The 128,130-nt window shown below is 50.7% G+C and overlaps 39 protein-coding genes across 39 annotated transcripts; 19 read left to right on the forward strand and 20 right to left on the reverse strand.

Annotated features, from left to right (window-relative positions):
- The first annotated feature begins 28 nt into the window (after positions 1 to 28).
- On the forward strand, positions 29 to 1,493 carry BO97DRAFT_390307 (agmatinase). Its single transcript, XM_025693760.1, has 3 exons — positions 29 to 224; positions 280 to 406; positions 477 to 1,493. Exons 1-3 carry the CDS (start codon positions 96 to 98, stop codon positions 1,487 to 1,489), a joined length of 1,269 nt encoding a protein of 422 aa, XP_025551287.1. The 5' UTR covers positions 29 to 95; the 3' UTR covers positions 1,490 to 1,493.
- A 586-nt stretch (positions 1,494 to 2,079) lies between these two features.
- cdc42 (Rho family GTPase CDC42) lies at positions 2,080 to 3,470 on the reverse strand. The gene is made up of 4 exons (XM_025700933.1): positions 3,368 to 3,470; positions 3,056 to 3,175; positions 2,493 to 2,871; positions 2,080 to 2,434 (listed from the first exon to the last, which is right to left on the reverse strand). The coding sequence occupies exons 1-4, from the start codon at positions 3,385 to 3,387 to the stop codon at positions 2,375 to 2,377; spliced, it is 579 nt and encodes a 192-aa protein (XP_025551288.1). The 5' UTR covers positions 3,388 to 3,470; the 3' UTR covers positions 2,080 to 2,374.
- A 2,340-nt stretch (positions 3,471 to 5,810) lies between these two features.
- Positions 5,811 to 7,879, reverse strand: mirC (siderochrome-iron transporter MirC; the record flags this gene model as incomplete). Its single annotated transcript, XM_025697683.1, has 5 exons — positions 5,811 to 5,897; positions 5,946 to 6,607; positions 6,667 to 7,401; positions 7,456 to 7,586; positions 7,656 to 7,879. 5 exons carry the CDS (start codon positions 7,877 to 7,879, stop codon positions 5,811 to 5,813), a joined length of 1,839 nt encoding a protein of 612 aa, XP_025551289.1.
- Positions 7,880 to 10,603: 2,724 nt separating this feature from the next.
- BO97DRAFT_477911 (uncharacterized protein) lies at positions 10,604 to 11,813 on the reverse strand. The gene has a single exon (XM_025700589.1). It carries the CDS (start codon positions 11,322 to 11,324, stop codon positions 10,734 to 10,736), a length of 591 nt encoding a protein of 196 aa, XP_025551290.1. The 5' UTR covers positions 11,325 to 11,813; the 3' UTR covers positions 10,604 to 10,733.
- Positions 11,814 to 11,931: 118 nt separating this feature from the next.
- BO97DRAFT_405499 (glycosyltransferase family 69 protein) lies at positions 11,932 to 13,736 on the forward strand. Its single transcript, XM_025695204.1, has one exon. It carries the CDS (start codon positions 12,059 to 12,061, stop codon positions 13,625 to 13,627), a length of 1,569 nt encoding a protein of 522 aa, XP_025551291.1. The 5' UTR covers positions 11,932 to 12,058; the 3' UTR covers positions 13,628 to 13,736.
- A 295-nt stretch (positions 13,737 to 14,031) lies between these two features.
- BO97DRAFT_443170 (uncharacterized protein) lies at positions 14,032 to 16,003 on the forward strand. The gene is made up of 6 exons (XM_025698343.1): positions 14,032 to 14,268; positions 14,440 to 14,833; positions 14,895 to 15,140; positions 15,198 to 15,604; positions 15,655 to 15,767; positions 15,820 to 16,003. Exons 1-6 carry the CDS (start codon positions 14,065 to 14,067, stop codon positions 15,851 to 15,853), a joined length of 1,398 nt encoding a protein of 465 aa, XP_025551292.1. The 5' UTR covers positions 14,032 to 14,064; the 3' UTR covers positions 15,854 to 16,003.
- Positions 16,004 to 16,066: 63 nt separating this feature from the next.
- Positions 16,067 to 16,775, reverse strand: BO97DRAFT_60096 (uncharacterized protein). Its single transcript, XM_025700934.1, has one exon. It carries the CDS (start codon positions 16,672 to 16,674, stop codon positions 16,279 to 16,281), a length of 396 nt encoding a protein of 131 aa, XP_025551293.1. The 5' UTR covers positions 16,675 to 16,775; the 3' UTR covers positions 16,067 to 16,278.
- A 13,047-nt stretch (positions 16,776 to 29,822) lies between these two features.
- BO97DRAFT_60440 (uncharacterized protein) lies at positions 29,823 to 30,255 on the forward strand. Its single transcript, XM_025700937.1, has one exon. It carries the CDS (start codon positions 29,923 to 29,925, stop codon positions 30,196 to 30,198), a length of 276 nt encoding a protein of 91 aa, XP_025551294.1. The 5' UTR covers positions 29,823 to 29,922; the 3' UTR covers positions 30,199 to 30,255.
- A 421-nt stretch (positions 30,256 to 30,676) lies between these two features.
- BO97DRAFT_60424 (uncharacterized protein) lies at positions 30,677 to 31,869 on the forward strand. The gene has a single exon (XM_025700936.1). It carries the CDS (start codon positions 30,884 to 30,886, stop codon positions 31,574 to 31,576), a length of 693 nt encoding a protein of 230 aa, XP_025551295.1. The 5' UTR covers positions 30,677 to 30,883; the 3' UTR covers positions 31,577 to 31,869.
- A 2,564-nt stretch (positions 31,870 to 34,433) lies between these two features.
- Positions 34,434 to 36,760, reverse strand: BO97DRAFT_405506 (Iwr1 domain-containing protein). Its single transcript, XM_025695206.1, has 3 exons — positions 36,650 to 36,760; positions 35,059 to 36,492; positions 34,434 to 34,970 (listed from the first exon to the last, which is right to left on the reverse strand). The coding sequence occupies exons 1-3, from the start codon at positions 36,714 to 36,716 to the stop codon at positions 34,762 to 34,764; spliced, it is 1,710 nt and encodes a 569-aa protein (XP_025551296.1). The 5' UTR covers positions 36,717 to 36,760; the 3' UTR covers positions 34,434 to 34,761.
- Positions 36,761 to 37,570: 810 nt separating this feature from the next.
- Positions 37,571 to 40,069, reverse strand: BO97DRAFT_414356 (putative differentiation regulator (Nrd1); the record flags this gene model as incomplete). The annotated part of the gene is made up of 1 exon (XM_025696347.1): positions 37,571 to 40,069. The coding sequence occupies one exon, from the start codon at positions 40,067 to 40,069 to the stop codon at positions 37,571 to 37,573; it is 2,499 nt and encodes an 832-aa protein (XP_025551297.1).
- Positions 40,070 to 42,416: 2,347 nt separating this feature from the next.
- Positions 42,417 to 44,682, forward strand: BO97DRAFT_390331 (asparagine--tRNA ligase DED81). Its single transcript, XM_025693761.1, has 3 exons — positions 42,417 to 42,658; positions 42,795 to 44,427; positions 44,498 to 44,682. The coding sequence occupies exons 2-3, from the start codon at positions 42,839 to 42,841 to the stop codon at positions 44,622 to 44,624; spliced, it is 1,716 nt and encodes a 571-aa protein (XP_025551298.1). The 5' UTR covers positions 42,417 to 42,658; positions 42,795 to 42,838; the 3' UTR covers positions 44,625 to 44,682.
- Positions 44,683 to 45,922: 1,240 nt separating this feature from the next.
- On the reverse strand, positions 45,923 to 46,628 carry BO97DRAFT_60566 (uncharacterized protein). The gene is made up of 2 exons (XM_025700939.1): positions 46,383 to 46,628; positions 45,923 to 46,306 (listed from the first exon to the last, which is right to left on the reverse strand). The coding sequence occupies exons 1-2, from the start codon at positions 46,424 to 46,426 to the stop codon at positions 46,015 to 46,017; spliced, it is 336 nt and encodes a 111-aa protein (XP_025551299.1). The 5' UTR covers positions 46,427 to 46,628; the 3' UTR covers positions 45,923 to 46,014.
- A 540-nt stretch (positions 46,629 to 47,168) lies between these two features.
- On the reverse strand, positions 47,169 to 48,406 carry BO97DRAFT_60564 (uncharacterized protein). Its single transcript, XM_025700938.1, has 2 exons — positions 47,751 to 48,406; positions 47,169 to 47,698 (listed from the first exon to the last, which is right to left on the reverse strand). The coding sequence occupies exons 1-2, from the start codon at positions 47,982 to 47,984 to the stop codon at positions 47,300 to 47,302; spliced, it is 633 nt and encodes a 210-aa protein (XP_025551300.1). The 5' UTR covers positions 47,985 to 48,406; the 3' UTR covers positions 47,169 to 47,299.
- A 3,764-nt stretch (positions 48,407 to 52,170) lies between these two features.
- On the forward strand, positions 52,171 to 52,596 carry BO97DRAFT_424672 (uncharacterized protein; the record flags this gene model as incomplete). Its single annotated transcript, XM_025696997.1, has 2 exons — positions 52,171 to 52,323; positions 52,492 to 52,596. The coding sequence occupies 2 exons, from the start codon at positions 52,171 to 52,173 to the stop codon at positions 52,594 to 52,596; spliced, it is 258 nt and encodes an 85-aa protein (XP_025551301.1).
- A 1,124-nt stretch (positions 52,597 to 53,720) lies between these two features.
- BO97DRAFT_434529 (uncharacterized protein) lies at positions 53,721 to 54,963 on the reverse strand (the record flags this gene model as incomplete). Its single annotated transcript, XM_025697684.1, has 3 exons — positions 53,721 to 54,441; positions 54,578 to 54,637; positions 54,758 to 54,963. 3 exons carry the CDS (start codon positions 54,961 to 54,963, stop codon positions 53,721 to 53,723), a joined length of 987 nt encoding a protein of 328 aa, XP_025551302.1.
- Positions 54,964 to 59,820: 4,857 nt separating this feature from the next.
- BO97DRAFT_390338 (putative signal transducer) lies at positions 59,821 to 62,521 on the reverse strand. The gene is made up of 2 exons (XM_025693762.1): positions 60,365 to 62,521; positions 59,821 to 60,297 (listed from the first exon to the last, which is right to left on the reverse strand). Exons 1-2 carry the CDS (start codon positions 62,289 to 62,291, stop codon positions 59,885 to 59,887), a joined length of 2,340 nt encoding a protein of 779 aa, XP_025551303.1. The 5' UTR covers positions 62,292 to 62,521; the 3' UTR covers positions 59,821 to 59,884.
- A 2,434-nt stretch (positions 62,522 to 64,955) lies between these two features.
- Positions 64,956 to 69,135, forward strand: BO97DRAFT_60872 (putative RNA binding protein Jsn1). Its single transcript, XM_025700940.1, has 2 exons — positions 64,956 to 65,517; positions 65,595 to 69,135. Exons 1-2 carry the CDS (start codon positions 65,279 to 65,281, stop codon positions 68,950 to 68,952), a joined length of 3,597 nt encoding a protein of 1,198 aa, XP_025551304.1. The 5' UTR covers positions 64,956 to 65,278; the 3' UTR covers positions 68,953 to 69,135.
- A 331-nt stretch (positions 69,136 to 69,466) lies between these two features.
- BO97DRAFT_60875 (MT-A70 family) lies at positions 69,467 to 71,440 on the forward strand. Its single transcript, XM_025700941.1, has one exon. It carries the CDS (start codon positions 69,743 to 69,745, stop codon positions 71,255 to 71,257), a length of 1,515 nt encoding a protein of 504 aa, XP_025551305.1. The 5' UTR covers positions 69,467 to 69,742; the 3' UTR covers positions 71,258 to 71,440.
- On the reverse strand, positions 71,307 to 72,417 carry BO97DRAFT_477922 (ubiquitin carboxyl-terminal hydrolase). Its single transcript, XM_025700590.1, has 2 exons — positions 72,265 to 72,417; positions 71,307 to 72,193 (listed from the first exon to the last, which is right to left on the reverse strand). The coding sequence occupies exons 1-2, from the start codon at positions 72,317 to 72,319 to the stop codon at positions 71,493 to 71,495; spliced, it is 756 nt and encodes a 251-aa protein (XP_025551306.1). The 5' UTR covers positions 72,320 to 72,417; the 3' UTR covers positions 71,307 to 71,492.
- A 177-nt stretch (positions 72,418 to 72,594) lies between these two features.
- Positions 72,595 to 73,773, reverse strand: BO97DRAFT_390349 (putative mRNA decapping hydrolase; the record flags this gene model as incomplete). The annotated part of the gene is made up of 3 exons (XM_025693763.1): positions 73,656 to 73,773; positions 72,914 to 73,570; positions 72,595 to 72,848 (listed from the first exon to the last, which is right to left on the reverse strand). Exons 1-3 carry the CDS (start codon positions 73,729 to 73,731, stop codon positions 72,595 to 72,597), a joined length of 987 nt encoding a protein of 328 aa, XP_025551307.1. The 5' UTR covers positions 73,732 to 73,773.
- A 367-nt stretch (positions 73,774 to 74,140) lies between these two features.
- BO97DRAFT_368760 (ribonuclease H2 subunit C) lies at positions 74,141 to 75,221 on the reverse strand. Its single transcript, XM_025692711.1, has 4 exons — positions 74,898 to 75,221; positions 74,763 to 74,840; positions 74,495 to 74,706; positions 74,141 to 74,443 (listed from the first exon to the last, which is right to left on the reverse strand). Exons 1-4 carry the CDS (start codon positions 75,049 to 75,051, stop codon positions 74,402 to 74,404), a joined length of 486 nt encoding a protein of 161 aa, XP_025551308.1. The 5' UTR covers positions 75,052 to 75,221; the 3' UTR covers positions 74,141 to 74,401.
- A 204-nt stretch (positions 75,222 to 75,425) lies between these two features.
- BO97DRAFT_477924 (Nop53-domain-containing protein) lies at positions 75,426 to 78,285 on the reverse strand. Its single transcript, XM_025700591.1, has 6 exons — positions 78,119 to 78,285; positions 77,118 to 78,050; positions 76,853 to 77,065; positions 76,747 to 76,752; positions 76,171 to 76,527; positions 75,426 to 76,104 (listed from the first exon to the last, which is right to left on the reverse strand). Exons 1-6 carry the CDS (start codon positions 78,250 to 78,252, stop codon positions 75,501 to 75,503), a joined length of 2,247 nt encoding a protein of 748 aa, XP_025551309.1. The 5' UTR covers positions 78,253 to 78,285; the 3' UTR covers positions 75,426 to 75,500.
- Positions 78,286 to 78,497: 212 nt separating this feature from the next.
- cef1 (putative cell division control protein (Cdc5)) lies at positions 78,498 to 84,111 on the forward strand. The gene is made up of 9 exons (XM_025699938.1): positions 78,498 to 78,642; positions 78,700 to 78,733; positions 78,808 to 79,151; positions 79,204 to 81,164; positions 81,416 to 81,477; positions 81,973 to 82,037; positions 82,101 to 82,135; positions 82,187 to 83,349; positions 83,482 to 84,111. The coding sequence occupies exons 1-9, from the start codon at positions 78,617 to 78,619 to the stop codon at positions 83,638 to 83,640; spliced, it is 3,849 nt and encodes a 1,282-aa protein (XP_025551310.1). The 5' UTR covers positions 78,498 to 78,616; the 3' UTR covers positions 83,641 to 84,111.
- Positions 84,112 to 84,366: 255 nt separating this feature from the next.
- BO97DRAFT_60979 (uncharacterized protein) lies at positions 84,367 to 84,828 on the reverse strand. The gene is made up of 2 exons (XM_025700942.1): positions 84,763 to 84,828; positions 84,367 to 84,687 (listed from the first exon to the last, which is right to left on the reverse strand). Exon 2 carries the CDS (start codon positions 84,661 to 84,663, stop codon positions 84,403 to 84,405), a length of 261 nt encoding a protein of 86 aa, XP_025551311.1. The 5' UTR covers positions 84,664 to 84,687; positions 84,763 to 84,828; the 3' UTR covers positions 84,367 to 84,402.
- A 91-nt stretch (positions 84,829 to 84,919) lies between these two features.
- On the reverse strand, positions 84,920 to 89,122 carry BO97DRAFT_424683 (uncharacterized protein; the record flags this gene model as incomplete). The annotated part of the gene is made up of 4 exons (XM_025696998.1): positions 84,920 to 88,239; positions 88,302 to 88,475; positions 88,526 to 88,778; positions 88,835 to 89,122. The coding sequence occupies 4 exons, from the start codon at positions 89,120 to 89,122 to the stop codon at positions 84,920 to 84,922; spliced, it is 4,035 nt and encodes a 1,344-aa protein (XP_025551312.1).
- A 1,946-nt stretch (positions 89,123 to 91,068) lies between these two features.
- Positions 91,069 to 92,056, reverse strand: BO97DRAFT_405522 (60S ribosomal protein eL21). Its single transcript, XM_025695207.1, has 4 exons — positions 91,948 to 92,056; positions 91,805 to 91,872; positions 91,682 to 91,729; positions 91,069 to 91,568 (listed from the first exon to the last, which is right to left on the reverse strand). Exons 1-4 carry the CDS (start codon positions 91,981 to 91,983, stop codon positions 91,244 to 91,246), a joined length of 477 nt encoding a protein of 158 aa, XP_025551313.1. The 5' UTR covers positions 91,984 to 92,056; the 3' UTR covers positions 91,069 to 91,243.
- Positions 92,057 to 92,238: 182 nt separating this feature from the next.
- On the forward strand, positions 92,239 to 93,336 carry BO97DRAFT_368775 (40S ribosomal protein uS4). The gene is made up of 6 exons (XM_025692712.1): positions 92,239 to 92,268; positions 92,336 to 92,373; positions 92,450 to 92,468; positions 92,545 to 92,643; positions 92,727 to 92,960; positions 93,016 to 93,336. Exons 1-6 carry the CDS (start codon positions 92,255 to 92,257, stop codon positions 93,188 to 93,190), a joined length of 579 nt encoding a protein of 192 aa, XP_025551314.1. The 5' UTR covers positions 92,239 to 92,254; the 3' UTR covers positions 93,191 to 93,336.
- BO97DRAFT_390374 (uncharacterized protein) lies at positions 93,333 to 94,625 on the reverse strand. The gene is made up of 3 exons (XM_025693764.1): positions 94,257 to 94,625; positions 93,959 to 94,178; positions 93,333 to 93,877 (listed from the first exon to the last, which is right to left on the reverse strand). The coding sequence occupies exons 1-3, from the start codon at positions 94,476 to 94,478 to the stop codon at positions 93,456 to 93,458; spliced, it is 864 nt and encodes a 287-aa protein (XP_025551315.1). The 5' UTR covers positions 94,479 to 94,625; the 3' UTR covers positions 93,333 to 93,455.
- A 147-nt stretch (positions 94,626 to 94,772) lies between these two features.
- On the forward strand, positions 94,773 to 96,418 carry BO97DRAFT_368783 (uncharacterized protein). The gene is made up of 2 exons (XM_025692713.1): positions 94,773 to 95,078; positions 95,150 to 96,418. Exons 1-2 carry the CDS (start codon positions 94,945 to 94,947, stop codon positions 96,294 to 96,296), a joined length of 1,281 nt encoding a protein of 426 aa, XP_025551316.1. The 5' UTR covers positions 94,773 to 94,944; the 3' UTR covers positions 96,297 to 96,418.
- Positions 96,419 to 96,994: 576 nt separating this feature from the next.
- BO97DRAFT_390380 (uncharacterized protein) lies at positions 96,995 to 98,064 on the forward strand. Its single transcript, XM_025693765.1, has 4 exons — positions 96,995 to 97,233; positions 97,312 to 97,444; positions 97,515 to 97,572; positions 97,690 to 98,064. Exons 1-4 carry the CDS (start codon positions 97,163 to 97,165, stop codon positions 97,977 to 97,979), a joined length of 552 nt encoding a protein of 183 aa, XP_025551317.1. The 5' UTR covers positions 96,995 to 97,162; the 3' UTR covers positions 97,980 to 98,064.
- An 837-nt stretch (positions 98,065 to 98,901) lies between these two features.
- Positions 98,902 to 100,539, forward strand: BO97DRAFT_470394 (uncharacterized protein; the record flags this gene model as incomplete). The annotated part of the gene is made up of 9 exons (XM_025699939.1): positions 98,902 to 99,013; positions 99,060 to 99,088; positions 99,119 to 99,314; positions 99,350 to 99,389; positions 99,450 to 99,506; positions 99,553 to 99,583; positions 99,626 to 99,714; positions 99,766 to 100,083; positions 100,521 to 100,539. The coding sequence occupies 9 exons, from the start codon at positions 98,902 to 98,904 to the stop codon at positions 100,537 to 100,539; spliced, it is 891 nt and encodes a 296-aa protein (XP_025551318.1).
- A 2,255-nt stretch (positions 100,540 to 102,794) lies between these two features.
- anxc4 (annexin ANXC4) lies at positions 102,795 to 108,994 on the forward strand (the record flags this gene model as incomplete). Its single annotated transcript, XM_025697685.1, has 6 exons — positions 102,795 to 103,303; positions 103,356 to 104,459; positions 104,667 to 104,673; positions 106,313 to 106,873; positions 106,952 to 108,628; positions 108,683 to 108,994. 6 exons carry the CDS (start codon positions 102,795 to 102,797, stop codon positions 108,992 to 108,994), a joined length of 4,170 nt encoding a protein of 1,389 aa, XP_025551319.1.
- Positions 108,995 to 111,873: 2,879 nt separating this feature from the next.
- On the forward strand, positions 111,874 to 114,378 carry gta1 (glutaminase GtaA; the record flags this gene model as incomplete). Its single annotated transcript, XM_025697686.1, has 8 exons — positions 111,874 to 112,067; positions 112,146 to 112,438; positions 112,515 to 112,957; positions 113,016 to 113,599; positions 113,658 to 113,860; positions 113,914 to 114,057; positions 114,109 to 114,244; positions 114,300 to 114,378. 8 exons carry the CDS (start codon positions 111,874 to 111,876, stop codon positions 114,376 to 114,378), a joined length of 2,076 nt encoding a protein of 691 aa, XP_025551320.1.
- A 536-nt stretch (positions 114,379 to 114,914) lies between these two features.
- Positions 114,915 to 117,033, reverse strand: cps1 (Gly-Xaa carboxypeptidase). Its single transcript, XM_025692714.1, has 3 exons — positions 116,613 to 117,033; positions 115,231 to 116,558; positions 114,915 to 115,129 (listed from the first exon to the last, which is right to left on the reverse strand). Exons 1-3 carry the CDS (start codon positions 116,945 to 116,947, stop codon positions 115,059 to 115,061), a joined length of 1,734 nt encoding a protein of 577 aa, XP_025551321.1. The 5' UTR covers positions 116,948 to 117,033; the 3' UTR covers positions 114,915 to 115,058.
- Positions 117,034 to 118,708: 1,675 nt separating this feature from the next.
- BO97DRAFT_434548 (WSC domain-containing protein) lies at positions 118,709 to 119,508 on the forward strand (the record flags this gene model as incomplete). Its single annotated transcript, XM_025697687.1, has 2 exons — positions 118,709 to 118,997; positions 119,051 to 119,508. The coding sequence occupies 2 exons, from the start codon at positions 118,709 to 118,711 to the stop codon at positions 119,506 to 119,508; spliced, it is 747 nt and encodes a 248-aa protein (XP_025551322.1).
- A 935-nt stretch (positions 119,509 to 120,443) lies between these two features.
- BO97DRAFT_405532 (carbohydrate binding domain protein) lies at positions 120,444 to 121,423 on the forward strand. Its single transcript, XM_025695208.1, has 2 exons — positions 120,444 to 120,655; positions 120,768 to 121,423. The coding sequence occupies exons 1-2, from the start codon at positions 120,516 to 120,518 to the stop codon at positions 121,126 to 121,128; spliced, it is 501 nt and encodes a 166-aa protein (XP_025551323.1). The 5' UTR covers positions 120,444 to 120,515; the 3' UTR covers positions 121,129 to 121,423.
- Positions 121,424 to 122,355: 932 nt separating this feature from the next.
- Positions 122,356 to 123,217, forward strand: BO97DRAFT_314863 (uncharacterized protein; the record flags this gene model as incomplete). Its single annotated transcript, XM_025691257.1, has 3 exons — positions 122,356 to 122,614; positions 122,805 to 123,035; positions 123,132 to 123,217. Coding segments are annotated over 3 exons (576 nt in total), but the record flags the coding sequence as incomplete, so codon positions are not given.
- Positions 123,218 to 123,938: 721 nt separating this feature from the next.
- BO97DRAFT_424697 (uncharacterized protein) lies at positions 123,939 to 127,162 on the reverse strand (the record flags this gene model as incomplete). Its single annotated transcript, XM_025696999.1, has 3 exons — positions 123,939 to 124,035; positions 124,089 to 125,351; positions 125,400 to 127,162. 3 exons carry the CDS (start codon positions 127,160 to 127,162, stop codon positions 123,939 to 123,941), a joined length of 3,123 nt encoding a protein of 1,040 aa, XP_025551325.1.
- Positions 127,163 to 128,130: the final 968 nt, after the last annotated feature.

The following is a 128,130-nucleotide window of genomic DNA, read 5'->3' on the forward strand; positions in this document are numbered from 1 at the left end:
CCCCCGGCCCCAACTGTTCCTCGGTCCTCTTTTTCTGATCTGTTCCTCCGTGCCGCCCTACAATTCTCAAGACAGAGTGAATTACCAATCGCACAATGAGATCCCTTACCTGGTCTACCTGTCTGGCTTTGGCCGGCACCGTCCTCTCTCACGCTCATCACAACCATGACGAAGTCATCCCCGAGCAATTGCGCGAGGAGTTGCTGAAGAAATGGGACCAAGAGGTGTGAACCTGTCACCACTGGCTTTATTCTCTTAACCCAACTGATCCCAGTATAGTTCACCTTCTCTGGCATTGCCAGTTTCGCCCACATGAAGCCTGTCAAGTGTCTCGTCGAACCTGACGAGCGGTATGACATCGCCGTTATCGGTGCTCCATTCGACACGGCAGTCAGCTACAGACCAGGTACTCCTGACAGTTTCCTACACCACTCTACCCTCATAACGCCCACTTTCTAAACATTCCCAAACAACAGGCGCCCGTTTCGGTCCGCGCTCCATCCGCGCGGCCAGTGCCCGCCAAATGGCCGGAACCAGCTACAATACCCGCGCGGGAATTAACCCGTATCAATCGTGGGCAACTGTCAAAGACTGTGGCGACATCCCAATCACCCCGTTCGACAACGGCCTGGCTGAACGGCAGATGTATGAAGCCTTCCTGGAGCTGGGCTCTCGACCGGCCGTGACCCGCGCCTCCTCCACGCACGGCACGAAGGGCATCTCAGCCGGAAAGCCCAAGCTCGTCACGCTGGGAGGCGATCACAGCGTCGCCCTGCCTGCCCTGCGCGCCTTGTACCATATCTACCAGAAACCAATCACTGTGCTCCACTTCGACGCGCATCTCGATACTTGGAATCCTGTGCGGTACTCGGCCTACTGGCTTTCAGAGCAGTCGCACTTCAATCACGGCAGCTTCTTCCACAAGGCCAGCCGTGAGGGGTTGATTTGCAATGCAACCTCGGCACACGCGGGACTGCGCACACGGCTGACGGGCGTGGACGATAGTGATTACACCAACCCTGGTCCTGAGCAGGGCTTCATGCGCATCCATGCAGATGATATCGACGAGTTGGGCCCCATGGGCATCGTGGATCGGATCATCGAGCGCATTGGTCTTGACCCGGAACAACCGGTTTACCTGTCGGTTGACATTGATGTTCTAGATCCGGCGACTGCCCCAGGTACTGGTACACCCGAACCTGGTGGCTGGACGACCCGAGAGTTCATCCGGATCCTGCGCGGTATTGAGAAATTGAACATCGTTGGTGCAGACATTGTCGAGGTATCGCCTAGTTATGACAACAAGGGTGAGACCACGGCTCTGGCAGCGGCTCAGGTTGCTTTTGAAATCATCACCAGCATGGTCAAGGCTGGGGCAGGCGAGGATCTGGGCGGCTGGTACGGGCGCAAGAAACCCGAGGCCGTGATTGAGGTTGAGGTCGAGGTCGAGGACGTCGCAGTCGAGAAGGAGGTCAAAGACGAATTGTAAGATGCGATGCATGCGATGATGCTATATAATGAGTTAGTGAAGATGTTAGCAATATTATGCAGGTACATCCCAGCAATAACATGCCCCTCGGTCAATGGCTGAGCATCATATCCAACCAATCCTCTACATGTAACGCTATCTCGAATGATAGGGTGTGGGATATAACTTCGGTCATCACTATTGTATCTGTGTTATCTAGTCCAGGCCTCGTGAGAACTGTTGGTGTGAAAAATCGCACAGCAAATTGTGATATGCATGGTAACAGATTGAAGAATATGAAGGGGGAAAAGCACATTTCGAACCATCAGCCAGCCAAAAGACGCCTCGACTTCCAACGCCAGTAAGGACGATGAGAGTTTAGAAAAGAAGTGAAAGCGGGGGTGTAGAAGGAAGAGCTCTGAGAAGGCGGGAGGGAGATAAGATAGACAGTGGAAGGGAAATCGAATAAGCACGGAGAGATGGGTAAGGATAGTGGGAAGAGATCGGAGGGGTACGATTCGGGGCCAGTTGTACACGGCATCAATCGGGAGACGAGCTGATGGGCGATAGTGTAGTATATGTTGGTGACCCTGTTCTTGCTTGGGGAAGCCCTCAGCAGTTCCCCGGGTGCAACCGAGTCACGGCGGGTCTTGCACTCGGGTGTCATGGGCTGCGGGCTGCATGATGATATTCACTCAATGATCGGAGACAAAAACACACAAAAGTCTCAGGTCAGACGGTGGTCGAGTAAGCCAGCCCCTCCTCCGGATGAAAGTCCCAAAACTCCGTATTGTGAAATAAAGCAATCCGTTCCTCCAAAATCATACGACATGTCTGAGATGTCTTGACGACAGGTCTGCGATCTTCTGGCGCGTACCAGCCTGCGGTGTAGGAGACGTGATTGGTTTACAACACCACACATTTCTTAGACTTCTTTGGGGCCGGCTCAAGCGCGGCAACAATAGCCTTCAAGCGATCTGTCAGTATCGTCCAAGAACGTATCACAGGCGCCGGCAAGACAAACCTCATCAAAGACATCCTTGAGCTTGTATTGCGTCAAAGCAGAGCACTCCACATATTTCACAGCGCCCAACTCTTTTGCCATCCGGTCTCCGTCTTCCTTGCGAATGGGCTGCATCTTTTGGCGAGAAAGCTTTTCCCGAACAGCGGGATCATCGCGCAGATCGGTTTGAGTACCGACAATTAGGCAAGGCACACCGGGGCAGTGATGGTGGACCTCAGGAAACCATTTTTCGCGGACGTTCTCGAAGGAGGCGGGGGAAGTGACGGAGAAGCAGACCAGAAAGACATCGGTCTGGGGATAAGAAAGAGGACGGAGACGGTCGTAATCCTCCTGTCCAGCGGTATCAAAAAGGCCCAAGGTGTACGGTTCGTCGCCAATCCTAATGCGCAACCGAAGTCGCCTAGTCAGTTACCTGTTGCGAAAGAATTGTCGAGTTCATCGTTCTTGGAATCGGCCAAGGAAGGCAAGGAAAGGCGACGCGATCGAGGCCAAGATAGAGCGCAATTCGCAGGAAGCGTCTTGCGATGTCCGTCTCGCATAGGGAAAAAAAGGAGCCGACTTACATGACCGTGACAGCATAGTTATCGAAGACGGTAGGGACATATTCCGAGGGGAACTTGTTCGTTGTGTACGAAATTAACAAGCAGGTCTTGCCAACCGCACCGTCACCGACAACAACACACCTGCGAGTTGAGACAAAGGCGAGTAAGCAATTTGTTACGAAAAGAGCTTCGGATTCCAGTGCGCTTGAGAAAGGGGGCAAAAGTCGCAAGAGGGGGAAGCAACAGGGTAGATGGGGGGGGGTGGAGGGGAAGGACAGGGCGGGAGGAGAATCGTGGCGGGCAGAAAGGGATGGAGATGATAGCAGAACATACTTGATTGTGGCCACAACCATATTGTAAACCTAGGAATACCCAAGAAATTCACCAGAGAGACTGTGTTGACGCTCAGTTGAAGATTGTCGGAACCCGAGGGGAGGTGAACAGGAGAAAAGGTCGATGCGGTGAACAAGGGGGGGAGGACCGTGAGGGGGGGTGGAGGAAATTAGAATGAGAGAGTGATTAAAAGGGAGGGAGAAAGTTGAAATGGGGGGGAGAGGAGGAGGTCGTCGGGGACAAGGTGAGGCGGCTAAGATAGGACCGAGTAAGAGAACGCAGGAGGAGAGGGAAGGGGACAAGCCTAGGCAGAGAGATAGAGGTAGGAAGTTCACAAATGGAATGGATAGATGTGCTGAGTGTGGTGACGGCTTGACGGTGAAAGGATAGGAAGGGAGGGAGAACGGGGGGAGGGTGGAGGGAGGAGGGAGGGAGATGTGGATGGATTGGATGAGATGGGCTGGAGTTGGAGGGAGCCTGAGCCAGCCAATGTGGGAGACGGACGAGGGAAAGGAAAGCTGCAATGGGGCAACCCGCACCGTTAGTACTTTGTAGGTAAGGTAGGTTAGTTATCATGGATAGGTTTAGCTCCTGCTTTACCTAAAGTAGCTCAGTCAGTCAGTTTGAAGTAAACCTAGAGGAAAGCCGTCCATTACTACTAATTTCCAGCACTTAACTATCTACTCTTGTTTTTGTTCTACCCAACTTGCTCATCCCCTTTCTCTTTCCTTGACTCCCGAGTCCTGTTCTCTTCTTTCCTTAAGGTAATCTGGAACCCCCAGAATGATGAAACATAAGATTTGTCGGGGTCGGCGATCAAACCATCACATCAAAGACAGGGTCCAAAGTTAAAAGAATATGGCTGTACCAATATCTACAGACCTACAACAAAACATAGGAAATGAACAAGATCTTTGCAGTTGACGCACTGGTGATCAACGAGTCCAACCTCAAACCAAGACTCCTCAGTTTCGTGCTTAAGTTCACTTGTAGATGGTGCCGTCAAGGTTGGTGCCCTACAGACTAGTTCAGAGAGCTGTCGATCTGCGACATCAACACCCATGAGCTCATGTGTCAGATGATAATCAGTAATGCACGGGCGTTTGCGACGATGCTGGCAGTTAAAATGATAGGCTACAATCGATAATGCACAGATAGAGAAGCGAGAGGGATCACAGATTGAAGATCTATCTGACGGGCACCAAGGCGACCGGAGCCTTGAAACTTTGTCCGACGATGTAGGCAACAAGATGAAGCGGACAAAGAGTTGCTCCTCAAAAGAATCAAAGCATCTATATAGAGACTGATGGCTGTCTGCTGTAATCACACCAAGCAGCATCCATCAACCGAGGCGATCGATACGTGTAGACCTAAACCTAAAGTCAGGATCCTGTGCAATATGCTAATCTAACTCCTACCGAGGATTACCGTCACCCTGAACCAAACAGGCGAGACTGACAAGAAAAAATGGTCATGTCTGGTATGATATGGCAATCTGCCTGTAACACCAACCCTGACTGGACCAACCAAGCTCACCGCTCAGGCGGTTACACCTTTGGCTAGACCAGTCTTAGACAGATTTGTTATGCGCCGACGGAGAACAAATTATTGTGATTAACTGTAAGTAAAAAAAAAAAGGGCTCAGAGACACTGCTAGACACCACCTAGTAACAACGCTTACTCACAAATAAATAATTATATCAATATACTGTAACAGACGGCTATCTCTGGGCTTGATAAAGGGTACCACCCCAAATAAATCAATAATCCTTCCCTTCCTCCAGCATGTCTTCTGACAGTCTAAGTGAATCAGCAAATGCTAAGTTTCATGACTTCTCGCAATCCACCCCGGGATACTGACTGCTAACTCACTAGTGAACCAAGTATCTAATCAGCCTATCTATCGACATCACCCGTCGTGGCTTGACCCTCCCCGAGTCGCCGACGCTGCCATTGTTCTGACCCACTATGTTGAAATTTCTTTATTGAATTTTGAATATCACGCATATTTGTTGGCTCAGTGCTAAGTACAAGTATTCACATAGGTCGTCTAATCTAGTCATATCATCTATCTGAATCTCTCAAAAGAGAGAGGGAAAAAAAAAAGGCATATTCGTTCTGCTGGTGACCATTCATTTCTCACCTGTGCAGCTCAGGTTTCATAAATTCATGTACAATTGATGGCTGTGGACCAATCAAGGCTAGGGCAACAGCCTTGTCGGCCCCATCCACGGTACTGTGGTCAATCGATCGGTCAGGGCTGTCCAATGTGATGGCCGGGGGTCGGCTGCCTTTGGGGCCCCTAGTATGGTTGCCTCGCAGTGGCGCGCGGATCGACGGGAAAATGCTAAACGATGAGCATATTTTGCTGCTTCCCGTAGAGCGGTTTCGTAAACGTGTGTCTATATATACACAACAGTCAAGATGAAACATCTACGAGCACTCAGGTTTGTTTCGAGTGTGCCTCGCATTCAGGTTCATCCGCATCAGCTTCAGTGGCAACCGACTCGTGGTGCGGGGGTTCGCTCATCTGCACCCATTAGTCACATGGGCGCCAATGGTTTCATGGTGTTCATACCTTATCGAGCCGGTAGTTCGACATAAGAAGGCTCAGAGGGATTAATGGAATTGTTGCAATCAGCGCTAGGACCAGAAGCTTGTTCATCGTCTCCTGATAGGCTCGATTGATCGCCACTCGCGCGGGCGACCCCATAGGATAGGACAGTGCCTTGGTCAACTTTCCGAATATTTCACCCACGTCCGCCTTGGACTCATCGGGAAGGTACTGTTGCAGCTTGCGAGGAATGTGATGTGTCCAAATGGCGCCCGAGATGGCAGCTCCCACGGCACCACCCATTTCCATGGATGTGAGAAACATTGCCGTGGCGGCTGCAACATCTTGATGGCTGGCAGAGGCCTGAACACCCAGTTGGACAGGTACATTGAGAAGCCCACCGCCCGCACCAACTATCACCTGGGTCGCCAAAATCAAAGCGGGTGAGCTTCCCTCCCTGCGGTAGGTCAACATCAAAAAAATTCCAGAGATGTATATCAAGCAGCCGATAGTGACGTAGATGCGGTATCGTCGAGTATACTTGATCAATACTGACACTCCGAAGGCAGCAATAGTAGACGTGAAGGCAAATGTTTGAGTCACACGGCCCGCCGTGGCTACATCATAGTCCTGGACGACCTGGAGATAGGAATAAAGGTACGGCTGAACGGAGAAGTAAAATGCCACTTGAAGGTGTCAGTTGCGCCGGACATGAGCCCCGAACACCTTGCGGGAATCAACATACTGAAGTAGAAGAAAGCCAGGGTACACCCTGCAAGCGCAGTGCGCTGTTTGAGAAGATGTAGGGAAAGCAAGGGCTTGGGGGCCAAATTCTTCGAGCTTTCCCAGGCGGGCAGAGCGCAGAGACAGACTATTCCGACCACAATCATGGCGATAATGCTGTTGTTCTTCCACCCATTCCTGGAATTGGCGGCAAGCGTTAAGGGAACCAGAATCAATGTCACCGCCGCCGATAGCAAGATCAGGCCAAACATGTCAAGATCATACCAAGTGTGGCGAACGGCGGCAAAGAACCCACGTCGGTGAGTGCTCCTGGGCTTTATGAGGTTCAATCTCTTAGCCTTACGCTGATTCAACAAAAGTGAAAGCGCGAGAGGGAGAAACGAGGCCGGCAAAATAATCGACCACATGCCGTAACCCCAACGCCATGAAGTATGCTCAAGGACTGCATTTGCAATCGTTGGCCCGATCCAGACCGTCACCAAAAAGGGGAGCTCTGGCAAGAGTGCGAGCAGTGCACGGTTGAGTAAGCTACTGCTGTCGGCGATGAAAACTTGTTGCAATATCTGCAAGCCAGTCGAACCCGCAGAGTAAAATATTTGTGCGGACGCATAAGTCTGAACATTCGTTGATGCAGCCATTTGGATGTAACCTAGAACGTAGATCAAGATACTGACGCAGAAGGCCTCGAAGCGGCCAAACACATCAGCGACTTTGGCCATGGGTGGCTTGATGACAGCTGCAATAAAGGGTCAGTACTGGATGTACCTAACTCCAGAGAAGTTGTACCGACCATTGACCACATTCTGGACTACCAGAACGGTGGAGATCAGCGAATGCTTGCTGAAAGCGCTGGTGGCATATGCCGAGAGGGACATGACGGTTTGGCCCTCAAGTGAGGTACAGAATGCCATGAGGAATATACTTCAGCATGGTCAGTACAGTGCGCGCGGGAAGAACCTCAAAGTTTTCCCAATCGCCGGGGACACAAACCTGATATACGCTATGATCAAAGATCGCGTAGTCCATGTCAGATTGATTGCCTCGATCTTCCTAACACCTTCCTGTATAGACTCCCCCGAGGACTCTACATCGCTGTCATGTCCTCCTGCCTCATATCCTGCCTGGAGAAGATGTTCTCCTTCCTCATCGTTGTATTGTTCCATTTGGTCGATTGTGCCATATGAAACTTTCGAGCGGTAATCGAGTAAGGGCATCGCGGCTTTGCCGAGCGAAACGATGTATAGTCGAGTGGCGTGGTCAAACTATGGGCAAGGTCCATTTATTGCGACCGGTCGGTAAGGTCCTCGTTGATAGCTGTGAAGGCGAAGAGGAAACGTGAACAGCAGGCCAGGGTAGTATCAATGTTGAAGCACTGGACATCGAAGAGGAAACGTGGTTGACGACTCCCGGGAGGCTGCGTGGACGGGGAAGAGTATCTGCGACCTGAACCAGCCAGATCCCCCGACGAGAAAAAGCAATCAACTGGCGCCCAACGGAAAAGGGGTATTCCAACTAGAGCAGAGGCTAGGAACAAACACCGAGGAGGGGTATAGGTCGGAACGACAAAGCCAGCAAAATGGCGGACACTGTATCAAGATCAGACGGGTTTGGGTACCAGTCCTTCGTTAGGTGACCGGATGCCGAAAGTCAAAGTCAATACGCAGCGAAACGCGTGGATCGCCAGATCTGTGGTACTAGAGGAAGCACAAGGGGCTGAGCTCCAAGGCTGCCAGTCACAAGTGAGACGCTCACGATGATTCACACCACTGACCACGATCGACAGGCCGCACTTATGCAAATCGGTGTGGGAAGCCAGGAATTAGCCTATGGGCTGAACGCCCGTGGCCCAGAAGGGAAGTGTGGCACCAGTCGAGTTACTGCAGCAAATAGATACTTGGATGAGAAAATTCGATTCTTGCTTCTGTCCAGCACCAATCGCTGGGCTGGATACCGCCTGAGGTTGCCTGTCGGGCAAGTTGAGTGGTGACAAAAGCTTGTGCCTTGCGCCCCAGGCAGTCATTGACAGATACGGGGTTACACGGGAGGTCAACCAGAGGAGGAAGGGGTTAATGAAATATCGTCAAGACTCGGTAGGTACCCCTGGCCTTACTGCAGAGAAGGCTTCGACCGCAGGAGTTCACCCCAAAGAGGCGTGGTTTTGCGGAAGGTGAGTGGAATGAGAAGGAAGATAGTGTGGCAAGTGACCGGGATGTCGAATATTACGCAGTGTAAGAGAACATCAGATATGATAAGATCACCTGGTCCGGCGGTCGGACCGAACGGCAGGGTGAGGGGAAAAGCCGGGATCAGATGATGGTAGTCAGGATAATCGGTGGCCCGTCCTCATCCTGGGCTTGAGGATCTCAGGGAAAAGTTGGGCCCTAGTCACTTAATCTCCTTTTCACATTCCTATCCGACTCTCATGGTAAGAACCGCAATTTATACTACGCTGCAACGGGGATGGTGGTGCATGAATGTTTAGGCGGGCGAAGTCAACCTCTTTCTTCCCTGTCTGACCGCCTGGCTGGCTGACATTCTGCTTGGGCAAGCAAGAATGAAGGTGCACATCGCCGCTCCATCCGCTTCCGCCCCCTTGCAGGCGTGCAGACACAATAAACCTGTTTAGAATTGGTCTTATCGACCCCAAATCCTCTCTCAAGCAATGATGACTGGAATGCCGCGATACTCTCTGCATGACTCGCCCGCGTTGCCCAATCCCAGAAGATGTTATTGTCATTTCACCTCATGCGGCTTCGAGCCCTGATAAAGTGCTTAGCATAAATTTCCCCTCTTCCTCAGACCCATTCGAATCAAAGACTGAAGCCCGGACCCATTTCCTGATTGGGCTGAAGCAACACAAACCCGCCTGGGGAATAATGAATGACTCGGGAACAACCGCTCCGTCCATCCCAACCTGTCACAGGAGGCTGACCGTCTACCGCATCACCAACAGACCTAGCAGGACGAGTACGAGGGTCAGGAGTCGACATGCTCACGGATCATTTGCCAGCCATTGTAATATTTTATAAGTTCCGCTGAAGCCGCTGCGGTTGTAAGGAGATCTCCATGGTTCTCATTTGCTGTGGCGGTGGATGCAATTGTTCGAGCTACGCCGAACCTTAAAACAATCCACGCTTACATTAATGGCTACACAGATGGGGCCTCCGAGTCCGAATTTGCAAGACCCAATGTCGGGGGATATGGCTTGTGTCTGTACAACTTAAGTGTGGCATTTTATAGCGTGGCTCTAAAGGCGGCTCGGCGATTTTGGAATAACATTGATTTGGTAGATCTCGGCTCTTAATTCACGAATAGGGAGGATAGGAATAAATAGGGTTACAACTTGGAAAGCTCACCTTTACTCCACGATCCGCATGTGCCAAAACGCGCGTCTTCGGTTGGCGCAACAGCATCGTCCTCGTTTCCTCTGCTTGATTACTCATTCTACCCTGCCCAGTACAAACGCCCTCCGTACTCGTACACACAATTTTAAAGACATAAGAGCGCTTCTTGCTCATCCTCTTCGGTCATGTGACTTGGCTTTTCTGTCGAGCCAGCAGTCTCACATTGAGTTAGTGGCTTCACAACAAGACATATATTGTTAAATTGAGGTCGCTTTGCCTCCAGCATGTCCTCTAATGGCCCTCAACGATCGATTGGGATATCTCCCAACAGATGAATATTGAAGAGCGCCTTGGTAAGTGAGTCGCATATCTCACAAATTACTAGTAGCAAAAGAGCAACCAGCTTGGCGTCACGAACTCAAGCACGCAGACAGTGAGAGACTCATTTTACCTAGTGCCTATCACAGCGCATGCCGCAATGTGTCAGCACTGATTGCGACCAGTCGGACATATTCTCATCACACAGGCTCATCCAGCTACGAAAGTGGTATCTATTCGCTTGAGACAAACAACTATGGAAATCTGACCACGATGATTCGAGCAGGTATCACTAATTTTGTTGCATGCCTGGCAGCAATATTTGTGCCACCAAAAAGAAAAAAATTCAATCGGGTGTCTATAGACAAAATCAGGTTACATTAAATGAGAGGCCATAGCATGTCTATCACTCATTCAAGTCGATTATCAGATGACCGAAGTTGACGATCAACTCCTCTCCTTCGTTCGATGGTTTCGCAGCATAAAGTCCAAACCAGAAGTCCTGAACGTTTGTGTCTTCGAATACCCAGGTGACCTCTCGAAGGGGAGATTTTTGAACACCCTCGACTAAATAGATCCACAAGCTGTTATCCGACTCTCGGACAATCTCCAAGGTAGCTGCTCCGCCACCTGACGGTACGGGTTGCAGACTCCAGTCCGCCCAACGATCCTTGGCGACGATGCTCAGGTGCGGCCTGCCGTTGGCAAGCTCAATACCGGACTTGACCCATTTCCGGGTTCCGTCAACGCCATTGAGAACCAGGATCACGCCTCCCTGGTCGTACTTGTCTTTCCAGAGAGCATTGAAAGCAACCCTAGCCCGTTTGAATGACTTCACTGGGACACTCCGGTATAGGATGGGTGCGTTGAACGATTCTGTGGAAGGAGGCTTCGCCCAGATATCGGTTGAGGGGCTCGCTTTGATGGAGAATTCGGAGGGCAGGTTCCCGTCACCAGGGACCTTCTCGGAAGAGTTTGCAAATTTGAAATCGGTCATGATCGCCTGCGAGGTCGTATTCGTAACGCGCAGCGCTGAGTGAGGAGTGGTATGGTTGGGAAGTGTGAGATACGGGGGCAGTAGAAGAAGATAAGGTGTCTAGTACAGAGAGAGGTATTATGAGGAAACATGAATGAAGATAGCACAGTTGAAGTGAGATTTGGGAACCGCAATATGAATGAGGGACCGGAGAGCCATGGCCCAGGCCCTACGTCACTGGGGGATGAGCAGCTCCACCGTCCAGAAGACGCTGGGTCAAAGCTGGAGAAGCATCCCAAGGAATCATTACCCTCTGCGGTAACCTATGACAGCTATGACTCCATCTCCGGTGGGGTTATCGGAGCTGTCGGCGAAGATAGGAAGCATGGCAAACAACTTGCTGCATCAGCCAGAGTGGAAGACCCTGTAGGGCCATATGTGAACAGCCCAAGGCGGCAAGCATGCAATCGGCTCAACTCTTCGACCATTTGTATGGCTTGCAGAAGTCCGTAAACTTACTCAACATTGCAATCGAGCTGTAACTGTTGGATCGATGTTCCAACTCTTGGCGCAGAGGTTGGAGGTAATTACATAAGCGAAATCCGATAACTAACTCGAGGCTTTGCGTTGTCGATCGGTTAAGCACCTCGAAAATGGCAACCAGCGTCAACTCGATTGACGCTGATTAGGCACGACGTGTCCCGAAATGGGCTGATCGATGTTTCTCGCCTATCTGTGATGATTCTGTCTTCGTCATGTCTGCTCGTCTCCTTCATCCCGACGAGTATGAGCTAGAGACTCGCTCATCGGCGGATTCTCAGGAGAGCTTCAATCTCGATGAGGCCGACTTCGAATCGCAAGTGCCTCCGCGACCCAGACGGATCTTGCGAAGGATTCCCTTTTTCTCGAAACTCTTTTCGTCGACCTATTCTGGCTATCGTCGCCTGAAACCCTCGAGACCGCTCCTCTCGGTTTCAAGACGCCCTGGTTGCTACCGCCGCTTGCTTTTCCGCCGCTGGTGCTTTTACCTCCATGCAGTCGCAGGCATCATTCTTGCCCTAATCGTCCTAACGTCGATTTTCCGGCCCTCGTATACCCGGTTGCCGCCGCATTATTTGTCACTCCGGGACGCAGTGTCGCAATCGACCCAACCCGGCCGTGGAAATCCCCGCAATGAGAAAGTCTTCATTGCTGCGAGCTTGTACGACCGCGACGGAGGCTTGGCACAAGGGCATTGGGGAAATAGCGTGCTACGACTGATTGATCTGCTTGGACAAGACAATGTCTTCTTGAGCATCTATGAGAATGACAGCGGACCGGAGGGCGAGCGTGCGCTCCGTGGCCTGGAGGAACAGATCACGTGTAGGAAATCCATTGTATTCGAAGAACATCTGGATCTGGAATCTCTTCCAAAAGTCGTCGTTCCCGGTGGGTCAAAGAGAACGAAGCGCATAGAATACTTGGCTGAAGTCCGGAATCGAGCATTATGGCCTCTGAACGATGAGCATGAGGTGCAATACGACAGGCTTCTCTATCTGAATGATATCGCTTTTGACCCGGTCGACGCACTCCAGCTCTTGTTCTCCACCAATGTAGCCGACGATGGCATTTCTCACTATCGAGCCGCTTGTGCTATTGACTTCATCAACCCTTTCAAGTTTTATGACACTTACGCGACCCGGGATCTGCAAGGTTACAGCATGGGGCTTCCTTTCTACCCTTGGTTCTCGACCGCAGGCGAAGGCCAAAGCCGACAAGATGTTCTATCCGGAACAGATGCTGTGCGGGTCCGCAGTTGCTGGTCGGGCATGGTGGCTTTCGACGCCCGATTCTTCCAGGATTCTCAGGAAAATCGAGGCTACAAAGGAGTTCAGACTCCCGCTCGATTCCGTGCTTCACACGAAATGTTCTGGGAAGCATCTGAATGCTGCCTTATTCACGCCGACATCCAAGACCCTCAAACAAATGAAGATGATAGCGGCATATATCTCAACCCATATGTCCGTGTCGCCTACGATCACAGCACTCTGTCCTGGCTCGGTACGACGCGACGATTCGAGAGACTGTATTCTTTCATTCAGAATCTGGGTAATCACCTCGTTGGACTGCCGTGGTACAATTCTCGTCGAAATGAGGTTTCTGGACAGGCTGTACAGCAGAAGGTCTGGGTTCCAGACGGGAAGGAGAACGGGGGTGGCTCGTTTCAGACTCTCGACAGGGTCGCAGGTAACGACGGCTTCTGTGGACGCCCAGGACTCCAGGTTATTGTTGAGCATCGTAAGGAGGGACAAAAAGGGTGGGAAACCATCCCAATGCCATCCTGAAATTGTTCTCTTTCTTTAAGACGTCTGATTCTTCAGGGTAGCTAGATCGATCGATTAGCATTATTGGTATATGAGATACATAACTCTAATCGCAACATGTACTATTCCTGCCTTAGCTTGACTAGAGTAATCATTCACGGCACTCGATTTCGTGTTACTTGATATGCTATCATAAACCACCACCGCATGACTCCGCGTTTGCTCACATGTGGGTTCCCGTGCGAAAGCCTCGTCTTCCCCTTTGCAGCAGTCAAGAGAACATTCACACAGGTCACTAGGCTCCTTCTGAAAACACTATCAGGAGCTTTCGGGGAACCTGTCGTAGTTTGTATACCAATCACATGGCCTTCCGGTGGAAACACTACTGACTTCAGTCTCACTCTTTCGTCCACCAACCGCGTAACATTTTGGTGATCATAGCTTCTTCTCTTGTGAAGATGCCCCCAAAATCCTCCTCCCTCTTGCCTTCAGTGAATCGCTACTCCCCTGGAGACATGCAGTTCGCCAACCGTGTCACAGGTGTTATCTACGGGGTGATAGACTCTCTTATGGACCGGGTGGCCATAGCCAGTCTGGAGGACAGCCGCCATGCCCCTAAGGCTGCAAACTGGAAGGCAGTGAAGACTTCTCGTCCCCGTCCGGTCTGGCCAACTTCCTGTCCTCTTCTATCTCCTTCTCCTCCTCTTCCTTCTTGTTCGTCGTCTCCTTTCCAACCTTCCAAAATTCCCAGTATTCGGGCTTCCAAAGCCAGTTCCCGTTTGTTCCCTCAATCGGGGCGTGTTTCTGTAAACTGACAGTCGTACTGTCAACAGCAGGCTTCTCCACTCTCACCTGGCAACCAGGAAGCTCAACTCGTCGCTTCTGTCAACACTCTCAACACGTCTCCTGTTGCTTCGGCCTCATCCTTAACACCGCCCACGTCGCGTTCCCATTCGACCAAACCCCTGAACACGTCCTCGAGCTTGTTTACCCAGCATAATCCTCATATCAGGACAGACAACACAACTGCTGAAATGTATTCCGTCGCCGACGTGGACGATACCGCCGGCTTCATGGCTGCTGCGCGCGCCTGGAAGCCGGAGAGAGAATACTTCACAACATCCTCTCAGGCTGAAGAAGCATCTGGCGATAAGGATGGCCTTGAAGATAACTCTGGTGATGCTTTTGCCCAGGACTACAACGCGAGTGCTGGCACTGACGACTTTGGTAAGTCACTCTCAACCTCAGTATGAGAGCCATATATGCTGAAATCTCTTTCTATGTTTAGCTGGCACCCCAGGTGACGATGCTTTCGATGGATTCGCTCCCCCCAAGTCCGATGCTGGTGATCTTGAAGCAGGATCCGAGATCCCGGAGGCAGCCACAGGTTGGGGCGGGGCTAGTGACACCGTGAAGCAGCGTGTTACTGTTGCCACTGTCAGCTGGCCCGTTACTCAGTCTCCCACGGAGGAAGATCGCGAGAATCTTACTACCTTTAATTCTTGGGGTACTCCGGCTGCTCGGGACAAGCCCGGTACTACCTGCCCCCCACTACTTATGACTGACATGCAGACTAATACATCACGCTCAGCTGCTCGCACTCGTCGTATCATCATCAAGGGTCTTCCCGCTGCCTGGTGTAGCCCTGCTAAGGTTCTGTCACTTATGCACGGTGGAGTTATCGACAGCATTAATATCACTCCCACTGGCACCGCCCACATCTTGTTCTGTGAAGCCGACGCGTGCAAGGCGTTCTATGACAAGTATCCCAACGGCATCGGCCTGAATCGGGACAGAAAGATCACTGTGTTCGTTGAGTTGGGACAGGAGGTCGATGTCATCAGCTCCAGCCTTGAATTCAATCTCTCCGTTGGGGCTACTCGTGCCGTCCGGGTTGTTGGTGCTCACATGAACGTCAGTATGCAGCAGCTGGTCAAGTTGGCTACTTCCAAGAACGGAAAGCTGGAGAAGATCATTGACACCTACGTGCCTGGCGAAGTACGTTGTTTTACTTCAACATGTAATACGTCGACTAACTGTCAACTCAGGCTCGTAGCATCGTGTTTCGTTTCTGCAGTATCGACGACGCTGTCCGCTTCCGTGCCGCATTCGTTCGCGAGACTGAGTATGAGCAGTGCAATATTCAGTATGCGACTGACCCGTAAGTCATTCTACCCGTGATACTATGCCTGTGCTGAACTGATGATCTATAGCTGCGAGGTCGCGACGGGCTACCATGCGGACTAGGTGTCTGGGTGTTGTGTGCTTATGGGTCCAGAAAATCATGATCGTGAATCTACTTTGATACACGCGTCATCTCAAAACCTCACCATGTGTCCCAGGAAATTTTTATTTTGTCATGTTGTAAATCAGGATGTTTTCATCCGCTAATCGCCCAATTCATTAATGCAAGCGCCATCTGTGCACCTATCTTGTATGTCGCATCGAGAAGTAAGCCTTAACCTAATTCGAGCAGAGGAGGTATCGAAGTCGTCTTGTAGCAACTTGTTCAATCTAACCCGCTCTTCCAAGGCTCCTATTCATTGATCCTAGAGAGGTACCTCCATCCCGCAAGTCATGTAGAACTTCTGAAAGTATATATCGGGCACCACCTCCTCCAATCCTCATCAAATTTCTATCACAACCGAACCAAGGCAACACCCACGAATTCCCTACATGCGTCTCCTGATTATTCCCTGAGTCCCCCCTTGAAAACACCTCGACCATACTGAATGCCAGACGCAAACTCCATCCCGAAACCCAACGTCTCGCCATGACGAGGTCCAGACGCTTACAATACGATATACGATACCGGAGCTGACAATACCACCCGAGACCTTACCAAGCCATACATACATACATACATACATACATACATACATACGCCGCAGTTTACCGGGATGGAGACGCTCCTCAAAGTCCAAGTCCGAGACCTCCACCCCGGGCAGTTCGGAGTTGACAGACACACTCCACCCACATAATCCAGCACAGGGCCAAATAAGCAAAGCAAAGCTGGCAGGCAGTCCTTCCAGAGGCCCTACCGATTCGTTCAAATTACTCGTACACATCTATATACGGTCCCATCATACGCGTATCGCTGACTTTCCTTCCTTCAAAAACCACCTGGAAGAGGAGGTACGGTAAGTATTACATACGTAGTGATTGCTATGGCTAATCTACACCTACAGAGAGTGCAAGGTTCGGCGTTTGTGGTAGTTAAGGTGGATACTGGTCAGTCAGTGAGAAGTGTGGTTTCACCGACGGGCGGAGTTAACGACCGTAAAAAAAAAACAAAAAAGCTCGGACAGTCCGCCTTTTTCGCACGCACGAGATGTGAAAAAGGAACTCAGTAGGCCGGGGAGGGGGGGGGGGGGGGGGGGGGGGGGGCCTGAGTGGGCTCTTATCCATCATCCATGGTCCCATCTGACGGACGGGAATTCTAACACCCGAACAGCCTTGAAAAGTGGTTTCCACGGTTCAATCAGAAAGCTTCCTTTCCTTCCTACTATGGGATTTTGTTTTTTTGGGGAGAGGTCCGAGATCCGACCGGCGGCGATGGCGGCGACGGGTGGGCGGGCGGAGGAGATGGAACAGTTTTGGGGGTTAGAAGGGAAAGGGAAGGAAGAAAGAAAAACAGAAAAAGAAAAAACAAGGAGGAATCAATGAATGAAATGGCATCGACTAGAAGCTAAGATTATTTTTCCTTTTCTCTTTTCGCTGATTGGATTCGCTATGGTGCTTACACATGCTTGACTCATTCACAAGGGGGAAATTCTTATTTCGATATTTCTTCTTGATAAGGACGGGGTTTATATCAAATCAAACCTTCTATCCCAAGCCTCTCGGAAGCACACAATAAGGAAACGCGTCAAGAACCGGCAAAGGCAAGAAGACCGAAAGAGTAGAATGGAGAACAATCCGAAAATGTAGTTATCTTGCGGTTCTCTGGTGAAGGTGGTGGTGGCTCAACAGCGTCGCGTCCCAAGGAGGTTAATCTAGTCCGATCCCCGGTCAACCCCCGGTAAAGTGGCTACCTGGCACAGTGGCACCTATTGTACAAGTTAAGCAGAGCACCACTTACTCCCTACGGGGTACTACTGGACTTATCTGGAAGTACCGATGGTTGTCGTCCTCGGTTAGGTCTACCTTACTTGGCCATGGTGAGTCGGTGACCGACCGAAAAGAACCTTTTTGCCTGCCTCGCTAGAATGGAGAAATCAGGCATGGATTCTCCGGCACTCACTAACAGGCAGACAGAGTTTTGAGCGATGCCAAGCGTATCTTTCTCTCTCAGTTTTTCCCTCTTCTCTTTCCTTTTTTTTTTTTTTTTTTTTTTTTTTTTTTTCCCTTTTTTTTTTTTTTTTTTTTTTTTTTTTTTTTTTTTTTTTCCCGGCATGCTTCTATTTCTTTTTGTCATTTCTCCGGAAACTGGTAGTAGCCGAAGATTAATTCAAGGTTAGCACGTTAGTGGTCGTAGTCGGAGGGAAGGGTACTCTAATCTCGGGGCCATTTCACATCTGACGGGCGCTTGCTTGATCTGCTGCTAACAACCTTACCAAATCTGTGTAGGGTCGCAGCTTCGTTTGCGTTGCACTCATGCATCGGTGAATACTAGACAGTCCTGTCAGCCTAGGCACTTGCGGAGGCTAGTCGGCTCCATCGACGGAGATCATTATGGTGACTGGCCTGCCCGTCTGGCGCCAGATCTCTCTGAGTAAGGGCTAATGTAGTCACCAACGTAATCTACCCAGTCCTACCAGATGAGGTAAATGCATGCTATCACGACGCATGTCTACCGACTTTAGTCAGTGCGGGTTTGAAGGGGCTCCACCAGAGTGGCAGTGATGGAAAATGACAGACGAAGTACGGCAGCCTGGTGGTCGTAGTGATGAATTCAATCGAGGTGGTAATGGCTCATAAGAAACTTTAGTAGTACTGAAATCGACTCTGATTCGAAAGAGACTGGAACCACATAGGGTCAGAGACCGAGTGACCGACCATACACTTCAACCACACTTAAACTGCAACAAGGCGCGGATAAGGCAGGCCGAGATCCGGTCGAGGGACGGCTCCAACACTAAGCTATCATTGGAGTGGATACTGTGCGGAGATCGCCGACGATGAGGAACAAAGATAGTTTCCTTGTCCCTCTCTGCCAGTGGGGTCGGTTCTGAAAGCCTGACGATCGCGACCGGAGTAGTAACGGACTCAGGAAGAGCGTTGCTAATAATCCTTGATCTATTAATCTACTGTACCAAGATGACCGGCTTCGTCGACCGTCCATGGTTGTGTAGTGAACCGCTGGCGGTTACTTGAATGGGAATTCAGCGGACAATGTTGCTTGTCATGGCGTTTGCGACAAGGTGGGAAGGCAACGTGAGCAAACTAGTCGGTAGGCTAAGTTAGACAAGCAAGTTTAAGAGGTGGCATCTGCACGACTGACTCTCAGCCCCATCTAGTCCACTGAACTTGGTTAGAAGGACGGAGTAAGCCTCTGTGAGCGTGCCGTATACCCCGTTCAACGATCACCGTGATGGGAATCGCTATGAGGTCCGTCTGCTTTTGTGGCCCAGGAGGGTTTCGTATGGATTCAAGGGAGGAAAAGGAAGTAGGATAGCAGAATTATCCCGGGGATGAGGGAATTTCAGCTGCCTCCGCTTGTGTGCGGCCCAAGAATTGGATCCGGCGAGGAGGCAGGTCACCGGTTGAGACTAGCAGCGAGGAGAATGCACCAACGGACCCGACAGTTTGGTTGAGGGTGTGATAGTTGGGCATTAGTAGGCAGCCATGAGCGTTTTCCGTCTAGCTGAGGGGTTTCTGTTTTCTGGGTAGAGTGGATAGTCAAGAATCCTTGCAAGTGAGGCAATTGGCTTCTTAGCGAGCGCGGAAATCTCGCGAGGTTGGATGTCTGTCACTCCTTGAGGCACGGTAGGGAGGGAAGTACCACGAATGTACGATGAAGCCTCGAGTTGTGAGCAAAAAGCACTGACTCAGCCGGATCAAGATGGTTAGGCAAATCTTCAGTCTGTTTTAAGGTACAGAAGTAAGCTTACCTCTGGGTGCGTGCCTTCCCGTAGCCTCCTCCCATGAAGGGTTGTGCGATGGGGGGAGGAGAGAGGGGAAAAGGGGGGGGGAGGAGAAATGAAGGGTTGTGGCCCATATGGGAGGGGGGAAAGTGGAAGGTGGGTGTTGTGGAGGCACTCGAAGGGGCGGGCTACTTCCAAAGGTGTACTAGTCTAAAGGGGGGCCGCGCCTCTACTTCTCCCTAGTCCACAGTGACTCTGCGCCAGCTCTCTCATCAGTTAGTGCTACTCAAGTACCTAGGGACTAGGGATACTGATCGATCTCACTTGCCGGTGTCGATCGAACGGCCGTCAGTCTCAGAATGATGATACAATATCCATGATGTAGATTACAGAATCATACAGTACAGTACAATGCGATGGTGTGGTACGGTTTGCAAATAGATGACATGACAAGTATTGCTGTTTTTCTGGATGGCATGGCGTGCATTGGCGGCGGGGCCACCGCCATTTTTCTGTCACTGTGTCATCTCGCTCTCTCGCTCGCTTGCGCTTCAACTCTGATTGAGCGAGGCTGTTGTTGTCGACGTAAGGTCGCCATTCCTTCCTTGAGGCACAAGCACTTCATTGGCCTGTTACTGGTGTCATCTGAGGTTAAATTGGTGGCCAACTCGGCATGACTCGAGGGTGGCACGGCCATGTCGAACCAGACAACCTCAATAATAAACTCGCTAGGTTTGCGACGTTGGCTTACGTATCACACTACCTTTCGATTGGCAGCATGGTCTCGAACCAAGGTAGCTGAGCTACTTGCTAAGCGCCGGACTTTGTGGAGGTTAGTATGGTGTTTTCTTTTTTCCCACAGGTTAGAGCACCTGATGGGGGACCGGGACTCATGCACAGCGACTGTGCCGCATGTCATATCGGGAGAGGAGGCGGACACGCAGGCGGAACGTTAATCTATTGGTTATGTTGTGGAGTCTATGTGATGCACGATAGACTGACTCCCCCGGCCACTCATTTCGCAATGATATTGGTCTCTACCAGTGTCTGTTCTTGCTTAAAAATCAAGCACATCGCTGCTAGCCTTTCATCATGATTAGGGCGGTTGAGATGGGGATCCGAAAACAAAGTAAAATCTAGTTAGTTGCCTTGCGGCAAGGCTTGAAATAGAATCTTCTCCTTGTCGCTCAGTAGGGAAGAAAGCACAAGGCTAACGGATATAATTCCATCAGCCGTGCTATGTAGCCACGGTCAGGGGTCCGGACCGTCACTAACTGCAGCGGCGGAGAAAAGACTCCGTTTGAGGCGATTCGCCCCACGTGCACCGCAGCGGCAATGGAAGCCGATCCCGAGAGCGATACGACCTCAACTCAGGACTATTCCTGTAGACAGATCGAAGAAATGTTAGTAGAGAGCAGTATTGACGTCGTTGTTGTCGTTGTAGTCCTCGTTCTTCCCGCAGCTGACATTATTCTGCCCCAAATGAGGACGATTAGTGTGGGCTCAGGGACTTGAAGTTGACGACCAGACCAACGAAAGGTGATCTTGTCCTCTGACTCAGTGACTCCTGGGCGAACTATCCAATTGATAGCTTGACCTTTTCATAGTTCCTCGATCCTTCAAGAATCCACCACTGAGCCATGTTAGCTGGCTGTAACAGATGGGAATGAAGAACAAAGAAGAAAATCATTCGTCCGTGATCGATCATCCATCGATGATTGGTAAGACAGCCAACCAGTATCCTGATTGTGTCAGGCTCTGGCGTTCTTTTGGGAAAACCTCTCTTCCAAGAACTCTATATCTGATGATATAATCTGGGCCGGGTAATTATTGAAGAAGATTCCAGTCACGTCACCGAAAACTGCAGTTCTTTGTTCCCCTGTGCGGCGCATGATTCCACCGGAACCAAATAACAAGGGACAAGGCCCTGGCCATGGTCCCATGGCTCAGGCCCGCTCCATACCCACATTGGTAAAGCTAAAGTGGCGTTACCTGACTAGAACTGTGTGCCACGGATCCTGAAGATCAAACGTGGTGAACGTGGTCGGAGAAGAAATGAAAGGTCATGCCGTGGAAATCGACCTGGGGCTTGCCGCAGCGCAGAACCAACGAAGGATTCATCGCCCGGTTCGCTGCCGTGGGTATGAGGAGCATGAAGGATTCCGTAAATTTCAAGGGAAATAGTGTGATGACGCCAAGAGCTTCTAGCGTCACTGCTCCTCGATGAACTAGAAACTCATTTGTGGCGTGCCAGGATCCCATCTAAAAACGAACCGACAACAAGCGCATGGAAGAAAAGGAGGGGAGGAGGGAGGTAGAAAGCTGATGTTGATAGTAGGATGTATGATGAAAGGATCGGCATGCAGTAAATGAAAGTGCCCTGCGAGCATACTGTTCGCAGCTCAAGTGACCTACCGGTACACATGCGACCAGGTGGGATCGGATCGTAGCATGTCCCCCGATGATGCGACCGATTCATCGGCCGGTTTAAAACTGTGAGCTCTGGCCACATGACCGCAGTATTAATATGTTTATTATGGTTAGTGTTCTCGATAATATTCTTATCATCTTCTCAATTTGGGTAGGGGCAGAAGGACGGAGGAGAATCCTGCAGCATCTTAGACCCGGGCTTACCGGTATACAGGGCATAGGGACTCAGAGATTTCTCAAAGATGAGTTCTAGCAGACATCCTATTGGTGCGACGAAGGAGGATTCAGCCCCGTTGCGATAGGCCTCTCAATTTGACGGCTGAAGTAGACTGAGATCTCTGCAATGCCGGACTTGAGTCAAGTCAACATCTTCCTCTAGACAGTATCAGTCACTCCCTATGCTCTACATTAAGTCGCTAGAGAAGTTAAACCATGCAGTATGCAGTCCTCAGCATCACTATTGACTGAGAACTGACACATCCAACGCCTTTGTGCAGAGATGAGGCATCATGATCGTAAAGGAACGATGGCAAAGCCGATTATTCAACACTAAGATTGGGACCTTGGCGCGCATTCTTTGCATTTCCAGCTCGAGGGGCTCTGATGGATCAAATTCATTGCCGTCTCTTGAAGTCTCACCCTTACCGAAAGGAACGTGTTGCCTTACTTTGCTGTAGGCCGACCGAGCCCACTGGCCAACTATTATAAAGGCCCTGCTACGGAGACAGAAAATTCCTGCTGAGTATCCAATGAAGCCATCTACCTGGCTTTTCATCTGGCTTGGAGGATGTGCAACAGAAGAGGTGGAATCGTACTTGCAGATGCAGAACGATGTGGGCTCATCGATCGTTGCATTGCTCTCAGATCCTGTCATTAGAAGTGAAGAAGGTGCCCTGAATTAAGGGGAATGAGGGGCCAACTAATGGAACAGAAATCAAGGCCCTCGAGGCTCATGCTGCTGAAGCAGAAGCTGATCTTCTCGAGTACGTGTCACCGAGTACTGGCCGTTCCTGGTCAATGGTGATGATAAGACGAGTCCACAATAACTGGTTTATGAGTGTCTTCTACGCCAGCATGCGGTTTCCAAGGGTTGACGATTCCTGACGGATCGCTCCTGCTGCGGCTCCGTCGGCATTCGATGAGTGGTAATGGTGGCTGAAGCCATCCCGGACAGGGTCAAAACCGATTTTCTGGAAGGAAGAAGGAGAAAAAGCTTGGGGAAGAAGACTTTCGGGGTCTACGAGGCATACCTACCACGATAGATCTGCTTATGATTCATGCCTTCGGAGGTAGGCAAAACTCGATTTCGACTCCCAGATGTCGCACCACCATGATCTAATGATATCACGGTAATTTGTTTCTTAGAATTGTTCCGTCCAGTCGAGGCCATGAGCGTGACAGGATCGACAGCTGGGTCTTCCAAGAACGCCCGGCACCAAATTTCAACGCTACCACTCAGGTAAGGATGAACCTAAACGGTCCTTGAGGGTCGCCGTGCCTTAATGATCGGAGAACACTCTAGCTCGCTTGCAGGTCGGCTAGTGTCCTCACCATCGCGGGACTCGTTTCAGCTTTTAAGACAAAAGTCCAGAAATTAGCTGGAGCACAGCGGGACTCCATCCTGGTGTAGTTGATCCGTAAGTAGTGGCATTAATAGTGCACTGTAGTGTGGTACTAAGTGGCCTTAGGGGGATCCATCGGTACCGCGGCAATGCCAACAGCTTCCGCGCGAGACCGTGTCAATTGGCAAAGAGCCGCAAACGTTGCGCATTCTAGGTCGGTTCTAGGTAATGGTCCTAATCAATCCTATGAGCAACGGAGGCATACCTAAGGTTGCGCTAGGTAGATTCCCTTTTAGGAGACTTTCTTTTATTCGGGTGTCACATTTGGAACGCACCTGGCAAAGAAACATACCCCTACTGACTGGTACCTCGGCAGTAGAGAGTCGTCGCAGGGAAGAGTCTCGATTGCTGCTGCATCTGATTACGAGTCAGTGCTCTGTCTCCCATACCTCAATTCGCCGCTGGAAGCCAACCCCTGTCGAAGCAGTTTCTTTGTGCTCACCCTGGTCCAGTGGTACTGGAATGAAGGTACCCACCACCGAACAACGCATCGCTGTCTTCGACCACCAACCAGACTGGACTCCCATGCCCCCAATACTGCCTGAAGGCGTCATCACTGTAAACAAGCTGTTTTGATAGGTGTAAATCCTTAACGTCCTTGACCAGGGACACTCACGTGATCAAACACATCTGCGGGTAGGCGTGATGAGAACCAGGGGGAGTACTAAGGCTACCTTTAGACTTTTGTGTCAAAGATGGCACATGTAAATTTTAGTTGGAATGGCGTAGAGCGAGCGGATAAAGTACCGATGGTTTCGTCTTGCTTCTCAAGCAATTGTATGAACTGTGTGTAGTACCCGCTGTACATACCACATCTACTTACCCGAGTCAATCCTGCCGATGTGAAAGAGAGATCTACAATAGGCACAAGACAGCGGACGATCATCCGCGCGATTCAAGTCTCTGGCTGTGGAATTGCGGGAAGGAAGGGGAGAGGAAGGCCAATATCTCCGCGGAAGCATTGACGTGTTGTCTGGTCTAGACACGGGCGCAACATTGAATTGCTGTATGTAGCAAGGCAGGTATGCAGTATACACGCGTTGACTGTACTGTAAGTAGGACCAATAATGTGGGCGACAAAACAGGCAATTAGCCGACTATTCTGCGGCGAAGTCATATTAGATAGCGTGCAGGTCCGAATGAACAAGGGCCCGAGCAAGTAACCATCCTTACCCACCCTTGGCCCTTGAAGGAGAAAGGAGGGGGAGAGCTTCCTCGCAGTAGGGTACAACGGGATTGGAGCCTGCGCAAGTTGACTGTGCCGTAAACATGGTCGATGTTGTCTAACCAATCTGGTCTCAAGACCGACTTCTCCAGTTATATTGATCATACTCCATCGTCGTCATCTTCGCGTCAGTGATACTGTGTAATTGAAAACAAAGGTAATCTTGCAAAAAATGTTGTAGCTGTTTAGGAATGGTATGGCTGCAGTCTCTCCACTTGGTGAGCTTTCGGCTCCGGACATCGCCCTGACGAGTACTCAGCAAAACAACTGCGATTAGTTCCAACGAGAATTCGCTAACGAAGTTGAAGTAAGCAGTATAGGAAATCGAGAATATACGACAATGCCAAGAGAAGAGGAGACAGGTCTCTGAAGAAGCGAAAGAACCGAGGGAATTAGTTACCGAGTAGTTAGTTAGTTACTACAGTAGTTGGTTATTGCAGTTGCGGGTGACATTAATGCATTTCAGCTCTGTCAGTCAGGGCCGCCGCCCCTCCATCTCTCTTCCCTCTCTCAGTCTCTGTCTCGGCCCTAACCCAAACGACAACCACACGCGGAGGTACCGCTCCGACCGTCCAGAATACCTTCCACCTGGACACCTGATTTGCTGGCTCGTCTAAAAAGAACCCGGAGTTGATCGGTGCCACAGCCGACTCGTGGAGATAGTAGTGACACCATAGGTAATCTGAGTGCAGCCTCTGTCTTCAGTCGTGCACTGTGCCTGTTGTTATCTGTTGTGGGCTGTGTTGGGGCGTGGTAAACTTCTTCCTTTCGTTATTGTTTAGAACAAACAAATTGCTACGTATCAGGGTATCAGGTACAGTACAATGTATGGCTTGCTGCAAGGTTTGGAAGGGATCTTATGCTTCCGCAAAGTCAAATGTATCTCTCTCTCACTTTTTCGTTTTCTTCCTTCTTGTCTCCCCCACCGCCCCTTCCTTTCCATATAAGATTCTACCCCTCTGCAGACCCCATTGGTTTCTATACATCTGCAAAGCATTCGAAATCATGCTCGGCGTCTCAAAGTCTAAGAGTGCGAATTTGCTGTCAAAACTTGGACTCCAGCCGACAACCACCCACTCATTCCTGACTGTTTACCTAGACGGGTCTAGTAGCACTGTTCGGTTCCCCATGGATGAATATTGCTTTTGCCAATCGTTGCATTCATAGGCTTGACAGACAGCGCTAGTCGCTCGCTGAAGAAGATTGACAAATCACTCCAGGTTTCTTCTCTCACAGCTACCCTTGGCCATCCTATAATAAGCTCCACTAGCCTTTTGTCTCTTTTTTTCTTGCCTGAAGTATCTCTCTTAATCGTCCGATATGTTGTTGTTTTCCTAGCTAACTCTATGGATGAGGAATGATAGGTGGTTACCGATCATGGAAGGAGACTCTGTACCCAAGATGATGTCGAGATTTCTGGTAAGAGGGGTGGGTTCCCTTGTGTACAGCACTCTGCCGTTATCATGCATATCAGCTTCAGACTTGGGGCACGTGAAAAACCGGCCATATTCCCTGCTCCTCCCAAATAGACCAACAAGGAGGGTAGTGGGACATGAGCTCATTCCGTTTCATGACAACTGTGAGGGGAAGTGATAAGTGATCGGCTCACCTTTGCAGAAATGTGTTGGCAAACTCTGCAGATTGGTATCTTGACCGTAGTACAGAGTACCTGGCTGTGCATAGTACATACTGCGTAGCACTAGTAGCATGTCGGATGATGGGGAACCTGGAAAGGTCGAGTAGCACGGTGACAATCTTGGCTGTTTTTGACAGGCCCTTTTCATTTTTTTTTCTTCTTTGCTTGGTATCAAAGAAGTAGTGTGCTCTACGAACCCACAATCTATGGGATAAAATTCGACGCTGTACGAACTGTGCTGTGCTGTGTACTGTGCTGTGGGTGGCTCATTTCCTCCTCAAGTTCCGGTGACTCGAGGCTTGGGAGGGGGCGAAGGGGGGCCCACCCACATCGTGTCTCCCGCTTGGCTGTCAGGCTGGCTGCTGCCAGTCCTTCAGCAGTGGCCCTGCGCAATCTGAGACCGTAAGAGCTAGGCAAATTTAGAGCTTCAATTCTATTCGTAGGTTGGACCCGACACAACGGTAAGCTAGCAGGGCCACTGCAGGCTGGGTTGCTGATTCTATTCCGCGCCCAATAGACGCGGGCTATGCGCGCCCTGCTGTTGGCTGGTCGCTTTCAACCCTCCCTTCTCCTTTCCAAAGTTTTGCTGTTTCTCTGCCTGTTTCGGGTTTGGATCTCTTTCTTGCAGCAATCTGGCGAGACTGAAACCCCAGCGAAATTATTTTCACTTAGTACCTTTCGCTCCGTCCTGAAATGTGAGAGTAGACGAATCTCAATGCTGCGCTTTGGTCTTTCTTTCCTTTTTTTTATTTCTTTTTATTATTATTATTATTATTTTTTTTTTTGATTTCCCCAAACTTATACCGCCCCCGACTGGCTTTCATTCCTGTTTTGCCCTATCACTTTCGGAGCACGGATAAAAGGTGTTCTGCATGCTACGTAGCGGAGCTTCAAATGATTCACCTTGCTTTCCCAGATTGTCTTCTCCCCACCGACAGTCAATTTACTACAATGTACTTCTTGAACAGTCTCCTTGTCGAATCCCTGGTATCTCTTCCCCTCACTTTATTTATGCAGAAGTTGTGCTTGCATCGACTAGCTGTCGGATCATTTCCTGCCACCAAACGTGTTCCCGGTGCGCTAACCTGTATCCTCATTTGCTTTCAGATGGGTCGAGACCCAGTGGAATCCCCAGAGATGGTGATTCTAATTTAGAGTAGATGTCGGAGACTTCGGGGCGAACACTGACTTGACTAAGTACTAGTCACTCCATGGCTCCACCGCTCGCAATAATGTACTGTACTACAGTAGATAGATGAAGATGAGTCCACACTCCACAGTGGCACACTGCACCAGGAGCAAACAAACGGGCCAGTTGAGCAGGCCAAGTGTCGTCTGATGTTTTTTTTTTCCCACGCCAGCGACCGACTTGAACCCTGCAATGCTTCGTTTCGGTCCACCCGTCTTGCAGGCATGGAGCCGACCTATCAGCTCCGTGGTTCCTTCGAATCTTCCCCTGCTATGGCAGGGCTGCAGGGCAGCCCGCGGGCGGGCGTAATTTTACCGCGTCATCCTCTTGGCTGTGTTCGCTGATGTGATTTCGATTTTCATTCCCATCGTCAGGTATTACCTGACTATCTTCCCGCCTCTTCCTTTCTACATTCTTGACACCATGAATCGCATCCTGAATGTCCCTCGTCTTCAACTGGAACTCCTCACCGCAGGGTCGTATGCCCCTCGAGAATTTGCGGCGAGTTGGGACCGCCAAATACGTCCGCATCCTTTTTCCTGTCAGGAGGAATGCTTGTGGGGAATCGAATACGAGCCCTTGCTGCCCGTAATGATAATTACGGCAAGCATGACACATTCTTCACGACCAGATATCGGCAGGAGAAGGAAGAGTTGATTCCCCATCCTCGCAACACGAACATGTGGTCACTCCAATTGTTGCTCAGGAACACTTCTCCACGAATATCGGATGTCACTCTGTTTCACAGGAGGTCAGGAAGTCGGCATGTGAATTACAACCAGACATAGCTAAGCCCCCTTCTGTATAAGGAATTTCGCTATGCTCATTGTTCCCACAGTTGGGATTGAGTAGTCATAGTCGCATCTAGTATTTGTCATGGTTCTAATAGGCCGATCGATCTGTGCCCCAGTCAGCAGTCGAGCTGCATAAGCCAGGAAGGAGAACCGTACGGTTCCCTGAAGTTAGAGCTAGAAGACATCCTTCATGACTGCATGGTCGCGCGCAAGAGCGAGATTCCGTGCAAAGACGAGGATAGATCCGTCCGTTCCTTACCTTTTCCTCTGATTGTCTGATTCTGTCCTCCCTCTTCTGCCGCGCATGCAGATGGGTCAAATCGCAAGCTTCAGCCTGGATGGTTCAGCGATCCTAGGGACCTGGAGGGGTCATCCGGCATTCCGACAAGATGAACATTATGACAACGGTGTCAAGTAGAGACTGATTGATTGACTTGGACCCGTTGAGCTTGGTCCATCGGACCAGGGACCGACTGACTAAGTGACAACTGCTTATCACCATCGTTCACCTTGATATCTCTCTGGCGTGGTTCTGGTTGGAACTTGATCTTAGGAGGCACTTCTCACCCTTCCTCTCCAAATCCCCCTCTATTGTCTGTTCTAGTCAAGACCTTTCTTGCGGCTCCTTCACGGTGATCGTGGGGTTCGTCTTTGCTTCTCAATATTATGGTGCAGGATGCATGAACTAAAGTGGACTGGCTTGCTCTCCTTCAGTCCCAGTGGATCCGTGGTTTGGGAGCATCAATACATTTTAATCGAATGGAGTTTAAGATGAATAAAACATATCCATTGGTCTTCTTTTCGATTATCAGCCCAAGTATTTCCCCTCCCTCCCTCGCTTCGAAAAAAAAGCAAGAAAATAAAAGATGAGAAAGAAAAAAACAAGAGGGAAAGAAAACTTTAAAATTACAGTAGCCGCAATGTAATTACCCGGTCCAACGGGGGCTAGTACAGGTAAGTACAGACAGTGATTGTTCCAATTGTCTATCCTGCCTGCCAACGTGATCCTTGGATGATCTCCACTCCCCGAACTATTCCATCCGTCAATGACATCCACCACCACCACAGCAGCAGCAGCATTATTGTCATTATTGCACTGCTTACCGTTTGGAGCTCGCGGAGGATCCATTTGTCGTGGAGAAAAGTGGCGAATCCCTTTAAGTAACTGAGTATTCCCAGATGATATCCTTGCATATAAGAAACAAGCTCTGCGCTGGGGAATTCTTTTTCTTTTCTTCTTTCAATTTTTTTATTTGCAGAATTATTTTTTCCCCTTCAGACTTTCAAATATTCGATTTCTATGGTACTAGGACAATATCTGTTTAATATCGATAAGTCTGTCCTTTCAGATTGATCGGGGGCCAAATACACAGTATAAAACTCTTAAGGAGGACATGCACGTGGATGAAGTACTAGAGTTGAAAGTACGAAAAGAGAAAGGCATCAACATCACCACCCGACAGCCATCACCACCACTATTAAGGCTATTGCAACTACTACAACCACCGCAAGGCTCTTTTCGCCTCCTCCATTCACCTCCTCCTGACCCCTCTTCTCCTGTTACCAACAACGTACCACGCTACCACCTCTTTCCACCCACACCCCTGCTCTTGCTGCTGCTGCTGCTGGCGCTACGCATCACTCCGGTCAACCTCATTTACCCGCCGTAGAAGCGACATTCCCCACGACCGGACCGGGGGCGCAGTCACCGTCGGCCTTCATTACAGGCCAGAGAGTCCCAGTACTCTGGGACGCTGCATGGATTAAGCACAACTAAACACCACTAACGGGACCCTTGGTCACCATTGCCCTCCACCGGAAACCCAACCGGAAGTCTCGTGCGGCGTTGGTGATGGTTTAAGGAGGAAGCCGGGCCCAAAGGAATCCATTTCGCAAAGCTGCCTCCTTTTACTTTTATCTTTCTTCTGTCTCTCCACATCATTGATCTACCCAAACCTTTTTGTGTTGCAAAAGCCAAGGTCCTCCTTCCCGTGGAGAAAGAAACTACCTTCGGCCTTTATTGCTGAATCCAAAGCCCTATCACATCTCACGTCTTTGGGGGTTTGATCTACTGTGCTCCAGACTTCACTACTTCTTCATCCCTTCTCCTCTCTATTGTTTCCTCCTTATCTCTCGAAACCTGGCTACCTTTGCTTGCCTTGTGTTTTGAGACATCTTGTCTGCCTGTGCCATACTTGTATCTTTGGCGGCTCTTTTCTCTTTCTTCTTTCTTCATCTTCCAGCATTTACCTAGATAGAAGGTGCAATTTCTTCGGAGATTCATCTTCGCCTCTGTTACTCATCATACATTCATCATCTTCCAAGGGTTGACGCCAGCACCACCGCACGTTGAAAATGCAGGCCATTCACGAGCAGCATCGGGCGAGCTACATGCCTGCCTCATCTCGCCAGAGCCGCATGGCCATCGATTCCTTGCTAAACCCATCCGGGGACAGCGAAACTGCCAGTACTCGATCACAATATAGCCAGCACGGCTCGCCATTATATCCTCCCAGTCCCAACCAGTACTTTTACACTTCCTACTCAGAGAGCCGTCATCCCTACCGGGAGGATTCGCAGGACCAGGGTTACCTGTCCTATCGAACGCGATCTGTGGAATCCTCGCCGGACCCCTACTCTCGTGATCGATATGACTCGGTATCTAGCAGCTCTAGCAATGCTGCAGAGCGACGCCGGCCTCCCCGACCCAAATACGAAGAGGAAGAGATGTATTTCATCTGGTACCACCGAGTGGACCTCTGCCAGGAGTGGAAGGAGGTCCGTGAAAGCTTCAATCGGCAGTTCCCCGATCGGCAGCGTCGCGGGTTCCAGGGAATCCAATGCAAATTCTATCGCTTCATCAAAGAAAAGAAGTGCCCTACGTTACGGGAGCAGCGCCGCATGCGTGACGGCGACTTTCTGCGGGAGGGGGCGGGAGCTGCCGACTCGGGGTCACCGAAGTTTGGAGTTATTGATTGGGTAGGGATTTGGTATCCATGGATGCGTGAGGACAAAGAAGAAGTGCTCACTCGACGGATGTCGAGGTAAATGAGTCTGTTTGCGGCTTGCTTCATCATGATCCGGCAGTGGTCGCCTTCTTGTCGAGTCATTTTTTGCCTCCTGCACTCCTCGCTCTCGCTCACTCAAGTCTTGCACCACGACTCGATACATTTCTGTTTCACGGCCGACCCCGACGATACCTCAACATTTAATTATTCCTTTTCTCAATCTGTTTTATTTGCTTCACAATCCTTGTTTGTTCGTACGGTCGTTCTTGCCGATTTGCAAATCACCTTTAGCATGTTGTGATCTTAACCTGGGAGGATATCTGTTCATTTTGTCGTTACAAGCATGCATAAAACGCACTGGGCCTGTGGGAGGAACTTGTCGATTTACAGTTGTTTGTCATGTTCATCTATATACAGAGGCGTACCACTCACCCTCATCTGCCGCTCTATCTGTCTGCCTGATTGGAATTGAATTCTAGTTAGATGGAATTAATGCTTTGATCCAAGGATAAATGTCTTGACGACACTTTCACAGCCCACCTGGCGTGGAATCAAGCTCTCAATTGCTCATGATCCTCTGTGGATAAAATTTCGTATCGGACCCTGGCGCAAATACCTTTTCATGGCTTAGTCGCCGACTATATCGCATCCACTTCGGAAGCCCGAGATCGGCCGTTGACAGGGGAGGTAAGAACGATACGGCACAATACAGTTACATACCAGATTGTAACAAGCGGGTACGGTGCTACGGTGGAGTGGAGTGGACGGTACAGTACAGTACACACCCTCGGCCCGGCAGTACCTTTGCAAAGCGAGAAGCAAAAGGGGGCAAGAACGGCTCAGCTTTGGAAAGATAATCTGATATGATGTATAAAACTGATACGTTAGCTGGTGGTGATCGAAGCATGACAAATCGTCCATCTCGCTTGTTTCCCTCAAGCAATTTGGCCTAGTCAAACGATGCAAGGAGTGGTTTTGGATGTCTTGCTATGTTAAGAACAAGGATTCTCTCCACCTAGGAGTCTGTTATGGGGTTATGGGGTTAGAACTGTCGTACTAGGAGGGTGAGTTGGAAGAGTCCCTTAGTATACTGGACTTCTAATAAAGTAGTTATGGTACCTAGGTAAGAGGAGCCGGCATTGAGAAAGCGTGGATACTTGCATACCTAAACCTTTCTCACAAACATAGTTTCTATGTGTGTATGTATAAGGAAAGAGACAGGGACGGTTGGAGTACATCGCGGAGATGAGGGAGTGAAGTATGGGTAATATGCTGAATGCGCGTCTCACTCACTCACTCACTCGCAAAGCATACTGGTCTAGACGGCGATGGATGGTGAAAGTCAAGGCGAAGCATATAGACGACCACGGATTCAATAAGAGACAAGGGCCCACATTTGTCAGAATGATATCAGAATCCAATCAAGGTCTGTATGTATCTAAACATACAAACGTACATACATACATATAGCTTCATGTCTACAATGACATTATGTTGACAATGGAGATTCTGTACCGTGATCAGGCTTCAGAGTCATCCATCCTAGGCGCTTGGTATACACTCGCTCGGTACAGACTGGCTTGTTATAAGCTCTACATCCGACGATAATGCAGAAGGAACGAAGAGAAGAGACTTTCTAGCTCGCCACGTTGTGCAATATTCATCCACCGCTGATCCGGGTCTCAATCTCCCGCGCGGGAATAATCGGTGATGTTGTTTCTCATTCTTTTCCTTGCCGGGTGAATGCGTTATTCAGGATGTAACAGAATTTGGAATTGATATAAGTTCTCTAGATAGTCCACAGGGACGACGCGTACGGCAGAGGATGATGATCATGGTGACTATCAGAAATCTTTTACATAAAAGTTATGAAATCAGGTGATGTACAGCATGTTCAGCCAAGCGAATGACGACGAGTCTGTATAGCACACCGATGGGAAGCGAAGCCCAATCAGGACCCATGGGTGAGACTTATTTTCTGCAAGACTGAGCAGAAAGGCAAGACTCGAATCGAAATAAGGGAAACAAAAAAAACGAATTCGAAACCTTGTACCAACCCAATAAGGCAGATAGATGATGACGATGATGATGTGGGCGCATGGATCCTCAGGAAGGAATTCAATAATGATGAGATTGTGCATGTGGAAGGTATCATGGGATTGTTCGGTATGGTGTGTGTGTGTGGTATGGATGGATGGTGGAAGTAAGCGGTTCGCTTGGCCCCCCCATTCGGCTATTCATAATAAATGGATATTATTGTTGAAAGAGGTGGGGGAAACGTAAGAGGATGAAAGATGAGAAAAGAAAGAAAGAAAGAAGGAAAAGGAAGGAAGGAAGGAAGGAAGGAAGGAAGGAAAGAAGGAAGGAAGACTGGATGGAAAGGATTGGAAGCAAGTACCCTACCCCGCATCATCATCTTCTTATGGCTGGCTATTCATTCATCCATTCATTCCATCAGGTCTTGCATCAATCTATTTGATTGTCTTGTCTGTCTTCAAAGTTTCCCGCTCTCCCTTCTTCTTCTTCTTCTTCTTCCTTCCGTTTATGACATGATAGCCAGCAAATACGGTCTTTGACTATTTCAGGAAACTGATAGCTGGCTGTTTATGGGGCGGTTTGGACTTTTCGTCAGAGCAACGAAGAGCAACGGAGAGCAACGCTTCTTTCTTCCTGCACAATCCGTCTTGTCTGTTTCCTTGTTGGGACGCATCGCAGGGCTGACCAGGTAGGACTGGCTGGCTGATTTGCAAGGGAACGAATAAGTGCTATCAGCTCCGAAACAGCCTTGGCTCCTTGTTGTTATCGTAATCTACTTTTCTTTTTTTCTTTTTTTCTCTTTGTCGACTTCGCTTCAACAATGGCTACGAGCTCTGCAGAGAACTGCTGCTGGTCTTCCGATGCATAGATGCGTTGGCTCCTCCACTGAAATTCTCTCTCGCATGATTGAAACCACTTCTACTGAACAGGTCTCCCTATCTCTGCTCTGCTGCATCAACTGCTTCGGTCTATCACTTCTTCTTCCCCAGAGTCGTCATCGGTTTCTCCTGCAACTTGCAGCATCGCACCCTTCCCCAAAGTACTATGCATCACACATCCTCCACCAAATGAGGCAGACCTTCGTTCTGCAGACGCAGCCACCCCAGCTAGTCTCGGCTGCCTTCCTGCACTTGTGAATGATTCCTTCCCGTCTTCAGAGCTCTGTCCCACAGACCTTATTCGAATCCTTCACCAACTTTCCTCATCCGACTCCACGTGTGACCGGAATCCATAGTCAAATCGACAGTGCCCCTCGCTAGCCGAGTCGTCAAAGTCAAATTCTTCGTCATCAGACCGTGCATGGTTTCGATATTTACTGTAGATAGCTGTCGGATCCTCATCCTCATCGTCCCACGACAATTCTTCATCTGGATAATCATTTGCGGGATTATTCTCAGCTGCCCCCGTCATGCCCGTTAGCCTTCATCCTTCATCCTTCGCTTCTTTTTGTTTTCCAAATCTGACGGGTTTTGCGCTTGGACTTACCGTTGGAGTCTGCGTCTTCGCTGTCCCACCGCTCTTCATCCTCCTCCTCCTCCTCAACAAAATTCTCCCAGTATTCTTCATCCTCTAGGGTAATGACAATGACTCCAATATCCTGCCGAGTCATATCAATCCCATGCTGCTTGAACCAGGCCTCATGGTCCAACTCCAGATTGGCCAACGGGTCCGCAAGCAAGCCGCTAACTGGAAGCGGCCTTCGAATGTACGTATCGTAGACATATTCTCCGTCGCTCTCAACTTCATCGTCATCCTGGTCTGCAGTGAGCGCGTCAGCCGCCGAGTTAGGATTCTGGACAGAGCTGCCGTCAACGAGCTTTTGTGTAGAGCTATGTTTATTGGGTGTTCGTGGCTGGTATTTCAAAGTCGGCTTGGGTGTTCCCACAGAATGAGACTGCGGAGGCTGGCCAGCCCCAGACACCAGAGATGTAATGTTGCGCGGGTGGTTTTGTGACCCTGTATACGACATGTCCACTTCCATCTCGGCATCTAATTCCAGAGCGACCTGCTCTAGCTCTTTTGCGAGTCGCTCTGACTCAGCCTCCCAAGTCCTCTGATGCGAAGCCTGAGCTTCTTTATCCAGGACCTGGGAGATATGCTGTTTAGCAGCCGAGATCGCGGTCTTCCGCTCTTCCCTCCATTTCCTCTCTGCCTGATTGACCACCGGCCGCTTGCGCGGTCGTATTGGCTCTTCAACCTCCGCACCCAACCCTTCAACCCCAGCAACCGCATCCGCAACCAAAGACGCCTGTCTTGAATGAGGCTTGCGCCTCAGCTTCTCCACAAGCACAGCCACAGGACTATCCCCTTTCCGCTTCTGCACTCCCGCACCTGTACTCCGGAGCGTGCTGTTGACGGGGGTACTTGACCGCGAAATTTGGAAACGGCGCAGTGACTGGGAGGCAGTAGACGGCGAAGCAGGACTTTCATTCCCACTGGAGGCGGTGGAAATAAGTTTACCGACGGCGGCGGAGTCAGAAGTGCGCTCAGCCGCATGAGCGGGTGATGGTGCTGGTGCTGGTGCTGACGAGCGAGCACCCGCCGGCGACGCAGGGGTCGACGGCACGGGGGATGAATACAACGCTCGCTTCATTTTCTCATCCTGTTCCCTGCGCGCGGCGGCGAGACGGCGTTCCTCGCGGAACTCGGCCCCGGGGGAGGTGGCTCTCACCATGGGGACGACGCCTGCCGCTGCTGGGGTTCCGCCGCCATCATTCGCAGCGCTGGTGCGAGAGGACACGCCACTGCTCACCGAACGTGGAGTGCGGATGACTCTCTGCTGCCCAGGTACCAGGGATGATGATGGGTCAGCTGTCCCACTGGCGGTGGTACCCTTGGGACCATGGCTGCTGATCTGAACTCGTTGGAAAACAAAGTCTGTGAATCGTCGTTTGGTCTGATGCAGCTCAGACTGGATATCTGTTCAAAAGCATTAGCTCAGTATAATTATTAATAACAAGATTGCAGTTTTGGTAGTAAAGTAGATGACGTTGCCTCTCACGTCGGACGTTTGACTCAATGGCTGCTACTTCCGCCATGAATGATGAAAAGGCCAAGGAAAGAGGGAGGTTCTTACATAATGTGTCCACGGGTTCTTCTTCGCGACGCCGCTTGATGTTGATCTGTTCCGGCGGCAAAGCCATCTTGAGCAACCTTAACAGTTCTGGGGTTGGGCTTTACGTGGCTACAGGTTAGGGTGAAGTCAAACCTATGATGCTCGTGACAGTCGCGGTTCTGTTCCTTCCATGATTTATCCCTGTTCGGACTAGCGCTATCTAGCCCGTCTTATCTTCACGTGACCATGATTCGACGATGCTGCCAGATGGGCAAACTATCTACAAAGTACTCGAGTTGTAAGCTTAGAAGTCTTGCACATTATAACCAGGGCATTTGTCATTGTCTTTGCTAATGAGAATAAACCCTCCTCGTCTCTCCTATGTTCCTTGATGGCGGTAGCACTATCATCAACTGGTACCAATTACCTCCGCCGCTATATAACCCTTGTCGTTATCGGAATGCAACAGGGGAGCTGTGCTCTGGATTGAGTTCTGTCGAATGGCATCACATATGCAAATGGTCAGCTTGAAACATAAAGAACAGACCGAAGCTAACCAATCTGGGGTGTAGCCGAGATCCCGCCCGCTTTCGTAGCCAAATGCAGATCGAATAAAATATTGTAAATAGCCAAGAGAAGAGAAGCAGAGAAGGGAAAGAGAAGGAAAGAAGGAGTCAAAGAAGATGATGAAGAATCATACCCAGCTAGCAATACAAGTATTGGTATATGAAGAAGAAAGAGGGATTAAAACGGTATAAAGTGGTGTGGTCAAGAAACGAAACATTTAGACAAGTAAAGAAGGTGAGAAAGCACAAGGGGCGAAGCCAATACAGAGAAAGGGATCAAGATTATGACACTGAAGATAATGACGAGATGCCAAAATAGGGGCGAAGGATTGATTTCACCACTGTCAATGGAGGAAAGGTGGATTCGTCACAGCTTTCATTTAGCTCCAATTTCCTCTTCAGCCCATCCAGGCAGTGAGCTTTCGTTCTGGATTGCCAGACCGAAGCCAGCATGTTTGAGGCCTCCGAGAGCGGATGTGAAGCTAGAGAAGCTGCTTTGAGGCTGGTGGGCAATTCCCGAGCGAGGTGGTCCAGCCTGGTTTGAGATATGCCCAAAAGGTTCCTGAGAAAATGAAGGCAAGCTGACGGCCCGGGAATGCTGGGCGCGAGGTACGCTCAAGCCACTCGTGCTGGCTGTTGCATGGTGACCAGGTCCCGATGAGCCATTGGTCACATTCAGAAAGCCGTTCATAGAGGGCTTGTGCTGATGTAGCGGGGCGTCAATACTTCCGTTTGTGAGCTCACCAGTGCTTGTTCCAGTGAAGAGATTCTGCTGTTGAGGCTGGGATTGAGACTGGAGAGCAGCAAGGGCCATGGGATCACTCAGCCGGTTCTCCTGCTCTTGGGATTGCTGAGCTGACATTTGATTGAGATACATAGTCAATGGGTTATTGGCTCCGACATTGAGAATCCCCGATGGCGATGAAACTTGCTGCAGAGGATGTCTACCCAGGTGGCCATTCTGCGAGCCAGTGGACCCAGGAGCAGGTGAAAGAGCCGGATGCGTCGGGCTAGATCCAGAGCCGGACTGGCTCAGGTTCTGCTGGTAACCGTTCAAGGCTGGAGAGGGTGACTGTGTGCCCTCCATTCCCGACCCGTTCCGACTTTGCTGTCCACCATTACCAGCTTGGCGCGGGGGGTTTCCACACCGGTCCTTGCCAAAATTGATCTTAAACCTCTTGTACTCTTCCCGGTTTCGCATCCCTTCAATGGCTTTGATGGCATTTGCAATGTTGGTGAAATTGACGAAAGCGCAACTCTTCTCACGCAAAGTGTTGACAAGCTCAATCTCTCCATATTCCGAAAAGTCCTGGCGTAGCCGTTCTTCCAACCAAGTCTCATCTAGGTTTCCTACATATACATTCCGAGAAGCACCCCCACTCACAGCCAGGGCAATGGCGGGAGGGAGGGGACCCGAGTGTTTACCCCATCCAATCTTTAACCGACGGTTGTGGATCATAAGACCCTGCAGGTTGCTCAAAGCATAGAAAGAAGCCGCCGACGTCGGGTCAATAAAAGTGACAAAGCAGATGTGCTTGTCCGGAATATAGCGAATGTGATGAAGAAGCCCGCCACGTACGACATTGCAGATCTCTTCAATGGTGGTCTCGGGGTGAATGTTGCCCAAGTAAATCGTGCGGTTGCCAAGGTTGTTGACACCACCAGCTGTGGTGGCCACAGCTGCGGCGGCAACGGACTGTTGAGCGAGGGCATTCGTAATCAGGTCACGGTCTGCCGAGTTGAGGATGTGAGCGTATCCTGGAGCGATGCCCAAGAATTGGGCGGCGTTCTGCTGCTGTGTCTTCGAGACATATGCACAACGGTCTTTACCATAGAAGACACGGCGGGGCGCCTGCCACTTGGCCTCCTGAGGCAACTGGGAGACAGCCTTCATGGCGTTGTTGATTGACAAGAAGTGGACAAAACCAATTGCCTTCTCTTTAACAATCTTGACAGTGTCAATAGGACCGAACTTGCCAAGCTCTTCACGAAGCTCCTCTTCTGCCATTTCTTCGGGAAGGTTGCCCAGATAAACATTCCTTGACGCGCCTGATTGTTGCACCGCAAGCGCCACTGATGTAGGCACCTGGGAAGGCTTCCCCCATCCAACCTTGATATCATTACCCTTGATAGCGAGTTTCTTGAGGATAGCATCCGAGTGGAAGTGCGTGGCGGAGTTACTGTCCAGGAAAGAGATGAATGCGCAGTTCTTGTCGGGAAGCAAGCGAACGGATTCAATCTGGCCGCTCCGTACGTGGTTCAAGATTTCTTCCGCGGAAGTTTCGGCAGGGATATTGCCCAGATAAACAGTACGGCTCGTTCCCGAGAGCAGGCCAGGGGTTACCGAGGCGGCATGAGCACCGAACGCGGCGTTGCCCAACCCGCCCAGGCCACCGACGGGCGATTGCGGAGCTCCCAGCATCTGCCCATTACCCATACTATCTGGTGATAACATGCCCGAGTAAAGACCATGATTCTGTGCAGGCTGAGTTGGACTCGCCAAGTGGTGGCTCTGATTCTGCGCATGTGTAGGAGCATTGGCTTGAGGAAAGCCACCAAAATTGGCGAACTGAGGCGAGGCAAACGCGGACGGGGTACCGGGCTGGAATGGGCTACCGAGCAGCAGCTGAGACGGTAGGAGGGGGGTGAAGTTCATGTCGAACGCGGTCCCCGAGGAAGCCATGGTGTCCGGAATCGGAGCCGAAGTGTTGATGGCAGGAATATTGGCACGACGAGCGTTCCGGTCCGACAGACCCTGCAGAGGAATATTGTTGGAATTGTATGCACCGTGGGAGAAGCCCGTGTTGTCCGCGCTGATGTGGGAGAATTTGGAGGGAATCAGACGACTCGGGTTGCTTGCATCGGAGGTTTGCATGGCGAGGGAAGAGAGCGACTAGGACACGAGAGTCCCCTGAAGAAAAAAAGAGAGAACGGGGTGAGTCGTCAGAAATGAAATGATTGATGTCACCCAGCCAAGGGCCAAAGGGGGGAAGGAGGACGTACGAGGCAATTGACACGGTAAGAATGGCCAGGGGAGAAGGAAAAAAGCCGGGCCTGAAGATCACCCCCGAAAAGAGTAGGGGGGAAATAAGGGACAATGAAGAGAGGCTCAAAAGGCCAGAAGGAAGGTAAGATGATTGTGGAATGAAAGTAATGAGGATAGGGACACAGCACGGGGCAGGAGTCCTCTTCCAATGGAGACGTGTCTAGAAGGGATCCCAGTGGTCAATTGGAATGTGCATGGACAATGAGCGGATGGGCTGGTGGAACGGAGACAAACCTGTGATGGTTTAGTTGCTTTTAGGGGGAGGGTGGGTTAAGTTTGCGGGTAAATAAGGCCGAGATCCAAGAGACCGGCACAGGGGCACCAGGTGAAAGAAAGTGGACGAACAGCGGTTCAACCAAGATTGTTAAGATAAAGACGGCGATCAAACAGGCAACAAATTAAAATGTGCTATGGGTCTGTCAGATAACAAGGCGAAGAATAGCAAGTGACTGAAAGGAATAATCCAACGACCCTGCGTGAAGTGCCAGGTTGCTAGAGTTTCAAAAGGTGACAAAGAAGGTCTGCCACAGGCACCAATAGTCAAGCTGAAAAGGGATAAGTGGGAATTGACTGTGGGGAGAGAGGAGGGTGGGTGATTGCAAAGAACGATGTCAATTGAAAGAGATAATGAACCCAAAGCCAGACAAACAACTGCCACCTCAGGTTCAAAAAGAGAAATAGGGCCGATGAAGTCCAAAAAAAAATCATGAAAAGAAACTAATAAGGTACGAAAGAAATAGGCCCCTGGTAGGAAGGGAGAAAAGGGGCGCGTGTGTTTGAGGGAAGGACCGATAGATAGTCAAATAAGATAATACCTGATATTATTGAGGGATTGGACGGGACTCATTTAAGGCCGTCCTCTCACGCCTGGCTCGTTAAAGAATGTCAGAAGAAGAGAGCAAGAAGAATGACCCAAAATAAGACTTCAGGAATCAAATAAACAACTGAGTTGGGAAGAGAGAAATTTGGTTGTCCGCCGACAATTTCCGGGAAAAGCACAAAGGGTAGAAAGAGGTAAGAAAACACGACAGGTACCGCACGGAGAGAAGATCATGTAAGCAAGGAATGAGAGGGGACAAGTATGTGACTGGTGATATGGGGAAATTAAGTCTTTGTCAAAGTGAATCGAAGCAAAAGGGGCGAGAAAATCTTCATCGAGGTCCAAGGTCAATTGAGCCATCATAAGTTTCAAGGTGTCGATAAATTTAGAAGTGGCAGGTAATCTTCGTTCCCTTGTGGAGTGAAAGTTGATTAGTAGATCCGTAGTTTTGAAGCAAAAGATGGGGAAAAGGACTCCATCGATTGATCCAACCGTCTGTCAGTGTCAAGCAGGTTGTCTGAAACAATCATCCTCATCGGGCTGACAAGGCTTTGGGACCGGCACCTATGATCATATCTCGTAGTCACCATGCGCTCTCTTCCTGAGGCGATATAGTTTGATTTGATTCTCAACCGCGTCTTCGTGTCCGTCAACCAAGTCTCAGACGATAATGGCAACTAGCCTCGCTCATTCAGGATCTGACTGGTGTGATATTATGGGCAAATTTCCCTTTCTCTGAAGCCAGCGATGGACAGCCTATGGCGGCAGCCCGGTTTCCTTCCGCGATGCGATCTTTCATGCCACTCATCTGGGTGATGCATCTTCTTCAGAGACATTGCTTTTTCGTTTCTCGCGCGCGCGATCAGTCATTCAGACCTCGGTCGATGACCGTGGAATGATGAATCAGTGATTATCCACATTAAGCGACGGAGGGGGCGTGCCAACCAGCCACAGACCGTCTGACAGTGGGGTGTTCCTGGACCAGAGAGAAGATTTTCCGGATATTGCACGGAACCCATCTTGATCCGGTCCGACTGCAGAAGCATCCACTCTCTTTATGCCTTAGGCGGCTAGGCAGAAAGACAGAGTCGCGTTTGTGGCAAAGAAGGTCGCGATGTGCTTTGTGTGTTGTCCATCATACCATCATACCACATGGAAGGTACGGAGTAGAACTGGACCTACTTCCAGGCGATAGAAAATGCTCTGTGATTAAATCAAAGAGCAATGTCAGATTATTGCGGCGGGCAGCCCATTCGGGCTTGTAGCTAAATCATAGACTTAGTAAAGGCCCATATGTAAAGACTATTACTAGAATAGTCATTATAATGTCATCATTTGACCACTCTCTATGGAGTATGTTCACCAAGTATGAAGGCAGAAAGCAACGACCGAAGCAACGACCGGATTTGTGTAAGTCGTGCCTGACGACCTTACACTTTATGCCTGAGGCATACGCGGGGAGATTGGGCGGAATCCAGAAATTTACCCCTCCGCAAGACAGAACAGCCTTCCACACTGTGCGATTCGGACGCCCTCACCTCACCTGCACACGGGACTTGCTGTGGTATTAATTCCTTGTCCAATTGATTGGTTAGCATGTAAGTCCTACTCTATCATCATACCCCTGTCCTTCGCTCCAGTCGTTCCTGATAAGGAAGAAGTTGTGTATATGACTCACATGCAAGTCCATAAATGGATATTCACTGACCGCGATGCTATCTTGCCATGATATAGATCTTCTTATACTCAACTGAATCCTTTGCAACCGGACCAACACAATGGCTACCGTCTATATTGACGAGGACGTCGGCCGGGACGACTCGACTGCGACCGGCACCGAATCCACCCCTTACAAGACACTTGTCCACGCTTTCACGCAGCACCCTCCCTCCGAAGGAAACCAATACCTGACCCGCAAGTCCCAGACCGAACCCGCCGAGGAGGGTGCTGACAAGCTCGAGTGGAAGCCCGCCACGAAGTCGGCCGTCAAGAAGGCTACCAACATTTACGAGCAGCGCAAGAGGAAGGCTGCCAAGGAGCAGGAGCTGGCAATTCGCGAGAAGGAGGAGGCGGACAAGCGCAAGCTCATTCTGGAGGAGGCTAAGAAGGTCGTCATCAAGGAAGACACATCCCTTCCCAAGCCCGTCAAGATCCGTCTCGATGAGACTGAACCCGCCGTGGTTAAGCTGGGATCTGCCGAATCCGAGACCCCCGGTACTCGTGTCCGCGTTGTTGGACGAGTCCACCGCTTGAGGCCTCAGAAGGATGTTATCTTCCTCACACTCACCGACGGATATGGCTACCTTCAATGTGTTCTGACTGGCCAGCTCGTCAAGAGCTACGATGCGATGACTCTTACTCTCGAAACCTCTATGGCCATCCACGGTGAAATGCGAGCTGTCCCGCCCAAGCAGCACGCTCCTAACAACCGTGAGCTTCACGCGGACTTCTTCACCGTCATCGGCCGTGCCGCTGGTGACAAAGAAGCCATCACCACCCGTGTCGCCCCCGATGCCGACCCCCAGACCCTCTACGACAACCGTCACCTGGTTCTCCGGGGTGAGACCGTTTCTTCGGTGATGAAGGTGCGCGCGGCCACCTTGCGGGCTTTCCGTCAGACTTTTGAGGAGCAGCGCATGCTTGAGGTCACTCCTCCGGCCATGGTACAAACCCAGGTGGAGGGCGGAAGCACACTGTTCAAGTTCGACTATTACGGCGAAGACGCCTATTTGACCCAGTCCTCCCAGCTTTACTTGGAGACCTGTCTCCCCTCACTGGGTGATGTCTTCTGTGTTTGCCCCTCTTTCCGAGCTGAGAAGTCGCTCACCCGCCGTCACTTGTCCGAGTACACCCACATCGAGGCCGAGCTAGACTTCATCACCTTCAACGATTTGCTGGACCACCTGGAGAACGTGATCTGCCGTGTTATCGAGCTGACCGTGGCCGAACCTGCCACCAAGGCCCTCATTGAGAAGCTCAACCCCGACTTCAAGACTCCCAGCCGTCCTTTCAAGCGCATGCGCTACTCCGATGCCATTGAGTGGCTCCGCGAGCATGATATCCCCAACGAGGAGGGCAAGCCCCACGAATTTGGTGATGATATTGCTGAGGCTGCTGAGCGCAAGATGACCGACATCATCAACCAACCCATCTTCTTGACCCACTTCCCCGCCGAGATTAAGGCTTTCTACATGAAGAAGGACGAGCAGGACCGTCGCGTCACCGAGAGTGTCGATGTTTTGATGCCTGGTGTCGGTGAAATCGTCGGTGGTAGTATGAGAATGGACAACTGGGATGAGCTGATGGCCGCTTACGCGCACGAGGGCATGGATCCCTCTCCTTACTACTGGTATACCGACCAGCGCAAGTATGTCGACTCTTCCCCGCTCCCACCTTCACTCGACATTTTGGCTGACGCGCATTTCAACTATTATTAGGTACGGAACCTCCCCTCACGGTGGTTACGGTCTGGGTCTCGAGCGTTTCTTGGCTTGGTTGTGTGCCCGTTACACCGTCAGAGACTGCTGCTTGTATCCCCGTTTCACTGGCCGTTGCACGCCTTAGAGGCTTGATTATCGTAGAAAAGAACTATAGATATGACACGTTCTCTGAATTGTCTGTGATTGTTTGTATGAATTTGATTGGGAGCAGCGAGCGTAGATTTCTGGTAGTGACCATTCGACGTAGCTAATGAATACATTATAGTGCTTCGGATTTATAAACTAGGTACCTTGAATTTTGCTAAAGCAAAGGTAAGTTAGCAGACAGGTTCTTCCTTTTCTTGCTCCCTGCGCTGTTGTCTTAGCCTTCCGAAACCTTGTCCATCGTGAAAGTGCCCCAACTATGCAGACGCCAATCTGTCTACCACGCTCTCATACCTCACCAACCAAGGACACTTGAAGAATCTCATTGAAAACTGCTTCCAAGTGAGAGCAGATGGTCGAAGAGGAAAATCCCAGTGGCACTTGCTAGTATGATAGAATCCAGTCACGATGGCTGGGGTTGCAGTAGAGTTGGCGTGGCGAGCACCAAGCCATGGATGCGCAAGCCATCTCGATCCCAACCACACTTTTCCGAGCCGAGCCGTGGTGGTCCAGGTGTATACGAGCATCTGCAGCCTCCGCGGTAGCCTGGGGAATTAGGAAACGGCATTGCTTATATATACGAGGATTGGAGAGGAAAAGATCCCGGGACTGATGGTAGACGTACTAGTCACGCGCGATGCCGGGGCCCAGTCGGTTGACAAAGGTGCAGTGTCATTCGTCTCGTCCAGGCTGCTTGCTTCGGGGAAAATGGCCTGTTCCGCTGCTACTTTGCTTGGAAGCCACCGAAGATGAACTCCGATGCAGACATTTGTAGAATTTAGTATTGGAAAGAGTTCTGCTTCATGCATTTTGGTACACGCTTGCTCCTGATGTGATCGGCTGAATGCCAGATGAGCATAGACCTGGTAGCTCAATCTTATGGGAGGATCCGAAATATGTGAAGCAGGGCACACATGCTTTCTTTGCTGAGCAGAAGCATGGAATTGACTGTCTAACGTGGACTAGCTAGCATAGTCTGCACATTGGTCAATGTGCATGCTAACTGTCACGGTAAGCAAACCAGATGATGTGCACACAGAGCGGAGTGACTGAAGAAGTCATCCCCTCGACTGAGACCCCACATCCGACCCGTACGCCCACTGGACAAGATAATGTGCTCTGCCTTAAGTTGCAACGGGATCTGCAATACTTTCTGAGCAACAGACAGGTGATTCTCTCTTCTTAGTGGTTGACTAAACCAAGGTCTAAAGCTGACAAACTGTGAAGGTCCTCAGGATTTTGTCTCACCCGCTTCCAAGTACATGCTAAAGCCAACCAACATGGATTGAACAAAAGTAGTCTCGTATGAAGCATGAGGAATTTGTCAAAGACGAGTAGGAGTTGATGGGGCCCATGAATCGGATGTCGCTCTAGTTGTTCTGTGCCTCGGAGGCCTCATCATCTTGTTCGTCTTCGGCAATTTCGTTGATAGCAGGATCTTCGTTCAGTAGAGCATATATGTCGTTGTCGGAGGGATTGGCACGAATGATTGAGATCAAGTGAGCGACGCGCTCTTGATCTCCGCTGCGGACAATCATCATGATTCGTTCGAGAAGACCTCTGTAATAGTCTAGCTCTGCTGTGAGTTCCTCAGGAGGCTGGGAGGTGGTAGAGTCCGAGTCACTGGTCTGACTAGTGTCGTCTTGATGGTCGTTGTTGACACTATAGGACATGAGAAACGGTTAGGCAGGAACAAATCAGATGAAAGCGCAGTGTGTCTTGGGGGCAAGATTTCTACCTCTCATCTCCATCTGGGGAAGAACTGCTTTCTTCCGCGGTCATCTTGTCATGCGATCACCAGATAAAGGTTGTTTGTCTCAGCTGGTCGGTATACCCCGCGGGGTAGTGGTTGTGGCGGCACGGGTCTCTGGTAATGGGCTGGTCGAGCACGTCAAAGTTTCTGGCGATGGAGGGCAATGGAGAGGGATGAAACTGGGCTTATCATGCAGCAGGATTAGAAGGTGATTGAGCCCCACTGAGATAGAGCCATCAAACACTGATCAAACCTGGACGATGGGAGGGGAGAGCTGCATTCAGTGGCGTTATTTCGTCCTCGCTAGATGGAGTGACAGGCTGGCAGGCTGGTAGGCTGTGTGTCGGCTGAGCCTAACCCCCTGGGCAGTCAGTGCGGTGTCTACCTAGTAGGGAGAGTCACACACACTCCGCCGATGCTGCCGCCCAATAGCCTTAGAGGGGGGAAGGAGCTCTTCTCCATCCAGGTTGGAACGAGACATAGGGAGCGTTGAGGCAGGAAAAGACTTCCAGGCCTCTTGAGCCAAAAGAATTGGGTCGGTGATTAGACAGATAGGCTCGTTGGCGCGTCCGCTGCAGAAGAGATGATCCCGTCACGTATCGGGCCTGAGTTCCAGCCCGTAGGCAGTGAATTTTGGCCATAAGCCAGCAAAGACTACGCCAGAGTGCTTAGCCAAAGTCACTAGGCTAGGTATCCCTTGTACTCCACACGAGATCCGGTTGAGGTTGGTGCCACTTAAAACCACCACGGAAAGGTCAAGCCTGCCACTGCGGATGCTCAGCGTACACAAATTTCGCAGGCTAATGAAATCTGGCGGGTCTCGAGCCATCAGCACAGGAATCAGAACGAATCTTCAAGGGAGGCCCATCCATTGTGGAGGAGAAATAGATACGTTTTGGGTCTTAACATGTTTGTAGACCGGGAAACGCTGTTCGTCGTGACAAGAGCGCGGAAAAAGTCCCCAGCCAATCCCTGGACCCGTGGCGGTCTCCGCCGCCCATTGCAAGGGAGAACGAGAACCTGCGATCCTCAGGAAATGACATCCGTTCTTTCGGATAGGCCCATTGATACCTCGCTGCTCGGTCATGATTTATTCTCTTGATGTATCTCGAATCGCTACTCCAGTCGCTGCTCCTTCGTCCCGCTCGTCTTTTCACTAGTTCCATGTCGGGATTTGGTGGTCTTCTTCTTCTCCCCTGCCTTCGCCACCTCGCCATTGCCATCATCAGCAGATCGCGTTGCCGCGAAAACTGCGGACTCCGTGCATGCTTTAGGTACACGAGTAAAATGCGTCTTCGGGGCTAGTCATCGGTTCAGCTAGAGGGTTGGTCGATAGGTTGGTATTTGTCCTACCATCTGTTGGCGGCTAACGTAGTTCAGCTGCCTCGATTGACACCTCGTGTCGACCTCGTTCCTCGGCGGACAACACGCGTTGTTCGGCCTCCAACTGCTTCCATCCATTTTGTCTGTCGATGACAGAATGTTAGCTCCTCTTAAACTCGAATCAAATGTTCGGATGGACGTGTCTTCGCCCGTAGTCACTTGAGACGTCTCGTTCAACGGACTGTGTTTCCTATTTGAAGTCATGTTATTTCATCCCAGTTCCTATCGGGGCTAGTGCCTTTTCGATCTTGCCAGCCCTCCAGAGCGACATATTGGTCGTGGGCATTCTGAGAAGGCGCAGTGCTCCGTTCAAGAGGCGATCGAATCAGTGAAGAAGGGCGGACGCTAGAAGCAAGACTTGCAGGTATACAAATCTACCATAGTGTCTCTTATTCACTCAGTATTTGCGCAGCTACTGAGGAAGATTTGTGTGCGAATTAGGTCTTATGAGTACACCGCATGTTGTTCAAATCGGTCAAGACGTGTCAACAATCGAGAATGCAGAATAGTCGTCCCGCCGCTTGTCGAATCTTATGATTGCTGTAAAGCTCTGAGATGACCCTGATAATCCTGTGCTGTACAATTGGCCTGGTATAGAAGATCAGACTTTAGGTCGAGATGAATACAGACGGCGGTCCGCCTGGCGCTCTTTCCGCCCCAGAAACCCAAGCTATTTTCTCACAAGGAAAATTCACCGTTTCAAGCTGTTCAAGAATATGCATGGCTATACATATCTGGGTCGGGACATCCAGGATAAGAGCGGGGTTATGAGAGCTGGGACAGAGACAGAACCGGGCAGGTCAAGCCATTTGACGTTGTACCCAAGCGACAATGTCAGATTGGTAAGACTCGTACATGGACAGCTTGTGGACGTTAATGTCTTTTTCTTTAATCAAATGATCGTGAATTGGTCAAAATAACAAATATCCTCGGTCATGGGCCGCCTGATATCCTTGTGGTATATACTTGAAGCTAACCTTCTGGCTGCGAGTGTGCAGGGGCTAAGATGCTAAACTTAACGGCACGCAATCCACACAACCGACAGCTCCATGATCGCATTGGAACATGTGCACATCAGCGAGCTTCTAGAGCGCCACCACGGGCCGAGGTTGCTTCGAGCATATGGCACACAAATTCGAAGATGGAAGACGACTTTAGTGAAAGGCTCGCTTCTTGTATATGTTGAGATCGATGGGAGAGATCGAGTTGCTCGGTCATTCTGCAATTATCTTCTAACGGGAGTTGCGGCAGCAGTTGATGCCCGGACTAGTCTGCCTTAGCGCGGATTGCCGTTCGAGGTTGTCAGGTGGTCAAATCAGTAATGTTGCTTCTCATTGAAGCACAAAGCGCGATTTCATCTCATCTGTTGAGTATCAGAGAGATGAGGAGTCTTCCAAACTTATGAAGAATTCAAGGTTTCCTATGGGCCACGTTGTTGTCGAACGCGTAGGGTTCCAGCAGATGCCAACTTGTTGGCCTGCCATCATTCCCCGCCATGTCTGATTCTATGATATCACATGAGGCAGATGTTGGTAATCATGCAATAACAGGTATATTTAAGAGGATCGCCGAAAGCTAGGGAATCATTTCCTGCCGCAGTGCGTGACAACGTCCATCCATGCGCTTGGAGCTTGAGCCGCGCTGGGTGACCATCGGTGGACCCCTTGGCTCGATCGGATTCTCCGTCAGTCTCCCTTTACTTATGCGATTTGTGTCGCGCATGTCGGGTATTATAGCTCTCATTCTGCTTTGACGGGGGGCAGCATGGTCAATTGGCAACCAGGACCCGTGGAACACCCAAAAGTTCTGACGTGACGGTATGTCTCGACATCTTCGAGCAGGCTCATGATAGATACCTCCAGTTCTCTCGCGCAGGATCATGAGTCTGATGACGCGAAGGACTAGAATGAGACTCAGCTCATATTCAGAGCAGCCCTGTAATCATAAGAGGCTTTGATCACTTCGCATTAACGATTTGAGGGAGCAACCCGCGCTAGATCAGCAACTTTAGGTACTGCCCCACGACTGATACGGAACATATCTCCGAAGCACGAGACTTCTTTCTCAACGTGAGGCCTTTATCTCAGCTTGCGACCTCTTTTTTGGCGCTCGTTTAGACACTCGAAACAAGCCTTAAGAAGATATGTCAAGCGTTCGACTGACGGTCCCTAAAGGGAAGACAAGATGGAGGACGTGAAAAATGAACAGTACTGTGTTGATTGACCAGCGGCACCTGTCTCTGATGGATAATACCAGCGGCTTGTCTCTCTGATGGATAATTATTCCAACGCCGCTTATTGGGTTCCGCTATTTGCATGTACGGCACTTTCGAAATAGTCCTTTCGCGTACCAGTCTTTTCAAAGAAGTTTTTGAATGATAGGATCGCTCAGGGGTAACATTCTGCTTGTCATCTCGTTTGTAGATGCCATGATATCTGTGACTACGGTTCTCTGATAAGACCATAGGCATACGACAGCCTGACCTTGCTCTTGTGGTGAGATAGATGTTGCCATTGCCTCGACGTAGCAAGTCGAGCCCAGCCAGAACCTACACGTATCGGTTCAGTTCCAATAATCATAATGAGTCAAGGTGAGAGATTTCTTTCACCGGTGCTGAGGATTTTTCTTTTTCCACCGGGCCAAACAATATGAGATCCATTGACATCGGCTTATTAACCACGTCTTCACAGTCTCGGGCGCGCAACCAACTTCTCAATTAGTGCTAATCACCTAGTCTCCCGAACCCCTTCGACGGTTAGCATTCTTCGTCTGTTCGCTGCGTCTCCTTGATCTGCCAATACCAATACAATTTTTCTCGGTCCCGTCCACGATGGCATGGCTGAGAAAACCACTCCGAAAGCCATGAAATCTGGCGGAGGTCACACCCGCAGAGTATAATTGGTGCCGCTCTGAAATATCATACAACCGCACCATTCTGCTTCCTACTTCTTTGTATCTACGTTTACTGTACCATAACACGATAAGATCAAATGGCTGGGAGAACAGGATGCTTGTCCGTCAGAAGCCAAGAGGTTCACGTCGTGTAAAGCCAGCACACTGAAAATCAGCGGTTGACGAAAGCTTGTGCATGTCACTTCCGCCGAATTTTCCTTGTCGTCGTGACCTCATGATTTGAAGAAGTCTGGTTTCTCTCGCATCTCTGCTCTCGATGTAATCGGACCTCATATCAAGCGGGCTTTGTTCGGTAAAACTGTTTTGAGATGCATCTGTGTACTGTCCAAACTAGGTCAAAAGTACCCTAAAAATATGTCCACACTCATTTTCATGCTATTATGTAGGGTACAATCAAATGAAGCATTTATGCCCGCCCAAACACCAACATTCGTTGTGAACTATAACACGCCAAGAATTGCCCTCTAATCAGCATACATTGGGGTCATTTTTCTTTGCCTCAATTAAACACTCGCAAATGCAGATGTGACAGGCTTGCCCTGCCGTCCGAGACTTCAGCTAATATCAATCTTAGTTGATAATTGGATTTGACCGAGCATGTAAGGTAATCAACACATCTTACTCACTTCAGGGAGTCTCTCATCATCCTCAAATCAATGTGTTCTTGTCCAGTGAAATGCCACCATGTCCTCTGACGTGCTCATTGCGTGGGAAGCAGCTGCCCACACCATTTACCAGCCTTCTATGGCTCAGTGACATTGATAATCGTTGTTTGCAATGACGTGAGGGCGTATACGGGCGTGATAATATGCCACAGAGCCGGGGTAGCGTGATTCATATCTGTTGATGAGATTTTCTGCTCGGGCCTTTTTCTAAGGACTAAGCAGAACAGGACTTTACTACTAGAATATATCAGATATACAGGTCTCGATGCCCTCAGAAAATGCTATTCTCATCCTTGTTTACCGCAATTGAACCCACATACCACACCAACCGCATCGAATACCAACTAGCCAGCCAGCCAGTCAACACTTGAATCAACATTCTTCAACCACCCCCATTCTCCCTGTGTGTCCTACACCCAGATCTCGCCTCCGATATTCAGATAAAACTCCATCTTCATCAGCATGCACATACGCGAACACGCGAAACACGCGACGACCACCCCAGCCAAACACCTCTCAGCACCCAAACAAACACCCCTTACTTACCCAACCCACGCATAATGTAGGTATGCAGGCACCGGCAGGGGAGAGTGCTCAGTAGGATTTAAAGCTACCTCCCCAACCCATTATCCATCAGGTCTCACTGCATAAGTATACAAGCTTTCGACCCCAACGCGCAGCAGCAGCCAGCATCCACCAACCGCGGCCCAGCCTGACATCTCGAGTCTTCAGGGCGATTCCACTCTTTTGAAAAAGAAACCTTCACTCATTTAAAACAAAACGCAACACAAGACATTTATTCATTATTCAAGATGCAACTCTCCGCCTTCTTCCTCGCGACCCTCACCCTCCTCACCTCCACCGTCTCCGCCCAGAGCCGTCCCCACGGGATCGATATCGGCAACGAGGCGTGCGTGGGTCAATGCGTGCGCGACCCGCGGTTGTTGACTTGCCCGACAACCAAGGTAAGCAAGCACCACATCTCTCCTTGCCTCTTCCCCCATCCCCTCATTCACTTGGATGACTGCATGCATGCATATCATACCCGACGCGGAGAAGGTCTCCCCCTGTCTTGAATCCGGGCCTTTGCTTTAATCTCTTTGGCCCTGGGCTAACCCTTCAATGAAATCCAGTACCAAGCCGATCAAGGCTGCTACGTATGCTGTTGGCAGGACGATGATGCCGGGGCGTGGGCTGATCACATCCACGATGATGACCTTGTTCCGGATATTGACTAGATGAGATGGGTCTGGGTTGGAGCTTCCTTGGGGTTTTGGATGTTAGGCGGCTGGATGGTTCTATGTCAGGGAAATGTGATACTCTGAGGTGGCAGAACAGAAGTTACGAGAGAAGTACACTCACTCATCTGCCATTCGCACGACCAAGTAACAACTGTGCGGGATGTTAAGAGCAACATGTTTATGATACAATAGTTTCGATGGGTCTGAGCGATAAGGCTCGCACCGTCATAGCATCTGACGTTGACATCATTGTGCTTCGCCCGAATCCTTCCTGCATTAATTGGACGCTGGCCGAGGGAGAGGCGTTCTGGTCTCGCTTCTCTGGAATTGCATAGTCTCGCACTTGCTCGTCTACGGTGTCGTGACGTTCTGTAGTCGTGTTCAAGATTCTCGGTCTCTGAGGTGCCGCTGTCTGCTCTAAGTGTTGACGTTGCGAATGGCTTGTGCTTTCTTTTTGACCTGTTATAATGTGCATGCGTTGCGTTCGAACATAACTGTCATTTCGATCAAATTGGGCTATAACTAGCAATGTCTTGGCTAATGACACAAGGCCGGCCACTCTTGTTTCACCATAAGGCTGATGAAGGGTGAGTGGGTCAAGTCATGAAATCTGGGGTAAGTCGGCAGATTGCAGGCCGGTTAACAGCAAGTCAGTTTTTAGGGCGTGCGCTTCTATTTTTGAGCCTTAACTTGGATGGTTGTGTCAGAATCATGAATGGGTTGTGTGGCTTGGAGGCAATCGGTTTGCGAGAGGTCTAACTAAAATGCTTGTCGCTATCCGCCTTTATACAAGCCCAAACCCTGCTCAGTATTAAAAAGTCTATGCCATAGTTCGCTGCTGTTTTCCACGTTCACAAACAAAAGTATTTTCCCACGCCTATCACTCATGAGTTCGTTTCTCGCTTGCTTTCTATCATGTTTCCTGTTCAATGGTTGCAAATGAATGATGGAAAAGAAAAGAAAAAAAAGAACAGAAGAAAAGGAAGAGTGAAACAGAATAATAATAAAACCAATGATGCAGTTCTCACAACATCACAGTGGCCGAGGCCTACATATTTGACCAGTAGAAATTTCTCAAACCAGTCAACCATGACAAATACGCCGAACGTTCGGCCTAAAGCTCAGACAGAGCGCATGGGCACATTGGAGCTCACTGCATCCAAGGTCGTAGTCAAAGTAGATGTCTTGCTGAGAGGCTTCTCATTCCACAGTGCACTGCTGGCAGGAAAGATAGAGCCTTCATCGGACATGTCAACGAGGGAGACGCCCTCAGCCTGGACATGGACATGAGGGACTACCAGCTCAACCCCTTTGGTTGCACTCGAACTGCAAGTATGCGGATTGTGACGCGGCGGCAACGGACGATATACCGGATCATGCATCTGACCCACGTAATCCGAGGCATTGCTGCTGAATGACGACGCGACCGTAGACGGTGTATGGGTAAGCGAGGGAGCAGGTCCCGTGGCACTCATGAGAGTACTCAGGCTCGCAGAGCTACGATGGCCGAATCCTGGGCGACGCAGAGGAGCACCGCTGTCTTCGTTGTGGAACTGGGACAGATACTTCCACGCGTCTGATGTTGCCAATGAAGTAGTGCCAGTACCCATAGGTATTACAGGCTTCCATTCGGTGGGATCCTGATCCGGCTTGGCATCAAGCCATTCGCCGGGTATCCGGGCAGAGCTAGACAATCTGGTGGAACTCTTCGTCGGAGTCAAAGGTGCGACTATCATCCGAGGCGACATGAGGGGAGAGGTTGGGGGCGTAGAAGAGGAAGACATGGAGGACGTCGATGGGAAGGAAGCTGAGAGTGGTTTGTGGGAGTCCTTGCGACGGCAGCTATAGATAAGACGAGCATAAGCATGAGAAAACAGAATGATGAGGTCGGATAGGGGACGTGAGGTCAGATTTGAACAACAACGGGGCCTATGCTCAATAACAACGATGGTAAATGATAAGGAAAATCTCATCATACCTTTCACTGCAGTACAAAAGAGTGTTGTCAGGCACTGTTATCTGTCTTTCGCACATGGCGCTGTCGATCAATCAGCTTCGAATGAACTCTAGATAAGGCAAAACGCAACATGCAAGGAAGGGGAGAAAGAAAGAAAGAAAGAAAGAAAGAAAAAAGAAAAATAGCAGTCCAGGCACGTACCAGAAGTTGAGGAAGCTGGCCGCCATCTCGGGTTGCCGGTCGTCTTCCACCTCCAGATGCTTGGTGGGTTGTCCAGAGCCCAACTTTGAGATGGAATGGGTGACGAAGGAAGTGCCTCTCCGATGTAGTGCCGGCCGGGAGGTTCTCACTTTAGTGGTATTCGAACCCGAGGGTGTGCGTCGATGATGGAAGTTGCCTTGAGTCATGGATGGCGGTGAAGGGGTTTATGTATAGGGCAATTGGAAAATAAAATAAAAATATACTCGTCCAGAGGCACCGGAGTGGCTCTATCTGAGATAGTTCGGCGGGTGGTACCTTGCGCCGATGGAGACCGCGTCCAGTTGTGGAGCACGAGAGCTTCCCCTGATGGGGTCAGAGTATGAGGGATTTGCGACTAGCAGGGGTCAAGTGCACACAGCAGGGCCAACCGGCTAGGCCAGCTTGTCTCGGATAGTTGTACTGGGAGATACTGTAGTCCCCGTGATGGTAATAATGCCTCGTACTCGTCCAAAAGGGAGGCGAGGATCATGGGCATGCGCTGGATCAGTTCAACGGAATGACCTAAGAATACAGATCTGAGCGCCCTTTATGTGGTTTCTTTTTTTTTTTTGGAGACCCTAGCAATGAGGCAAATATGTAGCAGCCGGATTGCAAATTCTTGATGATGATAATGACGCCGATAAGCTTTTCTGGGTGTGTATCTGTGTATCTGCTGTGGCACAGTCATGGTCAGATCATTCGCAAAACTAAAAGCGCAGTTTCACTAAACGGGAAGTGGCCGACTCGTTGGACGGTTATCAAAGGTCTCTGAGTGGGGAGAGATAAGGGACTTAGGACAAGGCATAGAAGATGACGATAAATTTAGTCTGATACGAGAAGGCATACATACCAAGCAAATGTTGATTGTCGTTTCTTTCCCTTGATTGCAGTTGAAACTGAATTTCCTGCCACTTTTTTTTGGTGATGAGAGTGGTAGAAGATGATGTCGTCTTTCAGGGTACACCGCACCGCACGTGCAACTCGGCTGGTGCCAAAGATGGGCGTTGCTGCGGTCCTATGCGGGATTATTGAGTGGCGGTGATGGTAAGTTATCGTGCAGCTGGCCGAAAAAGCCAAAAAAAAAAATCACTCGGAGAATATTGCGTGACCCAAGGGATACCGCGGTGAAATATACTAGAATCGTGATGTATAAGAATAGTGATCGATCCAATCACCTTCTTTCGAGTCGATCGTGGTAAGTATGTATGTACTGTATGTATGAAAGCCAGTGGCTGACGATAGACCGAGGAAGTTGAAATGGGTAATGAAGATGAGGGAGGTGGATATGGAGTACTAGATATAACTGAATCTGGGATCGGGGATCATCCAGCAACGGGATATTCTAGAACTCTTGATTCGATACTCTCTGTACTCGGGTACCACCTGAATGAAGAAAGCATGATGAAGGTTAGCCCTGGGGTTCCTTTCTTCCCCAACGATTGCGCATTATTCCCCAGGGCGACGTGACGACCGCCGAGCACGTCAAGCCCGGCAGTGGAAGCGACACTTGGAGTCACGCCATTGCGGTCTAGAACTGCCCCTTGGTTGCCTGAGGCACTATGGTCGACGCGCAATCGTGTTTCTTCCTCCTTCACTTTGGAGGAAACATAAAAATAACTGCTTACCTCACCACCAGCTAGATGACCTAATCGTCCCAATGTACTCCGTATAACTATTCCTTGTAATGGGGACCGTTGCAATTGATCCGCTGCTGAAACAGAATTTTCTCTCGGTCGTCTCTAAATTTAGTTTCGAGCTGTGACTGCTCTGGATCCGGTGGAGAGAATTGAGGTCAGACTGAGAAGGGATGAATCACAAAGAGAAAACAGACTTCCAACCCTCTCCGAATCCGTTGTTGCTTTTCCCGCATTCTTATATGGAATTCAATCGGCACTCCATCGTTGCCGGAGCGGGGTACTAGCGATAACCACGGAGTCACTCCCACCAAATGAGGATTCCGACTTGCCCGGCAGGCAGCCTTGATTTCTTACGGCCTACTATACAAGCGCGATGACGCTTGATTTTGCAAAGTCGTGTGTTGTTGGTTCCTAGCCCATCACATCACCCGTCTCGATCTCTGGGTTTTTTCATAACCGACCGAACCACGCTTATCGGTCGAAGGGGGGAGCCTATCCCCAATCACGTTTTCGCATCCGGATGACATGTCGTCTTGGCTTGGACGATATGGTCTTCGCGGGGCTTCTAGGTCTGATCGTCCACGCCCCTCCCAGCCCAGATTGACACCTTTCTTTGATTCGGGCACCCATCATCGACCAAGGGGCGTCAGCTGTCAATCCCTCCTACTCCACCGCTCTTGGTCTAGAGTCTCTAGACAACGTCCGGGACACCGGGTACAAGGAGGGATAGACCAATGCTTTACGTACAAGCTTACACATGGTAGTGCGCCTCCAGCGCGGCCTCGGTCGTGTCCTGCAGTATCTGACTTGCGACGGCCCTAGTAGGATCTGTGCGGTAGGATCAACCGTCGTTAGATCCAATGATCGCGCCATATGGCTTAGGTGCACAGTACACCGTACCTCTGTAGTCCATCGCGCGAAATGAATTGACCTTGGTGGTGGGCAAACCAGGAAGCTTCGAGATTGCACTCGTACACCCATTATGCTTTATCTTTCCAGCAATTCATCCACCTTGCGGGTGTGACGCCATCAATACAAATGCCCGAAATGGTCTCTTTTGTTTATCAATAGAGATGGCACAGAATCAAAGAGAGTTCGGCGGGATCAGCCACAACAGGCACGCTTCCATAGATTAATACTGCTTTGATCAAGGGGGCAAAATATCAATCAGGGTGACGAAAATAGCTGAGACACGCCCAGGTGGGAAAGGAAGAGCGATGGCTTGCGCCTACCTGGTCCACTGCAATCATCGGCGTAGACATCATCAAAGGGGGAACAATTGCCCGCAAAGACTGTTGTAGTCTGAGATATTATTGAGATAGCAATAAAGGTTTGATAATAGTGGGGTAGAGGGGAACAAAAAGCAAGTACGCAGTCATCAGGCGCAGTAGCCACCATGCAGTTCTATGATAACTGCAACCATCTTTAAGCGCATGATAGTAAACTGATATTTACCCCATCTCGACCACCATTTGCTCAAATCAAATCATACATACACCCTCGCCCATAGCGAATGAAGACTCCTACCCGCCTGCCCTACAATCTCGATATGGGAATATGATTAACTCACGGCGGATGAGCATGCCCACCCGGTCGTTCCAGGGATCTGTCCCTTTCTGTTTGACGAATAACTCCGGACCAAGTATCAACTCTTGTGCTCTGGAAACCCCGAGGTCCACCGATCTCGACCATGTCAGAATCTGTTCTGGACTTCTGACAAAGCAAAACCACATCTCCGGTCTGAAAGGGTTGCTGACGTTGACCTCGAATGTTTAGGTTTGATTGACTTTGGAAACTCATTGACGACAGCCTCACTTCACTGAGATCAATCACCTGCATTACCTAATGGTAGAAATCTTTTCTTTCCAATAATACAGTAGATGCATTTCCGATGCCCGCTGCAACGGCCTCCACACTGCAAGTACAAGTACTTTTACTTGGGGCGCAAACGGCTTTCCCTTCCCCTCCCGCCCTTCTATCCCCATCTATCTCCCGGATTACTGCATTCAGCGGAAAGACCGATGCGGCCATGCTACCCCTCCACTTCTTTCCTTCAGATAGATTGCTCTCTTGTAAAATATGAACAATCGCTGTCGCATCTCAGAGGCAATGCATTCCACTGGGTCGCATGAAGTTTTACCTGTCCACTGTTGCCTCTTTTCTTTTTCTCTTATCCCGGGCCTCCCACCCATCATCACACGCCAAATTGCCTCATTAGGGTACAAGATAAGCAACCGTCTGCAGATATGCACCGTAGGCCAGCTAATCTACTGTAACATACAACACAATCAATCTCCAAGTTTTTTTTGTTCTTTACTCCATGTTGGGCGAGAAGCAAACTTTAATCAAGGGCCATCCCACCACTTACCAGCAAGGGGAAATGAAAAAGTTTACCCCCCCCCCCCCCCCCTGCCCCAACCAGGCCTACCCATCTGATTCCAAGCCAGGGAAGTTCCTGCTCGCCCGCATAAGCCGACCCCAGACTTGGAAGAGGGAGGGGACCGCGGGGGTCCGCACCAATGCAACATCGCTCAAGTTGCCTACCCGGTCCTCCTTATCTACCGACTGGAGACGGGAGAAACGGAGGACCTTGTTTCTCTCGCGTATGCAGTGAACCTAAGAAGCTAAGGTCTGATAGTGAAGAGGGCTGGTACCTCTTGTCCCTCTCACATATAGTGATGAGTTTAGTAGCCTTCCAACGTAGTCCCGTGATTGGTCAGCTCACATGCACCCAGTAATTTGGAACAGCGCTCATTGATGTTCCCATTTCGCCTGTTTATTCCGTTCGGGTGACAAATGTGTCCGGTTCCGGGAATGGCATCGGACATTGCCAGAGTAAGCATTGCCTGTAGTGTAGAGGCCGAAATCAGTTTAAAAGAATCAAACGGGCAAGGCTTTGTCTGGCTCGATGTTGAGGGTTTACAATCACCTTGAACGCTTGGTGGAAGGGTTTGATTGTTCAAACTCCCAGAGAAAAAGGGTATTTTCTCACGCATCTGGGTTGAGGAATCCAGCGCGTGAACCGCATAACTCTTCCGTATAATAACGCTCGCGTGATCTGTGCCTCACTGTGCGGCCGGACACGCTGATCCTGGGTATTCGCTTGTGGAAGGAATGGAGAAAATTACAATATTGGCCTACCCATGATTACCAGTTTCGCAACAACTATACACTCACAATGCATGAGCAATCCGTGTTGCCTTTACTCAGGGCGGCGGCAACGATGATATGCATAGTAGACATACTTGCATATGTGTCCGGTAGGCCAAGCGTAATATACTGATTTGTTTACCTGGCATGATTCCGCCAGTAAATGAACCTCGGGAGTTTGAGGATGTACCAGCAAGGAGAAAGTGCTTGGGACAAGTTGTGTTTCTTAACGTGGGTATCATTGACTGGATCGTAGTATTATACACTTGGGGGTTGGAGATAGCCCAGGCTGTCAGATTGATTATTTATCAATCTCCATTGGATCGCCCGCGGCCACCGGGGTGGGAGTAGGTGCAGCAGCGGAATCGGGATTAGGTGTAGAGGTAATCGAAACTTCAGCTTCGGCTGGAGTCTTCGTTTCGCCATCCGCTTTGGTTGCACACGATTCGTTGGTAGCCCTGTCACTCGCAGTAGGTGCGCTCTCCTTGGATTCCTCTTTTGCTTCAGGTCCGCCCAGAAACCTTGCTGGAACACCCCGCGCAGCTACTCCAGCTGGGCCTACATAGCACCCAAGCATTGGGCTCCAACTGAACTTTTGCGACACCGCGTTTCGAATTTCGTGATAAGCATAGGCATTTGCGAAAGGGAGAGACGTGTCGGGGTCGCGATAACGAGAGGGAAGTGATGTAATCACACAGAGGGATGAGGATATCTCTGTTTTGCTTGTTAGTGTTTTCAAAAGACGCGTGCATAGGGTCGGAACTTGGGGTGGTGAACGTACTGGTAAGCCTTGGGGGCTTCTTCGCGTTGAAGTAAATGCTGAACTCGCGGCTTTGTGCAGTCCTTTCATCGAAGTTCTCCAAGATTGTCAGGTTGCGTCCCATCTGTTCAATGACTGGAGGAGGTTGAGGAACCTCTGCTTGCGGTGCGTTCTCAGTCGCGAAGATTGGCTGACTAGCTTGTGGCCCCGGAATCTCCTTCTCCGACTGTGTTGGCATCGAGGTATTTTTGAGTGCGTCGGCTTGCGAAGGTGCATCAGCAGCGGCCGGCACTGTAGTAGGTGAAAGCTCCTCCGAGGCTGCGACTGTTTCTGACTCTGGGCCGGTGGCTGCAGATGGCTCAGGAACAGGTTGCTTTGCTGCATCACAAGGGTTTTCCTGCGCAGGCTGTGTGGCTTCATTGGATTTCGGCTGCACAGATGGTGCGACTAGCTCCGCTTGTTTCTCGTGTTTGGCCGCAAGATCCTGGTCGTCCGAAGCCTGCACCGTGGACTGTGGAGCTTGAGCTGCACTCGCAGAAGACTCTTCTGGCTTCTCTGCGTCGGATTTCTCAACTTTGTTCTCAATCTCGGAAACTTCTGATTCTCTACCCTGTAGGGCTTTATCACCAGCGGCGGTCTGTGGTTCTGCCTCTTTCATTTCAACATCGACCGGATGTGATTCCGACGTTGTCTCTGTACCTGACGCCTTTACGGGCGCAGAAGCGGGTAGTTGTTCCGGGGCAGTGGCTGAAGCCTCTGCAGGTGCAGTTGCGGGTGCAGATGTAGATTCGGGAGCACATGGGGAAGCCTCGCCGTCGGCATTGGTCGTTTTGCTTTCTGATGGGGCCGTGCTTTCTTGAACCGACTGAGGATCAGTTGGTTGGGCTATGGAGGGTTCTGAGTTCCCCTTCACGGGTTTCCCTTCTTCAGATACTACTGGATCCTTCGAGCTTTCGGGCTGAGCGGTAGTTTGAGGGGCTGTTTGCGACGTGGCAGGCTTAACAGAAGCACTGACCTCGGGCGGTTTTTCCTCTGTCATATTTTTCCCTTCTTTGTCCAGCTTCTTGCTCTTCTTGCGTGTAGTGTCCTCTTTTTCCGGCTTGGGAGTTATATCGACTTTGCCAATGCGCGTTAAGCGACCATCGGCCCATGTTGCTATGCCGCTCCAGTATGACATGACCGGGCCCTCTAGACGGCGGTTTTGCAGCGCCTCAATCTTCGCTTTTCTTTCCTCGGCTTTTCTTTTCTCCATTTCCTCCCATCTATTGAGGCTTTTGCTGTTGTGCCGTTCTACTCTCTCAGCTTCGGCAAGACGTTCAGCCTGCGTCATCTCCTTCGGCTTGAATTGAGCCTTCCGTTTCGCTGCCTCTTCCATGGTCGCAATGAGACGAATGCGCTTTTCCTCGCTGTCTTTGAGTCGTGCATGCGTAAGTTCCTTGTTCTGCATGGTTTGTCGACGAGAGGACGATCTCGTTGGCCCTTCTTCGGGCGTCGGGATCCACGAAACGCGTTCGGACTTCTTCTTCGGTCGCGGGGCAGGCACTGCGGACACGGCGGTGGGATCGATCTTGACTCGTTTGGCGGCTATTTTGTATCTGAGATCTTCCTTCGCTCTCTTCTTCTTTTTGTCTGCTCGTTCTGCCTTCTGTAATTGTTGTTCCCCTTCAAAGTCATCGTCCTTGGCGCTCGGACCCTGGTCGTCTTCATCATCGGACGAAGATTCAAAACGCATATCGTCTTCCTCTCCGCCCAAATCTTCCGCATCCACGGCAAACTCGTTGTCGTCCTCAACTTCTTCGAACAGAAGTGCAAGGTCATCGTCGGCGGCAGCATCCAGAAGAGCCGACATGTGAAGCCCTGCGGTGCTTCGCTTCGCGCGTCCCTGGATTAGCGACTCGACCGGGAGGTCTTCCTCCGCAGAGGATGGGGTCTCATGTTCGTCGGCCATTGTTCGTAGACTCGTAATCTAAAGGTACTCTTCGGAGCAAATAAAGCGACCCGTTTGATAGAAGCCGACCGTTTAGCCACGATAGGCCGCGTGTCCGCTAAGGCGCGTCAGAGTACAGCAGCTTTCGCTACTGCTGCCATGCGTCCCGACTTATCCTGGTACACAGGTGTGAGATTAGTGGTATATATAGAGGACAGATAATGAAAGGGAAACTTTTACTGGATAAGGCGATCGCCGGTGCTGATAGCTGCGCTGCGGAAAGGTAGGCAGGCACGCAGGCGGTCACTGCGGAAATTCAGTCACTCCTTCTAGTGCCTCAGGCATAATTGCTTCACGTGACAAAGCATTTGGATTCAGTTACGAACAAGCAAGCAGTAAGTAGGTATGAGTAAACATTTTACATAGTCAGTCCAATAGAGTCTTACAAAGTCGGGCGATATAATTACACACAGTCTGACTCCGACTATGGACAGAGTATGCTTACATGGATGACCTTACCTCCTTCCAGTTGTTACTATGGCTTACCTAGAACGGAGTCAATGCAGAGAGCCAGTAGGAAAGAAAGGTCTTGCTTGGGTCAGGTACCTGCTGCTGCCATTCTAATAAGGTCCTGCGCTGCAGGCAAGATGATTCTGGAACCAGACTGATCCCAGAACAATGATTGATACCAAGGCTCTAAACGGCTCATCCATTCTTCTGCACAGAATAGGATTTGTCCACGGCTTGTTGTCTTATGTTTTCTAGACAGGTTATGACGACATCAAAAGCAAAAGATTGTTGTTGTCGGGGGAATGGACTCCTTACTTCCTTTTCTCTGTATATCGCCGAAGAGAAAAAGCTCCTTTGCTTTCCAGGGCGTGAAGCAGATATCCACCGTCACATTCTGATCTGGTTCACCGATCTCTCAGGCGGCCAAGTCGGCGTGTGACTGACTGCTGGGCGGATCGATATTTTGTAGTAGTCGACGACCGATAGATGTCATGAACCCTCCTTGTTATAGGAGCGGCGCCATGCGCCCGGGTGCGTTCAGCACTGTGTCAACCCGCTCAAACCACATGACGGACCTTGGAATGCGGGGTTTTAGCATGTTTCAGGGCGAGCATCACCCGGACTAGGTCATTTAATAAGTCTTCCGTTTCGGTTTCGACATGGGCGTAGATGTCGGACGCGCCATTCGCATCCCTGCCCTGCTAAACAATAAACAGCCTATCAACCGCTTCATCCGCTAGGTGGAAGGCGTACAATCTCATGCTATGTTTCAGAATTAAAGGGGCTTTAGGCCAGAATTCAGTGTCATTAGACAGCCATCTTGGAGGTAGAGGGTAGCATCACCACCTGGCTCTCGGTACGAATTGCATCTTCAGTCGTTACAATGCTAATTTGTTTTAATGGGCTTAAAGTGTCCCTGCTCGTGCTCCCCATGTTCTAATTCAGTTCTTTGAGGCAATAGATGTTAGCTTACGGTACACACACATTAAGTATATAAATATATAATCATACGCGTACCGGTGTTGAAGGACACAACCGATATGAGTTGACGCCGTGTACACCTTTGAAAAAAAAAAAAAAAAAAAAAAAAAGGAAAGGATCCAATGCAATGTTATCTGCACCGGTAATGGCTTTGTACTGTGTAGAGGGCAGACAGTGGGCTAACAAACACATCCACACAGAATCAGGAGGGAATAAAATCAGGTGAAACGAACCACTATTCAGAAGGCGGGTTTCTGTGCTGGCAAGTAGTATGAGATTCACCACCAGCACGACGGGCGACTCGAAATCAACTAAAATCATTGTGTTGAATGAAGGATGCAGCAATAAACTCCAACGGTACCTTGAAAATCCGCAGCGACAGAAGTAAGATTCATAACTCCGTCCCAATAACAATAAATCAAGACCGGTCGAGCCGGCCAACCACAGAGCCGAATATATGACATGCCCTGCCCGGGGATCCGGCAAAGGCGAGAGCTTCAGAAGGTTCCATTTTCTCCGTTCTTCACTCACTTGCTGAGTCCCGTCTTTTCCATCCCGCCTTCTTCCACTCTCTGGTTGTCTCTCTCTCCGCCCAACGAGCATAGCACCACCACAACACCCACAGCTTCTCTTTCTCTTCTTCCTCCTTCACCATCACCCGCTAATCTTTTTTACCTCTTCCCTTCCCTCCCCCCTCCACACCCTTCTCTCTTCAACTTCTATCCATTGTTCCCTTTCCCTTGCTTTCACTTTAATCATTCCACCATCGTGCTCATCTTTCCTGTTCCCCAATCTCCGGTCTTTTCAATTCTTGTATCTTTTTTAGGCTTCTGCCCGAAAGCCGCGCAGTTTATTTCCAGCCACCTCTAGTCGACCCTTTTCGGATCTCCCGTTCCCCAACGGCCGCCGCGTCCCTACTCCTGATTTCTGCAACTCCCCTCTCCATCGCTCGATTGGCTTGTCCTGACAATATCGCGTGTCTATACGGTCTTTTCGAGCGGGTCCGAGTGATTTAGTGGAAAATCGATCATCGAGATCTGATCACGGCGGAAGATCGTGGCCATCGATTCTGGACACGACACCAGTCCAAGACAACTCTTGCCCAAGGGCGATTCCCGTCGACTGCTTCATTCTAACGGATAACGCCCAAACCTTTACGATTTCGCATCTCTTTTGCCTACTTCCTGGCCTTTTGTGATCGCTAGAGCATACGTATTCTTTCGGACCCAGTCCTCGCCGACCCCGCTACGAGCACCGCGCCGTCACCAATCCGGTTCTTGAGCATTCCCACACCTAGACGCAGAATTGTTGCCTGCCTCTCTCCGCAGGTCTCTGGTGGATTATCGCTTGCTTTTCTCCGTCACCCTCCTAATTGGACCGACACATGATCGGCGCAGATCAGTTCTCTGACTGAGCAACCGATTTGCCGAATCCACGAGCATCCTCTTCCTTCGTTTCCGCTCAGAGCCCTGCTACGCATAAGGTGTTCGCCTTGAGGTGGAGGGATATAATACATAATGTTACCCGTTTCACGACCCGAGGGCCACATGAACCTCAATTATATTCCAACTACCCAACCGATGTCTGGAACCAGTACGGGGCGCAGCTCTCCAAGCGATCTATCGGGGTCTGCTGGTATGAAACCGCCGTTCGGATCTTCAACTGGTTTGAATGGCGGTGCCGGCTCCATCGGAAACGCGAGGCTAGGGGCTGGATCCCCTTCCCATGAACTTGGGGCTCGTTTATATTCGAAACGGTAAGCCCAGTCTCACTACCCTGATGAAGTTTGTATTCGACTGTCTGATAACTGACATTGCTCGATCTATATTTTAGAGCGCGCGAAATTCAAGCAGAGGAAGGTGTTTCTCCCAGTATCTGGGGACCCCCCACCAGTGGCCATTCGACTCCCCTCCGCGAGAACATCCCCGAGTCCCCAAGCCAAGAGGGGTTTCCTGACTTGGTACCCACTTCCAGCGGCTCAATCAACAGCACTGCTCGAAGAGCTAGAGCTGGGACAGTTCCCTCTAGATTCTCACCTGTTGGTGCTCTGAACGAAGCAAATCTTCAGCAACCGTACATTCCCCAGACTTCTAGGCCTACACCTTCAACCAGCCCTTTCCGCCCGACCGGGGTTTCTGGCATTGACACAGGCGCAAAGACTGCAACTACCGCAGGCGTAGCTGGCGCAGGCTCCCTCTCGCGTCTCCGAGCTGGCTCTATGCCCCAGCGAGCAAATTTCCTTGGATCTTCTGGTCCATTTGGGCCTTCCCTTTTCTCTACTAGCTGGGCAACGGGCCGTGACCGGGCCACGACATTAACAAGCATCCGCTCCTCCGAGGGCCCGGCTTCCCCGAGCCATTCGTCCTTTTCTCGAGACGGTCTCGCCGATACCGATGTCAAAACGCTCGATTATCTAGGCCTTGCCGAAACACCACAACAGCCAAGAGCCACGCTTGTGCGCCCCTCGGTTGACATGCTTCTTCAACAGCAGCAACAACAGCAACAGCAGTCTTCGCTTCCTCCACTGCTTGCGGAACTGGCCATGATGAAAAACAACAGCAGAATCCGATCCTACTCCGTGAACGCCAAGGAAAAATATGCGGATGACGAGGACCTGGAATATGAGAGCCGATACGCACAGATCCCATCTGGTACTGTTACGCCGTCAGCTGCCGCGACAGCTGCTCAATTGGCTGCGACTCAGGCTCAGATACATCAACACAACTTGGCTGTGCAAGCTTTCGCCAATCACGCATCTGCCAGCCGCCCTCGTGCCCGGACAGCTGGCATTTTGGAAGCGCCGCCTCAGCGCTCGTCTATTCGAAATTACCTGGCTACGCCGTCGCGTCTGGAAAACAGCTTTAGCGCGGCCGATCTCAATATCGCAGAAAGCGGAGAATACGATGAACTGTCCGAGGCTGTCCAGCTGATGCATTTGGGTGGCGCGAATATGTCGAATCTCGGCATGCGGCCTGCAGCGGAATTGACCGATGAGAACAACCAAGACGGACCAACACGCGCTCTGTGGATCGGAAGCATTCCTGTCTCAACCACAGTCACGTCTCTTGAGGCGATCTTTAGCATCTACGGCAAGATTGAGTCTACCCGTGTGCTGACTCACAAGAATTGCGGTTTCGTGAACTTTGAGCGCATTGAGAGCGCTATTCAGGCCAAGTCGCTGCTCAATGGCAAGGAAATTTTTCCTGGTGCTGGCCCAGTACGTATCGGGTATGCAAAAGTCCCCGGAAGCTCTGCAGCTGGCACGCCAGGAGTCAATGGATCTCAATCTTCGCCCACCCCTGATCCAAATGCTAGCTTGAATGGAGCCGATGGTCTGGCAAAGTCCGACTGCGGCATAATTGTCCCCCAAATCCCTGCTCTTTCTGAACTCCAACCGGAAATGGCTCAAATTGTTCAAAATTTTGGTGCTACCGAAGATGATACTCTGAACATCTCTGCAAGCGTTCAGCGCGCCATTGCGTTTGATGCATTTGAAGATGAGATTCCCTCTATCGCAGAGCCCAGCCAGACAAGAATGTTCGATGCCCCTCGCCTCCGCGATATTCGCAAGAGGATCGATAATGGTGCCTGTTCTGTACAGGAAATTGAAGAGACTGCAGTTGCGATGCTTCCAGAAATCGCCGAATTAGCATCGGACTATCTGGGCAATACCGTTGTTCAGAAACTCTTCGAGTTCTGTTCTGAGCCAACCAAGGAACAGATGTTGGTGCCGATCGCCCCTCATCTCGCTGAGATCGGTATCCACAAAAACGGAACCTGGGCCGCTCAAAAGATCATTGATGTCGCCAAAACTCCGAACCAGATGAGGCTGATTGTTGATGCTCTTCGGCCGTACACTGTACCTCTATTTCTCGATCAATATGGAAACTACGTACTTCAGTGCTGTCTCCGCTTCGGTGCCCCATTCAACGATTTCATTTTTGAGACTATGTTAAGTCGGATGTGGGAGATTGCCCAGGGCCGGTTCGGTGCTCGGGCCATGCGGGCTTGTCTCGAGAGCCACCATGCCACAAAAGACCAGCAGCGTATGCTCGCGGCGGCCATCGCTCTCCACAGTGTGCAGCTTGCAACGAATGCTAACGGCGCACTTTTGCTAACTTGGTTTCTCGATACTTGCACTTTCCCTCATCGCCGTACCGTGCTTGCACCGAGGCTGGTCCCTCATCTCGTTCATCTTTGCACTCATAAGGTCGCCTATCTTACTGTCTTGAAGGTTATCAACCAACGTAATGAGCCTGACGCCCGTGAGATTGTGTTGAAGGCTTTGTTCTTCAGCGCGGGCGACGAGGTATTGGAGAAAATTTTGAGTGATCAAACTTCGGGAGCGACTCTAATTTTCAAAGTTCTCACTACGCCTTTCTTTGATGAGTCAATGCGCGCTGAAGTTGTCAAGAATGTTTCCAAGGTTCTCACAAAACTAAAGGCGACCCCGAGTCAAGGATACAAACGCCTTATGGATGAAGTTGGTCTTTCTTCGCGTGGAGGTGCCCGAGACAATCATCATGGCCGTGATCATGGACCCAATGCAGACAAGCAGCAGCATCGTCCAACTTCTCGTCAGGCAGCATCGAACTACGTCCCACAACCGCCCATGGAAAGGCAATATAGCGCGCCATTTCCTACCATGCTTAATCAGAGCATGGACGCCGCTAGGCCCATGCCTTCAGAACAGCAATCAGGCGCTGGAGCATATGATCCTTACAGTATCAATGGAATGAGCAATCTCGGCTCTGCAGGCGGCATCAACCCTCTCGGCGGAATTAGTGGAGTTAACGGACCTGGATTCGCTCAAGACTCTATGATGCCTTTGACTCCGCAGCAGCTACAATATCAGGCCTATATGGCGGCACAAAGCCGTGGCCTTTCGCCGTCCGGCCTGTATCCAAGCCTAGGAAACCCCAACTTTGGTTTTGCGGCTGGCAATCCTTCAGCAGACAACCTCCGATCCATGCAGAGTCAGGCTGCCTCCTTGGCTGGCCCGCCGACCCAGCAGATCAACCCAGGCTCCATGTTGAATCAGGCGGCCTTTGCTCCTCAGCAGTTTAGCCCTGTCATGAGCACTGCTCAGATGTATCAGTATCCTTCACAGTTCTATCCCCAAGCACAGCCAGCCCAGGCGCAGTCTGCTGGAGGCCGGCGAGGACGTCCAAGCCATCCCCAGCACATGTGAAAGATTGGGACTCGCCTGCGTGATCGAAGCTGATGTGGGTTGCCTCCCGCATTGAGGATTACCTATAATGCTTTAATCCGCCATTAACTTCCACCTTATGTATAAAGTTTCTTTTTGATCTTTTTTTCAGTTTCCGGGATACAGAGTAGTATGGCTATATGCATGAGATGACCTTTGTCACACCTAGACCGACGCTGGATCGTCTTGGAAATGGAGGAAGGATTGATACGAGAAAAAAAGTGTTATTGTTTTTATTTTTGTTTATTCAAAGCATCGTGGTGTCGCCTATGTTCATAAGCATCTAAGTGATTTCCCAACCGCTTTGGGGGTTTGGTTCCATTTTATCCTCTATAGTCAGTTGGCTATCAAAGCAAAGGGCGTCTTCTGATCTTCCAGCCGGGGCCCATTATTCTCACATGAATTGTATTATGTATTATGTATACGGATAGGCGAGAATGACTACTCCTTCGGATATAATAAGATTGAGGGATTTGACCCCATCCACCGCCTATCCTCTCTATTGGCTTGGGCATACGTCAAACGCTTGGCTCTCACAGGAATGATAGTAGTCGGACAAGCGGGCCTAGGTAGCCACTTACGAAAGGGATCCAACTTGGTACCGTACTTCCATCAGTATTTCCTAAATGGGGTCAAGCAGCCAACGCCAGATTTTGGACGGATGCTGCCCCGCTGACAGGTAGTATTGATACCCCCGGGAAGCAAACTTCCCGCTGCTTCGAAGGTTGGCCCGACTTCTCCTGGACATGACTAGTCAAGCAAATGCGCGAGTATGATAGCTCCTTCATCCATACTTTATCAGGATCCAGAAGCCACCACTTTTTTAATTGATATCCCTGTATCAATCGCTCGCGCACAATCGCTTGTCCAACATCGTTCATCACCACCTTCGTTCTCGACAACGTCACCTTCCGTCCCTGAACATGGCAGGAACCGAATACTACTTTCAGCACCGCCTCTCCGAGAACCATATCCTGCTCGTACAGAGCCAAAAACCGATGCTGCACGGGCAAACGTACTCGAAAGAACGCCCCTTTCTGAAAGGCTTTTTCACTCCGAGATCCTTGAACCCCTTGTAACAAAGGGGTTGACCCGGATTCGCGATGTGCTCGAGTCCGAGTTTCGGTGGTGTTTACCGCGGACTGAGGCTGATCCTAACGCACAGGAAGCAACTTGCGGGGTGAAACTTGACGATGAGGCCTTTATCGCAAGAAAGAGAAAGAGAACTGAGCAGACCGGCGGCGAGAGACGCGAGACTGTAGACGCTACTTTCGAGCTAGCCAACTCTGATACTGCTGCTCCTGCTACGCCCATTGACAGACGCGTTTCGCATGATCCACCATTGATCTTATCCCCAGGCGTAAACAGCTTCAGCTCCATGTCAGAATTTTGCGACCTCGTGGTCCGAAATACGTCATTACAATCGGCTACGATACAGGTCTTCTGTCCGATTATGATGACAGACAGTGCAAGGTGCCGCCATAGCCAGCACCATCGAGCAAATCCTCTCCACTCTTTTTACATCCCACCACTATCAAGCTTCCTGCAGTGCAAAATTCCTATGTCACACCCAGGGGCACACTCGGATCCCATCCCAGGTCTCCCACGTCATGAAACATTCAACCTCATCCTTCTCGACCCACCCTGGGCGAACCGCTCCGTCCGTCGCAGTGGCCATTACCAAACCCAGACTTACCGCGACTGGGACTTGCTCACTCAGCGCATATGCCAGATCTTATCCGTACATCTCGTCAAGGACTGTTCTGGGGTATCAGCCGAGGGAACTGACCGGAAAGAAAACGGCAGAGCTGCGGACGCCATAGCAGCCATCTGGATCACCAATTCAGGGAAAGCCCGTAAGACAGCCTATGAAGCGATGCAGGTTGCCGGGCTGGCAGTTTGCGAGGAGTGGGTATGGGTTAAGACGACGACAGAGGGGGAGCCCATCACACCAGTTGGGGCTCTCTGGCGAAAACCGTATGAGATCCTGGTAATTGGGAAAAGGGCAGGCTGTGGACCCCGAGAAACTCATTCCCAGTCGCGCGCCAGGAAGGCCGAGGATGGCGTCGTTAGGAGAGTCATTGCGGCGGTCCCAGATATCCATTCACGGAAGCCGAATCTACGGGAGGTTTTTGAGCAGGTGTTCTTCTCCGATGGGCCGGTGGACGAGGCTGGTATGCGGTACCGTGCTCTGGAGGTTTTTGCGCGCAATCTGACTGCGGGATGGTGGGCGGTTGGTGACGAAGCTCTGAAGTTCAACTCGGAGGAATGGTGGGTCGAAAGCTGAACGAGCAGGACGGGGTGGGTTTCCCAATGACTATGGTTGATTTTTGTATCTCTATTCCTGGCTTCGGAGAGTATCTATTTACAGTTCTCACTTCCCAGTAGCCAATGCCCAATAAGTGGATAGCAGGGTATCAGCATCACTACCTTACATCCCTAGCAAGCATCACTCACCGGTCTACTTTAAAAGATAACAGGGAAAGGGAGGGAAAAGACGGCCATGACCAAGTCCGGACCAACTATTCAAAACTCGGGCCCAAGCTCACCAAACTAAACCTCAAATCCGGATTCCCGCCCTGCGCCTCGACATCCAAGAACCGCCTCACCCCCAACTGCAACGCCTTCTCACTCAGAGCATCCTCATCCTCATTCAGCACTCCTCTTTCCAGCGGACCCTTCCGCCGCCCGTCCAGCTCCCACAACCGGCCATCCCCACCCTTGACGAACGCCACAAAGTGCAAGTCCACATTATCCTCCGCCTGCGGCGCCTGCGTGTCGCCCAGCTTGGCCGCGTCCGCGTGCGCACTCTCCAGCGCCTTGCTCTCGTACAGCAGGTCCGCGCGCGCCAGGGGGTCTAGCGCCTCGGCCTCACGCAGCAGGTGGTCCAGGTCCGAGCCCGGCAGGATCTGGCGGCGGGGCTCGCCGTTCGCGACGGCGTGGAGCAGGCCGATGAGGCCGCATGCGTTGCGGATGGTCTGCCTGAACCACATCACGGGTTCCGTGGCGCCGGAGCCCGTGTACGCGGGTAGGGGCTCGTCTTCGGTGACGCGGGCGGTTTCGTAGGTGCGGGAGACGGGAAAGACGAGAAGGAGGGCGTGCGAGGGCCGCGGCACGAAGGCGAGCAGGTCGGGTTCGTCGATCGAGTAGACGTCTGTGAAGGCTAGGGTGGGCGGGAGGCCGAGCTGGTGGATCAGCTGCGACATCACCTCTGGGTTGTTTTCTGGTACGATCGGAGGGTGGTTAGTTTATGCTCGAGGAGAGGCGACTAAATGTGATGTTGAATGGGCGTACCAAGGGGCACGAAGGCCTTGTTGTTGGATTCCGGGTCCGTCGTGTCTTCGGGCATTTTGTGGTTTGTAAGGTTGTTTTGTCTGGATAGTGATAGATGTGTGTGTTCTGTATGAGAAAAAGAGAGCCGCGTGAGAATGTATAAAGAAGATACAGTGAGGGGTTTGACTTCCGGTGTTGCGGGGTCGGAAAAGTTCTTGGGGGACCGGGGGAAAACGTCATCATCGACAACAACAATTCTATTTGGTACAGGAACGAGTCTAGAAAAAGGTATCGAATCATGAGACTGTCATCATGTCATTTGTAGCTCATAACGCATCTATTTACTCTATTTTATCTCATTTTATTCGGCTCGAGGTTTATCCCCTTCTTCAATGGTCCGTAGACGTTCGTCCACAGCTCACTGGCTTCACCCAAGAAGTAGGTCAGACTAACGTCCGCCATGCTCGCGTCCTCATCGCCCGACAGAGTCTCTAGCTGCGAAATAATATTCTCCAATCCGAATGCTTTCCCGGTAGCCTGTGTAGCACCGGCTTCTAGCATGACGTTGACGACGTGAATATGAAAATGATAGTATGTTGGCTGATCTGAAAAGTGAAAACAAAAGTGTTAGCAAGACCATTTGACAAAGATTTGAAGAATAGAGTCTCACAGTGCACATATAGCTTTAACTGGTCCTGATCCAGTTCCGGATACATTTTCACAGTTCCTTCGAGCAGCCGCTGCCGCAGGTACTTCAACCACGGAATGTGTTTCTTCTTAAGATCGCGCAAGCTCCATATATCCCGCCGCTGTACCAAGGCCAGCAAGTGTAGCGATCCCATGGTCTTCCGGTCCCAGTTGAGATCGGGCAGCATCAAGAACCCATCATCCGCACCGTGTCCCTCGTCGCGCAGGATCACATCTTCCTGTTCCGTTCGACCCTCGAGGATATTAAACACCCAATTCAACCGACCTTCCTCGCGCTTCGCGCTCATATACGGTCGAATGTGTTCGCGATAGATCTCCGGCGTCTCGGTGACCATGCGAACCACTTGCTCTGAGTACTTCTTGATGTGTGATTCCGTGCAGGGCCAGATGAGATTCAGCTTAAGATCCGGGGGCTGTTGGCCTCCTGCCTCAGCGCCGGATGATGCTAGATACCACCGATAGATGTCATTGTCGCCTAGGTTGGTGACTTGCGTGATCGCGGCATGGAAGGCTTTGAGGACTTCGGGGGTTTCGGTTGCGAAAGCCGCGCGTTCGGCGATGAGTATGCCCTGCTTTTCGTCGATGGTTCCGAGAATAGCTATGCGGCGACCGCTTTGGTCTGTAGGAATATCATATCAGTCAATGCTTGGGTAACAAGTATTCAGTCGAGGGGTGGGGGATGCGCTAGGAAGCAGGGGTTGTACCTTGCTTAAGCAATCTGTCGACCTCAAATTTTGAGATAACAGCCTCAGGGGAAGGACGCCCAGCACGGGTCGTCATTGCGAGGTGTGCTTGTTGCTGTGACGAGGTGAAGGTCCAGCTATCAGGAAGCTGAAGGTTGATGGGTTTACCCCGGATATTCTTCGCTTGGGCAAAATCGCATGGGCGGTGAAGCTTCTCCGTTTGCATACTATGGGATCAGGTACACTGGCCATTACCATGGATACAAGGAGACTGGGTCCCGAAGGCGAGGGTTGGATGATGAAGATTAAGAAAAATGCATAATATTCTATTCCTTGTTCTGTCAATGCGGATACTCGACTGTGGATGAGGAGAATTGTCCTTGCTGTACGCATCCCAGACGCAAGTAATAGTTTAAAACATATAATGTAATGGATTTTCAATGTCCCAAACATGTCACCTGTTCCATGACATTCTATGAAAAATCAGGCCCAGGTATGCAATATGTTAGATCATGATTTTGATATCATATCACGGACTGTTATTGACCATATCGAAGCCAGCCGACTATGGCGCCAATGATCCGCCAATGCCCTTTAAGTACTCGTCCGCAAGGGAGTAATTAAACCACGCCATGCACATATCTGGTCCTTGTGTGCACAGCTATCTTTGAGGATGAAGGATGCGACTGGGGAGATCGGCGCCGCTGTGAGAAGACAAAATTCTCTCTGTCTTCCTGGAACGGTGAAAAACTGTGTCAAGGTGCTGCTCAAGATGACGGCTTCGCTTCACTGCTGGGTTGGCAGTGCATCTAGCAAGATTATCAGAATAAATAAAGCAGTCAAGATAGTTATTAGCATACCGCTTCAGCCAGTCTGATCCACTCTTCCACTCCCCTTACGAAGGCGTCGTCTGCCGCAGGTACCAACTCATGCCCCCAAACCGTATATTCCTTAAAGGTTCCCTGTTTCTCCAGAATCCTGACTGGCTCCTCTGGCTCGACTTCTTCGACCTCAGCTTCAATCTTCCTTCGGGAACGGGGCAACGTGCGGTCTGTGCTCTTTGCAATAACTCCTGATATATCTTATTAGCAGGGTGTCAGGGATGGGTAGTTCAGAAAAGTTTGCTACCTTCATAGCCTTCCGGAACAGCAACTCGTCGGCCTTTGAGTCTACGGCCGCGGAAATATGCAATCTGTACGTCTTTGTCTATTGTGAATTGGTCAATGAGCAAGGCGTCAAAACATCGAGAGCGTGCTGTTTTACCTTGCTCGTCGGGTCTCGGGGTCCAGAAGCGATCTAATTTCTTGAAAGGTCCATCGTAGTGAACTTTGCAGGGTAATATATTGGGTGTGAAACAGTCCATTGATGACTGGTTCTCAGTCGCAGAAGACGTCGGCGTTGTCTGAATCGCGAACATGCTTGAATTTATGAAAAGATTATAGAGTTGCGCTCCGAGGGCTCGATCACTGATCTGAAAAGAGTATAAGAAGCGCTTAATTATTGATTTGGACAAGTAAGAAAATGATTGGGAAAGCGATGTCCGGTAGTGCCTGCTATCTTAATTTGATAATGGATGTACGAGTGTGCTTGAATGCGGAGAACGCGACGCGTTCGCCGCGTAAAGTGGGTGACGGAACGGAAGTGGACTGAAATTCCGCTGTGCATTCAAATCCTAACAATCATGGAAGTCTACTTCACTAGGGCCAATCGGAATAATTTTACCCATCCATGCTAGGAAAATGTAAATCATACACTTTATTCAAGCTCTATATACTCGGAAAATCCTCAGATGCTGGATGGCCTTGTAACTAAATAAAGCTGGGGTATATTATAGACAGGTTTACCGACTCATGCAGATGTTTTTTATCACCTCTTACGGGTCTTCTTCTTCTTTTTCTTCTTCTTCTTTTGATCATCACCCTGCTCCTTCTCGACTACCAGCCGCACCGGCCATTTCTTCAGGTGTTCTCTTTCGAAAGTGTCCTTGTCCCGTCGGTACAGAAGCATCGTAGCCTTCGCATCCTCAACACTGGAATGTGCCCCATCTTGAATATTCAAGCCCAAGAACTCTGAAGCTAGCATCTTAAGACGAGGAGAACCCCCGCCTGCTATCTTTCTGTAGGGCTGATGTTTGCTGGTGTCTCTGATGTCGCGCTTAGGATGGCTCAGAAGAAGAGCATCCAAGTCGTTACTCAATGCGTGGCCCACAAGTATGCGTCCATTGAGGATTTCTGTAACCTCTTTTTGGACCTGCTCGAGTGATCGCGCGTTGACCATATGCTTCGGGAGAATACCGCTAACATGCGTTCGCCAGTCCGTGACCATCTCCTTGGGTCTGACATACGAGTCGTAAATCTGCTCGCCGTTGAAGTTGACGATAGAGACACGCGCGAGTGCAGAGTCGTTCTCGGGATCGGGACCGACACCCACCATTTCGCAATCCATGGCGACATATTTTCCTAGCTCCGCACTGAGAGACAGTCAGTATTTGTAGAGTTTGCCTGAGAGATGAAGGAAAGCCAAAAGTGGTACTCACGTTGGTGAGCGGCCCTCGTTGATCTTAGAGGTTTTCGATTCCGCAACCGCTGTAGTGGGATTCCTCTGCGACGTCGATTTTAAGACCTCTTCTGCAACAGCCCCGCCTCCTTCCAGAGCGCTTTGAGACATTCTTTTCTTCTTAATTGTGGCTTTCTTCTGTTCGACGTTCGGTTTTCCGTCGGCTGCGTCTGTTCGGCGCTTCTTCACTGTAGCATTTTGCGTCTCGCGGTCGGAGAGTTTGCGCTTGGTGATGGAGACGTTATTCTGCTTTAACGTCCCCTGGAGTTTCTTCCAATTACTGGAGAGGTTTTTCAAGTCCATTCCAAAATCGAACCCAGTCGCTATTGCATCGTGGCTGACCAGGAAAGTAGAGGGTGATTGAAAAAAAGATTCAGTTGATGCGGAGGCTGGCCCGGCAACTTTCCTGAATCGGCCTTCCCTTCCGCGCTAAATTTTTGGACAGGATCCACATGTCAAGTCTCGATCGCCGCAGCGGTGGCTTATCGATTTCGACCATATCACAACACCAAGGATAGGTGTTTACCTTGAAAGCTTGCGCTCTCTATAGACTTACTTTGTACTTGGCATATACAGAATTTGTCTTAAAAATTGGCCCGTATTATATGAAATTTGCTTTTGAAAATCCACCGCATGAAAACGCCAAAAGGGAATCCATTTACAAGCCTGGAACCTTGAAATCCTTGTGAGACCATTTCTCTGTAATCTTCCTCTTGGGCTTCTTGACCTGCGTCACAGGTTTGCGAGCCTCCAGCTTTCCCTGAACGACCAAAGTCCGGAATCGGTCATCAAGCAGGTTGCCCTCGGGTTTGAGTAAACGCAACGAGTCTTGAAGCTCATCCGGTAGCACAACTTCCAAAGGTTTTTCAGGAGCACTATTACAGTTAGTAAACAGAAAAGATGGGAACTGAGAGAGGGCCAACATACTGTAGCTTTCCGAGGGGTCTGCGGCGCAGAAGAGTATCATCACCTTCGTCCGAAGAACTGTCCTCCGACTGCTCGGCAAGCTCGAGTTCCTGTCCTTCGGCATCTTCAGGGGCGACGTTGGCCCGCGCATACTGCTCTTGTCTCTTCTTCATCTGGGCCTCCCACTTCGCTTGCCGCTCGGCCTCCTTACGTCTCTTGACCTTGTTCCTTTGGGTCTTGGTCTTCCGCTCCGGACGCTTCTTGTTTAGCCAATCTGGCTTTTCATATTCGCTCTCAAACCCTTCCCAGGCACTCTCATCATCCGACTTCACTTCGCCATCGTCATCCTTAGCCTCTGCGATCATCCGCTGTCTTTCTTGTTCCTTGCGTTCTTCCTCCAAGCGCGCCTTCTCAGCTTCGACTGCTTTCTCGCCTTGTTCTTGAAGGAGTTTGTCCCAGTCTTCAAATGTCGGATTATAACTCGTGCCGGCAGTTGGGGGACGAACAGCGGGGATCGGCTTGCCATTTGCGGCGAGGGAGATAGGAGCGTGCTTCAGGGTAACAGGTTCGACTTTCTGTTTCGGCTTTTCCAGGAAATCAAACTTCGGATCGTCATAGCGAGTCGAGTCCTCTGCATCAGCCCAAGGATCGTACAAGTCGCTTTCGGTCTTGTTGACGGGCTTGCCTTCCTTGGCCACCTGCTTCAAGCGCAACCAATCCTTCCGCGTGACCCAATCACCCTTTTGCTTCTTGTGCTTCGGTTCGATGACCCCGTCTGTTACTTTCGAATTCGATCGCGTGCGTGTGTCCACACCAGGAATTGCAGAGCGCTGTGCGATAATTTCCTCCGATTTCAGAAGTTTGCGCTTCTTTTGAATGGCCTTGCGTACTTCTGCCGATCCAGTGGTATCGATAACGAACAGCTCGTCCGAGGGTTTCTCCGCGATAACACCACTGTGTGTAAATGCTAAGTCAGAAACACATGGTATACAAACAGATGAAGCGTCATAATAGTTCCATACCCTTTAATCTCTTCATCTTTCAAGATGCGGAGTCCCTCCTGAACCTCCGTAATATCGACATTTTTGCGCCAGGCTTTCTTGCCCTTGCGAGATGGCTGGCTAAACTGCCTCGGGGCCTCAGTGGAAGCAGACATTTTGGAAATTCTGCTATAGTGATATGATTGTGAAATCTTATCTTTTTTTGCGGCGGCATTCTAAATTTTGATTTTCCGTCCAAAAATCTGGACCCGCTTACATAAGATAGCGCGGGGAGGAAACACTAATGTATTTGTCGCGCGCTAAGGCTCTGCGCGGCTATCGCGGGCAAGTGACGAACGCCGCTTCAGGACTTGATCTCGCTCTGCCTTCCGCGTCGGTTCCCAATCGACACTACTCAACGTGGACATCGGTGTTCCACCTTTCATTCATCTCGCGCAATACCTCTGAGACCGCTTCAAGTATTCCTGTCTATCTTTCTGGTCGGCTCGGTTCTGTGAGCCACCGCAGACTTTATCAGCCATGCCTGTCGTCAAAGGAGGTGTTTGGTGAGCCATCGCAACTCCACTACATATCGCTTTTTTTTTAGCTAACATATCACACAGGACGAACATTGAAGATGAAGTGCTCCGGGCGGCGGTACGTTTCATGCTTTTCGGGTAGCTATGTGATTCTGGGGAGCTCTAGGCGATACTGATTAGCTTATCCTTTAGGTGTCCAAGTATGGTATGAACCAATGGGCGCGCGTGTCCTCTCTGTTAGCAAGAAAAACTCCCAAACAATGCAAGGCGCGATGGGTTGAATGGCTGGACCCCGGCATTCGCAAAGTGGAGTGGTCTAGAGAGGAGGACGAGAAGCTATTGCATCTGGCAAAGTTGATGCCGACACAATGGCGTACAATTGCGCCCATTGTCGGACGGACGGCAACGCAATGCTTGGAACGGTATCAAAAGCTTTTAGATGAGGCTGAAGCTCGAGAAAATGATGAGCTGGGTTTGGGAGGCCCTTCTGGTGCAGAGGCGGCCGCTCCTAGTGCGGATGACGTGCGCCGCCTACGGTATGATTGTGATTTTTCCTACCATTCTACTGTGTATCACTAATTTGTACAGACCTGGCGAACTTGACCCCGACCCGGAATCGAAGCCCGCTCGTCCTGACACGATCGACCTTGACGAAGACGAGAAGGAGATGTTGAGCGAGGCGCGTGCTCGTCTGGCAAATACACAGGGAAAGAAGGCCAAGCGAAAAGCCAGAGAACGACAGTTGGAAGAGTCCCGACGATTGGCCGTCCTTCAAAAACGACGTGAACTCAAAAATGCTGGCATTAATATCAAGGTCGTTACTCGCAAGAAGGGCGAAATGGACTACAACGCGGACATTCCGTTCGAGAAGCCTGCAGCGCCGGGTTTCTACGATACCGTCGAGGAGCAGAATCGAAACGAGAGGCAACGGGAGATGTTCGATCCTCGTAAACAACAGCTTGCCAATAAACGAAAGGGTGATCAGGACGAAGACGCGGAGAGGAAGAAACGAAAGAATGACAAGAATAGCAACTCCGCTGCGTTTGCAGCTGCAGCGCGCGCGGGTCAAATGCAGAAGATCAGGGAAGCTGAGCAGAGCAGCAAGCGGAGGGCTCTCGTGCTTCCGAGCCCTCAGGTCAGCGAAGGTGAGATGGAAGACATTATCAAGATGGGCATGGCGGGTGATAGGGCCAGCAAACTGGCAGGTGACGAGGAAGGGTCTCGAGGCTTACTTGGCAACTATACTTCTATCGTTGGTGGAACCCCAATTCGGACTCCTAGAGCTCCTCCGCAGGAGGATCACATCGCGAACGAAATTCGAAATATCAAAGCTCTCACCGAAACTCAATCCTCGCTGTTGGGTGGTGAAAACACCCCTCTTCATGAAGGGGTAGCCTCTACTGGGTTCGATGGAATCGCACCTCGCCGCCAGGAGATCGTTACTCCCAATCCTATGGCCACACCTTTCCGACAAGCTAACGGCGTTGATGCTACTCCTATGCGCGGCGGTATCGGGCCTGGCGCTACTCCACTGCGGACACCTCGAGATCATTTTGCCCTGAATCAGGCAGAGGCTGGGCAGCTCATCGGGAGTACCCCGCGTGACATCAAGATGTACGAGAAGAATGCGCGCCAGAGTATTCGCAATAAATTAGCCTCACTTCCGAAGCCCAAAGAGACCGAGTGGGAGCTCGAAGAGCTTCCGACCGAGTCTACCGAGCCTACGGAAGTCGCAGAGTATACGGAAGAAGATGCGGCTGAACGCGACAGGAGAGAGAGAGAAGCACGAGAAAGAGCCGCACAGGCCGAACTCAAGCGCCAGACACAAGTTTATCAACGCGCCCTACCTCGGCCAAACGTGCTCGACATCGATGCGATGCTGGATCGGGTATCGCATATCACTGATCCCATTTCCGGGCTGATTGCCAAGGAAGCTGCCCTCCTGATTGCGCACGATGCCCGCAAGTTCCCCGTCCCTGGTGCTAAAGTCGAGGGCAAGGCACGGAAATTGGACCGGCTTGACGACAGTCTGATTGAACAAGCCCGTGCAGCTGTCGCGACGGAAGTTTCGGCATCCGGAAAACTAGAGGAATGGCAGAAGACGTTTGACGAGCAATGGTCATCCAAGCATTCCGATGTCCTGCCCGGGCTTTCTAACTATACCGATGAGGAAGAAGACGTGTTTCGACAGGAGCAGCGGATGATTAGCGCTTTCGACAACGAACAAGCCTCGTTACTTGCCACAGCGGAGCGCGGAAACAAGCTGGAAAAGAAGCTTGCGTTACACTACGGAGGTTATCAAAACCGGGCCAAGATGCTACGCACGAAGATTGTCGAAGCCAGCGATGCGCTCCAAATATCGAAAGACGAACTGGACGCTTTCCGGACCCTACAGATTTCGGAGGAGTCGGCACTATCGCGAAGGTTGGAGAGGCTTCGAGATGATGTTGCCTTCGTTATGCGGAGAGAGCGTGAAGCGCAGGATCTCTACAAGAGCAGGAAGGACGAGCTGGATGAGCTTGTGACAGGCACGGGAGGAACGGTGAATGGTTGGCATTGAGGCCTTAACAAAGATACCTAGTTTGACCTTCGACTTGGGGTTTTCGAATTCAATCATGTCCCACATGTACAATTTGTGTAGTATTTCTGCGGTTCCGCTGAAGTGGGCGAAGTGATGTGGCTGGCACATAATGGAAGCAGTTACAGAAGTCATTGAACAGCACGACATGTGTAACGAACCTGCCTACTTACGAGCGGTACTTGATATTATACATATATCGTATGCTTGACCATGTTGAAGTTGTAGTATCGAAGTATCTCGGACAATTGCGGCGAACCAATTCAACGTACCAAAGCAGGCAGGTTGGGTGATGAGCCAAAAGCGGATGGCAAAAGTTCAAAGGCGGTCTCTTCCGTCGCATTGCAACGGAGATTCCTCCATCCTCTCCTGCCAAATCCCTTCGCATATCCATCGCGAGCTACCCACCCCTGGAACACTTCATCAAGAATTTTGATTTCTATCGACCGATAATTGCCCCTAAACCGATATGGGCGGCAGGGACGAGGCCACGGGTACTCCGGACCCCGTGGAGAAGGGGTTCGCCACCCTTAATACCATCAGGTAAGCGATAAGAAATTTATTTGCATTAGCTTTTCAACGTCCTCAACCCTGATTTTACCGGTCGGAAATGCTGATAAAGGCGCCAGGATCGGTGTGAAGGCCATGGTGCAAAAAGTCAGTCTGTCGCAGGTCCCCAGCGCTTCACTTTTCTTCCGGGACATATCATCACGTGATACATGGATGGTTTTATACAACAGCTCTGATCAGCAATATAAACTGACTTAGTCGTCATCTAGGATGGAGAGCTACGAAAAGCGGAGATTCTGTCTATAAAGCAGCGAAAAGATGGTCCTTCTTTCTAGTATGCTCAACCTAATCCCCTAGCACTTGCACTTTGCAACTTGTGCTGATGGTAGCCGCATAGCGTGCATTATGTGGATTTTAACAAGCGCCTTGATGGTGAGTTCATCGAGTCCGCAAATGCACCTTTTTAGCTGACACATCAACCAGAATGGGTTGCCTCCTCACGTATTGACTTGTCGCATGAGGTTGAATGGCCTCAGCCCGAAAAGCCAGAGAAGAAGAAGGCCGGTCCTGGCAACAAAGCTCCAAGCAAGAACACACAGAAACGCGCCAGAGCGGAAAGTCGTGATGTATCAGCCACTCCAGATCTCCTTACGGGGAAGAACGCCAATGTCGGCAAAGCCCAGCGTCCGTCTAAGGCTGGTGGAAAAGAGAATCGCGGCGACGAGACACCTGTGAATCTTTCCATCGGCGGTGGCTCAGAAGCTGTCTCTGCGGATGGGACACCGAAGCCTGAGTCTGACGATGTTGACATGATTGACGTCAGCTTCTCCAAAGACGTCAAGGAAGAAGAGAAAGCCCTGGGTCTTATGTCCCGCGAGGAAGAGATCGAAAGGCTGCGTACCAGCGGCAGTATGACACAGAACCCGACGGAGATTCACCGTGTGCGTAACTTGACGCGACTGCAAATGGGCAAGTACGATGTTGAACCGTGGTATTTCTCGCCCTACCCGGCCTCATTTTCCGACGCTGACATCGTTTACATCGATGAATTTTGCCTGGGGTATTTCGACAACAAAAGGTCGTTTGAACGTCACCGCTCCAAGTGCACCTTGGCACACCCACCCGGAAACGAGATATACCGTGACGACTACATCTCTTTCTTCGAGGTCGATGGGCGTCGTCAGCGGACTTGGTGCCGCAACCTCTGTTTACTCAGCAAGCTCTTCCTTGACCACAAGACGCTCTACTACGATGTTGATCCTTTCCTTTTCTATTGCATGTGCAGCCGGGATGAAACCGGTTGTCACTTGGTCGGTTACTTTTCCAAGGAGAAGGATTCCGCAGAAGGTTATAATCTTGCCTGCATTCTTACGTTACCCCAGTACCAACGCCGTGGCTACGGTCGTCTCTTGATCTCCTTCAGCTACGAGCTGAGCAAGCGCGAGGGCAAACTCGGATCCCCCGAGAAACCGCTGAGTGATCTCGGTCTGCTGGGATATCGACAATATTGGCGAGAAACGCTTGTGGAAATACTCATGGAGTCCGGACGGGATAATATCAGCGAGCATGACCTTTCTCTGCAGACATCGATGACGGAGAAAGATGTCCATGAAACGCTTGTTGTGTTCAACATGCTTAGATATCATGTACGTTTCAGTTTCCCTTCCCCACTTCCCCCTTGATACCCGTCTTTCCCCAACCTCAACTCCTCCCTTCCTCATGTTACCATCCATTTCCCCAAAGCAGCCGCATACTAACAATAGATTGGACATTCTCAGAAAGGAAACTGGGTCATAGTCCTCACCGACCAAGTCGTGGAAGAGCACAAAAAGCGTCTCGAGAAAGAGAAACTCAAGGGAGCTCGCAAAATTGACCCTGCCCGCCTGCAATGGAAGCCTCCAGTCTTCACTGCGTCATCACGCACGTGGAATTGGTAAGGTGCGGTGCAAATGAAAGCGCGGCGTGCGTGGAGCACACTGCTGTGCATGGATCTATGATATACGCAAGATTTTCTCACATCGCCATGCGAGCGAGGCTTGATACCCCCCCTCTTTTTCTCTTCAATCGGTGTCTTCATTTTGTCGGTGGTTTTCCTCGGGATGTTTTCAAATAATCGTGGTGTTGGGAGGATGTCGGTTTCGTTATTTTTGGCAAATTTGGACGGCATAATATATTGCTTCATAAGTTCTGGAGCAAAGAAATGGAGGTGTCTGCGTGTCACTCTTGTGTATGGCATCCAGGCTTAGATTGTTTGATTTCTAGACATTAGCCCAACCAGCAATGTGCTTAGAAATACGGACCCGAACATGGTGAACAAAGTGAGCATTTAGTAGCTCTCTTAACCTGCATCTCCTCCGACCCAGCATTTCTAGGAGAGTCGATTCATCTCCAGACGCATGTTTACATAGGTACAAAACCTCACTTACCGATCTGCCTTTTCTGATCTACCCTGGGAATAGATACTTTTACAAATCTGATATTCATATCAACCTACGTCCAAGGACACCAGTAGAACATTCTGTAAATATTTGAATGCACACTATCGGCGCACAAAGCTAATTACACGCTTCAGAAAGGCACAGCAGAGAAGGCCCTCTCACTCCCGTCCCTTTTTGCCTGCAATTTGAAACTGATTGCCAATGGGGTTCACGTTGAATGACAAACGATTACCCTTTAGAATGCAAGACGTTCAGATGAGTTCAGGTTGGGAGGGGGGCATGAGAGCGGAAGAAGAGTGCAAGATATGGGTTTGGGAACCTATGGATGGAGAGAATAATGGTGAGTTGGTTTAGGAATCGAACCAAAACCACGAGGTCAAGATTTTGAGTTGATACAGGACAAAGAGGTGCGGAGGAGTTGAAAATGAGAGCGAGAGGGAGATGAAGGGAGGGAAAGGCCGGAAAAAGATATTCATGGTTCGTGCCAAAGGACAGGCAAGAGAGTGGTGGCAGCCAACGCATTTGCCGCGGAAAGAAACAGACATCCTATTCCGCGCTCGAAGATCAGTATGTTACTCTGAAATAAGTACCGACAAGGCATGGCGTCTGGGAATACTGTACGGTAAAAGAAAAGGAAAATTAAAGAAGTACTAAGAATTCAGACCGAACCCAGACCGATGAATATATCCCCGCAGGCATAGCTCATCAATACCGAAATGAACGCTCAATGAACATCTGGCAACCAGCAAAAGCCAGTGAAATTTCCAAAAGAACCAGTTTACTGGGAGCCACTGAATGTACGCGGGCCCCAGGATGCATTTCGAGACTGACGTCGTGGAGAACTGCCTCCATTGGTCTGCTGTGAAGAGGTGGGCTTCTTAGGGACTGAACCTCCGGAACTCTCGCGTGGTTTTGTGTTCTTGCGAGGCTTGTAAGCCGTAGAATTGCGTGGCCGAGGGTGAGGCGCCATTGACTTCCTAGGAAGAGGCACAGTCTTTGCAACGATGGCGCCAGGGAATCGGATTGTGACACGAATATGGCCGGAGGCATCTCTGTCATAGATACCGACCGAAAAAGGCTCGACGCTATGGATTTGCATCGACTTCAGATTCTTAGCTCGCAGTTTGGATTGCGTAGGTGGTAGCGCAGCTTGCCAAGCTGCTGGGGGAGCATGAGTTGGCACACGAACAACTGGCAGAGATCCTGCTTCACGATCTTCAAACATTTCCTCGGCCTCCTCTACTTGCTTTGCAGTTGCCTCACCGTCTCCGATCATGAGCTCAACGTTGAAAGGTAGGGAAACCGAAACACCAGCAATGTGAAGTTGAACATCAAGCGGCTCTTTCGTCGCTGATGTGACTGCTAAAGCATTCCTTTTCTCTGTTACTGTCTTCTTTCCGAAAAGAGTATTGATTTTCTCCTGCCAGGAGGTCGCTGTCGTAGCATGTTGCGGGCCGGTGCGAGGGGGTGCAGCAACCATAGAGGCGAAAGTTGGTGGGGGTGGTGGAGGTACGACAACTCTCGGAGGAAACTTGACGATAGGCTTTGGTGCTGGGAGATGAACCAAGGGTCTGTTGCAATCACCCGTGTACACCGGATGGCTTGACATTTCCTCGGGTGGAGGGGGCGAGGGGCTTCGATAGAAGTCCCCTTCGTCAGCCGTTGGCTTTCGGGGAGTCTCTGTAGCCTGGGGGAAAAAGCGTGAACTACGCACTGGGACACTACCAAGAGGGCGCGCGTGCGTATCCGCAAAAGGAAGGTTACCGACGGGGTGTTCAAGACCTGGAAGAGGGTTTGCAAGTGGGACGTTACTCTCGTTCGACCTTGCAACTCCAACAACCTGCCGCTGTCCGGCCTGATCTCCTGTTCGGACTTGGCGCCAGGTTTCATTGAAAGTGACCTGAAGCGACGCAGGCCCTTGCGGTATAGCACTCATTTCGCTGCGCAGCTTTTCGTTCTCTTCTGCCTCACGCTTGGAAGCAACTGCATGGAAATTGTTCCAGGCTGCAGTCCCAGCAGCACGATTTTCATGCTGACGATGTTGAGTATGTTGCGAACTAGGAGGCCCAATGGGACCAGGTCGCCCAATTAGGTTGATAACCTCGTAAGGAACGTGGCGGACCTCGGGCGATGGTAATGGTGATATCGATGCGGTTTCCTGCGGAGATCGCGCGGGTGCGGAGAATGGCTGAGCGGGTGCAATGGGTGGTTGATCCAGACCAAGGTGACTGCGTAGTGATATGTCCCTCCCTGGGAATCCTCCAAGGCTTTGTTCGAAAATCCCGTTTCCTAGGGTCTTATCACTGCTGCCAAGGGGCTTCCAAGGGTTCGCGATTGGAGGGGGAGCAGTATTCACGAACTTGGGATTAGGGGACCACGGCAGATACGCACTAGGAGGGTTGATATTGCTCCTCCATTGCGGGTTCTGCTCGTCAACCTTGGCTTCGGGTAGTTTGTCGGATGTCGGAGCTTGAGCTTCACTGCTCTGCTGAATTCCATTTGGTAGAGGCACCTCTTGTTTAGGTTCTGGGGCCGCTGAAGATGGGCGCCGCACACCAGCCGTGGCGATAGGTTTCTCCACTACTCTTTCCCTCTCCACGAGTTTCTTCACAGTGTCGGGATGGTGGACTTTCATCATTCCATACTGCTTGGGCTCCCCACTTGGCTCAGGAACGGGAGGCTTTGGAGGGGAATGCAACACTTGTGCGGTGACTTGTTGAGTATTGGCTTCAGGCCTTCCAGTATCAACTGACTCTCTGCGCAGTGATTTCGGTTTCTCTGGCGGAGGACCAAGCGCCTCGAGCTTCTGCCGAATTCTTTCCCGCTTCGCAGCCTCTTCCTCTTTCTCCTGGTCTAATCTCCGCTGACGAGCTTCCATCCTTTTCTCCTTCATGATGCGTTCTTGCATAGCTACAGGATCTTCCTGAGGCGCTGGCGGCATTGCCGTTTGCTCATCAGTTGCATGACTCACATCGGTGGATGCGGTAGTATTTCTGTCCTGAGCATGAGTAGGGCCCCGTGCAGCCCAAGGACCAGTGCCACGTCGATCAGGAGAGACTTCACGTAGGTGAATGTCTTTAGGTGGCTCCCTATTCAGCATGGAGGGATCAGGCATTACGTTGACTTGAGAATCCCTTCTGGACTCGAATGGCTTGTGAACCACGTCGGGACGACCTATCGACATCCGACGTCCAAAACTGCCACTACCACCGCTGACATTGGAGGATGTCCGACGGCGCGTCCAATGCATACCGTCTTGCCCACTCGACCGATGCGTTTGGAAAGCTGCGGAAGGCTCCGCCGGCCCCGCCTGATCACCTTGTGCTGGTCTTTGAAGCACAGATGGTGTACGGAAGGTTTGCTCGGCACGCCATGCCCCTTTCCTGGTTTCAGGAGCAGGCTCATAACGACCTGACCTAGAGTTGTAAAGCTCGCGTGTTCCAGACTGCATCTCTCTCCAAGATCGATTGAAATCATCCGCTGCGATCTCCTTTGGAGGCAACGCTCCAGTAAGACCATCACCAGCATGGGGTTCCCGAGCAGGAGCGCGCATAGGCGGTTGTACTTGCATTGGGGGCATCACAGGGGACACTTTCTCAACCGGAGGAAGCGCTGCCCAGGGCGACTTAGCCGGAGGCGGCGCCGGGCTGGTTGATAGCAAGGGTGACTTATCATTTGGTCCCTTTGCGATTATACCAGCACTCTTGGCTTGTCTTTCGGCGTTCGCTCCGAGTCGTAAAACAGTCGGGTTTGGACCAACTGAGGTTGTGGTTTTGAGAACGCTTGGAACGAACTTCGGAGGTTCTTTGGGAGGCGCCGCTTGCTCGACTGAGGGGAATTCTCTTTTGAAGTCTGCGGCGGCCTTTTCTTGACTCGGTATTGGGGCTGTTGTGGGAGGCTCCGGGTGAGTGAGATTCGTTTTTGTTCCGTCAGTCCATTCGATTGTCTCAGGGGCCCAGTCGTCTTCGTCGTCGTCAATGTCGGCCCATTTCGATTCCGTACCTGCGCCGTCTTCTTGGATTCTTGAAGTCATATGTATGCCATATTGCTGTTTGAGCTCTTCATCAGTCAAATGTTTAGGCGGTGTCTGTTGAACGGCTGAAAGTAAGACAGTGTTAGCAGAAAACAAATGACAACATATTGTGTATAGTCGGCCTTACGTCGATTTTTGTTCCAAACTTGATTTGGATCCGGTCCGCTGCCACCTGGCTTGGATGCGCTCGTGCCAGACTTTGATAACGAGTCCCGTAGGCTGCTAGTGGACTTTACAACCAATCGAGGTCGTGAGGTCTGCTGCGGCGTACCTAGCGGGGTCGTGAGGGTCGAGGAAGGAGCTACAGGACGTTAGAATATGGATTCCACAGATAAATCAATTCCCAAATACCTTTTTCGGAGGGTTTACTGATAGGTGGAGTGCCGGGCGCCTTGGGAACCGAAAATTTGGCAAATGTGACCGGCTTGAATGAGGTTGGCTTCTTCGAACCGGTACGCGCAAGAAGTTTGCTTTCAGCACGACTTGCGTCAGACTCAGACCCTCCCTGAGAGGCAGTGTCCTCTCCAATATCCGATCCAGATGTTACACCGTTCATTTCTAATGCTCGTGCTGCGACCGGCACAGGAGTGTACTTCGAAGTGTCCTGGGTTTTATTCAGTATTTTATACGCCGCGATACATGCCTCGGGTGAGGACTCACAGTCGGCATCTGTTCAGCGTCTTCTCCCTCCCCTTGGTGATCTCGCGATTGTGTAGCAGTCGTCTTGGGTTCAGCTTGCTGGGTGCTCGTCCCCGTCTCGGCTTGTATCGTTGTAGCGGTATCTTTCGTCTCCCCCACGTCCCCTCCAGCAGGTTTCTTGTCGGCGGTGATCGCAGGAACGTCGGAAGGCGAAAAATCGCCGCCCGACAGGGTTTGGTTTACCACATCGTGGGAATTCTGCTCTGCCATAACAATTCTCGAGTCTGTGAGACCAACAGGTTGCGACATCTGTTAGACAAGAGTTCTGAAAAGGTAAATATGGAAACAAGAGGCGGCTGTGATCCGAAAGTCATGGATGCATGCGAAGGAATGGTCTGAGGATATACCTATTGTCAGGTATCAGGAATCGCCACGGTTGGACTGCTAGCTCAACTGTTTGAGCCGTAAAAGCTCCGAACGACCAGGTGGACGGCGGAGAGGGGACCAGTTCAGAGAGAAGGCTGGGAGCCAAGGAAAAATAGAGAACGGGGAAAGGGCAGGCGTATGAGAGTGAGTGAAGTGAGAAGTGAAAACCGCTGCCCAGGCAGTCCCTTGAGGGAGGTTGCGATAGAGGTGGTGGTGATTGTCGTGAATGATCGGGTGATGGCTGCAGTCATTGACGGTGACTTGACGGGACGGTTCAGGTTGAGGCACTAGGGTGGCTGTTTTCGGTTAGCGCGGCCACCTCCCGCAAACCCTGTGGCTGGAGCCGCGCTGGAGGCCTTTGTTGCCGCCCGCATCGGATAGATTCACTCCGTGCTACAACACCTCATTCTTCCTACCTTCATCCGCGTCAAGCATCTCGCATGCCTATCGCGCTTTACCTGTCACTGTGGTGCATGCTGGCAACGACTGCAACATAGAACAATTCAACAACGACGTTAGTGGCTTGTCCAATGGATTTGTTCCGGCCTACAGTTTTAAGTAGTCGCTTTACCAATGCCTGAACACCAATCAACCACCGTTACCTCACTTGAGTCATTTGCAGCTGACTCGGGGCTACCTGGACAATCTTTCGCATCCAAAACTAGGAAAGAATCGGATTACCTGGTAATGCATGGCTCACAGGAACAAGAACCCTTCACCACGGCCGGACGACGTTCTTAACTATAGTCGGCGTGTTCTCGGTGCTACTTGGCGCTGAGTGACGCTCAAGTGTCGGCTGCGATGTTTCAGTGCAGCTACACAATACACCATTACGGCTCACTTGGCGGTCCCAGACTCTCAAATCTCTATGCCGAGACTTCATGGCTCTGATCAACGTGAAGGTAGCAGGTCGACAAACGTGCCCAGTCAATGATTTCTCCTGCCTGATTGGTTTATAACGATATTTCTGCGTTTTGGAGGCTCGCTAATGGCTATCAGGCGCTGAATCATGCTGTTTACTGGAATTAGACACCAAGAAGGCTTTTTATTCCGAGAAAGTTTCCCAGCCGGAAAAGCGAAGGAAGTCTGATTCGATGCTGGGGGGCTTTGTCTGGTTGCGCCGGTGTCCAAGGAATTACATTCCAGTCTAGTGTCCATTGGGAATCTTAGGGTGCCCTTGTGATAAAGAGGTTGAGGAGCGCTTAGAATGCTCGTTGAAGTGGAGTTGATTCACAGTTTGAACAAGATAACAAGGTTCGGCTGGCTATATAAGCAAGAGCCCATTTAGTGCGGGGTTACGGCAGGATGTAAAGATTAGCAGTCCAAGGGTGACCAAGTAAGAGAGCTCCACCGCACTCGAACCTATTTGTTGTGTGCTTATGAGGCACCTGTAAAAGGCGCGCCAAAGTGATATCACCGATGCAAGGGGAGCTATGGTCATGGGAAGAGATGGGCGCGATCGGACCATACAGCGGCTACATGGACCGGGATTGCGGCGATTTTACAATGGGTCTACAAAAATATGAATGTAGCTCAGACGGTAAAACATGGCTCGAATGGGGCGATCCTTCTGAGACGTGCGCATGCATTAAGTCAGAGCATGTGGCGCTTGGAGGACCGTCAAAAAGCATCGTGATCGGCATTCCCGACGGCATAACACGGGATATATCTAGCTCCGAGTGGACGGGAAAGCCGATAGAGATCAGAGCCGGGATGGAAGTATCGAATCATCTTGGCTAGTTGAATGGTGGGCGACCGCCAGCGGTCCTCGTAAACGTCCAAAATAAACCAGAGCAATTCGATAACAAGGCGGAGGTTTCGATGGGAGCTTTGAACAAGGAAATGAAAATTTTGTTTTTCTTTCATTCAGGGGAATCTATGCACAAGATCAAGGTGTGCTAGTACACCCGGGAACCTTGCTTAGCTTCATCTCAATGCAAAGGTTGCCCCCAGATGTAAAACCCAGAAACACCAAACAACCGCAAACGACCAGATATCATCCGTTTAAATGTGAGTGTCGTAGGGGATGGGGGTGATAGTCTCGGGAGCGGAACCCTCAACGGTGTGAGCCTCGCGGGGGCCGACGGGCTGGCGCTTAAGGTGGAGGTGGACACCCTGCTCCTTGGCCTGGCGCTTCTTCTCGGCGTTAAGCTTGACACGCTTGATGAAGTCCTCACGGGAGCGGGAGTGCTTGACGTGCTCGATGCGGACGTTGATGCGCTTCTCCATGTAGCGGTTACCGACGACCTTGTAGAGGAGGACACCGACGGAGGACTTGGTCACGTTGTAGACAACACCGGTCTTTCCGTTGTAGACCTTGTAGGGCATACTATTCCAGATCTCAGCAAACCATTCGATAACAGTGGCGGAAGAGAATCGAGTGAAAGTCGTTGATGTCGGACTTCTCAAGATTGTAGCGGGCGGAGCGGAACTAGTACTGACCCCTTCTGAACGGCACCGTTAACCTTGACATCGACGATGTCACCAACCCTATATCGCAACTATCAGATCCTGCAAATCACATATATATCGGTGTTTTCGGCGGAAAAAAAAGGACGGGCGTACCGGTAGGTCTTCAGGTAAGTCGACAGGCGAATCTGACCCTTCTCCTTGAAGTTGCGGCTGAAGGCATACTGGAAACTCGGTCAGCGCGTGCGCTCCGACCAGCGAAAAATGGTGCTGCACGAATCCTGGAAATATCGACATACCCGAGTACCGGCTCTCAAACCGTGCGAGTGACCCATGTCGGCGGTGTTGGTGGTGCTGGTGTTGAGAACTTGTCGACGTCGAAAAAGTGCCTCACTCTGCCGCCCGTCGCGATGGTGTAGACTTCTTCGGGTAGGTAGTGTGCCCGTTCTCCGCCGTCGAGGGCTAGCCCTTGCACTAGTCCGGATATGGCTCCACCTTCGCTCGCTTAGTCTCCATCTCCAAAACGCATCTTCATCTTCCGAACGTCTGCGCTCATCGTGAAGTTCGGTAGTACGACAATATCGCGACAACGCGCAATCAGCAGTCATGGCCCCCGTCCCGTGAGTATACGATCTCCGACCAAGAGTCGAGATATGGCATTTTCTAACTCGAATTGCTGCGATGTAGCCGCGTTTACTCCAAGACCTACAAGGTCCCTCGTCGTCGTAAGTAGCCTTATCAGCTGGGATTAAAAAAATCCTCAGATATCTGGAAGTTGGTCATGTGCTAATATCAGTATAGCTTTCGAGTCGGCTCGTCTGTTAGTACTCTCCGGCCACTGATCAGAAGCGTGCTTCTGTTTATGTCGTGTGTTCCTGTGTCTAATTATGCTATAGTGACTCGGAACTGAAGGTTGTCGGCGAGTACGGCCTGCGCAACAAGCGTGAGGTGTGGCGTGTCCAGCTCACCCTGTCCAAGATCCGTCGTGCTGCTCGGTATGCGACCCCTAGCTCGAACTTCACCTTTCCGAATGCGACCGCGCGACGCAAACTCGACCCAAACGCTAACCTTGACATAGTGAGCTCCTCACCCTCGACGAGAAGGACCCCAAGCGTCTTTTCGAAGGTAACGCTTTGATTCGTCGTCTGGTCCGCATTGGTGTCCTCGATGAGTCCCGCATGAAGCTCGATTACGTTCTGGCCCTCCGCGTTGAGGACTTCTTGGAGCGTCGTCTTCAGACCTGCGTCTACAAGCTTGGCCTGGCCAAGTCCATCCACCACGCCCGTGTCCTGATCAAGCAGCGCCACATCCGGTATGCGTCTCCTCTTCTATCTTGAACCTCGACCTGCGCTAACCCTCATCAATAGTGTTGGCAAGCAGATCGTCAACGTGCCCTCTTTCATGGTCCGCCTTGACTCCCAGAAGCACATTGACTTCGCTCTCACCTCCCCCTACGGTGGTGGCCGCCCTGGCCGTGTCCAGCGCAAGAAGGCCGCTGCTGCTGCCGGCGGTGCCGGTGAGGAGGAGGAAGAGGAGGAGTAAGCGATTAAAAACTGGAGTACGGACGGGTTTCGTTAGCGAAATTAAAACTGCGGGGCTCCTTTATGGCTGCAGCATTGCGTTTAACGTCGTACGGTCTTGCAATACCATGAATGAACAAATCACCTACGGCTCACTTCTGAGGCCCGACTATCTTTCCTATGTAATTGCGAGTGGTCGTGGACTTAGCATTCTTAATCATGTATAAAAGTGTATGGACGAATGCCGTGTCCGCCAATCCGTAGGCATCACTCATCTCAAACACATCTTATCCTTCCACCCCAACCAATTTCTCCAGCGTCTCTTCTGCGCTTCTGTACCATCTTCCCATTTCCTCAAGCCCATCGCTCTCTCCCTCTTCCTTCTTCCTCTGGATTTCCTGTGCCTGTGCTATGGCGTCTGTCTTCCGCCGTTCTAGAACACTTAATTCGCGCTCCACCGCCTCGGCTTCTCTAGCCTTGCGGGGCAAGACATTCTGGACGGCTGCAAGTTGTCGATCAAGCGCCGCAAGCTCGGCTTCTCGTTCGGATAAAACGCTCAGCGTGGCCGGTAGGGGTAAGTTTTGTGACGATGATGCATCGGCATTAGTTAATTGTTTGGCGCGTAATTCTTCGATGGTTGACTCGAGATTTTCGATGGATTCTGGCAGCATTGAAAGCTGAGTCAACTGTAGTTGCACGTTTTTGTATCCTGCACGGCCCAAAATCGTGTTAGCTGCTTCATATCGCAAGGCAGGCTGGCAACAATCAATGCGGCCGTTTGAACACTCACGGTGTGCCAAGTCCCTGCCCGTCTTCTCCATTGCTTCGGTCATAGCCCGGACCTCCTCTTTCCGTGCGCGAAGTTCTGCTTTCACTTCGGCTAATTGCGTCTCCAGTTCAACGTTTTCATTGTGACCAACCACCAGAGGAGGATCGCCCACGATTGCGCGAAGGAATTTCTCCTTTGTGACCTGCTCCACGTAAGAGAACCGTAGCTTTGAGAATAATTCCTTCGGGCAAAGTGTCAGCATATAAATATTCCGTTCCAGCCTGTTGGGCTCGTGGTAGGGCTCTTAATGGGCTCGCACTTTGTAATGGCTCAAATCTGCCTCCAATGAAGCAGGGGTCGGGTTGTCGACGGAAGAAACGTCCGAGTGGCGCTTCGAAGGGGTTGCGTTCTGATTCTCAGCAGCCGGAGAAAAGATCGGTTCGCTGATTCGTATTATATTCAGTTGCGTCTTTAAGCCGCCGTTGTCTTGTTCCAGTTGTTGGAGTTGCTTCCGCACTTCTGCGGGGTTCAGGTCGGACATTTCTCCCGTCGCAGATTCGACTTTATGACAGCTTCAATAGTAGCAGGCGAGAATGTTCTTCGGACCTAGTGGTCAGTTCTATGAAAGTTGTGTCGTACGAGAGCTTACTCGATGATTCTCCGGTCTCTGCTGTTGCGCGTCGGCAGAATATGCGGAGGTAAACAGAATTGTTGACTCGGGACCCACTCACTGTCTTATCGGGGCTGGGCGGTGACGCCCCCGCCACTGCAATGCCGACCAGTTGTTGCCGTTCGTAGCTTCCAGGCTGCAATTGTCTGCTTCATCGTTTTTCACAGGATAGTCAATGGACTCAATTGACCTCATCATTGGTTGTCGCTGAATGCAACCTGAATTTGTTTTACTTTTCGCTAAATTTATATTATATCAGCCCCGCTTCCAAAGATAATGCAATTTGCCCCGCTCGTCAAATCTGCTGCGTTCCCCACTGGTGACACTGTTTGATATTATGTCTTCCAACCCAGCGAAATCACTCGGTGCGCTCGACGACGATGACTATGTCGCACAAGTCCTCGCACGCGAGGCGTGTGATAGCTCCTTAAAATACTCCGCACAAGGCTTGGAGGCGTATATGCCAAGAAGGTGAGTGACAAAAGTCTCGCGCATCGTTCTCAGTGGTCAAACAAGCAGGGGCTGACATACAGGCCTGCAAGACCTACAGGCGCCGCCCCAAGACCAAACACCCGGTTTCTTCGAAATATTATCAAGGAGACAGACAGCCATAATGCGGCTTTGAAACGGAAGGAAGAGAGAGAGGCGAGGGAGCGCATGCGGCAACTGAGAAATCAAGCATCTACTTCATCTCACGATTCAAGCCAAGGGAATCGTCGTCGGCGTGATTATTCTTCAAAAGATCGACACTCGACGGAAACCAGGAAAGAGCGCGACCAAAGACACAGCTCTTATCGGAGGAGACATAGGAGTCGGTCGAGGTCCACAGAACGAGATCACTTGCGCAGCAATCGCAGGAGACACAAGGATGATGACACTGAATATAGCCGGCACTACGAGTCGAGTAGAAGTCGACGATATTGGTCATCTTCACAATCCAGAAGTCGATCTCCACGGAATGGTCGAAAAACAAGCTCGAGAAGTTACCGCCGGCACTACCGTACGCGTGATGAATCACAGCCACGCTCTCGATCTCGATCCGTCGAAAGGTCGGACAAGCGCAGACTTACAGACAGGGAGAGGGGGAGTCACCGCAGAGACCATGAACGTCATAGCCCCAAGAAGCACCCATCGTCGCGCGAGGACCCATTAATACGTCTTCCATCAACTAATCGAGGTCAGCTATCAGAGAGCGAGTCAGATCCGCTAGAGGACCTTGTTGGACCACTACCACCAAAAGAGGATGGCTCAAATGAATCTGCACCGATCCGTTCACGTGGTCGAGGTGCTTATAAACCTAATATGAGCAACATTGATGCTCATTTCGCACCCGACTATGACCCTGCTACAGACGTGCAGCCAGAAGAGGATGACCTACAGTCCGGTAACCGACCCTCTCGTAGGCACGTTTCCGGCCTTATGACTGGTGATGATGACTGGGATTACGCCTTGGAAGCTATTCGGGACCGTGCTCGTTGGAAGCAGAAAGGCGAAGAGAGGCTCCGAGAAGCTGGCTTCGGTACGGACTTCGTGGAGCGTTGGAAAAGCAATACTGCCTCCAAGCCTGAAGCTGATTCCGAAGGTAGACTGGAAAATGTCAAATGGTCCAAGAAAGGTGAAGGTCGGGAGTGGGACCGAGGTAAATATGTGGATGAAGACGGACATATTGATGTGAAAGCATCCTGGTAGGTAGCCTCTAGCCTGACAGAAGATGGTCGTGGGATTAGCACGGTGTCATAGCATTACTCTTATGGCCATATTCTAGTACCGAGTAGTTCTTATTCTCGATCATAGAATAAATCATGTGAAACCTCACATGTATAATCACAAGTAGGACAGAAAATTCCATTCCTGATTCCAATTGTAGCATTACATCAGCGTCACAGGAAGTAGTTCATATAGTAAAAACTACTAAGGTAAAGAGGTGCCCGCTCCACCCGCTTAACCGATGTCCTTAGCTATGATATGAATATATACAGCTGCTCGTACTAGCACTGCGCTGCAGAGAAGGTTAGAAAGGATCTGCGAACTGTCGGTAAGAAAGAGAACGCCGCGGCAGACGGCAATCTAAGTGAAATTTGTTCATGAGAGTTCAGCCAAGAGCATATTTGTAAGCTGCAAGTAGAGCAAAGAAGGTTGTCATGTCGGCTTGTCTCGATCGATGTAACTGATTGCCAAGACGCAAACCCACTTCAGTTCCGCACCTTGGTCATCAGTGCGGAATTGTCGCAAGAGCTTTGCAAAATCGGTCACTAATTGCCTCATCGCAGCGCTTCCATAGTGGTCGAACAATATTCACAAAGATCGCCTGATTGGTAATAAGTTCTAGCTCTAGTGAGACGCTTGTAGAGACATGAAGAATAGATATCATCATCATCTGATAGATACACGGTGTCCGTACATACTCGTTGGAAATTCACACCCGATTTGTCCGCTTCCTACACTGAGTTTACTTGGCCTATATCAATTGGCACCATTCCCCGAAAATAATCAGCTGAGACTATCGCCGAGTGAATTCTAGCAGTATCATTCAGCAGCGTTATCCAGGTTCCCATATGACGGATCAGTTTGCCTTTACATACTCTTTCCCCCTCGAGGGGTACGAGAATTTGGAGCCGCTCCCGGAGTAAGTGCCTTTATTCCTACAGATCGGGGTTCGAACAGTCATCTCCGAATTTTAAGTGCTGAGGAATTATCTCTGAAGGGAGCGAAACGAGGACGGAAAGTCTTTTAAGAACCCTCAACATGGAATCCTGAGCAAAGCATACGAGGAGTTTCCCGACCCTCTTACCAAAGGCCGCCGCGGAGGATTCGATATACATATCTATCATTTCCAAGTACGACCTACACCATAAAACCCAGCACAATGGTATACGATTCTCGAGAACTCACTCGTGTCTTGCCCAGAATAATCCCGACCAAGTCTTTTTTGCCAGAGCACTCTGGGAGAGAATCCGACGTGAATGTAAGCTCGTCCACACCAGCTTTGTGATTGCATACGGCCACATAGAACCAATTCCGTGGTGTGGCCTTAACCCACAGAGTATATACCTTGGGGATAGAGCTGATCATGCTCGTACAGTTCCCGAACTCCGAATCTACACTTTCTTCGATCGACCCATAGGACCGCATCCCGTGGCCATGTTCGAGGTCAACCTGTTCACTCCAGCACAATTTGGGGCATTCGTTCCCTGGCTCATCATAAATCGAGGACCACTGAGCGCGCTAATTCATCCGAATACCGTGGAGGCAGAGGAAGAGCGGAACCATACACAGCGTGCTACTTGGTTAGGCGAGCGAATTCCTCTGGACTTACAATTATTCAAGTTACTCAAAGAGAAGGAGAAGAGAGAGGAGTTGAAAGGTGAATGAGGAACTTTTAATAGTAGCAGGAGCTTTGAGTGATAGTTTATTTTCGATACAATGCACTGCGCATAGCATAGCCCGGGAGGTTCAGAGTGTGATTACGAAACGAAATCTTGATTTCAGATCATATAGTAACGAATAAAACAGAAGATTTGGGCTTAACAGTTCGTGGAATTGTTTAATGACTACCCGTGTGAGGTCACTTGATAATGTGCTAGTACCCAGAATATAGGTCATCTGCATAAGTTTGTGCTGGCGAGGTAGGAAAACTTGAGGATGGTGTCTTCCCTGAAACACCAGAGCTGGCATACCAAGGGTAAGCCGTCTTACTACAGGTCACAGCAAGTCTCACGGGGTCCCACCTTCTCAAGGGCAGCAGGGTGTGACCTTGAAGATCGCCCACTCACTGTTTAAATTCAAGTTTGATTGGCCAAATGCGCCCTACACCAAGCTTACTTGTAAGTAGCAAGGTCCATTTCCTTGTTGACTATGCATGATATGCCAAAGCCCGGTCTTCCTGCGACTAGGGAACCTGAACGGGTAAGTTACGGCATAAACAGTTCAACGACGAAGCAAGACAGACATAGTCTAACCCTGACCCTGAGCGCTTGATTCGGAGCTGGAGAAAAAGCAATGATTTGATTATGACATCCCATCAGCTGCCGTAGCTCCTGGCTATGTGTGGATTGTGAGATTGAACGATGGGTGTAAATGAACATCGCACACTCAACCATGTCAGAAGGTCGGCCATCGATATGCGACCCCATATGACAGGACAAGATATGTTCTTAATGTTGCAAGTTTATCGTAAGCGTTTAGTGATGAGAAGATCGCATTACTTTGCTACGGTTGCGGAGGGTCGAGAAAGAAACCTTTTAATAGACTTGATTGCCCTCTAAGTCTTATGATTCCGTTGCCGCACGCCAGCATGTGGGAACTTCTATACCATTTACCACCACTCGCCGCAGAGAGCAGCTTATCGGGCGCTTCAACCATCGGTCTCGCCGCGACCGCTATTCTGACATGCGTGATAGAATATGGTGAGTTGTACATGAAGGAGATGCACTCGATCTGATCATTTCATAGCACCGCTTGTCTGGTTACATAGCCAAGATGTATACAGGCCATCCGACATTGGATAACAGCTAATGCACACCATCCCAATGGTCAATTGGACGTCTATCCCTGGATCACAATCGCCGTTAACTCTGGACGACCTCGCAAGCCTCAACAGTATGGGCAATACCAGTGTGTATCTTACATCCAAAGAAGGGATTGATGCAAACCCACAGCCACATTGGTTTTATGGCGTGGAGCCAAGTGTCAATGGCGTGACTGAAGGTGCTGTGTCATCGAATATCGTCGTTCGCGACCAGTATTTGGAACATTGGATGCCTTCTACTTTTACTTTTTCGCGTGAGTTAAGCAGATTAGGCCGAGGGAGGTACGCTTCGCGGATGCTCAACAAGATCTTAGGTACAAGCAAGGCAACACGGTACTGGGTATGCAACTCGGCAACCATGTCGGGGACTGGTAAGATGCCTATAGTCATGATGAATTGTGGACTAAAGCGCGATAGGGAACACAACATGGTTGGCTTCGAGCAAGGAGTTCCCAAATCGCTCTGATATAGCCAACACGCTGGCGGACAGGCCTTCACCTACGACGCAACAGAGAAAAAGGGAAAGAGGCCCATCGCATATTCTGCAAATGGGACACATGCTGTATATGCAATTGCTGAGTATGACTCTTGTTGTGCCTCGATTTACAAGCTCATAGCATTCTTCACCAGTTCTCATGATCATACTATCCCCAATTTCAATCTTCCCACAGGGTTGATAGTTGACTACACAGATCGGGGTTTATTGTGGGACCCTGCTCGAAACGCGTATGCATATAGTTACGATGCCACGAGCCAGAAGTTCCAGCCTTATGATGCTAGCTTTCCAGTTAACTGGCTCGAATACAATGGTAAATGGGGGAACGATGCGTTGCCGGGCGGACCGGAGCTCTTCGGACAAGCAAAATATACCGGTGGCCCGAATGGCTCCAGGTTCAAACACCTCGTTCGATCCAAAGTATGCCCGAGAAGTCCATGCACGATTCTTCCGTTTCGAATTTGGAGCAAACCTGAGATCACCAGCGAAAGATGACTGTCTTTTTATGGAAACCAGATTTTATCTCAATGCAGTATGGTAGGAGTGATGATGACCTCTGAGTACTTAGAATCTGACGCTGGACTTTGAAGGGAGGACATGTGGAGCCTGAGACTGTCTCGCTCTCCATGCCGAGGGCTGGAAAATTCGATGGCCGGTATGGGGAGAAATTTTGTGATCAGGCATGTCACCAGGGAGGGTGTGATTCAATCAATATGCTATTTGAGCTCTAGGATTCTCAAACAATAGCTCTGCTACTCACAAACCTAAAATTTCAATAAGCTGAATATATGGGTGCAGTCGGCTCCGTCCCTGTGCTGCACTTGCCCGGTCGCATTGAGTATGTTTTGGTCCCAAGGCATGACTCAGGGGCTTCCCTGGATGTGGGCAGGAAAGCGAGAATTGCGTGAGTTCTTCCTAGCATGACCGATGCTACTGAGTCAAATAGTTCTGTTTCTCGAGTGCAATATCCCTACCAATAAAAGCAAAAAGCAGACAACGAAGTGAATCTGCTAATATCATTAGTCAGGACCAGCAGCAAAATATCCGCCGTCTCTGCCCACGTAAGACACGGGCAACTCGGAACGGAAAGTGCCCTCCCCGCACTAAGAAAAGGGGCGGCTGGATGGGGCAGGTGCTGGTTGAATGAGCTTCCCAGCATCTAATTCCATTTTCCCTTTTCCCGTCTTACGCTTCGGAACATAAGTCTGGTCTTGATGGAGAAATTGGGTGATTAGGAAAAGGTCAGAATCCGGGGAAAGGGAAGAATCGAGAATTGACAATAGGAGGAATGTACGCCAGATGCACGAGATAATCAAACAAGACTCGTGTGGATTCGTAGAATGACAGGTCCAGAACGGTATCCACGTGTACAGTACTTTATGGAGTTTTGACCACCGCCTGATTATCAGTCGAACGTGAAGGGCCACCCTGGGCCCCTCGGGGAATCGAGAATCAATACATGGTATCGGAGGCGTATTGTCCGGCAAGCATATCGGCTCCAATTTGCGGCTCAATCGGTCCTCACTGCATGAACATTGGCTATTAATATAGCTGAACGTATCTGAATCAATCATCGCAAGCTTGATCGACTGAGCTAGCGCGTCCTGTGTTTATTTCTCTCAGCATTCCAGTTGCGATTGAAGTTAAGTCATGGCGTGATGCTTCATTCCATTTGAACCAGCGCTTCCCTGACATACACACAAATTCCGGGTAATGAAAACTTACCACTCGTATGAAAAGTGCAGCCGTACAACATCGGACTCTCGAAGAGAAGAGAGAGTCGATAGGCAGTAGCTGTAATCAATCAAACGGCTTGCCCCTCCAGCATACGAACTAAAACCCCAACAGTTTAGAGACTAGCAACCTGCCCTAGACCAAGTCGGTACGGAGTCAAATGCAACTCAAGTGTTCACTAATCCCAATCGAACTTAGACCAATTCGCTGGGTGGGGGGCGAGTCTGGAAGAGATCGAGCTCCCCTACCGCTTTGCCCCTGAGTTTCGTCCGGCTTAAAAGCTTCTCGAGCTTCTCCCCGCCTTTGTAGACGTTCAAAAGTACCTAGAGAAAAGACAAAAAAAAAAGAGAAGCCAAGAAGGAGAAGAAGCAAGAGCGTGGAAAACAAACCAGAGGAAGGCAATTAGACACTATTGCCACAAACAAGACGGGACTTCAGGCAGGTCTTCACATCCAGTTGGCTTGGGGAAAGGCAAACGTGCTGCAAAGCCTGTCAGTTGAGCTTCTGTATTGCGAAGCAGAAGGTTCAGCATCAGCCCAGTCCGAATACAGGTACCGCGTCGTCTTTGCCCAATCTCACTGGTCGATCATCATTGATCCTCAGCTCCATCAGGCAGCCTTCGCGACGCTCTTCTCTGACTCGGGGCCAACCCTTCATATCCGTTGTATTCCTTTTCCTTTCTGTTCATCTTGTCCCATTCCAATTGTATGCGCCGCTTTAGTCGGACGCTGTGAGCCGGCATCGCTTCCAGAGGTCCCCGGGTAGGATCGAATCGCAGTATTGACGTGTTGTTTGCTGGTCTCCGCAACCATACTGCCTGTTGTTATCTTGCAGTAGCAAGGCCTTTCAATTTGACGATTCACCTGCTGGACTTGTGCAAGTCGATTGGACTAATCACGTGGTCGCTGGATTTCTCATCTCACTTCTCGGACCAAACGGCTGTGTACACAGTTTCTAATCACGGAGTCGATTATCTTGGCTTTCTTCTTCGGTCAATTGTCCCATCGTTGCGTGAAGAGGTTAGTGCACTTGAAGCGAAATTAGAAGAAAAGTGAAGCCACCCATCGAATCAGGTACGTTGGTCATTTCACAATCCAGAGGCGGGAGACCCGTGGGAAACCAGAAGTCTTCGGGTCAGGGGGTACAGCTCATATTATACTATGCGAAAACACCTCTCTAGAATCTTAACAACTGACTGCAACTGACAGCCCGTCCAGGTGAATTTACCAGCTGAAACCTTCAAGGACCTAGTCTGTTTTGAGCCGACAGAGAAATTTCAGGATCACTGGAGTGAATGAAATAAGCCCGACTATATCTGAGACACGCATCATTCCCAGTACCCCACTTCTGTTTGGCTTTTTGTCCCCCGATTCGTGTTACAGCCAGTCAAGTGATAAGAGAAGCCGGAGGTTACCCAGAATAAAATCCGATGGCAAGCACATCAACAGCACCCCGGACTCCGGTTCGGACTGAGCCTTCCGCTGTCGCCGCAGAAACAAAGGATCAACGCAGAACGTCATCTTTAGGCTTCCTTCGTCGCTCCAAATCAATTGAACTGTTAGGTGAAAGGAGACCTTCGGCGAGCAAAAGTGGCAAGCCAATGCCGACGGAAGAGGACTCCCATCATCAACGCGCTTCAATGCTATACCATCAAGCTCCTCGTCTTCCGGACCTGTCGCCGGCTCCAGTCCTGGAGACATTCGGTGGCGAATCACCCCGAGACACCACTGCAGCGCCTCCCAGCCAGTCCCCCGTGCCCCGACCGCAGGCCGTGTCCCGCAGTGCAATGAGCACGCCAGTGAAGCCAGAGAGCAGCGATCCATACGCACGCGCGGAAAGCATGGCACACCGTGGTCGTTATAGCTATGCGAGCAGCGCTGTCAGCTCCGTCAACAACCCGCGCCGTCTACGGCGGCGCAAAGATCCTATTCCGTACAAGTAAGTTGCCATCATCTCGACCGACTCGAGGCCTCGTACTGATCTACTTTAGTGTTCTTGTCATTGGCGCGAGTAACTCCGGCAAGACGTCGTTCCTCAAATTCCTCAGAAAGTCTTTGGAAATGCCACGAAACAAGCAGTCCATCCGGCAGCCCAACGACATGGAAGACCAAGATAATGAATCTGCAGCTGGGGAAGGCTACTCTCCCTCCTATCTTGAAACTGAAATCGATGGCGAGCGTGTGGGGCTCACTTTTTGGGACTCACCAGGGCTGGAGAAGAACATCGTTGATATTCAGTTGCGTGGAGTAACAGGCTTCCTGGAGAGCAAATTCGAAGAAACCCTGAGAGAGGAAATGAAGGTCATTCGCTCACCTAATGCTCGAGACACTCACATTCACTGCACTTTTCTGATTCTCGATCCGGTACGCTTGGATCAGAATATAGCTGCTGCTGAGAGAGCAGCGCACGGGACCCCAAGATCAACCGACTCAACCATCATTGGCATTTTAGATGAGAGATTGGATGTTCAAGTTCTACGTACCATGGTAGGGAAGACCACTGTTGTCCCACTCATAAGCAAAGCCGACACGATCACTGCGGCGCACATGGCATACCTGAGGAAAGCTGTTTGGGAAAGCCTGAAGAAGGCCAACATCGATCCTTTGGCAATCCTGACCTTGGAAGACCAGGAAGAATACACATCTTCGGAGAGTGATGATGATGATGATGATGATGATGATGATGATGATGAGAAATCAGAGCAAGACGAGGGAATCCCTAGGCCTCTACGCGCTCCCTCCGAACGCAGCCAGGACACGCCCGACTCCCAATCCGTTCCTCAGCTTCTACCTTTCACAACTTTGTCTCCCGATCTGTACTCGCTGAAGTCTGCAGACGAGCCTATTGGTCGTAAGTTCGCATGGGGCTTTGCTGACCCGTACAATCCGGAGCACTGCGATTTCCTGAAATTAAAGGAGGCTGTCTTTAATGACTGGCGCATCGAGCTCCGCGAGGCGAGTCGTGTGGTGTGGTATGAAAGATGGAGAACTAGCCGCCTGAACCGTAACATCGCCACATCTTCTGCTCCCCCCAAAGAAATCGCGCAGAAGAAGACATACGGAGGGAGAACTGGACCCGATCTCCGTCGCTTCCAGTAATCAATGCAGTCTCTCGACCTTCACTCACTACTAGTATGATTTGCGTTTCGCGGAAATTGTTGGGCTCTATCTACTGCCATTTCTTTACATCTGCTTCACTTGGCTAATATGTTGGTTATTCGGAATCCAACCATATGCACCATCTTCCCTAGATGACGACTTGAATAGCAGCAGCCTTCGGCTCCCGGCAAACCCAACGAAAGCACACGTGTTGGTTCGACCATTCTGACAATCAGAAGCAAGCATATTTTGTCCATGTTTTGTATATGCTCCGAGATATCTGAAAGGTCAATCCATGAAGTACTTCCATCGAGCCATACTTTACAAAGTTGGCTAGCCGAGACACTGTGCCCAGGCTATCTGTCAATCTTCCCAAAAGCGTCGCCAAGGAACCGCCGAGCTGAATATTTCGCATACACTTCTTCAACGTTTGATACTATCTTTAGGTCTCCCCATTCTTGATGTGATATTACCCCAACGCGTTGATGTCTCAGCGCTGCTGCGTTATTTCGGCTCAGTACCTACCTGCTTGGTCAACTTGCCCCATTTTGTTCTTCACTGTGAAGATGTCTCCACAAGCCATACCCAATTTCATTCCTTCTTTGTATCTCTGATGATCTTCTGATCCCATTCATGTTGAAGTTATCTTTTCATGCTAGTTCAATAGCCCGTAGCTTGCGCCCACGCCCACGCCCCGGCTTGTTTGTGTCATGCTTTTTAATGTGATGTTTAGAAGCTACTCGGCGGATAAGGCATGCTGAAGTTCATGACCTCTGTTGTCGTTTCACTGGCAAGGCGCGAAGTGTCAGATCTCGATCTCTAAGAGTAAGCTCGCAGCCCATTGTTTGTAATCAGTTTTCTGTAGTACGGTGAGTAGAGCACCTACTTTTTTATGGCCTGATAGAAGCGGTGAATAAATCGCATTATCACGAACAACAATGAGGATTTGAAAAGATTATTCAACCTTGAACTTGTGGATCGGCTCAGTCGAATTTGACGAGGGCCAATGGCGGGAATCTGACCAACATCGAGTTGAGCGCCATTCGACGATACGAAGCGCTAGTCCCGACAAACACTGAGGGGCTCAGGCGGCGGATGGATTCCGGACCCCAAGGTTTAATGAACTGCTGCTATTCGTGAAGTCATAAGAGGATTAGACTACCGCCCAGGGTGGACCAGCATGGATGGCCCTCAAGGCTGCAGAAGACGGTGTGCGGCTCCAAAGAGCGCAGACTCTCTCAATTGGAGGGCGGATCTTGCGATCTTCAGATAGTACTGCCGCATGGTTCTCAACAGCGCGAAAGGATAGCAATAAATGTGGAAAGCGCGCCAGTCCTTCTGAGGAGTAGTAATGGTTAAACTCGAATCGAGTGTCGCTAAGGGCTGTCTCTTTGCACTGTTGTGCAGGAAGAAGAGGGCGACAAGGCAGCGCAGCCCCGCGATCAATACTCATGCGGACTTGATTGATTTCAGCTGCTCAGCTGAACTCTCGACACGATTTCCAATGATCAGTCGCTGCATTCGCCAGCCTTATCCTCCAATTACTAGGGAAAAACATTGTCACCTAGTCTTACCTTCTTTCACCTAATCTCTTCTCTTCCTTTTTGACTCTCTGATCTGCTCCGTTCCTGTCATCATATCAGCCCTTCCCCGTCATTATTTTCTCGGTGCTCCACACCAGCTGATCGTTGTGCCTTCAGTCCTTTTCTGCTCGTACTCCGCCCAGTGGTACATCGCTTTGTTGGTTTTCGGTCTGCTTTTCTAGCTTCCTAATCTTCATCCCAGCGTCGGTGGGACTCTTGCTCTACTGTCGCAGCGGTTCCTAGCTCTTTGATCCATGTCACTCCAGGCGGGCGACCCACGGTCGCGAGGCCGTTCCAAGTCCCCAGGCGGCCGTATCCGCGATCGTTCCAAATCTCGCGACACTCAACAGCCTTCAACCCTCGACCCCAAGTATTTGTCTTCCGCTCATGCGGATGAGAAGTTGAGGCCCAGATCTAGGAGCAGAGGCGCTGCCCCAGGTAATTTTTACCGGTCAAGTTCTCGTCATGGCTTCTCTGATAGCCGGGATCACTACTTAGGCATCGAGCACGGTCGTGATTACTACTACCAATCTGACTCAGGAGAAAGCAAAGGTGCAAAGCGCGACTGCAGATACTCTTCTTCCGCTCATCGCCGCGATGCGCGCTACGATAGTTACTCGGAGAACTCATATTCAGACTCGGAGGATGATGCACTCGCTTACGGTGACCTTCCCAACGATGACCTAGAGCGCAGCTATTACGGGTATAAGGGTACAAATCGTGCGGCATCGCCGCGCCATGGTGGTGCCATGATGTCTGGTGCGCTGAATCCGGGCGTGCCTGGAGCTGGTGTGTCATCGCGCTTGGGAGATGGTATCAAGGAGCAGGTGCCTGGCAGTCATCCTAGCTACGCAAGACCTGACCCATTTAAGTATGCCACGCAACCTCAGCACCCTCATGTTCAGCCCCATCCTTCGCATTACGGTGATCCTATCGCTTCGCACACCCTATCCTCCAAATGGGCACCGATTCCTGAGTGTGAGCGACCGGGCTTTGTAACCCCATTGTCGCAGGGACACGGTCAAGCGATGCCTGGGGCGTTTCCAGCCGGCTCTACACAGCCTGATATGCCTGCCACCACCGCTGCAGCTCCAATGCCAACGTACAGATATGTCGATCCAGAGCGCACGCAAAATCCTTACGCACCGCAGAATGGTCGCACACCGTCAATGTCTGCCACCAGTGCATACACAGCTGGAGGGGCCCCTTCAAACCACCAGCGGTCTGCATCGAGCGATGCGGCGGTCAAGCCTTCATATGCTGCGCCATCTCCGTTTCAGTATGCGCAAGTTGATCCCAATGTGAAATACTCATCCAAGAGCGCAGGGAATAATGCTGCCAAGCCACCTACGCATCCCGCAACTCCTCAATATCCGAAGAGTGGTGGCACACAAACCAATGAACCGCCGTACAGCGGTGTTAAATACGCAGCTGCTCCTCAGTTTGCCAAAAGTTCATCGACTCGTCAAGGAGGCGGTCCGCAGTACGTCGAGATTGCACCTGGGAACCGTACTGTCAGCCGACCCCATAGTCATTCCGTGTCCTCAGCCCACAACCTCGCAGTAGTTGGCCCTGATCCGACCCAGCGACCGGCAAGCCCGCTACAGGAGCCCTACAAGGGGACTTACCAGAGTATTTCGCCAATGCCATCGCCTATCGTGATTTCGTCACGATTGGATGACGACGTTTCAGACTTAGAATTGGTGGGTACTAGTTCAGACGAGGGAAAAAGGGAGCACAAGCGCAAGAAGAGCAGAGATGAGAAAGATCGTAAGGAACTGAAACCCGACGGTGCGAAACGGGAGAGTAGCCGAGTGCGGCACGAACGACATGGGTCCACTGGACCTAATGCCCTCGTGGTGATCACTCCTGGCAGCAGTCGAAAACGTGTCACTTTTTACGACGCCGGTCCCGATGCCCTGGCCCTGCAGCAGGCTCTATCGCATGCTCGACATGTCGACAACAAGACCCTTATCAAGGTGCTACCACATTTGACGAGCGACGAGATCTTGGACTTGCGGAAGGAGTACAAGAAACACGTCAAGGTACACGGGAAGGGGGTGAACTTGGCTAAGCATGTTCGGCTTTGCCTTGGTAATAGTGCTTTTGGTAAAGTATGCTATGCCACTGCTCTGGGCCGTTGGGAATCCGAGGCCTATTGGGCAAATTGCTACTACCAGTCAAGCACTTCTCGGCGTGAATTGCTGATCGAGTCCTTATTCGGAAGGACCAATACTGAGATCAGCGAGATCAAAGAATGTTTCCGAGACTCGCGATATTCGGACAGCTTGGAAAAGTGTATGAAAGCCGAATTGAAGGCGGATAAGTTCCGGATGGCCGTGTTGCTTGCACTTGAAGAGACTCGACAGAGCGAACGTGATCCGCTCGACTCGGAGCTTGTTGAACGAGATGTGCACGAGTTACACCGCGCTCTAGTCTCGCGCCATGGGGGTGAGACAGCGATGATCTACATCATTGTTCGTCGAAGTGATAGTCATCTTCGGGAAGTTCTGCGCGCTTACGAGAAGATCTACGAGCGCAATTTTGCTCGGGCCATGATGGCAAAATCACAAAATCTTGTGGTAGGTTTACTCTCGCCGCCGCTCCAGGACCACGCTGCTAATCCATTTTCATAGGGTGAGACACTTGCACATATTCTTAACGGAGCTATCAACCGGCCTATGCGTGATGCTCTTCTCATACACCAAGCGCTGCGCGAATCGCGAACCGGCAAGGAGCGATCGGAGCTCTTGATCTCGCGTCTGGTTCGGCTTCATTGGGAGCCCCGACACCTGGAAAAGGTCAAGAACGAGTTCCGCCAGCGCTACCGCGAGCGGCTAGAGGATGCCATCGCGGAAGAGGTGCTGACGACCAGTGGAGGTAGCGAATGGGGTGAATTCTGTATTGAGCTAGCTCGCAGCTCTAAAACTCTCGTCGGCCGTGGCTGAGATATCAACTGTTTCGGAAAAGTTGCTCATTTTGTTTATTTGGGTGGAACAACTTGGAGGCATAATTTTGGGGCTTGACGCGTAATGAATGATGATTATGTTTATATCACTAATGTGACATACCGAGAGATGCTAACTTCTCGAGACACCGGGGTCGGACTGTTGTAGGGCCGTAGGTAAATCCTTACGCGACATAGAGACTCTTCGATCTTTCTGGCGAAGCATCCAAAATTAAGCTCCGGAATTCTCATCTAAGTACTTCCAATACTAAGCCGCGCATTTCATAGTGCTAGCGTCCAAGCTGAGATATTTTCAACTCTACAATCTTACACTACGGTCATCTGTCATCGTCGTGGCTTGGGCAGCCCCTCACCAAAGAAGCTTATTCCTTCCACACTTCTGACGACGCACGATACAGAGATCAACACCAGTGGCAACTTCTTATTACGACTGCTCTGGTTTTGGACGTATTCGTGGTTCTCGTTGGAGTATAGTCATACCAACTCTTCTGAGTCAGACGGGTCTGCATCTAGGGAAAGATGGGCTCACTTGTGCTTTGTGGCAGATATAGAATACTGGTCTAACACCCCGAGCCATAACTCTGGAGTTCGTGAGCTTGCTGACAAACGGTCGAGTTTGAGACGATATTTGCGCGCATGGATGCATGCTATGGCGATGCCATGGGCAAGTCTGATAAGCAACGCACATATAAGTATTGCCAACCGAAAGGCTCTTGGCTTCTTGGATATATTTAGTGTCTCTGGTCTGGCTAATCCATCTGACTATGCTTATGATACAGTTCAAGGACTATTGGGGGCCATCGATTACAGGTCTAGTCGCATCCGCTACGAGCGGTTGTTGCTCAGGGCGTATTGATTCCTTCGGCCGCGAGGGCAAACGCGGTCATATCGACATATTCATTCGGGGAGAGATTCTCCATGAAGAGGATTCATTTCTGGATGATCGGTGACAAGTAGGTATCTCCGACTTGTGAATGAGTGGCAGGCGGTTAGCCGAAATGCCATGCCTTGGAAATTTCAGGATCTTCATTGTACTGTATATAGGTACGCGTAAGATTCACTTTATCATATTCAGGAAATGACACAGTCATTTATTTGAACTCGTACTAATCTCCAAATTCAAGAAAGAAAACAAACCCACTATTAGTGCCTTCTCAGGTGGGCTTTCAGTAATCATCTCGGGCTGGGACATAGTCACCGGTCATGTTCCGAGTATATCACAAGACGCGTCGCTGGAATAGACTCGACTATCGCAATTAGGCTGAAAATAATCTCCGAGGGGAAATGAGATGCGGAGAAAGAACGGAAGAATCTGAGGCTGGAGTGAGTCTAATTTACTCAAACGTCAGTGAGGACGGGTGACTTCGAGAGCTACTTACTTTGGCCCATTTGCTAAGATCAACCTTTTCCTTCCCGACCAAATCTGCCGCTATCCGAGTCGAGTCCAGTCATCCTCGTCCGGCCTATCTCCGACCATGCAGACATCCTGCTAGTTGTCAGAGTCACACTGCATCCATCCGCTGTATCTTGTCTCCCCGCTAGCGCAGCCCCCCGATTCCTGAACGCAGGGGGAAGCCGCTAGAAACTTCGATGAGGGGAAACCATTGAACTATTCTACTTTGCTCCCATTTTCCTCACATGATGGCATCACAATTGTCGGTCACATTGAGCTGTTAGACTTCAACTACCAGAGGGCGACCCTGACGCATGCTGCATTGCCCAGAGGGCTTTAGCTGAGGTTTTTTCTTGACTTCAAATGATACTATATGCGAGCAAGATCATGGACGAACGCATGGCCGACCCCCGATGCTATCGCACCTTCTCCCGGGGTAATTTCACCTGCAGAAAGCCGGCTCTTCAGATTGAGCATCCGCTGGCACTTACTAAACTATTGATTGCTAGTCATGTACGAACCATGTCATTTCCTGCCGTTTTGAGATGGCCTTCTTTTCTCAGAGAGGAGCTTTCGCTTCTCCTCTTTGTGTCTGTCTCCAGTTATGCCTCCAGGGCTCTACTCCACTGGGATGCAGTTCATAACATTTCTTGTCCCCTCATCATCAAACTCACTATCATCATGTGTCACCCGTTTAACCTATTCCTTATTATTCGGTCGAGCTTATGATACTGTCACTCGTTCAGACACTCATTTGCAAAAGTAGTCACCTGCCCTGATGCCCTAATGAGATGGGGGTTTGTCTGTTTTCCAGCACGGATATGCTCTTTTGAGCCTCAGTTCAAGGCTCACCTGGACCATGTTACAAGCATTCCTTCACAACGCTTGAACAGTTCGCGTTGGGCCGTCGATTAGCTTCTGGCCTGGGTCGGCTCTGCGGTCTCAGCTCCGCATGGAAGAGAGCGGGTGAGACCGGATGCCTTAATTAAAGCTTGCATGGTAAGTTTTGATCACATTCAGCCATTGCTTCTATACCAGCAAGCTTTTCCATTTCTGGCACGGCGAGCAATGCTTTTCGGAGATTTGGATGCGCATGGGGAGGGAAGGGGGGCTCCTTTCTTCCGGGTTGTGGGAGGTCAGACGACGGTTGGAGGCATTGCATCACGCATCTCCTGCTCTCTCAATGAAACTTGCTAGATGTAATTGAGATTGACGCAATATTCAGGAGTGTCTGCCCTGAAGAGCCCTTCAAATATCCCCTCCTTTGCCGCTGGTATGCTGGCTCGACCTTGTGCATAAACGTTCCTGACATTCCAGTTCAGCATTCCAGACTCCACATTCGCCATCACCGCTGCAAAGTCTTAATCTGTTTTGTCATTCTCCTCTCGGTGGACGAAGAGACACGAAAGATTTCATAAATAGGAAGGGTTATGCTCCTAGTCTGAGTATCTGGTGGCCAAATTACAATGACTCGGTTTGTCTTAGGCTTTTTAGTGACGGTGCTGGTCTCTTATGCAGGGGCCACGTCCGTCTTCTCTCCTGCTCGGCCTCCAGCATTACCCTTGGCAGTCAAGTCGCCGTACCTAAGCACCTGGCTTGCTGCAGGAAGCGACGGAGGTAATGGAGGATATCTGGCCGGGAAATGGCCAACGTTTTGGGCGTGAGTGCTTCTATCTGACACGTTTGTATTGTTACGGGACTGTCAGCAGATGTGACTGACTGCTATTTTGCGACTTAGTGGACAAATCAATGGTTGGGCTGGTATGATTCGCGTCGATGGCACCGCTTACACTTGGATGGGGTTGCCTGGAACCACCACGGTCAACCAGACTTCTTATGTTTACACATCCACGAAAAGCATATTCACCATGAATGTGGCCGACAAAGTGCAGATGAACATCACCTTTCTGTCCCCAATCACACCACATGATCTCAAAAGACAGTCGCTCATTTTCTCTTACGTTGCTGTCGAGGTTGCATCGCTCGACGGCGAAGCTCATGATGTGCAGGTATATGCAGATATTTCGGCAGGTAAGTAGATTCCAAAGAAGACCAAATCAGATTAGGCATGGTGAGATTAGTGTTATGGGTATCTGACATTGATTAGAATGGACATCGGGGGACCGCACAGCCACTGCAACATGGGACTATGGAACCACCGGCAACAATGTTGCATACCACAAAGTCAGCCGTCAGACCCCACTCGCTTTCTCTGAGACAAGCGACCAGGCGGACTGGGGAGAGTGGTACTGGGCAACAGATGAGAACGAGAGTATGACCTATCAGTCAGGGAGAGATGTCGATGTCCGTGGCGCTTTTACTACGAACGGAACGCTAGGTAATTCCAAGGATGCGGATTACCGCGCAATCTCGACAAATTGGCCGGTGTTCGCATTCGCTCATGACTTGGGGTCGGTCGACTCACCGGCCGCAGTACTGTTCTCCATTGGGCTGGCCCAGACCGATGCCATGCAATATAACGGAACTGATAACGGTTACGCCCCATTGCCATCGCTCTGGACAAGCTACTTTAGTGATGGCCCTGCAGCTGTAAGTCCTGGATGAACTGGCACAAGTTATTCAAGACACTGACGAATTATCCACCAAGCTGGACTTCTTCCACAACGACTACGAAACCTCCTCTTCTCTCTCCACTGAATTGGATAACAAGATCGCAGCCGACTCTGTAGCCGCAGCTGGTCAGGACTATCTTACCATCACTTCACTTACTGTCCGTCAAGCTTTTGGCGCGACCCAATTGTGCGGCACGACAGCGGACCCTTACCTCTTCATGAAGGAGATCTCTTCTGACGGAAACATCAATACTGTGGATGTCATATTCCCTGCCCATCCGATATTCTTGTACACGAACCCAGAGCTTCTGGACCTTCTACTCAAGCCCTTATATGAGTTTCAGGAGTCTGGAAAGTATCCCAACTCTTATGCAATGCACGATGTTGGGAGCAACTACCCTAACGCGACTGGCCACGCTGACGGTAAGGATGAGGCGATGCCTCTTGAAGAGTGCGGAAACATGGTTATCATGTCATTGGCATACGCTCAAAGGGCGGGCGACACGGCTTATCTTGAAGCCCACTATGACATGCTGAATAGATGGACAAGCTACCTGATTGAGGATGCGCTTTATCCATCAAATCAGATTTCCACCGACGACTTTGCTGGTAGTCTAGCGTGCGTGTTCCACCCTTCCCCCTGACAACTTTTTCAGCAGGTGCTGACTCAGTTATAGAAACCAGACAAATCTAGCTCTGAAAGGGATAATCGGCATTAAAGCCATGTCTGTTATCAGCAAGAGGACCGCCCACTCTTCTGAAGCTTCCAACTATACAACCATCGCTCATAGGTATATCCGGCAATGGGAGAAAATCGGCATTGCCCACAATGCGAACCCTCCCCATACGACACTTTCATATGGCGCCAATAACTCTCATGGTGCGTCCAATCTGATATATAACTGAAATGGGATTATTGACTCAAGAACACAGGTCTTTTGTACAATCTTTACGCTGACCGCGAGCTGGGACTCGACTTGGTACCGAAATCAGTGTACGAGATGCAGAGTGCATTTTATCCTACGGTACAGAATACCTATGGAGTACCGTTGGACAGTCGTCACACATATACCAAGGGTGAGCCTAGTCAATCCTATCATGCTGAACTTCTTCTAAAGCATTACGCAGGTGACTGGGAACTGTTCACTGCCGCAGTCGCGTCAACCAGCACGAGGGACATGTTCATCAAGCTCCTTGCAAACTGGATTAACTTGACTCCAACCAATCGAGCTCTTACTGATCTCTACGATACCACTAGCGGAAAGTGAGTATGAACCGGCGACAAACTTCTAAGAACTTATCCTGACTAATGTCCCTAGCTATCCATCAATTACCTTTATTGCTCGACCCGTCATGGGCGGCGCTTTCGCTCTTCTACTCCTCAATCAGGGCAACTGATTCACTCACCATCATATATATCCATTTAACTCCGGTCCGCGCGACTGTCATATTCTGTTTGAAGTCGTCTTTGGTTCTGTGAACCGGGCCAATTTGCTTCCTCTATGCGTTCGGACGTGCAGGCCACTCGCTGCGTATCTAACTTTGGAACTGTTTCATTTTTAGCAGAACTTTCTGTTTATCTTTAGGCCAAGTTTATATTTCCTGTTGCCGGCTTGATGGGGCTTCGGAGGCCGTGGCGAACAGAGTACATATTTTCACTTGCCTGAGCTGTTGCGGGGCTGCAAATATTACTTAGTGATTACATCTGCTTGAACTTAGTATTTTTGTTGCCTATCCCATAGAGTCATTAAACGTCCCTACCGCCACACAAATCGTAGTGAATTGGTGACAACGAATGGGGCACAGGTCGGACTTTCGTTGTACTCTGCAATAATGACTTGGTCAATAGAATCACTTATCGGATAACTTTCGGGGAAGCAAGGTGTCGCACGACACATCCCATGTGCTGAGAAGAGAATTGTGAACAACATTCTGCCAAGGGACACTACAGTCTCACATCATTCAAGCTATTTCCCAACACCGCTCAAGAAATATTCTGAAAAGGTTCCAAATTGGTACACGAAGCCAAGGCTTGATTATTAGTATGTATTTCATCCTCATTCCGCACCGCGCCCTTGCTAGCATTGACCACACAGTTCAGGCACGGCCTCCTCCGGACCCTGCCAACCGTCGAAAGAGCGGATGAGATCTGTCAGAAGACATCTACACGTTAGCCAATCTTACTCAAAAAGAACACTCTTGGGGCCTTATGTGGGCATCAAGAACAAGGGAAACGTTCAGACGGCATACCATAATACAACATGATTGCCTCCATATGCGCGTCGATGCTCACCCTTTCATCGACGGTGTGGATATTGAACGCCCGTCCGGCGCGGGACGGACTCCATCGGTAGATGTTCCGCGTCAGGGGCCAGTAGAACCTGGTGTCAGTGTTGCCGGTCATGATGTCGCCGCTGACGACGACGGTCTTACCTTTAAGGGCGGGAACGGACTCGAAGACGGCGCGGGTGACGCCGGAGAAACGCGCCCAGACGGGGTCAGTGCGGAGGTTGGTCGGGCTGACGGGCGCCGGGTTGAGGGCGCCGCTGAGGGTGGTAAGGGTGAGGTGGTTGTTGAGCGAGGTATCGACCTGATTGTCCGCGGGGAACGCGGTCAGAGTCATGTTGTACCGCTGCGTGATGGATGTGACGATCTCGATGGCACGGGCCTGGATCTCTTCGGGAGTCTGGTGCAGGGCGACCCGGTAGTTGACCAGCGCGGAGATCTTCTCTGGGAGCGCGTTAGATTTGACGCCGCCCGCCACGAGGTCGGCCGCCTGAGAGGTCTGGAGGATGAAGCGGAACTTGTCGCCGCGCGAGTCGGCGAGTCTCTCGGCCAGGGAGACATAGTCGGAGGAGCGGAGGGCCGACGCCAGCCAGGGCTCGACCTGCGAGGGCGAGTGGCGGACCTGGCATTCGAGCTTTTGCCGCGAGGGGTGGCGGTCGTCCAGGACAGGGACGAAGAGGTCCCGGCGTTCGAGCGAGTAGATGATCTCGGAGATGATGCCGATGCCCGTGTGAGGCGGCGGCATCGAGCTGTGCCCGCCTGGTACGGCTAGCGAGAGGACGATGTCTAGGCTGCCCTTTTCGCCGACGCCGGGGAGGGCATAGATGACTCCGTCCCCATTGTCGGTGACGCCCGCTTTGTCGTTGTCGTCGTCGCTGAACGTTTCGAGACCCATGCCACCTTCGTCGAGGATGAATTCGAAACTATTTGGGCCGTACTTCTTCTGCAGGGACTCGGAGATGTTCCCGGCACCGAGGAAGCCATGGGATTCCTCGTCGAAGCCAAACGCGAAGAGGACACTTCGGATGGGTTGCCAGTCTTGGGAAAGAAGGTCCTCCACAGCTGACAGAAGACCGATCAGAACATTCTTGCAATCGCTGGCACCACGGCCCCAGAGCCATTCGCCGTCAAAATGGCCGGCAAAGGGCGGGTAAGTCCAATCAGCAGCATCGTCGATTGGTATGACGTCCTGATGAGCCAGGAAGAGGATCGGCTTCAAGCTGTCGTCGGTGCCATTGAGGGTAAAAACAAGCCCTAGGCGGTTGACGTGATCTACACGGGCGTGAGAGTGGCTGAAGCAGGAGAATGTTAGAGACACTCGTGCCAAAAGAGGCAGTGCCACTTACAGGAAGGGAAAGAGGGATTGCAGGAGCTCGTGGAATTCGAGGAATGGACTAAATTTCTCGTCATAGGGATCTTTCATGTAATCGTCGATGACGGTCGGTACTTGGACTGCTCGAGAGAGACGGTCGACCTGTCGCAACTTTACTGCATCGTCCGTGACGAACTTGAGCGAGGAGACAAAGCCATCATCCGGCGCTTCGATTTTCGGTGCCAATGGGCAAAGGTCACTATCCTCTTGGGGAGACCAAGGATTAAAGATTCGTTGCGCAGAAGGAATGCTGGGAGACGCAACCGAGGGGGCCAGCAGCCCTACGATGACGGGGAGTAGCTGATGCATGGGCAATTCAATTACAAGGTAGAAGCACTCGCCGGAGAGAGAGGAAGAACCAAACTACAACTGCAGGATTCTTGGATCCATTCTATATGAGGGGAAGCAGCTAGAACACCAGCAAGACAAATGAGTAACTGAGTTGTCTTATCGTCGGGGTTGCGCCATCATCGCATCGATGGCAACCCCCTCACCATATCTACCGACGCGACAAGTCGGGTATCGGTTAAGGCGGATTTGGCCGCGCCAGGATTGCCAGAGAGGGCAAGTCTTTCCAGCAAGTTCTCAATGCAGAGATGACAGCCGAAAGGCAAGGCTTCGTGGCATATGTTCGTCTTTCATGAGGAGCGGTAAGTGGGTGCTCTGAAGCCATTGGCATTGAGGCGTGAGTTCTCGAAATTGATGAGTTAGAAGACTTTGCAGTGTCATGCATCATGGAAACTAGATTGCCGGCCATTTTTCTTGTTGGATTGCAAGATTCGACCATTTTCAAGCATAAAATTCTGAATGAGGGCTACCAATACTCATGTGGATTGATGCAACGGCCGTTGTTCCAGTACTTCCATAAGTTGAGAGAGTCAAAGCTGCAAAATTTTGTCAGTCTGTGAATTCAATCATTGGCATCTTCTGGCAGCATAAGAAGGAGCAGCGGCAATCTTTAACTTTCTGGAATGACAGTAGAAGCCGAGGCTAAAACTGTCAGTGCATCTTGGTGGCGCTGTCAAGCTTATGGTGATCGACGACGACATCGTCATCAGGGGAGTCTATGACTCTATGTACAAGAGCAAAATTATCCTTGACGAGACAAAAATCAGTCAATGTAATGAATGGTGTTGATAAATGGCAGACAGAAGAAAACAGGTGGGACGAAGAGCGCAGAGCGATAGGTCTCGTGACTGGCCGCCCTCCTTTCCTTCCCTTTCCCTCCCTTCTTTGTCCAATTCGACTCGAAACTTTCACCCAGTCTTTTTTTCTTTCCCCGGCGCCCCCATCTGCCATCATGCGGCATACTTCAGCATAAAGTTCCATGGAACCGGCATTCCGTCGTGTCAATCCTCGACCGATGAAACGGGATCCAGGAACATCCCACTTTGTGTCATTGTGGTCAGCTAATAGGAATCCACTCTGGGATCCATGATGGGCTTGCCTCCCCACAAGACCAACCCAGTTGAACCAACTGACAATCACTAGCCATCGCCTGGTGGTCTCAGAAACCAATAGCGTGCTGATCCCTACATCACTCGGTCAAACCCTTCTCCAGAAACAAGCAGAAAAAGCAGTTCAAGCGACAGGCACAATGATGAAACACCAGCCTTAAGATGACTCAAACACAGCAAGGGATCGTCCGAAACGCAGCCGGCGCGGAGCCGACGATCAGCCAACGAACCATTTTGGAATCCGGAGAGAAGAGAGGCGTTCGTTCATGCGATCTTCAGATCGGCATTTTTGCTGGGTTTCAATCGCCGATTTTTTGCATGCTGTTCCAAGGGGTTGATTCTTCAGTCAGAGTGTGCACTTTCGCTTGGTTCGTCTCCATCCGTCCGTCCAACCATCGGGGGTTGACATATTAAGATGGATCATATTTAGGTTGAGTCCGCCCTTGAAAATTGGAACCACTCCTGTCAACCATATCATTCTTTTGCGGTCTATTTCTTCTTCTCACCCCTGTCAAGCATATCTCCACTCTTTGAATCAGAGTATTTTTTCCAAGCCTGATACACACATTCTTTACTCAACTTTTCTTCTGCTTTTACACCGTCAATCGACGATATGCCTCGCAAAAGCATCCTCGGTCTCGTTGTCTTGTCTCTTGTCTCCCTCTCCTCTGCTTATTCTTTTGTCGGCTGCTATATTGAGCCCGGCGAGCTAGTTCTCGCGGGATCCTATCAATTCCAATCCCTCGGATACTGCCAACAAGCCTGCGACAAGCGTAATCAGACTGTTTTCGCCCTGCACGACGGGAACCAATGCTACTGTGGCGACCACCTTCCCTCCGCCGAGGCTAAGGTACCAGATACGCGATGCAACACGCCATGTGCAGGCTTTGCGTCTGATAACTGTAAGTCCCCTCTTTGCCCACCTCTTACACAGAGTCTAATTAGCGCGGAGCAGGCGGCGGCTCCGACACCTGGAGTGTCAATTCCAACACCCACAACGCCAAACGCGATGATGCAGGCTCTGTCATCGTGACCGCACCGGACACTTCTGACCCTACGGCAAACATCAAAGTCAATCCGACCATGGTTGAAACTGGCATTGCACTTGCCAGTAGCGTCGTTAGTGATGCTGAAAGCAGTGTACCCAAGACGGCCATTCCCAGCGGCATCCTGACCGCTCCGACCCTGACTGCTGCCCAGCAGCAGCAAGTGGGTTCGGCTACCGCCACTGCCGCGTCAATGGTGATTAACGCGTCAAGTTCTCCATCTTCATCGACCGCTGTCGCATCATCAAGCGTATCTGCAAGTCCCTCACCCAGCGTTGGGGCTGCTGCTATTTTGGGCTCTAGTGCAGGACGGGGGTCGATGTTCGGTGGCGTGCTGCTCTCGATGCTCGCGACTTTGCTGTATTAGAGATATATCGGCATGGTGAGACGACAACGGCAGGCGCAGATGGCATCTCATGCTCAATTCGGTATAAAGCTCTTACAATACCCTAGATTCGGATTCTTCAAGAACCGCAGGTCGGTTGATATGGACATACTATCGCTATACTCGCGGAGTCACTGCCGGGTTCACTGCAGTGCCACTATGTAATTAGACTATCTCCTCGCGAGAAAGCAAATTTTGTTTCAAAACAGGAAAATATAAAAAGAAAGCGAAAGGGAACTTAATCCTTCCTTGGTCAGTGTCTTGCTTGTCCTACGTAAAAGAGTGTGACTTATTCAGCTTCGATCATTCGATTATGATCATACTTCCTCTGTCTCTTTCTCTTATATGGTAAAAGTATAGGCTTGGTTATTTCAAAAGTTGGTCGCCACACCGGAGCGAGTCACTCATTGCAAATCACGTAGCAAATGCCGCGGCATCTCCCCGACCTTGAGAACCCATTCAGCCTGAATTTGCCCCAGGTTCTGACGGTTGCCACGGTTGGTTTGGATACTGCTCATGGTAGAGTGCTCAGATCCGACCGTTCTATACGATGCCAATGCAACTTGCTGATCAAGCATCAGCGGCACAGGGGCGCTCAGCCTGACCACGTTTAAATTCAATGAATCAGTCAATATTATCAGCATGGTAAGCTTCTCCATGGTACGGTGGCAGTCTTTAGTCGACATCGGACGCTGCGGAAGACCATCCCGCCCAAACATGGCCAATGGAGAGAGCCAAGATACGAGGAGCAGTGGAGCAACGGCCCCCGAAATAGTTTCAGGCGTCCCTAGACTACACTGCTCCTGTTCCCTGATTGTTACCAGGGACTTGTGAGGCTGAAAAAGCATCAGTACTTCCGGAAGTATGATGCCGACCCATGTATAAGAATCGCGATCTCCTGTCCCGGTGGTCAACAACTACAGCTTACGATCTCCACGCTCATCATTAAACACACATCCTTTTCACATAGAGCACCCGGATCAATAACAATGTCCCTCTCATCATGCAACCTCCTCCACAATCCCTCCTTCGAGACGGGCAGTCTCTCCCCATGGTTTACGACCGTTCCCAACGTGAACATCGCCACAGTCACCAATGCGACCACTGCCTACGAAGGCAACTACTATCTGTAAGCTTGCCCATATTTCTCTCTTCCCACAAATTCTCTCAAGAGCCCTAAAGCACAACCCCAACCCGAATCCCAACCGAGTCTCAACCAAGCCGCTGAAAGACAAAATCAGTGACCTCAAAACCGACGTCGGCAACCGCGGCCACTCGATCGCGCAGCCCATCACTGAACTGAAACGCGGCGCCGTCTACGAATTCACCGCACACGTCAAGATCCCGGGCTCCTCGGGTGTCGAGTACTGCTTCGTCGACGCCTACATCGGCAAGAACGCGACGACGGGGCTGATCGTCTCCGAGCTGTTGATGCCGACGGACGAGTGGGCGACGGTCAGCGGGCAGTATAAGCGGACCAAGCGTCGGGCGGAAGATGTGTTGACTATCAGTGGGGCGTGTACGTCACCGGGCAGCTCGTATACTTGGAATGTCTATCTCGATGAAGTGATTCTGAAGGAGAAGGGGTGTGTGGAAGAGTAGCCGGTGGGTAGGTTGGTTGCCGATGGGCTCGCGGTATGAACTAGGGAGCTGGTCGTGCTTACCGAGGGATTGCGTTGGGGACATTGTATAGACCGCTTGCGGGGTCTGGCAAGTCTTTATGAGGTCAGGTTGGGAGTGTCTCTACTTCCTTCAGTACTTGAGAGGATGATGATGATAATGATGATGATTATGAGGATGGGTTGAGTCGAAATAATGTACGTTCGGTCGGGTTCGCCATAGATTCAGTCTATGGACCATAGGCAAGCGGCATCGTATTTCCACCCGTATACTGCGGACTTGCTCACTCAGAAACACATCTCAATAATCGCAACGGATCTCTCAAGACAGCGCCGCGCCGGCGCAGAAGGCAGGCAGGTAGGTCTCTCAGATCCAGCATTGGGATTGAAGTCCCAGGATCATACGTGCGCTGGCGAGGCTTAAGACTGCTGCTCTACAAAGCCGTGCTGCTACTTACTTCCTGCCAGCACGCTATAGGGATCCATGAACAGCGAAGTCCCACTCCGCTTGCTGTAGTCTGCCGCAAATCTACGAGGCATCAGTAGATCATTGGAAGCATACTAATGGGCAAGGATCCTACTCTATGCAAGGGCAAACAAGGAGTCTACCGAGAAAGCATGCATCAGTGCGTTAGGATAGAGGGAGGAGAGGAGGTGAGGAATCCGAGGGGGGGGTTTATACTCCTGTCGTGTTCACATGACCTGCCAATTGGGAAGCCGCCCAGCCTGGAGGAGCAGGCCAGGCAATGGACGGAGATACCGTGGACCATGCGAATTGCGGAGGAGCATACAGGACAATAACCTCCGGAAGATCCAACCATTGAGCGAAGCTACCAGCAACACGATCGTAATAGCTCTTCCAGACAGTCTACTTCTGGTACACAGTCTGCGACCAATGCTTGTTCCAGTTCGTATCAAAGGAAGAACTACTCCGTACTCCGCTGTCAATCCTGGGCTGATTGTAAATGCTCCACACTTTAGCCCCCAAAGTGCTGGATGACGACGATCGCGGATGCTTAATATAAGAGGATTGACTTGGTGGTTGAACCGCCTGGGGTGATGCGGTCTGTATATGGCCCACTGTGGCCACACAGTCTTTCGTTTTCCATTTTTCTTGGACTTCTCCCCCTCGTGCCCTTCTTCTCTCATATCCAGGTCCATTGTCGTACTCAGGAGCACCATAAACACAATGGCTAAACCCCGAGCCCCAATACCATCACTCCTAAGCATACTCCTTCTATGTACTGCACCGCTGGTACAAAGTAGCAGAAGCTGCTACTTCCCCAGCGGCAGCCTCGCGCCGGAAAACGTCCCCTGCTCCAACTCCACCTACAGCGCCTGCTGCGGCAAGAACGACATCTGCCACTCCAACGGCCTCTGCATGGACGTCAGCGAGCAGCCCTACGTCCTCTCGCACGGAGCCTGCACAGACGCCGACTGGACGTCGCCCAACTGTCCATCAGTATGTCGTAAGTTTTTCTTTCCTTCACCACCGGCCTACACGAACAGATCCGCTCTAACACCCCGAGCAATCCATCCATCTCAAGCACCATCCATCCCCACCCCCTTCCATCCCATCCCAATCCACAACAACAACAACAACAAAAAAAAAAAAAAAAAACACACACAAACCAACCCCACTAACCCCTCCCCAAAAAGAAACAACCAACAAATCCGACGGCTGCTCCACCATCAATCTCCTCTACACAAACGGCATCTCAACCTACTGCTGCGGCACCCCGATCAGCAACGGCACAGACGTGATCTGTCCCGATGGGAAGAACAGCTTCGAACTCGAATCCGGAAGTATAGTGGTCGGCTACGCGGCGCTCGAGAACGTGACGTCGTTGGAAGCTGCAGCCACCACCACCACCACCACCACCACCTCTGGTGCTTCTTCCGCAGCGACAACCGGCACTTCAGGGTCGGGTTCCACTACTTCTTCTACTTCGACTACTGTTTCGAAGAAGGGGGGATCGTCGTTAGCGAGGGATGCGGCGATCGGGGCTGGGGTGGGTGTTCCTTTCGGAGTGATTGCTATCGCGTCGATGGCTTGGGCGGTCTGGGAGAGGACGGGGAGGCAGCGCATGCTACGGGTGTCGATGATGGTTAAGAATGGGGCTGGGGCTGGTGGTAATTGTGGTGCTGGTGATGGGGGGAAGTATCATCAGGTTGTTGGGTCAGGGTTGGATGCGCAATCGGTTTATGCGCCGGGGATGGCGGAGAGAAAGCCGGTAGAGTTGGGGGTAGGGGTCGCGTCGCATGAGTTGCAATCATGATTTGATTGATGGGTTGAGTATAGAAAATGAGGGTCTCGATAATGCGATTGTGTTGATAGTCGTACTAATATTAATCAATGAAGTGTACTGCTGTGTACGCGACCGTTTCAAGGCGTGTAAATGAGGATGGCGAGGCGATATTCATCGATTGTGGTTGGGTGCGGAGAAAAGAGTGGCTCGCTATCATTGTCTAGCCCATGTCTTGCCAAAATTGTGTAAAGTCCGCTACTCAATGATCAGGAAAACTACGATACTCGCGCCGGCTCTGAAGGGCGTTGTAGTATTCGAAGAAGATAATATTCAACTACAATAGGCTTAAAGATTAGCCCAAATCTGCCAAACCATGTTGAATCGCTCACCATCCAAGTGAGTCCCGAAATAAAGCGAGAAAGACCAAAAGGGTATAAAAGAAAATCATCGCAAATTATACTCCACGCATCACAAACACCCGACCCACTCGAGCGAAAGGCAAAAAACTGCAGTCGATTGATGCCATACCAATCGCAATGTCTGACTACCGAGAGACATGGATCCCTTTCTTAGCCAGATCATCGATATGGCTGGCGCTAAGAGTGACGGCGTCAAAGTTTCTGGGAAGTGGGAGCTTTTTACTGTCCGGAGTTAGCAGTTAAACAACAGCAGCAAATCAACGTCTTGCACGTACAGAAGAAAGTCCCTCTTCATATTCCGAGCCCGATCTTTTATCTGTACGTTGTTGCGGTTTTCGATCTGTTTTTCACCTGGCAGCGGAGGCTGAACATGGTTCTCACGCAGAATGGCATTCCAGTCAAAGCTTGTGCCCCTTCGCTTGTGTCCAAACTCTTCGATCAGTCGGATCAGTCGCTTATTCTCACCTTCGTTCCAGACTATCTTCGGTAGCCTTTGCTTTCTTGGTTTAGGAGTAGAAGGGACCCGCGACGAAGCCAGTGGTTGGTCAGGGGACACTCGCGGATGACTGGATCGAGTCGACCTCCGAAGTGGGGTAACGTGTCTCTCTTGAGGGCGATTGCTGGGATTCTCAGCGGTACTTTCTGTCCGTCTTTCAGTTCTAGCGCGTTTGCTGCGTGGCTGAATCGGCTTCCTAGCTCGCTGACGCTCCACGGAAACCTCACGGTCATCGCGCTCAAATTCAGCATCGCTTTCGGGGATTTCATCAGGTTCGCGTCTACGCTTGCGAGATACCTCCGTGCGTCTGCGCTCGACGCTTCGAGGATCCAGCCCTTGACTGATGGGAGAGACGCGCTCGGCATTAGTCTGGTGATCGATAAACAAAGCACGTGAGCTCTGAGGCGCAGTTCTAGACCGCTGAGTTCCTGCATTGAACATATTCCATGCCTCATCGACATCGTCTTCTGGGTCCTTTGCAGTGTCGCGGCTGGATCGTTGCAATGCCTCCTCTCGGAGAGAAGACGGACGGGAATTTCGAACAAAGGAAGGACTATGGGATCTCTCCAGCTGAGACTCTCCGGGGTCACCGATGTCTAGCTGGCCCTCGGTCACTTCAAATTCAACCTCGTCCTGCACAAATGTAGAAGTCATGTCCGGAGACGCTCGTGTCTCGGAGGGCTCTTCCGGGGCTAGTTCGGGTATATCTGATCTCGGAACCTCCGGCTGCTGAATTTCTAAACTCTTTTCTGGGGTAGAGTCCCCCATTTCAAGCCGATGTATTGCCTGGATACTTTCCGGCTGGCGAGGTTCTGGACTCTTTTCTGAGGTTGAATTATCCTTTTGAGACTGGTGTGTTGCTTGGCCATATTCCGGCTGACGAACTTCAGAACTTTTTTCCACGATGGACTGCTCTTGTTTTGAGGGGGTTGTTGACCGGGCAGGCTCCGACTGCCGAGGAGCTTCAGGCCCTTCAGCCCCAGCGTTGAGCTGCTGTTTTCGTTGCATGAGATTTTGGATGGATGCCGCATTTAAAAAGATTCTTCTAGCTGTTAGGCAGACAAACATAAGTAGGAGTAAAGACACTCACGGTTTGAACGATCTCCTCCGTTCTCGGTCTACAGGGAGAGACTTTTTGAAACCATTCGACTGAATATCGTTGCTAACCTCAGGAGTTTCAACCGGACCTGGAACATTGCTCTCTGGTCCACTGACTTCAGGCACTGGCTCCGGATGTGAGTGTGAGAGAGACCTGTCAGGCTCAGGAGATTTCGAGTTGGCTCTGACCAGGTCTCCGGCTTGCTGGTCGACGTCCGGCTGAGGAGAGCCCTTCAAGCTCTCAGCCTGCTGATTACTTACAGACAATCGTGTTGGAGTCTCCGTATGTATCTGACTTTCAGTCTCTGGGCTTGCGACAGTTTGATGAACCTCTCGTTCAACTGAGGATTCACTGGTCCTTTGGAGGGGTCTTGTAGACGATCTAAAAGGAGATTCGGACTGCATTGACCTGCGGGCCTCGGGACTCGCAGAGTCCCATTCGGGATGTCTCTCCCCGTGCTGAGTTTCGGGTACGGTGTGGGTCTCATTTCGAAGGCTCGAAGGTGTAGCAGTATAGCGCGCAATCCGCTCTGAGACCACACTGCCAGGAACAGTCCTTACGCCGTTTCGGGTAAGCGAAGGCGTAATGGCAGCAGCATATGCAGAGGTCCTCCTCGAAGTGGCAGTCCCCGAGATAGATTGCGTCAGGCGACGAGCAGTTGACGGTGTTGCTGAGCTTCTCAGCCTCGGAGTTGATGACACCGTGCTGCCTAAACTATGACGCGTCTTCGGTCTGGCGAAAAACGCGTTTTGCACGTCTCGAACACTTCTTAAACCTATGATATCTTTGTCAATTTCGTCACTCCGTTTACGGACCCACTGAGCGGCTCGTGCGACGAATTTCCGCCATCCGTACTCTCTCTTGAGCTCCTCAAGATCGAGCTTGTTGTCTTCCGTCATACAAAGGACCTGCATTTCTTTGCACCGGTACTCTACATCGCCTGCATACTTCGCGGGAACCTCTCCGTTGGGACCCGCCAGGGCTTCCGTTTGAAAGCCCCGGAGAACCAGCTGAACAGGCTCGGATGCATCGTCGTCAGTTTCTAGCTCAATGTAGAAGCCGTCGTCGAGCACCATGACAGGATCGCAGTCGGGATCGCGCCGATACTCCTCTTCCAGTCGCATAATCATATATTGAGTGCGAAGCTCCAGAGCAAGATCAAAGGTTTCCTTCTCCAAGGAACTGTCTCCAGCAGCCTGCTTCTGGCTCTCCGATACCAAGTTGTTCATGAAAGGCAGAGGAAAGACCCCATCAAGGATTCGGATTGCCTGTTTCGGAGACGTGTTCGTTCCAGGTCTGGCCAGGAGGACCTCGAGCGCAAACTGCGCACAGTTGGCTTTCTGCAAGAATGGGTCTGGATTCCACTGATGCTCCAGTCCTTGTAGCTTCTCAGCCACTGTTTCCGATGATGCAAAAAGATGATTGACCAGTTCGACGTCGATGTACGTCTGATGGCCAAAGTACTCGGCCTCTCGTCTAAGATTGGACACATGCCGACCCAGCCGCTTGCTTTGCGTGTTGCGGGGATCACTCAGCACCTTGCCCAGATTGACAATGGTAGCCAATTCCGCAGAGCTGGGTACGAGGAACTCGAGCATATCCTCAGCCGCGCGTGCCAAGCCTGGAAGAACATCGATCATCATCTCCGGATCCAGGTCCGTGTCGGGTTCGGACGGTAAGATCGTGGTACCGGAAATATTGATCTCATCCTCCGGCGTCTCGGGGATGATCTGATTCTGAGATCTTGAAGCCATCGGCTTCTGTGGCGATGATTTCTGGGGAAAATCCTCGTCGAAGACATCACGGGCTGACAAAGCGAATCAACAGTAAGCTCGAAGGGTCAATTGAGCAGAACAAGGTGAACGCCCGAAAAAGAACAAAGGAGCGAAAACACGGCAAACAACAAACGACCACCCCGAGCAACAACGCCCGCAAGTTTGGTATACCTCATACTCAAAAGAGTAGCAGAGAGAAATAGATTGCCTCACTCACCGCTAACTTCTCCCTTTCTGCCTGAGGCGCCTGGGGCACCCGACCGACTCCCAGTCTTATCAACCCAGTGATGTCCAGCATCTTCATCATCAGCCGATGGTGAACGCAGATGACTCTGGCTCCTAGTTACCCGTCCTCCTCTCAACGGACTCACGGTATAGCCCGTTCGGACCATCGACCCTTTCGACAGAGTACTAGCCAGGGCACCGGGATTTGACCCATTTTCATCCCAGCCTTTCTTCATGGGTGGTAGGGATGACGATAAAAGTGGTGGTGGTGGTGGCGGCCCTTCCACCTGGCGCGACCGCGACCGTGCCATGACCGAAGCAAAACAATGACCACAACACACACAACACACTCCCCCCAGCTGAGCCAATGGAGTTCTCCCGCTTTGGGACTGAAGGCGGTCAGCCGGCCCGAGAAGATGTACCTTAACCCCAGCGGATCACCCTTGCAGCAGTAGATGTAGAAAAGTAAAAATGCGACGATATCGCTCCTCCCGGTGCCGATGGTTGTTGTGACAGAAGATGGTGGTCGATGGCTGGGAGGGGGACGAGCGGAGATATGGGAAGGCTAGATTGTGCAAACGCATATTGGACGACACACTTGGGGTAAGCGGTTGGTACTGAATAGGGTATAGGCTTATGTAATACATCTACCAGGGCGGTGAGTTTCGTTCTAGAAACCCTAAAGTAAACCCTAGCAAGCATATCGGCAACATGTTTGGCTT

This window comes from Aspergillus homomorphus, assembly GCF_003184865.1.
Source record: "Aspergillus homomorphus CBS 101889 unplaced genomic scaffold BO97scaffold_18, whole genome shotgun sequence".
In the NCBI taxonomy this organism is placed as follows: Eukaryota; Fungi; Ascomycota; class Eurotiomycetes; order Eurotiales; family Aspergillaceae; genus Aspergillus; species Aspergillus homomorphus.

Bases quoted from the DNA above. Each gene is read 5' to 3' on its own strand.
- BO97DRAFT_390307 (XM_025693760.1), top strand. From the start codon at position 96: ATGAGATCCCTTACCTGGTCTACCTGTCTGGCTTTGGCCGGCACCGTC. The intron at 225-279 runs GTGTGAACCTGT...ATCCCAGTATAG, and splicing joins TGAAGAAATGGGACCAAGAG to TTCACCTTCTCTGGCATTGC. The intron at 407-476 runs GTACTCCTGACA...CCCAAACAACAG, and splicing joins GGCAGTCAGCTACAGACCAG to GCGCCCGTTTCGGTCCGCGC.
- cdc42 (XM_025700933.1), bottom strand. From the start codon at position 3,387: ATGGTTGTGGCCACAATCAA. The intron at 2,872-3,055 runs GTAAGTCGGCTC...GTTGCGCATTAG, and splicing joins AACTATGCTGTCACGGTCAT to GATTGGCGACGAACCGTACA. The intron at 2,435-2,492 runs GTTTGTCTTGCC...GATCGCTTGAAG, and splicing joins TCAAGGATGTCTTTGATGAG to GCTATTGTTGCCGCGCTTGA.
- BO97DRAFT_477911 (XM_025700589.1), bottom strand. From the start codon at position 11,324: ATGACCGATTTCAAATTTGCAAACTCTTCCGAGAAGGTCCCTGGTGAC.
- BO97DRAFT_405499 (XM_025695204.1), top strand. From the start codon at position 12,059: ATGTCTGCTCGTCTCCTTCATCCCGACGAGTATGAGCTAGAGACTCGC.
- BO97DRAFT_443170 (XM_025698343.1), top strand. From the start codon at position 14,065: ATGCCCCCAAAATCCTCCTCCCTCTTGCCTTCAGTGAATCGCTACTCC. The intron at 14,269-14,439 runs GTCTGGCCAACT...TACTGTCAACAG, and splicing joins AGACTTCTCGTCCCCGTCCG to CAGGCTTCTCCACTCTCACC. The intron at 15,768-15,819 runs GTAAGTCATTCT...GATGATCTATAG, and splicing joins ATTCAGTATGCGACTGACCC to CTGCGAGGTCGCGACGGGCT.
- BO97DRAFT_60096 (XM_025700934.1), bottom strand. From the start codon at position 16,674: ATGTGTACGAGTAATTTGAACGAATCGGTAGGGCCTCTGGAAGGACTG.
- BO97DRAFT_60440 (XM_025700937.1), top strand. From the start codon at position 29,923: ATGCACGTGGATGAAGTACTAGAGTTGAAAGTACGAAAAGAGAAAGGC.
- BO97DRAFT_60424 (XM_025700936.1), top strand. From the start codon at position 30,884: ATGCAGGCCATTCACGAGCAGCATCGGGCGAGCTACATGCCTGCCTCA.
- BO97DRAFT_405506 (XM_025695206.1), bottom strand. From the start codon at position 36,716: ATGGCTTTGCCGCCGGAACAGATCAACATCAAGCGGCGTCGCGAAGAA. The intron at 36,493-36,649 runs GTAAGAACCTCC...GCTTTTGAACAG, and splicing joins AGAACCCGTGGACACATTAT to ATATCCAGTCTGAGCTGCAT. The intron at 34,971-35,058 runs GTAAGTCCAAGC...TGACGGGGGCAG, and splicing joins CGAAGACGCAGACTCCAACG to CTGAGAATAATCCCGCAAAT.
- BO97DRAFT_390331 (XM_025693761.1), top strand. From the start codon at position 42,839: ATGGCTACCGTCTATATTGACGAGGACGTCGGCCGGGACGACTCGACT. The intron at 44,428-44,497 runs GTATGTCGACTC...AACTATTATTAG, and splicing joins TGGTATACCGACCAGCGCAA to GTACGGAACCTCCCCTCACG.
- BO97DRAFT_60566 (XM_025700939.1), bottom strand. From the start codon at position 46,426: ATGACCGCGGAAGAAAGCAGTTCTTCCCCAGATGGAGATGAGAG. The intron at 46,307-46,382 runs GTAGAAATCTTG...CATGTCCTATAG, and splicing joins TCCCCAGATGGAGATGAGAG to TGTCAACAACGACCATCAAG.
- BO97DRAFT_60564 (XM_025700938.1), bottom strand. From the start codon at position 47,984: ATGACTTCAAATAGGAAACACAGTCCGTTGAACGAGACGTCTCAAGTG. The intron at 47,699-47,750 runs GTAGGACAAATA...ACCGATGACTAG, and splicing joins ACGTTAGCCGCCAACAGATG to CCCCGAAGACGCATTTTACT.
- BO97DRAFT_390338 (XM_025693762.1), bottom strand. From the start codon at position 62,291: ATGGCCGACGAACATGAGACCCCATCCTCTGCGGAGGAAGACCTCCCG. The intron at 60,298-60,364 runs GTACGTTCACCA...CAAGCAAAACAG, and splicing joins GAAGCCCCCAAGGCTTACCA to AGATATCCTCATCCCTCTGT.
- BO97DRAFT_60872 (XM_025700940.1), top strand. From the start codon at position 65,279: ATGTTACCCGTTTCACGACCCGAGGGCCACATGAACCTCAATTATATT. The intron at 65,518-65,594 runs GTAAGCCCAGTC...TCTATATTTTAG, and splicing joins GCTCGTTTATATTCGAAACG to AGCGCGCGAAATTCAAGCAG.
- BO97DRAFT_60875 (XM_025700941.1), top strand. From the start codon at position 69,743: ATGATAGCTCCTTCATCCATACTTTATCAGGATCCAGAAGCCACCACT.
- BO97DRAFT_477922 (XM_025700590.1), bottom strand. From the start codon at position 72,319: ATGCCCGAAGACACGACGGACCCGGAATCCAACAACAAGGCCTTCGTG. The intron at 72,194-72,264 runs GTACGCCCATTC...CGATCGTACCAG, and splicing joins CAAGGCCTTCGTGCCCCTTG to AAAACAACCCAGAGGTGATG.
- BO97DRAFT_368760 (XM_025692711.1), bottom strand. From the start codon at position 75,051: ATGTTCGCGATTCAGACAACGCCGACGTCTTCTGCGACTGAGAACCAG. The intron at 74,841-74,897 runs GTAAAACAGCAC...AATTCACAATAG, and splicing joins CCCGAGACCCGACGAGCAAG to ACAAAGACGTACAGATTGCA. The intron at 74,707-74,762 runs GTAGCAAACTTT...AAGATATATCAG, and splicing joins TGTTCCGGAAGGCTATGAAG to GAGTTATTGCAAAGAGCACA.
- BO97DRAFT_477924 (XM_025700591.1), bottom strand. From the start codon at position 78,252: ATGTCTGCTTCCACTGAGGCCCCGAGGCAGTTTAGCCAGCCATCTCGC. The intron at 78,051-78,118 runs GTATGGAACTAT...ATTTACACACAG, and splicing joins AAAGATGAAGAGATTAAAGG to TGGTGTTATCGCGGAGAAAC. The intron at 76,105-76,170 runs GTGAGTACCACT...ACTGTCTCTCAG, and splicing joins AACGAGGGCCGCTCACCAAC to TGCGGAGCTAGGAAAATATG.
- cef1 (XM_025699938.1), top strand. From the start codon at position 78,617: ATGCCTGTCGTCAAAGGAGGTGTTTG. The intron at 82,038-82,100 runs GTATGCTCAACC...GTAGCCGCATAG, and splicing joins AAAGATGGTCCTTCTTTCTA to CGTGCATTATGTGGATTTTA. The intron at 82,136-82,186 runs GTGAGTTCATCG...CACATCAACCAG, and splicing joins TTTTAACAAGCGCCTTGATG to AATGGGTTGCCTCCTCACGT.
- BO97DRAFT_60979 (XM_025700942.1), bottom strand. From the start codon at position 84,663: ATGCGTTGGCTGCCACCACTCTCTTGCCTGTCCTTTGGCACGAACCAT.
- BO97DRAFT_405522 (XM_025695207.1), bottom strand. From the start codon at position 91,983: ATGGGTCACTCGCACGGTTTGAGAGCCGGTACTCGG. The intron at 91,873-91,947 runs GTATGTCGATAT...CCGAGTTTCCAG, and splicing joins GTTTGAGAGCCGGTACTCGG to TATGCCTTCAGCCGCAACTT. The intron at 91,730-91,804 runs GTACGCCCGTCC...GTTGCGATATAG, and splicing joins ACTTACCTGAAGACCTACCG to GGTTGGTGACATCGTCGATG.
- BO97DRAFT_368775 (XM_025692712.1), top strand. The intron at 92,644-92,726 runs GTATGCGACCCC...ACCTTGACATAG, and splicing joins AAGATCCGTCGTGCTGCTCG to TGAGCTCCTCACCCTCGACG. The intron at 92,961-93,015 runs GTATGCGTCTCC...CCTCATCAATAG, and splicing joins ATCAAGCAGCGCCACATCCG to TGTTGGCAAGCAGATCGTCA.
- BO97DRAFT_390374 (XM_025693764.1), bottom strand. From the start codon at position 94,478: ATGTCCGACCTGAACCCCGCAGAAGTGCGGAAGCAACTCCAACAACTG. The intron at 94,179-94,256 runs GTGCGAGCCCAT...CTTTGCCCGAAG, and splicing joins CAGATTTGAGCCATTACAAA to GAATTATTCTCAAAGCTACG. The intron at 93,878-93,958 runs GTGAGTGTTCAA...TGGGCCGTGCAG, and splicing joins GGGCAGGGACTTGGCACACC to GATACAAAAACGTGCAACTA.
- BO97DRAFT_368783 (XM_025692713.1), top strand. From the start codon at position 94,945: ATGTCTTCCAACCCAGCGAAATCACTCGGTGCGCTCGACGACGATGAC. The intron at 95,079-95,149 runs GTGAGTGACAAA...CAGGCCTGCAAG, and splicing joins GAGGCGTATATGCCAAGAAG to ACCTACAGGCGCCGCCCCAA.
- BO97DRAFT_390380 (XM_025693765.1), top strand. From the start codon at position 97,163: ATGACGGATCAGTTTGCCTTTACATACTCTTTCCCCCTCGAGGGGTAC. The intron at 97,234-97,311 runs GTAAGTGCCTTT...TTATCTCTGAAG, and splicing joins AATTTGGAGCCGCTCCCGGA to GGAGCGAAACGAGGACGGAA. The intron at 97,573-97,689 runs GTAAGCTCGTCC...ATGCTCGTACAG, and splicing joins GGAGAGAATCCGACGTGAAT to TTCCCGAACTCCGAATCTAC.
- cps1 (XM_025692714.1), bottom strand. From the start codon at position 116,947: ATGCATCAGCTACTCCCCGTCATCGTAGGGCTGCTGGCCCCCTCGGTT. The intron at 116,559-116,612 runs GTAAGTGGCACT...CTCCTGCTTCAG, and splicing joins CAATCCCTCTTTCCCTTCCT to CCACTCTCACGCCCGTGTAG. The intron at 115,130-115,230 runs GTATGCCGTCTG...GTCTTCTGACAG, and splicing joins GGCAATCATGTTGTATTATG to ATCTCATCCGCTCTTTCGAC.
- BO97DRAFT_405532 (XM_025695208.1), top strand. From the start codon at position 120,516: ATGTCCCTCTCATCATGCAACCTCCTCCACAATCCCTCCTTCGAGACG. The intron at 120,656-120,767 runs GTAAGCTTGCCC...AGACAAAATCAG, and splicing joins TACGAAGGCAACTACTATCT to TGACCTCAAAACCGACGTCG.